Source organism: Ostrinia nubilalis, chromosome 30, assembly GCF_963855985.1.
Source record: "Ostrinia nubilalis chromosome 30, ilOstNubi1.1, whole genome shotgun sequence".
Classification (NCBI taxonomy): Eukaryota; Metazoa; Arthropoda; class Insecta; order Lepidoptera; family Crambidae; genus Ostrinia; species Ostrinia nubilalis.
Genome location: NC_087117.1, coordinates 1,166,670 through 1,310,000, shown reverse-complemented (window position 1 = coordinate 1,310,000; position 143,331 = coordinate 1,166,670). Strand labels below are relative to the sequence as shown.

Below are 143,331 nucleotides of genomic sequence, written 5' to 3'. Positions count from 1 at the left end.
TAATCCCATTCAAGTTGCCAGTGTTTTGCCGTAGGCTCGGCACATCAAGGCGAAGATTGCAGGCTTCTTATTTGGTTGGAATAGGGTTCTATTTCACAATGAAAGATGCGCTCATTCACATTCACTGATTCACATCACTTGCCTTACAGTCTCACGACTGTAAGGCAAGATTAAAATAAGCATCAGGAGACCTATTTTATGTGCGTGATTGTATTATTAATGGGCAATTGATGATGATTGTAAAGAAGTATTTTCCCGCGGTTTTGCACTATACAAACAGACAACTTACGGGGCTATTCCCACCTTTCGTTTCCTCCGCTGCAACTCCTGTGTAGCCAGGATCTACAGCTTGACCGCCAATAACCTAACCAGTGTAGGTTAAGTTTGACCCGGGGGAAAGTTAACTGTCATTGGACCCGCATCAGAGGAACTTATGAACTCGAAGTTAATCTCACCTCAGTCAGTCAATTCTTTCAAGTGAAAAATCAATAACAACTATACGCTAACCATACTATTTGTTTATAGGTATCTTTGTTGTTTTAGTGTTTTCACAATTAAGAAAGGTCACACATTATTATAGTATCACTATCATCTCGTGGCACCACTATAGCACAAACAGTGCTATATTTACCATAATAATACATATAATAATAATTAAACAAAACGGGGTTATCTTATAATAGAGGTTGAAGAAAGTTATCTGGCAGTAAAATGGGTATTTATTATGTATTTGGTATGTTACACATATACCTAGACTATACACCTATCGCCGTGTGATTCTGGTAAAGTAAAATAGTACACAAGGTGGACCGACGATCTGGGAAGTGCCTGGATGCGGGCAGGACCGGTCGTTGTGGAAATAATTGGGAGGCCTTTCTTTGTCCAGCAGTGGACGTCATTCGGCTGAAACGAATGAAAATAGTACTAACTCTTCCTGTGGAAGTCGTAAGAGGCGACTAAGGGACAAATAATGCGAACATCAGGCCTCCCCAACCCGTCTGGCCAGCGTGGGGAGTGTATGTCAAATGTATGTTTGTTTAAGGGTAGTCATCATCATCATCATCATTTCAGCCACAGTACGTCCACTGCTGAACATAGGCCTCCCCCAATGACTTCCACATCGCACGGTTGGTAGCGGCCTGCATCCAGCGCCTTCCTGCTACCTTTATTAGGTCGTCGATCCACCTTGTGGGTGGACGTCCCACGCTGCGTTTTCCGGTACGCGGCCTAAATTAAGGGTAGTACTACCCAACATTTATGGAATAAACGCGGCCGCAACAGCGTATTACACTGGTTCATCCAGTGTCTAAGTAGCTCAGATGGAAGAGCAGTCGCCCGAAGAGCGAAAGGTTGTGGGTTCGATTCCCGCCTTAGTCAGTTCGATTTTTTCATAATTTATTTCAAATCCTCCATTTGTCTCTGGTTTAGAGGTGTTTCTGCAGTGGAGAGTAGGTTCTGCTGGCAGAAAAGAACATAGGACTACTTCCCGTGGATGTCGTAAGAGGCGACTAAAGGACAAATTTTAATAAGCGAACATCAGGCCTCCCCAACCCGTCTGGCCAGCGTGGGGAGTGTAGGCCAAATGTATGTTTGATTAAGGGTAAAGCCCGGTCTGTGAGCACGTAGAATTTTGTCCAATGACCCCAAGCTACCCATCCTTATCGCTCGCGCGTAATTATATTGCTGTCGCGACTGTGCGACGGGCGCCCGCAGTGAGTTTGCGAGCGCGATAGCAACATAATTACGCGCGAGCGATAAGGATGGGTAGCTTGGGGTCATTGGACCAAAAATTCTACGCGCTCACAGACCAGACTAGTACCTACTACCCAACATTTATGGAAGAAACGCGGCCGCAACAGCGTATTACACGGGTTCATCCAGTGTCTAAGTAGCTCAGATGGAAGAGCAGTCGCCCGACGAGCGAAAGGGCGTGGGTTCAATTCTCGCCTTAGGCAGTTCGATTTTTCATAATTTATGTCAAATCCTCCATTTGTCTCTGGTTTAGAGGGTTTTCTGCAGTGGAGAGTAGGTTCTGGTAAAGAATAATACATAGGACTACTTCTTCCTTTACGTGGAAATCGTAAGAGGCGACTATGGGTCAAATAAGCGAACATCAGGCCTTCCCAACCCGTCTGACCAGCGTGGGGAGTGTCGGCCAAATCCTCCATTTGCCTCAGTTATGTTAGAGGTACTTCTTCAGTGGAAAGTATATGACATGTGGTTCTGACAGAGTAGAATACATAGGACTACTTCCCGTGGATGTCGTAATAGGCGACTATGGGACAAATATGCGAACATCAGGCCTCCCCAACCCGTCTGGCCAGCGTGGGGAGTGTAGGCCAAATTTTCAATTTGCCTCTGGTATTAGAGGTGCTTCTGCAGTGGAGAGTAGGTTCTGGTAAAGAATAATACATAGGACTACTTCTTCCTTTACGTGGAAATCGTAGGAGGCGACTAAGGGACAACTAATAAAATAAGGGACAAGTCAACGCCTTGCACTGATTTTTCTTTGCAAGGCTTACAGAAACGTGAGCACGGAAGATCTGCCAGTCCTGGCTGGCTGACTTAGAGGTACAAAAGTGTCTAAGTAGCCCAGATAGAAGAGCAGTCGCCCAGCAAGCGAAAGGTCGTAGGTTCAATTCCCGCCTTAGGCAGTTCGATTTTTAAAGTTATTTTTAATTTACAAATTAGTTGAGATGCAACTCTTAACGCTAAACATTAAATAACTACCTCTTCCTTAACGTGGATGTCTAAGAGGCGACTAAGGGACAAATATGCGACAGGCCTCCCCAACCCGTCTGGCCAGCGTGGGGAGTGTAGGCCAAATCCTCCATTTGCCTCAGGTATTAGAGGTACTTCTTCAATGGAAAGTATAATGACATGTGGTTCTGACAGAGTAGAATACATAGGACTACTTCCCGTGGATGTCGTAAGAGGCGACTAAAGGACAAATAAGTGAACATCAGGCCTCCCCAACCCGTTTGACCAGCGTGGGGAGTGTAGGCCAAATCCTCAATTTGCCTCTGGTATTAGAGGTACTTCTGCAGTAGAAAGTGTGGTTCTGACAGAGAATAATACATAGGACTACTTCTTCCTTTACGTGGATATCGTAGGAGGCGACTAAGGGACAACTAATAAAATAAGGGACAAGTCAACGCCTTGCACTGATTTTTCTTTGCTAGGCTTACAGAAATGTGAGCACGGAAGCTCTGCCAGTCCTGGCTGGCTGACTTAGAGGTACAAAAGTGTCTAAGTAGCTCAGATGGAAGAGCAGTCAAAATCAAAATCAAAAGTATTTATTCAGTTTAGACCACAAGTGGCACTTATGAACGTCAAAATATTATTATAGAAAATAATAAAAAAAGAAAAGGTTGCCCTTATGGGGCACTTTACATGTCTCCTTATCTTTACAGTCTCCCGGCAAGCGAAAGGTCGTAGGTTCAATTCCCGCCTTAGGCAGTTCGATTTTTCAAGTTATTTTTAATTTACAAATTAGTTGAGATGCAACTCTTAACGCTAAACATTAAATAACTAGGTACCTACTCTCTTCCTTAACGTGGATGTCGTAAGAGGCGACTATGGGTCAAATAAGCGAACATCAGGCCTCCCCAACCCGTCTGGCCAGCGTGGGGAGTGTAGGACAAATCCTCAACTTGCCTTAGGACTTCTTCAGTGGAAAGTATAATGACATGTGGTTCTGACAGAGTAGAATACATAGGGCTACTCAGGCCCCTCTTTCCCACTGGGCACTTTGGGCACGTGCCCAGGCCAGGGCCCCGCGCCCGAAGGGGCCCCCATCTGCTAATAAGACCTTTTTCCAGATGATAAGGATCCTTAAATGCCCAGGGCCCCTAGTAGGTTAAAGACGGCCCTGGGGCTACTTCCCGTGGATGTCGTAAGAGGCGACTAAGGGACAAATAAGCGAACATCAGGCCTCTTCAACCCGTCTGGCCAGCGTGGGGAGTGTAGGACAAATCCTCCATTTGCCTCTGGTAAATTAGAGGGCCGTGTTCCTGCAATGGAGACCCAATGACTGCATTTAATATTCGTAATGGAACATGGTTTTAATATGCACGTGCTAGATTTGACGTTGTATGGCTTCAGAGACGAGGAAATGTAATTTAATTTATCAAATGAGGGATTCAGCGAGTGCATATTCTTATTTATTACAGAAATAGTACAGTTAACATGATAGGTATCTTCCATTGTTTGCGACGATAAAATATATACTTCTATACTAATATTATAAATGCGAAACTAACTTTGTCTGTCTGTCTGTGTCGCTTTCACGCCTAAACCACAGAACCGATTTTGATGAAATTTGCCATAGAGATAGTCTGAGTCCCGGGACTTGACATAGGATAGGTTTTATCCCGGTTTTAGAAACAGGGACGCGCGCGATAAAGTTTTTCTGTGACAGACAAAATTCCACGCGGGCGAAGCCGCGGGCTGAAAGCTACTTATTTAATTAAATATTGAAATGAGCAATGAAGTCATAGTTAAACTACACATAAGTATACCTGCGATATCTACAAACTATTACGTAAACCTTAACATTCATGATAATTATTATGCTAATATTTATTACAGTTGCCCATCAGACTACACATCTATAGGTATAATATAAAACTCAAAGGTGACTGACTGACTGACTGACATAGTGATCTATCAACTCACAGACCAAACCACTGGACGGGCTAAAAGGCATGCAGGTAGATGTTATGACGTAGGCATCCGCTAAGAAAGGATTTTACGAAACTTCACCCCTAGAGGGTAAAACGGGATCAAAATCAAAAATATATTTATTCAGTTTAGACCACTTGTGAACGTCAAAATTTAAATATAAAAAAATAAAAGAAAAGAAAAGAAAGAAAAAAAAGAAAAGAAAATCTACGCGTACGAAGTCGCGGACGGCCGCTAGTTTTGATATAAAATAGCTTCAATTACAATGACATAAGAATATGTCATAGTGTTTAACTTGCCGTCGTCTGTAACTTGCCTGTTGATGTCTGATAAAGTGATAACATATCGGTCGATTGTTATCAGTAAGAGGCGCTAAAATTCGATTTGATAATAGATTAGACAATAATCATTGTAGATTGTTTGCCGACGATAATGGTGGTAATTTACACCATTTTTGATGTTACGATTAGTACTAACTACAATGTTAAAATCAAATTCAAAATTATCTTTATTTGTGTAGACTAAATTCGTACCTACTTACTAATAGTAAAATCAAATGCTCTTCGGGAGCCTATACTTTTTTTGCCCTACCAGCGCTTCGAGACGAACATTTGGCAAGTGCTGAGAAGAAGCGCCGAAAAAAATTCAGTAACCACTGTCTACCGGTTTAAAAATATAAAAAATACAATACATTCAGAAGAGTCGTCATTCTTATCATTATCATCAGGTCATCTAGTATCCACTGTAGGAGCACGACCCTCTCTAGACAGAGAATTTGGCCTAAACCCCAAACGTTGGCCAGTCCCTTCGTCGACTCTCACTCACGACATCCACGGGAAAAATGTGGTCCTATTCTAATCCTACCTAAGGTACGGGAATATTCCCACCTCTCGTTCCCTCCGCTGCAACTCCTGTGCAGCCAGGATCTACAGCTTGACCGCCAATAACCCAAACAGTGAAGGCCAAGCTTGTGCCGGGAAAGTTAAACTGTCATTGAACCCGCAACGAAATTATTCAGAAGAACATAGGAGGAGTTCGAAGTTCAGGGTCGCGGATGACGCAAAGCATAGCGACATGAAAAAAGAGTTACTGTTGTCATTATGTAGGTATGTCATATCATCAGCCATTTTGTTATTTATAGTCTAGGCGCCAGTTTGTGGTCTGCCGACCTTGGTGGAAGACAAGAAATCCAATAACCAGCTACCACCACGTGATGTGGTTAGCGACAAGTGTTCAGTTACTACCGTTTGTGGTGTTTTGTCCTTTTGAGATCTAAAGACATCGGAAGCTTTGAATGGAATGCAGTCAATGCAGTAAACGATTTACGCCCGTATTCACAAACATTACTTTGAGGTCTCACAGTGCGCGTAGGCGCACAGGGTGACACACGAACCAATCACAGAGCTCTATTCAACGTTGTGCGTTAACTACAGGCGTGGTGAGTATTGGAATTGGAACCCTCGAAAGAATAACATTTATTCTTCTTTGTTTCAGATGGATAGCTCAACAAATTATTAAAATACTCTAATAGGTAAGTTTTACTAGCAAATAACATCTCTTTAGAACGTGAAATCTCTGATATATTCGGTAAAGATCTGCGTGTCCCCGAGGCAAAGAGGCGAGTAATACCTACTAGCTGTATTTTCGGAAAAAAATACTTTATGATCCGATAAAGTGGTTTTGTAAAAAATATAACATATAAAAATAATGGGCTCAACTATTTAACTCAGCAGTTTCAATGTCATCAGGTTCTGTTTTTTGTCAAATTACTTTTGTCGTTCCCACTTAGGTTAACTCCTTTGAAATAGGAGATTTCCAACCTCACATCGTTTTTCTAAAAGCTTTCATATAGATAAAGGTGACCGAGTTTCTTCCGCCACTTCTTCTCAGCACCAGCCCATATGTTGTCCCGAAGTGGTGGTAGGGCGAGCTATATTTGGGACGTGTATAAGTGCCCTGGAAAGGGCCTATGTACTGATTAAATTATTTCATATCATTTCATTGTCACAATGGTGAAAATATCCTTAGATCCACCAGAAACTCGTTGGTGAATATAAGAGAATGAGGGTTTTAGGTACGAATTATGGACTTGTAGGCACAAATTGTTAGCAGAATATAAACAAAGTTATCTAAAAACCGGTCTTCACTTGTTCTATTTGTTGACAAACAAGTAATCAAAGCACTTATTAATAATTATATCCATACCAATTAAATTATTATGCGACGGTTACTCTGTTTGCGATGATCTCATTTCACTTCTCACGCATAAATAATTACTTACTGGCAGAATCAATTTTGATGAGTTTTATTACCTAAGTACTAGACGATCTGGTGAAGGTCGCGGGAAGTGCCTGGATGCGGGCAGCGCAGGACCGGTAATTGTGGAAATCCTTGGGGGAGGCCTTTGTCCAGCAGTGGACGTCATTTGGCTGAAACGAACGAACTAGATAATAGGACCTAAGAAAAGGAAGGAAGGTATTTTCCAGCAAAAATAACTAGAAGAAATAACATAGGGGTTAGCAGTTTGTATGGGAGATGTGGAAAAAAATGTAGTAGGTAATTCACTCATTTTTCATTGGACTTAGGTTTAAGATTTGTAGAATTGTAGAGAACTGGAGACTGAATTCACGCAAAAGTAGGTACGTGCTTTACGTCTTTGTCCAGTAGATGACATCATTTGACTGAAACGAACGATCGAATCATACGCTATGATGAGGGTATAAGAGCTTTGCTCTCCATAAAAGGTCTCCAGGACCTACAGCTTGACCGCCAATAAACACCCAAGTTCACCCAACCTATGAAAGGTCAATTTTGTTCCGGATATATCTACGGTTCTGTTCCCACCTCTCGTTCCCACCGCTGCAACTCCTGTGCAGCCAGGATCTACAGCTTGACCGCCAATAACCCAACCAGTGAAGGTTCATTTTGTCTCAGGGTACCTATAGCTGATCTATGGTGACCTAACTATAGGTCATCTGTCAGATTATCCTTGGCTTCGCCTCTTCTTCCACCCACAAAATTCGCGGCGCCCACACTCTAATAAAAATAGTCCCAAATGACACGTCATCGGTTTACATCCAATATTTTATCGCCATTGGCAGCGTATGGTGATTCTATTATGTTCAGCAACGAGTATATAAAATTTACAATTGGCTCGATTTCAAGTTAGTAGCATTATTTCTCTCTGCGATAAACATCTGACGTAGGGAGACGTATGCTTAAAACGTACGCAACTAAAATCGCATGCATCCAAATCAGATCAGAATCCGTGAAAATACGTTACAGTTTTCTAGATCCGTATTTTTTGGCTCTAAGACTGCGTTTCCACCAGAGATGTGCGAGGATGCGTAGCGAGGGATGTGTTTGTAAAGAACCAATAGAATCGCTTCATTTACCTCGCTTCAGCCTAACTCCTGAAAAGCTGTATTCAAAAGTCATTCCATGACCAACCAAGCGGTCGAAAGAACTAATCCCCCGCCAAGTCAAGCAAAGAAGCGGCACGGGTCGTAGTTCGTGCCATCCTTTTCTCGAAACAGGTCATTTTTGACCCCCTTAAAACTTCGTTGTGGATAGACAATGCCTGAGTTTTGGTAACAAAGCAGGCATTGTATAAAAAAGGTATACCTATTTCAAATTTCATTTAGTTTGAACTAATAGTTCGGCAACCGTCGTTTCATTATGCTTAATTTTGTCTTAAAATTAAAACTTTGGTTCGTCTGGATCTTTAAAGTCCGAGAAATCAAGTACAATCTCGACGGTTTCAAAAATACACCTCCCGATCGTACGTCGATGACCTTATATTTTTTTCTGCGGTCACACCACTCCGCGTCATGTGTAAATAGTCTCACTCTTTGCCAAAACCACACCCTCTTATACCTATGTATCTATGTAATGAAGAAGAAAAGGCTTGTCATACTGATTCATCAACCAACGCCCAGCTTTCTTCATCATCATCATTTCAGTCACAGAAAGTCCACCGCTGAACATAGGCCTCCCCCAATGACTTCCACATCGTCCGGTTGGTAGCAGCCTGCATCCAGCGTCTACCTGCTACCTTTAACCTTTATGAGGTCGTCGGTCCACGTCGACGTCTTTCTGGTACGTGGCCTCCACTCCAGAACCTTGCTGCCCCATCGGTCGTCAGTTCTGCGTACTATGTGCCCTGCCCATTGCCAGCGACTGTAGTTCGTTTGCGGATCTCCTCATTTCTGATTCGATCTCGCAAAGAAAAACCGAGCATAGGCCTTTCCATAGCACGCTGTGCAACTTTGAACTTCTTTATGAGCTTTGCGTTTAGCTTAAACGCGCTAAATTCTTTCACGGTTCAAATTAATTTGTTTTGCAAGTAGGCTTTTAAAAAGCTCTTTAATTACACGTCCCAGTGTCACTTTAACCCTACCATTGCTTCGGTAAAACAAATGGGCCGGAGTAGCTCAAAAAAATCAGTCACTTTTGTCAGCAGGTGTTATTTTCAGGATATGAATTTTCAGATTCATAAGTGTAGAAGGTGAAAGAGGGGCTGAAAGTTTGTACGGAAGTCCGTAATTATTAAAGCTACAAGAAATAGAGAGAACACAAGATAGAGAAATAAAGAAAGGGGTGAAACGGTGGTTCAATCAAAATTTCTATGAATTAGGATAGGATACTCCCACTAGGTGGAAAGACGATGAACTGGTGAAAGTCACGGGAAGTACCTGAATATGGGCAGCGCAGGACCGATCTTTGTGGAAATCCATCGGAAAGGCCTTTATCCAGCTGTGGACGTCATTTGGCTGAAATTAACGAACAAACTCTAAGCCTGGGTTGCATCAACTTATTATAACTTTGACAAACGTCAAAAATCTGTCAAACTCCATTCCACTCCACAAAACACCGGTTATCGTTATAGTTACGGTCAAAGTTAGGTGGTGCAACTCAGTCTTAAAGTTGTCAATTCCACGCGAGTGAAGGAGCGAACATAGCTTGATAAGAACTATAGTCTATATAAATAGAAGGTATATAAAATATTGATATATGAACGGAAAGGTTTGCCCTCCACATAATCTGTAACATTACATCATTCTACTCTATCCAAACAAAAGTCAAATTAGCACGTACGCCAGTCACGTTTGCTATCTTAAAATAGCTTTCTAACCTGTAACCTGTCACCAGGAGTGTCAAATATCCTGACCTGGCGACCTCTTATCAGTCATATGTTCTGTGCGTGAATCACATTCAGGAAAACAATATATATTACAATGTAACTGATAACAGACACGGTGTAGATGTGTGTGAGCAAAGTGCTTATTACAATCATGTTTGTACTCTTTTTACTAGAGTGGGAACCCGTGTGATCACGCGTCCTCTTTTGAAGCAAATCTGGCTAGATTTGGTCATATTTGGCACAGTTGTTATCAGACGTGGATATACCACGAGTCCACGAGGGACAGATGTGGATTCGTTGACCTGAGGGCAAGAATTGCAAGTAAGATCGTGATGCAATTGCATCGGTCCAGTACCTACCCATCAGTCATTTCTTTATCTTTTAGAGATAGGGTAAGGTGGAATTTTACAGCATTGTTGTATTCCGGCAGTTAGAAGTAAGATAGGTGTTTCTGTGGTTGAGGATTCCGAGTGAAGCTCGCTTCCACCTTCGGCCTGATCAACACGTTCCGGTGAGAATCAAGTCAAGAGCTTTATCGTTGAGGATGAAAAAAACTGATTCGCTGATCTTATATTATTAGGACTGCAGAATATTGATCATCATCATCATCATTTAGAACGTCCACTCCTGAACATAGGCCTCCCCCGATCAACCCGAGTCCGATCAACAGAATATTGGCTTAGGAAAATTAATAACCTTAATTGACCTACGATTACGGAACACTTCGTAATGTTGCGTATTACTTATAGTAAACAGGAAGCATATACACATGGACTGATTATTATCATCTTCCTCTTTTACATTCTGATATGTATTTCTTACGTGAGATGACATACGTACGCCCGTATTCACAAACATTACTATGAGGTCTCACAGACGCACAGAGTGACACACGAACCAATCACAGAGCTCCATTCAACGCTGTGCGTTTGATCTGCTGCTTCACTTAAGTGCTTAAGCAAGCATCGTTTGTGAATAAAGTGTTTATTTTCTTCCGTCACTTCTCAGCACCAGCCCATACCTATGTTGTCCCGAAATGGTGGTAGAGCTTGCTATATTTGGGACGTGTATGAGTACCCTGGAAAAGGCCTAAGTAGTGAGAAAAGCTTTTGACTTTGACTTTGCGTGCATGTTATTTTAGCGTGGGGAGTGTAAGTCAATTCCTACATTTGTCTCTGGTAAATTAGAGGGTCGTGCTCCTGCAGTGGAGACTAACTGACCTGATGTAAACTCCACGCACTCTGTCATTTAAAGGTTAATTAATTAATTCTGAAAATTCTGAAAGTCTATCTTCTATCTGAGACAAATATATTTACAAACACCCAAAAAAAAGTGTTTATAAATAGTTTAACATTGATATACTCCAGACAAGGTTATTCCAATTTAAAAATACTTTGTTTGTACACTCGCCCGATTGCAATCATTGTAGGTGTCAGCTGATGTTTCTAGTTGGAAATAATCAACGCAATACTATCAGTTATTACGAAATACACACAGAATTTACCTTCTTATGTACATATTTCGTCATCATCAGATCATTTTAATCTCCACTCCAAGAGCATGCCTCTCTCTACTATACCAAAGGCAACCTTTTTTTGTCACCTGTCATCCGCTTTGCAATTTTTATGGCGGTCAAGCTGTAGATCTTGGCTACACAGGAGTTGCAGTGGTGGGAACGAGAGGTGGGAATAGTCACGTTTTACCAGAGGCAAATGGAGGACTTGGCCTACACTCCTCACGCTGCCGCGCTGGTCAGATTGATCTATTTCATCATCATCATCATCATCAGTTCAATTAATCTTTACTGAAGGTACCTACTGAGGAAAATTGAGGATTTTACACTCCTCAGTCCTCACGCTGGTCAAACCGATTGACCTATTTCATTATCATCAGATGAATTAGTCTCCAGTTTCCACTGCTGGAGAACCACGCTTTCTATCTAATTTAGAGGCAAATGGAGGATTTGCCTACACTCCCCACGCTGGCCAGACGGGTTGGGGAGACCTGATGTTCGCATTTTTGTCCTTTAATCGCCTCTTATCTCATTTCATCCAGGGTAACAGTGGGGATAAGTCTATTTTATTATGCTGGAACCACGATCCTAATGTACTTTACTATTAATTATGGCTGTAGCTATTGATAAATAAAAAGACGCGACGATATTATAGTTGTAGGTAGATATGTCGCAGTCAGATTGTATAATCCGCCGTTTTACATTACAGCTAGGCATTTTGCATTACAGCTCTATTTTGTAATACGGCGGCTTAACGTTTAGCCGGATTGAATACGGCTGAATGAAAATCCGCCGGAATGTATTCGGTGCCAAACGTTCTTCAATACGGCTAGCCGTAATGTAAAACAGCGTATCATTACCCGCCGCTTTGACAGTTTTTAGTTCCTATTTTCAATACCGTGGCGCTGCCTGACATAACAACAACAATGGCATCGGATACAGAAATTGTATTGCTAAATTGCGTAGTTATTTGTGAATTTAACAGAGAAAACGTGATAAATAATATGTCTGTCGACAGTGACTTTAAGAATAATTATAATGTGCAATTATACTTCGTCGCTGCATCCTCGAGATTTTCATATTTACCAGGTAGTCCACTTCTCATTGTACTAGGCATCGAACATTTTAGAGCATACAATACAAAAAAGTACTTGTTATGACTCGATATCCGGCGGTAGTGGGGCACGCTTACGTCACACCCCTCCAACCGTCGAGTCGTCATTCGCTTCGATAGTGCGGGCATCGTAACATCGAAATTTCTCGTTCGTGCCGCAAAAATTAAATTAAATTAAATTGGAAAAAGTGTGTGCTTCGTGTGTGTTTAAATGTGAAATGACCATAAAAGTAAACATTTCGATAAAATACACAGTTATTACGTCGTCTAGAGCGACGCGACATTTGGAGGATAATAATGGCTACCTGTTGGGGAATCAGGAGACCGGATCAAGGCCGCAAGTAAGTGCTCCGCCAACGAAAGTGCCTGCCAAGCTGCAGTCTGCGAGGAATCGCGCCGTATTGCAAAAAACATCACTCATCGTGAATCACAATGATGACTACGACCACTCTGGCAAGAGTGTACCGACCGAGAGGCAGATGAGTTTGGGGAATATTTAAAACAATTATTTTGTTTTTACCCAACTGTAAAAGGAATGGCAAAATGTTTTCGACTATGTTCAATCTGTGCTCGTACATAGGTACGTAATATATTGGATCCTAATTTAACACTGAGTTGTGCTGTGATGTGAGTTGTGCTGTGATGAAGTTCATACCGTGTTCATGGAATCTTACCTTAATGCTATTAAGGTAATCTATGTATTTCCTAAGAGTAGTGATGCGATTACTACCGAAATACCAAAATCGTAATAAAGAACCTCGATGCGATTGAGGTCAAATACGAATCTCTTAGAGTAGTGATGCGATTACTACCGAAATACCAAAATCTTAATAAAGAACCTCGATGCGATTGAGGTCAAATACGAGTTTCTTAGAGTAGTGATGCGATTACTACCGACATACAGTTCACAAGAACAAAAACTCGCTGCGTGCCTCCGCACGGCGCGCCTGCCGTGACCACTGGCCCCGCCGCCCCGTCGTCTTCCCGTGCGCCCAGATGGGACCCCGCCGTGGTTCAGCTGCTCTGCAACTGCCCTTCGCGACCTATGTCGCCCCGTCCGAAAAACGGTGTCGTAAGGTGAGTGCGTCCATTGCTATCATAATTGCTATTGAACGTAACTAAATTTACTTGGCTGGTGTATTTACATACAGGACCTACCTATCAGATTTTTTGTTTAAACTATTTAAATAAAATAAGAAACTATATTCAATTGTACTAAAACAATGATTTCGAATAATCAACCTGTAAACCATCAGCGAGACCTTATATATATTATGTATTTCCTTGAGTAGTAATGCGATTACTACCGAAATACCATAATCGTTATGAAGAACCTCGATGCGATTGAGGTCATATAACTATTACCTAGAGTAGTGATTCGAAATATCAAAAGAATCGGATGATTCAACACAGGAGGAAATATCAGTCTGTTAAACCAGCAAAACCGGATATAGAGGTTACATAGGTAAATAGTTTTAACTTCAGACACGGAAAAGTTATCCCGTTAGCCAATAATATTTTGGAAGGCTTAGGTCAGCCTAAAAAGTAAAACTGAGGTGTACGCACTCCAATTTGGAGATGAGATAATATTCTGAACGCTTGGGCGAATCTTGGCTAATTGACTGAGGGACGAGTCAATCCAGAAGTTGACTAAAAATACTTGCACATGTTGTCACGTGTCTCTTACGCAAATAAATTAAAACGGGGCGCTTATCCCTCAAGGTAACTGCTCGAGGAAGCGCAGAAATAGTAATAAAAAAGAAAAATACACAAAATGATAAAATGTATTTATTTAAAACTTTTATACAAGTCCATAAATTAAATTAAAATTACAATAGGAATAAGGACTTTAATCTAAATCAAGAAGACGTTATTTAAATGTTCAATTATTATTTTCGAATATTTGCCTCTGTGTGGGGTAACCGATTCACGCATTTCTTTTCCTCAACACCATCCGGTTACTGTATGTGTGCGCGTGCGCAAACATCACCAACACCCTACAGTAGTAGTGCAACTGTCGCAATTTTTTGAGCAGCAGCTTTATTGAACGGTGGCATGATAAACACCAAAATTATTAAGATTATATATCAGATATATTTAATAGCAGTAATCCTACCTTTAGGTTTTGAGTGCCAAAACACATCAGCAGTTTCAGTTTCGGTCATCCTTATGAACAGCAGCGACGACCAGCGATTGCTACAGCAATTTCGTCCAAAACAAACAACAGCGAATTATTTCCGCTTTCTACGCTTTATTCTGGTCTCGTGATAAGGTTTAATTTAAACCAGTATACCAGCTTCATTCCATAGTTACAAAACAGAAGCTTAAGCCAACAACTTATAAACATTTTCACTTTGGTCTACCTAAGAACTGCAATGTTTTTTCAATACATAGTTATACATATTATACATAAATATTTGATATGTATATCAAATCCAGTTTAACTGAGAAGAGTAATTCTACGATAATCGTAAACCATTTACGTTCATATCTTTTACTCGAGTAAAGAATTTAGTTCAGTCGCCTAAATTAATGACTTTATGTAAAGAGTCTTATCCCACAAGCAAGATACCTACTTAAGATACCTATCATCATCATCTTTTTACTTTTAGCAAAGTTAACAAAAAACTGGTAAATTGCCATAAATACTATCGACATAACAACGAATCCAAACGTTAACAATACCTAATAAACTATCATTCTATAGGAATGACGAATCGAATATTTATTCCTAAATATGTAGTGTGGGAAATGGCCCCAACCTCACGTTAGTACATTATCTCGTGACTTGGTGTGTCGGCTCTCGGTTGTGGTTTCTTTCTATCGCAAAAAATGATAAGCAATAAATACAAATATTATTTATTTAATTTAAATATTTACCTATAACATCATAATTAAGAAACAGTTAATCGGCTACAGACAGCTGTGCGATGTATGAATATTTCTGCTACCGTAAGGTTACCTCTGTAACATCTTCAAGCTTACTGAAATAAAAGATTTGAGTGTTATTTTTTGTGGGTCTCACACAACACAATTGGTTTGACAAACAATAAGACAAAACAAGGAAATATATTATTTTTTGAAGTACTATTTACTTACTTAGTAAAAGTAAGGTAATAAATAAATTAATTTATTTATTCTATTGGTTTACCAAGAACATACGTTCTTGTGTAAGTGTAAGTAAGTAAGAGCATAAGCTCTATTAAAACACTAAGTATAACATCATAACGTACACAGTCAATTAGAGGTAAACTCTGCATGCAATGAAGTGTTAATTTCAGAAAAATGACATCAAAGTACAATTTTAGATAACGCTCTCTGCTCTAAGCGTATACTTATATACGATACATGAAATAGGTCTTGACATGATGTATTAATATTGCTTATTTTAACTATTTTTTTATTAAGACCGCGTTTAAAAGTAAATAAATAATTCAATTTGTGCTACTGACAGATAAACTCAGTAAATATACAAAGGAAAAGTGGTAATATATCAAAGTCTATATATTTTATTTTTCATGTTTATTGCACCGCCTTAGTCTCTCTACTAGACCTGTGGTTGACTGGCAGAGAATGCCACTTGGCATTAAGTCCGCCACTGTACAGTTTTATGTGCAAAAATATAAATAAATAAATGTTATCCTATCTTATATACACACACACTTATCTGCAAAAACGTTTTATAAAACGTTTCATTACCTGAACGTAGTTAGAATAAGCCACCTCTTTTGTGTGCCGACGTTCTGTCGGACTGAGCACGCTGACTGGCGATACTCACGGATTGCGCGCAAATTTTTGCGAAGTACCCACTTATTTAGTTAATCTTTAATTTTATATTCTGTTAATATAAAGTTATCGTTCTCAGTTTGGTTATTATGTTTCCAATCCAAAGCTAGTGTTACTAAACATTGTGCTTCTCTCACGTTAGTGAATTGTTTTAATTCTTGGGGAAATAAAAATCTTAAACTAGATATAAATTCAATTATCATAGCTCAATATACAAAATCTGACCCCAGAAAACAGTTATTGTGTAAACTTAAAAGCGAAGGCAAAATTTCAAACAACAGCTACATTTTATTTGAAGCAGAAAATTACCATCAGAATACTATTAAGTATTTATTACATAAAAAAGAAGTAGTAAAAATATTAATTCGCAGAAGAATGGGACACCTGGCCTATTATATTTACCGGTGATTTTACTAATACTTTAGCACCCGGGCGATCTCAGTTGCACTTTAAAGTATTGTTTTCAATATCAGATTTATTATTCCAGCAAATACAATTATTTCTTACAAGTTTACAGAAATAACAAGTTATATTCGTATCCTTACTAATACTAAAAAACTGAACGCAAACTACGAAGAAATTTTACCACAATGCAAGAACCTCTAGGATAGATTAAACATATTTGAATATTTTTTCATTACGTGAGAGTTATATTGATATAACCTAAAATTATATTCCGCATAAAGTGTCCGTCATGCAACAACTAATCGTTGAAAAGTTATCATAGAATCGATTAAAAGAAAAGCAGCAGGCTAATCTAGAAAATTACCTTGAATTATATTCTTAAATTTTGAAGCAAGACCTTCTGCTTCGCATTTTGATAATACTTTACTTAACGATAATACCTATTATGTATAAATATTCTTTATAAAGGTCTAATTAATTTAAATAACGTATTTATCATAGTTTTGATTTCACTAAAGCTCTCTAAACATCTACCTGGTAAATATGAAAATCTCGAGGATGCAGCGACGAAGTATAATTTATGGTTAAACAAACTTACCTTAAGTGAAGTTTGACCGTAATTATACGAGTCGCTGCATCCGAAGAGATTTTCATTCCCGCCCTACCCCTAAGTTTACACTTAACTTACCCTTACTTAACTTTAGCAAAATCATACTCTGAAATGAATGACGACTCGACGGTTGGAGGGGTGTGACGTAAGCGTGCCCCACTACCGCCGGATATCGAGTCATAACAAGTACTTTTTTGTATTGTATGCTCTAAAATGTTCGATGCCTAGTACAATGAGAAGTGGACTACCTGGTAAATATGAAAATCTCTTCGGATGCAGCGACTCGTATAATTACGGTCAAACTTCACTTAAGGTAAGTTTGTTTAACCATAAATTAAATAATTCAATGTGGAACAGTAAAAAAACCGTGGACAAGGGAACTAGTTTTAGAGGTTATAACCCACATCAAAACAGCTAAAGTGGCTATGGATTCTGGTGTTCGGCGGAATCCTACACAATATTATTAGTGTAAAAAATGACATTATGGCTGTGGCCGGTGAAGATAATTTTATCTTAGAGAAAAATAACCCAGAAAAAATGACTAAAACTTTATTTTTTTGAGTTACCTGTCCCCTGTGATCATTTTTAATTACTAAAAAAGACTAAAGCCAAATATCTAATTTATTTTTAAAATGTTTAGAAAAGTTTAATTGTTTTGAGTTCCTTTTTTTAGATGGCTTATCATCCTATCCCTTGTGATTTATAAATAAGTAAAAAAAAATTACTGAAGCCAAATATATTATTTAGTATACAGTAACGAAGATAATAATTCTTAAAATCTGTCTTATCATAATTTATTTTCATTAAACATTGGTTTATTTTGTAAGTATGGTCACCCTACAATCTAAATAGTAGTATGATGCGGCTAAACGTGGGCCGCGTATTGAAGAACGTATCGTAATGACAATCCGCCTAAACGTTGAGCCGCCGTATTACAAAACAGAGCTGTAATGTAAAATGCCTAGTGGTAATGTAAAACGGCGGATTATACAATCCGACTGTGACAGATACATTACGTATGTGACTTCCTTAACTTTGACTCCCTTTCCGTCTAGCCAGCATGGGGAGTGTATAAATCGCTTCATCCACGAAGACGCGCCCCACCAACTTTTAGTTGAGGGAAGCGCGGGGTTTGGTGAGTTTGATCCGAGCAAATGGCTCATGGATAATTCCCTTTAGCGTGTACCGATAATACTCAAACATTAGCGGAAGAATGGTGGGGCGCGTCTTCGTGGATGAAACGATCTAAAGCCAAATCCTCCATATGTCTCTGGTAAATATAGGAAGTCGTGCTACTGCAGTGGAGACTAAATGACCTGATGATGCTGATCTTTATAGAACATCGATTTTCGTATTAATACAACAGATAAGTATAGATAGGATGCAATTAGTATAGCTACATGCCAATACACTGCGCCGCGCGTGACTGCAAAGAGAGCTGCATTACGTGTGAGTTGCAGTCAAAACTCATAATCGGTCAAAACCACTTTTGACTGCAAAAATCAGTCAAAAGTGGTTTTGACTGATGCCCTTGGTCAATATCACTTTTGACTGATTTTTCCAGTCAAAAGTGGTTTTGACCAAGCGCGTTAGTCAAAACCACTTTTTAGTGCAAAGATTTTATTTATCCGACCGAACAAATTGATAATCTACTTATCTTTTACCTGATGAATACCCTGATTTCTTAAAAGTAGTACCTAACTAAGGTATGTGTGATCATTTTGTATGCACAAATCACAAAAATGTTACACTTTAAAGTGGTTTTTTCACACATTTTTATGATTTCCGAGTAATTTTCACTAATCACAAGCAAGACTTTGTATGAATTTTGACTGATTGTTAAAGTTAAACTTGTAAATCAGGTGAAACCGCTTTTCATTGGTTTTTTGCACTCAAAAATGATTTTGACTGACGCCCTTGGTAAAAACCACTTTTGACTGGAAAAATCAGTCAAAAGTGATGACCAAGGGCATCAGTCAAAACCACTTTTGACTGATTTTTGCAGACAAATGTGGTTTTGACCGATTATGAGTTTTGACTGCAACATTATGTATTATCACATTATGCGCAGTGGTCATCGCGTGCGGACAATCTAGGACGTAGCTGCTTGAAATAGTATTAAATCGTCATCAGGTCATTTAGTCGCTGCAGGAGCACGACCCTCTCCAATTTTAAGAGGCAAATGGATTTGGCCTAGAAGAGTAAGCCAGAGATGGCCTAAAAACTAGTTTAGTCTTCAATCAACTGTGGATTTGGATTTTTAGATGGTTTGTCATTAATAAATACTAAGGCTGGGTTGTACCATTTTACTAAACCGTAACTATAACCTTATCTGCCCCCCTAGACAAAACGCACTTTTTGATCGAATCGAAAATCGAATCCGTCAAAACTCCATACAAAAAAGGGGCTTTTCGACCAATTTTTGACTGGTTTGCGATTAATGTGTTTTTTGTATGGAGTTTGACAAACTTTTGACGTTTGCCTATTTGAATTGGAGAAATGAAAATTGGTCACCCAAAATCTCGGTCACTTTTCAACAGCTAATAAAAAGTAAGTACGTATTGACGTACAATCGACAGCACATCAAGCTATACATTTTCGTTGCAAACTCGCCCCTATCGCAACTACGTAAGATACCGCAGTGTTTACGTTGACGTGCTGTCGACCGTACATAAAGTCTTTGTTCCGGAATTCTAAATAACTAGGTACCTATACCTAATTCAACTAACTACATAAAATAAATCCACATGTTCACCTATGTTTTTACAAATTTAAAATGATTTGATTTTGATTGATTTGAAATCACAAAAATATGTTAATTAAGACAGCAAGAAGAACAAAAAGTATAGTTCTGTCGCCAACACAATCATCATATAAAAAGGTCACGTTAGCCCAAAGAGTTGCAGTCACGAATACCGCCCACTTTCTCTTACGACAGCGTTTCGTGCTACGTTTTTCAGCTCTTATTTTGTAACACTTTGTCGGCTAATTGATGTTATTAGCGAATTTAGTGATGGAACATCCAGCACAACGTCATCATCGTCATCATTTCAGCCACAGGACGTCCATTGTGGAACAATGCCTCCCCAATGACTTTCATATCGCCCGGTTGATACCGGCCTGCATTCAGCGGAAGGCGCTACGATTATGAGGTCGTCGGTCCACCAGCACATTGTAACAGAGAAGAAATGACCGTAAAAATACACAGGTCTTTGCCAAAAATAACGTTAAGTATGTTTCGGCAGTTGGAGATGAGTGAGCCAGATTTTCTAAGTTGAGGATTCCGGGTGAATCTCGCTTCCACATTCGGCCTGATCGTCACTTACCAACAGGTGAGATACAGGCCAAGAGCTTTTCCGTTGTGGTTAATATACTTGTATTTAACAACTTGTGGAAGGACTTGCGGATAAAAAGATTTCTGTATCCTCGTTCATCTCTACATTATTTTCTTCCACTCTTCTATAATTCTCCACATCGCTTAGAAAACAATGTCTTTACTTTCTGAAATAGTAAGACACGGGTTTTACTTTCTGAGTCCATAGGTCATTGATTATTATGTAAATGTTAACTTGACTTCACTTTCGATCGATCGATTGACTTTCGAATAATATATTCTACACGTCATACATCTGTATGTGCTGTGGTAGTCACATCACTATCGTTTTTTGTCCATTTTTTCAGTCTTATACACTTCACTAAACCAATACTGTTCGAGTCATGTGAAGCCTTTCATAATTACTACTTTGTATGATAAATATCGAGTGTAACGGCTACTTTTAATAATTTCAGTAGATTAATAATGGATGTTAAAAAAATTACTTGACGTAAAACCTAACGGCTTAGGCATTGGACTGGCTGATGCCTGATTCGAGATTACGTTAGTAGCGCGTACTTACGTCATCCGTGCCATGGTATGTCAATGTCAAGGGCCAAGCCACCCCTGGAAAAGAACCCTAGATACGCCAATGTTCATCCCGGTACACCCATTCCCAACACTAGCTTTTAATCTGATTAATTTCGAATGTGAAAGATTCTTCTGATTAATTTCGTTCCGGGTCCAATGACAGTTTAGCTTTCCCCGGGACAAACTTGACCTTCACTGGTTGCGTTATTGGCGGTCAAGCTGTAGATCCTGGCTGCACAGGAGTTGCAGCGGTGGGAACGAGAGGTGGGAATAGTCCCGTTAATGCCAAATGCCAAATGAAGGATTTGGCCTATACTCCCCACGCTGGCTGGACTGTTGGGGACATTATAGTGTTGAAATAAAATATTGAGTAGGTATAGATCGTTTCATCCACAAAGACGCGCCCCCCAATCTTTGGTCTCGGTCGCGTGGTGTGCGGGGAGTTTGATCCGTGCAATCCGAGCGTCATTATTGTGGTGTGGGTTTGCTCTCATGGATAATAGCGTGTACCGATAACACTCAAACATTAGCGGAAGAATGGTGGGGCGCGTCTTCGTGGATGAAACGATCTAGATCAGTCTTTCCCAAAGTGGGCGATAACGCCCCCTTGTGGGCGCTGCAGGCTTAAAGGGGGGCGGTAAGAGACCCAGAAAAAAAATCGGGACGTTGTGTAGAGGCTTGGGAGGCGTCATCTACTAGGAGGACTCTTAGACATCGACTGAGCTCGACTCTTGACTACAAAAATGGGGGGCGCTAAAAATAATTAACTCCCAAAGTGGGCAGTAGACTAAATAAGTTTGGGAACCACTGATCTAGATATTGAGTCGTTCTTGAGTTCCTTCGCACTCAATTTTAAATGTAACTCACTATCGCTTGAGCTCATTAATATTCTTTATGGGCACATTATACTTGTCCTATATTCAGTATCCGAGCACGTTGTATCGCACTGATAAGAACACGCCATTGTTGGTATTAAAATGATAACAGCGTGCATTTCTTCAAACAGAAAGCATGAGGTTAATTCTTATTGTTCGAGGATAGTTCTTAGAGCCTCTGCTGTAGAATTGCAATATGTCTGCGATGTAACTTTTTTAATCTATACTTCATGATCATCATCATCATCACTTCAGCCATACGACGTCCACTGCTGAACATAGGCCTCCCCCAACGATTTCCACAAAAGCCGGTTGGTAGCGGCCTGCATCCAGCGCCTTCCTGCTACCTTTATTACGGTCGTCGGTCCACCTAGTAGGAGGCCCACACGACGTCTTCCGGCCCGTGGTCGCCACTCGAGAACTGCCCCAACGGCCATCGTCTCTACGAGCTGCGCCGTAACTTTTATATTTTCTATACTCATCTTTTTAATCGACAACGAGGAAAGCCTGCATCTCAACTGATGTTCAGGCCGAAGGTGTAAGCGAGCTTCACCCGAAATCCTCAACCATGGAGGAACTGGCTATCTTACCTCTAACTGCCGGAACACAACAATGCTGTTAACATTGTTGTTATGGCGGCCGACTTATGTAAGATGGTGGTAGCTAGCCAGGCGGACTTAGAACAAGCCCTACCCTACTTTGACTTTGACTTTTACTTAACTCATTCTTGTAAAAGTGGTAAAAGTAAAGGTTATCACTTATCACCTCATTAGAGAAAATCACTTGTTTTTAATTTAAGAATATCAGACAGTCAATTGACTCAAATCGTTGAACTGTTAAATCGCTGCACAGCTCAAACAAAATTGAACTTTAGTGTCGAAAACGCACGTGTGGTTATTGCTTGTTTCAATCTATGGACATTATCGAACGAAGAAAAATGGCGCCTGAAAGTTAAATAAAGAACCTTGACATTCAATTTTTAAATGTGGAATTTTAGATAAAAGTTCGTTCAACTGGTTATCTTATCATCACGATATTATTCATGGTATTTTCTTGTTTTTTTATTATTATGTTTGTACGCTTTGGAGCTCACGGGTCAAGAGTGGCCCGGTCCTTTATAAGGCTTGCGTGGGGATACAGATCCAACACGTAGAGGCCGTTTTAAGCGCAAAATAATCAACAAAAGTGAAAGTGGTGCACATGCTGGATCTAGTCTCTGACTATATCATGGGATGTAGCCAGAGACCATCCCCAGCCTGTGCACAGGCAGGAGCTATTGCAGTTATTGGAGAATGGACTAGGGTTATGGGTGAAAGGTGGTGGACTGGTTACTGGGCTATGGATGGAGACTACGGGACACCTGCCTGGTTCATAGTTACTATTAATCACTCAATATTTACAGTAGCAAATAAAATATATAGATAAATAAATAAATAGTTTAAATATTACAATTCATAATAATATTTTGTCACATACATAACATCAGGCGGGAATAGGTCAAATACCTGCCATGTTCTGCATACATTTTTTTAAGTATCCGACTTTATATTGGCGGTAATATAATTTATAATAAAAACAAGTATTTTGTATTTTTATTATTGATAAACATTTTTTATTTTATGCAATATGTTTTTTGCAAGGAAAAACTTGTTGTACATTTTTATTATTTGTAAAGTACATGAAACTCTCGTTTTTTATGTTAATTACTGTTAATGAACACAAAAGTAACTTAATTTCGTTTTTTTTATGTATTGAGGACATAAAAAAACGATCACAAACAAATAACGCACTTAAAAATAATAAAAAAAGAAATAAAAATAATAAAGCAAGAAATAAAAATAAAGCAGGCTCGTCAAAACGTTTATTTATATTTTAAAACCTTATCTTTTATTATACCTACGTTAAACACTCGACATACACATCAATAAAGTTATTTATTATTAAGATAACTGGCCACTTGTTTTTAGTTGCTGGGCGCCATTTTTAATCTGAAGACACCGTAAGGTCATATTTTGCTGTATACTTTATTATTTTTTATTGAGGGGTAACGCGTGAGGTTTGATTAGTAGACTATCGTATTCCATCGTTGGATACACTATGCCACTCACTCGTTGGTACACTTTAGGGCATGTAAAAACCGAGCGGTTTGGAAAAACCGGTTTTTTCGGTTTTTATTTTTAAAAACCGAACTAAACCGGTTTTTTCGGGTTTTTCGGGTCGACTGTTTGTAAGTAAATAAAAATGCTGCAAATTATAATAAAAATCATTTTATTTCTTTTATATTCTAGTTTGACAAGATGAAGTTACATGTTCTGAACGTAATATTGTGAGATCAATTGAATAGTTTAATTAAAAATCAAATGTAAAGAGATCAACAATAGGATACTTCGCTCATTAGCAAAGCAAAACCTTTGGTCAGGACTTCTTGGCGGGAATCTGAAGCGTCATGTTAGCGGTTTTGTTTTATTTCCTCAAATTCGTGTGTGGGCGACTATTAATGTGTAATAATGGTGGATTATTAACCATTGAGTGTTCGTGAACGTCCATGGGTGTGGGCAAGTGAAGCAAAACAGTGCATCGTGATTCTTCTGGTTCTCTCAAGTTGTCCATAGGAGGTCTCAGTAAAGCACCACAACTTTACTGACACTCAAAGGGTGGGAAAGGGTATCATCTATCATCCTTCATTATATTTCACTAGCTGACCCGGCGAACTTTGTTCCGCCTTAATGGTCATAAATAAGCAGACTTTTTTTTTATTTCGAACGGGATAAAAAGTATCCTATGTCCTTCTCCTGGCTCTAAACTACCTCCCTGACAATTTTCAGCTAAATCGGTTCAGCCGTTCTTGAGTTATAAGTGGAGTAACTAACACGACTTTCTTTTATATATATAGATTACTTGATCTCATTTTGTAACTCGTATCACTTATATTATGTACCTATACTTGAAAATGGCACAAATGAAGTCGACCTCGACGTGTATTGCCAACATCATCAAAAAAGAAGAAGAACATTCATAGTTATGCTTAATTAAATAATATGTAAGTTGACACTGACAGAGACTAGCAAAGCAAAATGGCGGCAATGGTCAAATACAAAGCGCGTTCCACTTTGCGCCCGCACGCTTATAGCTTTAGCTAGAATTAGTTCAATACCATAGCCATAGACTATACTCTACTCATTCACATTGCATTACAATAATTGTTTTTATTGATATGACTAAAGAAGCATGTTCTTGTATGAGTTATTAAATTATCTAAAATCGTAGAAGAAAAACCGAAATAACCGAAAAACCCGGATTTATAACTGACAAAAACCGAGTTTCAAATTCTGTCTGTATGAGTCCTTGTTAACTCATACATTTATCTTGATAGTGAACAGGAAAACACTTGATGAAGCTTGATAGGTTTATTATTGATGTGTGCACACAGTGACAATTGAACGTGAACTAAACTAAAAATAATTAGCAATTAACATATAAGCAAGCGCCTACTTAATCTAAAGCGTTGACGCTGCAATGTTCGATGTAATCGTACACTGTCGGTTATCCGGTTTTTCGGTTATCCGGTTAACCGGTTTGCATGCCCTAGTACACTTGCATCAAAAGCCAAAAGTCAAAGACTCACTCATCACGAAATCTCAGAAACTACAAGTGCTAGGAGTCTCAAAATTTGCGTGGGGGTTTCTATTAAAACGTTGGTTGTGCTCACTAAGACGGGATTTTGCAAAATTCAACCCCTAAGGGAGTAAAACGAGATCCAAGTATACAAAGTCGCGGGCGGCCGCTAGTTCAACATACATAGATAAAAAAATAGTTAGCGATGTCGATGTAGAATTTGACTGTACAAAGATAAACGTAAATGAAACGCTACGCCTCCAACGCTCCTCATTTTAACGTATTTTAATTACATTTTATTCCCAAAATTATTACAGTTTTTAACTATGATTTTATGTAGCTTCTACCTATATTTAACCCTTCCAAGGTCTATCGTAGATTTAGACACAATCATATCGAAACACGCACTTGACCGATTTTGATTAGGTACTCAATATTTACACGGAATGCGTGCGTGATACCCGCGTGTTGTCTAGACGTGATAACGTATCGGCGTATTTTTCTGCGTGTTTTTTTTTTAATCTCACCTGTATTTTTCACTCTCTTTTTGAGTTGGATCATCATTATCATCATTTCAGCCACAGGACGTCCACTGCTGAACATAGGCCTCCCCCAATGACTTCCACATGGCCCGGTTGGTAGCCTGCATCCAGCGCCTTATTGCAGCTAAAGTGGCAATGGGCAGGCACATAGTACGCAGAACTGACGGCCGATGGGGCAGCTAGGTTCTGGAGTGGAGGCCACGTACCGGAAAGCGCAGCGTGGGACGTCTACGAGATGACCTGATAAAGGGTGCAGGAAGGCGCTGGATGCAGACCGCTACCAACCGTGCGATGTGGAAGTCATTGGGGAGGCCTATATTCAGCAGTGAACGTCCTATGACTGAAATGATGATGATGATAAAAGGTAAATCTTACCCACCAGTGAGATACTTTGTATGACAGTGACTAACCCAGTTATCAGTGTTAACAAAAACACAACTTGGGGGAATTTGTCCAATAAAATATTTAATCTTTTTCTCATAATAATAATGTAATTGATAAATGATAAATGATAAGAACTACATGTAGGTACAACTCGAAGTGCCTAAAATTGTTGTCATATTGATAAAAAATCAGCTAAGTGTGAGCCGGATATATTTACCAAGATCCCGTATCCGTACATACATGTCATGATAAGCGATCTAACTTTAATTCGGGCCTTTTTTAAGGCGAGAGTGAATAGGCACTTACAGGGCAGATAAATGTACAATCCTAGACTGCATCTCACTTAACACCAGGTGCGATTGCGGTCAAATACCTGCCTTTATGCAAGGTTCGACACACTAGAGCGTGTGTCATAATGACTTCTGACGTGTCACATAATGTATGAAACCTATTCCGTTCTGATGCGTCACGAGTCGTGACTCACGTGACGACACTACACGGTTCGATACACTAGACTGGAGTGTTGTGTAGTGTCAAGTTGACTTTTGACGTGTCGCATAATGTATGAAACTGATTCCGTTCTGATGTGTCACGTTGTGTGTTTAGTAGTATACGTGTTTTATTTATTTTTAACGTTGACGTTCACCGAACATTCCGCTTGCAGTGTCCCGCATGTTCACAGGACAGTCCAGTTTTGCGGGATATTGCATTACTGTATCCCAGCAAAATTTAAACTGGATTGCCATTGGAACGAGCCCTAACCTGTATGTACGGAATCCTAAAAAGCCTAAAATGTTCACATTGATAAATACGGCATATCGGCACGTATATGCAGATTATCACCTGTTTCGTTAAAAAACACTGTTATTTTATGCATGACAATAAAACGTGATAATCATGTTTGTATTAGAGGTGGGCGCCGATATACAATTGGCCGGCGGCGGCGCGCCGACTTTTTGACCTCGGCGGCGGCGGCGTCGGCGGCGTGACCTTGTTTGACCTTTGTTCATTAGGTTTTTTTTTAAATCTGCTTTTTTAGTATCTGTCATTAAGACTAATCAGGTGATTTGCAGTTGGTTGGGGTTTGAGCCACTAGAGCAGTGGTAAACCCTAGTAAATTAGCTCTCTTGATCATAGATACTTTGATATTTGGATAGCGGGTTTGGCTGACATCAGGTTCTCGTGTATTTCCCAAAGGCGAGCGTACCAGTGTGCCGATAAAAGTACCCTTAACATGTATTTTTGAGCTCTTTGGAGGCACATAGTTAATGTTGGATTAGCTGACTGTCGGTGGAATATTATATTCAGTTCTGTTTTATTTATATTTATGGTCTTTCCATGTCATCCTACGGTCCAGGATTTTAATGCAGGTTGACTGCAGCAATGTGTCGAGGTCTAGATTGGCCGGAGGATAAGTTTCACATCTTAAATGATAATATGGTGAGACTTCGGGGCTTGATTACATGCGCCACTTGGTCAGCCATCATTAGAATCCATCAGGAGGTAGTAGAAGTGTGCTAGAAGGTACTTTTTAATTTCATAGAATAGTCCTATATGATAAACCCAGCTGAAGCCGCAGCGAAAGCAGACGTACAGGATTCTTTCTTTTCCAAACATTGTACTGATTATGGTTGGTATGGTTTCTGCCAAAGTTTATGTTCGGGTTTACTATATTACATGGGTCATACTTAGGCAAGGGAATAAACGAGCAAGAATGATCCTTTTCCATAATTTTAACAATACAAATGTCAGATTAATTGAGCGATAAGAGAATTCGTTAGGCGACTTGCCAGCCTTATGGATCATTTCCAAAGTTAAGAGACTTGCGAGGTTCTCACTCAGTGTGGTCATTGTCAAGACCATGGACTTCATGGTGATCAGATCAAATGCAAGTGCTTTACGAGGGTCCATTTTGGCTATTTCTTTAGCTAAGCCATCTCTCTTAGCGTTAGTTCTTTCGTTTCAGCCGAAAGACGTCCTGCGCCACTCGCATCCAGGCACTTTCTGCGACCTTCCCCAAATCGTCGGTCCATCTAGTGGAGGCCTGCCCACGCTACGTCTTCCGACTCGTAGTCGCCACTCAAGAACTTTACTGCCCGAGCGGCCATCAGCTCTACGAGATATGTGCCCCGCCCACTGCCACTTGATTTTAGCTATTCTGTGGGCTATGTCAGTCACTTTGTCCTCCTGCGTCTTTCGCCCTCAATTAGCGTAGTAGGAATCAATCTTCTACTTTGAACTTGAGGAGGGTAAGTGGAAACATGGCGGTCAACTCCTCAGATTACAAAAGTACAAAAATGACCAGAAGCAGCATACGAAAAGATGCAAAATGGGCCCCCTCAAATCACAATGGGAAGGTTTGGCAGCACAGCACCTATAATGGCGGAAGATTGTGTTGTGTAGAGGCGAGTCCGCGAATTTAAAGAGCAGCGCACAAGTAACTGAACTCGACGCAAAACGCGATGATGTAAATCCCGTCCATCTGCCGCCATTCACTATAATTATGTTGGCGGCGGGTACTCTCAATGTGCGAGGAGTTTGCCGCGAAGATGGGCTATGTAAGCCATCTTCGGGCGCACCAGCGCCGCTAAGATAGCTAAGTCATCATGACCGAAATCGGTCGGATGAATCATCGTCATCAGTAGGAATCAAAGGCAGGCATAGCTGCAAGTCTCGGATCAAGTCCAATGCTTGATCTTATTTTTTTGATTGAATTATGGATTTTTTGGATTATCCGTGTCAATGGGTTTAAATAAACCGTTTTGTCATGTAGCAAAGGTCTGAGATTTTTCTTGTCAGTTCGCACTCATGTATTACCGGACCTTATAAGCGGAGAACACTTTGAGGGAGGTACTTTGTTGCCTTCCAGAGGTTGTGGTTCCCATTTGCATTCCGAGACATATTTGCCAATCTCTGTGTGAGTGATTCGCTTAAAGTATAGTCCAATAGTGTGGGTTGTCTGCCAGACGAAGGCGGGTATTTTTTTCTTGACAGCAAGAGGGACCGGCGCCTCTCGCGATCAAATTATTTACTAGACCAAGCAGCAACTGGAATAATGTACTTAATTAACTGTTACTACTGCGAAAAAATTATGCCAACCACATAATTTACATTAACTCAGACAGTCAGGCCGCTCTGATGGCCTTAAACTCCAACTTAATCACCTCAAAGTTGGTAGAAAACTGCATGAGTCGACTGAATACCCTAGGAGAACGTAACAGAGTAACGCTGAGATGGGTTCCAGGCCCAGGTCACGTGGGATTCGTGGGCAATGAAAATGCCGACGAACTGGCCAGAGCGGGAGCGGAGGGAACACAATATGGTCCAGAACCCTTTTGTGGCATTCCCAAAAGTCTCGCTCGAATGACCCTGAAGAACATCTATTTAAACAAATCCTTTAAGGCATGGTCAGACACGCCAGGATTAACTTATTTCAAAGCTCTCATAAAAGCCTATGACCCAAAATGCTCTAAGCAGATTATAGGACTGAGTAGGATCAAAATGCGCATCTTAGTTCGAGCCCTCACTGGACACTGCAGCTTAAACAAGCACTTGTCCATTATGGGACTGTCCGAATCAAGAACGTGCAGGATGTGCCAAGAGGCAGATGAAACGCCACTACAAATTCTCACGGACTGCGGACCTTTGATGCGCAAGCGGAGCTTACACCTGGGCAAACACATCCTAAGCCCACAAGATGTAAAACATATCGCCCCCCAAAACATACTGCAATTCCTAATGGATGCAGGACTCGGAGGCGAACTGTAAGGAAAATAACGCCGCTCACAATAGATCGGTACCGGTCGCAGTGATACTAGGACTTTATTGAACTAGAATAGACGCTCAACTCAATAAAGAAATAGTTCTTCTGCGTTCGAAACACAAATTAGTACAGTATAGAAGAGGAATAAATTGCAAATAGTTGGTACAGTATCAGTATCGGCGCGCCGACAGCCGGTCGTCGGCGGCGGCGGCGTGAAAAAATTCGCGGCGGCGGCGGCGCGCCGGCGTGGCGCCCACCTCTAGTTGTATACAGGCATATGAAGCTTTCCACTGTGGATCTTATTTAATTGTAATAGATGCTATTTTTCAATAAAAATGTAGGTAACTCTTGACGTGCTGTCACTCTAATTCGATGTTTTATATGCTATCATGGGCCATTGCACCGTCAATCGACTGATCTTGTAAACGATTGCAACTTTTGACACCACTATTGTTCATGTTGTAATTTATTTTAATCTAAATAAAGTATGAAACACTCATTCATGAAATGCAATAATCACATTTAGACTTTGATTGAGTTTTTTGATTCGTCCTAGTTAAAATAACCAATGATCAAATTTGACAGATGTCAAATGACAAGTGGTTAAATATCAGAAAAAAATGTTTTTCGAATAATGGTTAGTTTGACTTTTAGTACATTTTTTAACTATTTGTTTACATTTTATATTTAATATTTAACCATTAGTAAGTACTTATTATTATTCTGTGCCATTAGTAGCAAAATTTAACAATTAGTTATTTTAACTAAGAATCAAAAAACTGGGCTTTAAGGTTTGTTCGCACTGACTAACGAGTTATGCGTTAGATTTATTTTATTTTTTTTCTCGTAAATGCATCAATGTTGGCAGTTTGGCAGAACGTCAATTTTTCAGCGCCAAATGTACCTACCTAATTCATAAATCACGCTTTTCTATAAATCTATTCAATTACGCAATAGTACGTCTACCCCGTGTTTGTATACAATGTACAACATCACAATAAGCTAAATATTATAGCATCTTATGTACCTTGTAATAGGTATTATTTTATTTATAGGTATTTTATAGGTGCTATACAGGTAGTTTGGTAAATGGGTATATTATTATGAGCCGACACTAGCTTATATAAAAATATTTTGTATGAAAATTTAAAAAAATTAAATGATGATATCAAATTTCTGACTTCACCATATCATTTATATGACCATGTTAACATGGGCTAGTGTCGGCTCATATACCCATTCACCTAACACCCTGTATACTGTACGAACAAAGAAACTATTTTGGTGAGGCATGCGACGTGAGTCATCGTCATTGATGATGAACATCGGGTGATATTATACCCATCACTGTTGTGACGATCTTACCTAGGCATTATTAGGTAATATTGAATGTAATGTAGTGTAAGTGGTAAGTGTGTGATATTTTTTCTCGCTGCTTCACTTGCGTGAATTTCTACAACTAAATTTTGGATTTGATGCTCATCATCATCATCATCTCAGCCATAGGACGTCTATAGATACTGCTGAAAATAGGCCTCCCCCAATGCTTTCCATGTTGCCCGGTTGGTAGCGGCCTGCGTCCAGCGCCTTCCTGCTACCTTTACGATGTCGTTGGTCCATCTTGGGGGTGGACATCCCTTACGTCTCACACTGCGTTTTCTGATACGTGGCCTCCACTCCAGAACCTTGCTGCCCCATCGGCTGTCCGTTCTGCGTAGGGGAGGTGAGCCCAAAGCGGGTATACCGCCCAAAGCGGGTAGCCTTCGTTATTCACGTATACAAGCCGATTGTGCACATTTGTGCGTTTCGAGGCAACGCCCGAACTCGTTTCGACACGAATCAGTTTAACCGAAACATCGGCGACGCGCGGCGGAGCTTCGAGACGCGAATGTTTTTATTTGCCTGTTTCACAAAAAAATATCAAGGTATGTGATTATGAATTATTTCATTCTGTTTAAAGTTGTGTTCAATCTGTTACTTGTGTATTATTCTGCATTAAAACAGCGTAGATTTCTTATTGTTTGAGCAACATTTCTGATAAAGATTTTGAGATTATTTTACAAAACGTGAAAAAGTATCTTTTGGGCAAAGCGGGTATGGGTAAAACGGGTAACTGCTTTTTATTCTTATTCTAATTATATATGAATACAAAAATGGTAGTTTCTTATATTTTTGTTTTGACGTACTTTAAGTGTCAATGCGATATAATCCCACAATATATTGGCTTTCATTTCATATTTAATCATGGTATTTGTTAAGTAAATCCATCATTTATTGATAACATTTTTTGCAGATGGTTCAAAAATATAAAAGAAAGAGCAAACAAGCTGCTGCTGGAGCAGATTGGTGTAAAGCCTTTGCAAAGAGACATCCCCACCTTAACATTAAGAAAGCCAGAGCCAACGTCAGTAACTCGCCTTACCCAGTCTCGACCCGTTTTGCCCCAGGGGCCATACCCGTTTTGGGCACCCCCTGCGGGCAAACCGGGTAAAATGACCGACTGATTAGTTCTTAAATTCTTGAAGTGATTTGTTACAAGAGAAGTGATTTTTAGTTTTTATTACAAAGTTTAAAACATACTTGTACGAATTATTAAAAATAAATAACTTGGCAACTGCAGTAACGTCTTTTTTATTGACACAAACCTTAAGTTACCCGCTTTGGGCCCATCTCCCCTACTATGTGCCCCGCCCATTGCCACTTCAGCTTGCTAATCCGTCGGGCTATGTCAGCGACTTTAGTTCGTTTACGGATCTCCTCATTTCTGATATAAAATCAGTTAGTCAACGATTATTATTATCTACAAACTTCAGAATGTTAGGTTTACATACTCGTATAATTTTCAGAAACACTAATCCATAAATGAATCATACAGATACAATACTTACCTAAGTAGGGAAATCAATAAATATTAACTATTTTCCTTTCCGTTCGGGTATTTTATGTTTTTATGTGTATTTGTTGACGCAAATAAATTGTTGACATATTTGTTAAAATCATTGATGAGTGTGTTCTGATGAAAGAATGTAAGCGAGAGTGTAATAAATATCTTTTTGCTCGCGACTTCGCCTGCGAATTTCGATGTCACTGAGAGCTTTACGCTGAACTGTTTTCGATAAAATCTACACTAATATTATAAAGGGGAAAGATGTGATCGTTTGTTTCTATTGAATAGGCTCCAAAACTACTGGATTTATTATAAAAAAATATTTTACCAGTAGAATCCTACGACATTATTTCCAACTAGCGGTCGCCCGAGACTTCGTACGCGTGGATCCCGTTTTACCCCCTTGGGGTGGAGTCTCGTAAAATCCTTTCTTAGCGGATGCCTGCGTCAAAACATCTACCTGCATGCCAAATTTCAGCCCGATCCGTCCAGTGGTTTGGGATGTGCGTTAGATCACTATGTCAGTCAGTCAGTCACCTTTGAGATTTTAGATGGACATAATAACTTAGGTACGAATTCCGCCGACTCCTCAAATAATGGCCTCATATTTATTCCTTTAGTAACAAGTAAAGATTGTTTCAATACAATTTACATCACGGCCTTGTTTTATCGCGCGATACAGACTTTCTGTGGCACAGAAAGAAGTGAGTAACTCCATAATTTATTCGATGAATTTTATTGAATCAAGTGACAATAGTCCAACGGTGTCGTCAATCGGCATCAGACTGCCGATTCGAGATTCGAGGGTAGCAAGTTCGATTCACGTGGATTTAATGTGATTAATTTTAAAGTTTGATACCTTTTCAGTCATTTAGCTCCTTCATTGAAACGAAGAGAAGTCGATTTTTTTAAAACTACTATCTATAGATATTCGTCTGATTAAATTCTTTGCGGATTCCAGGACTGGTTGGGTTTCTTTGGAAGCCAAGCTGTAGATCCTTTCTTTAAAGGAGTTCCAGGGATGGGTGAGATGTAGGATTAGTCCCGTACGCGTAAATACATATTTAGCTTGTACAAAGGGCCCTTTTCAGGGCACCAAATAGGTACCTGGGTGAATATCCCAAACACGTTTTTTACGCGGCGGAGCTGAGAATCGATGGGAGAAATGTAACTAGAGCGATGATTTTTTTTCTGTATATAGTTTAAACAGCGTTTTGCACGATAGCAAAGTCTTCAGGACAATAGCTAGTTATTTTATGTGCTAAAAAAAATTTCAAAGACCCAAAATCTAATAGCGGTGGCGCGTCCTAACTCTATTTCTACTCATAAATGGTGTTATTCCTTCTTTCTCGGGGATTCTAGTAATTTAAGAATAGTATAGCCATAAAATACATTAAATAAGACTTCCAAATGATATGAAAGAAATGTGATATTTCATATTTTAAGAGTTTTAAATGGCCTTTCAAAACTGTCCCACGAAAAAACGCAATTACAGTGGCTCAATTTCGACACTCTCTTACTTCTCCAAAGAAGCTTTGAGAGACGTAGAGTTCTTCTTCCCTGCATCACTCAGCTGTGTCCTCCTGATCGGGCTATAAAGACTTGCGACTTGTGGTATTGTTTTTCCAGCAGACCCGTAAATGTTTGTATCAGCGGCACAGGAATACAAAATTTTTCAATTTCGGTGACAAGTGTATGATTGAAAGCTACTTACTTAGATGCTAAACGATTCTTTAACATGATTAAAGTTTGGTATTTTGTTGTATCTGCATACAGAAATTATTGATCAGAATTATAGTTTTCTTTATAATTTGAATTTTGTAACAAATTTTTAATTTCGGTGGCGCAATTTCGGTGGCTCCGGTGGCGAATCTATTGCAAGAATTGGTCTTATTGGCTCTGGAGCATTGTACCTAGGTCTACTAAGGTCTCGGTCATAACTACAATATCGTCAGTTAATCGAAGTTGTGTGATGTACTCGCCGTATCTTGATACTGAGCTCGGTCTAGCTCTGAAGCTTGAAAACCTCTAAGTGGGAGGTAGTAAAGACTAAGAGATTATGGTGTCTCCAACTCTGAACCCTCGCAGCAATCAGATAAGTTTCGAGTTCTGATCTTGGGGGAGGGCTGATATGATGAAGTTTTCATACAAATACTTCAGAAGTTGCATGTATCGACAGTCAATTTGACGCCATTAAAGAGACTGTAGCACAGCCCAGGTCTTGACCGAATCGAAGAAGATACAAAAAGGCCAATAATAATGACTGATTATAGTCCTCAGTCTTCTGCATAATTTGACGCAGCATTAAATATGTACGTAGTATTACGAACGTCTTTTCGAAAATGAGGTTGTCTGGGAGACTGGATGTTGGATAGCGAGAGTGTCATATTTCAGGAAAAAGCGGTAAAGCCCGAAGCAGGAGGCCTCACCTGACTCTGGACCATCGCCAACGTCCATTCCATTCCAGTCTCTACCACCACCACCATGTCTTATTTTTTGGTTTATCGGCCAATAAACATGGTGGTATTTAAGGGAACTTTAGTACTAGCATTCCATCTGATTTCATAAGCTCAGTTGTGATTTCATTATCTCCTGGTACATACCTTGTTGTTTTTAATAGGGCATTCTAGGATATCTTCGCTAAAGTGTCGGAATAATCTCGATCTTCAGCCTAATTACTAGTAGTGCTTCTTAATCTCCCCTAGCAGCTTAAGCATTTACCAAAATGGTTCTGCTATCCTCGTTATTCATGTTGGTATATTCAATTTGGTCCTCGCAAATACATACTTTCGATTTATTACAAAAAATCGTCTCTATAATACACTTTGTATCAGCATGAGGACTTGGATTGTAACACTGCCCAAGTCTCAATCGAATCGAAGGCCTTCTCATAGTCCACGAACGCCAAGCATAGTGGCAAGTTATACTCCTCAGTCTTCTGTATAACCTGCCGCAGCGTATGGATGTGGTCTATGGTACTATAACCTTTTCGGAATCCGGCTTGTTCGGGAGGCTGGAAGTCATCGAACCTACGCGCGAGACGGTTCGTGATGACTCTCGAAAACAGTTTGTAGACATGACTCAGAAGCGAGATGGGTCTGTAATTCTTCAGCAAGGTCTTATCACCTTTCTTGAAGAAGAGCACCACCACGCTTCTGTTCCATGCTTCTGGCGTAGTTCCCTGGAGTAGGACGGAGTTAAAGAGTCTCTGAAGGACTTTCAGTTTTACGTATTAGCAAGCTGAAGTGGCAATGGGCAGGGCACATAGTACGCAGAACTGACGGCCGATGGGGCAGAAAGGTTCTGGAATGGAGGCCGCGTACCGGAAAACGCAGCGTGGGACGTCCACCTACAAGGTGGACCGACGACATCGTAAAGGTAGCAGGGAAGCGCTGGACGCAGGCCGCTACCAATCGATCAACATGGAAAGCATTGGGGGAGGCCTATGTTCAGCAGTGGACGTCCTGTGGCTGAAATGATGATGATGATGATGATGAGGACTTGGATAGCTATTTATACATCGATACTAAGCAGAATCTTAAAAACAGATGAGAATAGTTCTGAAACAGCTAAAATTTCCCTAGTCTCGTAGGTTGCAATCTATTCTGCCACTCGAGCTGAAAATTCGTGGGGTTTTGGAGCTGGATTGGCACTGGTCGTGGCTTAGGCTTCATCAGTCGACATCTTTTGAGCATCTTTTATTCGGCATTCTTCTATTTCGGTGATCACTTCTTCTTCTTCCTCGGTCCTTCACTGATGAGGATCGCGACCGCAGATAGTGTTCCTCCATAGACTGCGGTCATAAGCTGTGTGGTGATCGGAGAATGCACATGTGATTAAATTGCCTGTTCGTCTAAAAATGATTACTACATTTTGATTTTTGCAGTACTATTAGGGTGCAGCTCAGTACGCTTTTACAGTTCTGGCTTTTACATTGCTAGGCCTTCTCTCTCTATGAGGCTGGCTGGATTTAGTCCTCCGTTTCTTAATTGTACTACTTTCATTTAGCTCATTGTCGCTAGGTTAGGTTAGGTTAGGTTACAAATATGTAATGTGTTAGTTCAGTAGCTGGTATAGATCTAGAAATATCTTCATACTTAATCTCCAGTTCGCATGGTCTTTAGCGAATAATTAGTTACGTAATTCTGAGTGTAGGATTGATACCAATCCTACGATACCATCAAGAAAACTTGGCTAGCCTGGACCAATATTTTTACTTATGGAAGATAAACCTAACACCAACCTGGGGCAGTTGGTCGCCCTCCCGGGACTAGAGTTGGTTTCTGGGTTTGAGGGTCATGTATGATGTCTTTGTGATGAGTCTAGAATAACGGGGCTGTTGGCGGCTAGAGCCAAAAAGTTTTGGATTTGTTCTCTATGGAGGGATTTTGCCGTTATCACCATGCTTAGCAGGCTGGTTGGTAGTTCCAGTATGGTAGTATAATACCTGGAAAGATGCTGCAGCCCACCCTCCAGTATTTTGATTGCTTAGTCGGCTCTTACGACTCACATGGGAAGATCTGATGCTTTTTTAGGGTCACAACATAGGCCTGAATATTGTTTTTAATTTTAAACATCTTTACTGGATAATAATACTTAATTGATTACAAATAAATAAGTAATTTGAGACAATCATCCATAACATTCCGAATTCCGCTGTATAAATAAATTTCGGTGCATTGATTCTTAATTCCGGTGGCTCAAATACAATTTCGGTGGCTCTTGATAATTTCAAATTAACATATCTCGAGAAGTATTAATAATATTTTGATCTCTACCATATCATTGAATAATACAAGTTATTTACTATTATTTCTGCCACAAAAAAGTTTTGGAAAGTGGAAATTAAAATTCGCCACCGGAATTAGGCAAAAAACGAGTTTGTTGATATTCACCCACCTACGTCCCAAATATAGCTTGCCCTACCACCACTTCGGGACAACATATTAGCTGGTGCTGAGAAATGTCCGCCATTTCTCTTCCATTCATTCTTTCAGAAACTCTAGTCATCTTTATTTATTAATTTCCTTTACTTGCTGTATAACGGGACTATTCCTACCTCTCGTTCCCACCGCTGCAACTCCTGTGTAGCCAGTATCTACAGCTTGACGCCAATAACCCAACCAGTGAAGGTCAGGTTTTTCCCGGGGGAAAGTTAAACTGTCATTGGACCCGCAACGAAATTGATCAGAAAAATACGAGGAGTTTACTGCATAGTAACCTCTTCTTTCCGTGCCTCTTCCCATTATTTGGGGTTGGCCCTCCTCGTTCTCATGCGCCAGATCGCTCGATCCTGGGTTGTCTCTTCGTTCAGCTGGGCCTGTTTCAAATTCTTTGATATAGTGGAGTGGTGGAGTTTGCTGCATAGTAACAATTTAAAATATTATCGAGTTATCAACATTAAAAATCTGCGGCCTATCAGCCTACGAAAACGTCCAAAACATGTGGACAGACGGCGTCTGTCAAACTTGTTATCGGCTTCCGAAATCCGACTTCCTAGCGATCATGCGCGTGCGCCGCTCTCTCAGCTGATGGCCGCGTGTTCGGTAGGGCGACCATGGGGTAGGCGAGAGTCGGGACTGGTCCTGCTTCTAGTAGTATTGTAATTGAATATTATTTTCGTTAATAAAAAAATTTTGACGTTTACAGCTGAGGGCCGCTTGATCGGTAGAGCGACCAAGCAGGCGAGAGTCGGGACTGGTCCCGTTCTTAGAATTATTTTTACGATAGTTTTTTATTATTAATGAATGAAATTCTTTTTTACTGTTCAAAGTTACCCATGACTGTATTCGTAAATATAGATTTAAAAAGCCAGCTCTGCTTAGTTTGGGGCTTGGTGCCACCGTGTTAAAACGTCCAAAGATGAACCTATAAAAAAAACAACTAAATCACGCAAAATTTCTCCCTGGGACAGTTTCGTCTAAATTGATAAATCTTTTAGAAATAAAAATCTTTTCTTGCGCAAAGATAAAATAGTTACTCGTGAGGAAATGCAGCTAGCATCCTCGCCTCAATGCCTCGTGGACACGAATTTTGTTTTTGAATCAGTAGGATAGATTTCATTTATTTTATTTTTGTGTTGTAGTTGTTTGTACATAATGTTTAAAACTTTTGGCATATCCAATTCTATTCAATCAAATTTAACAATATTTATTCACCGTGATGTCTCCTCATTATTAAACATGTCACAGATCGTAAAATCCCAAAATACCTCTCCCAAAACTGAACAAGGGCAACGCAATAATGTCCACGCTAACAAAGGACACGCCCCTGACCCGTTTCCACCCAGTCAATAAACTCCCTCTTTATCCCACACATTCCTCAAGCATGGTCGCCCCAAGTTTATTCATATCAGCGTATAACATGCGCGCGCGTCTATATAAGCCGTGCGCGCGCTGCTCGAGGTTTAGTTCGCGCGATCGCCGCAGTAACACACGCGTTCTTACAGATATGGCCGCAATCGACATGCTGGCCTCGGAACAAATGTTTTACGGCCACAGCCCGCCAGCTGGCTTCCTCGCCGACTACACACCACCAGTCAGAAGACCAACGAAACTGACGTCTCGAGGATATTCGGCGCCATGTTTGACAGCTGCCGCTCTCAAACCAGTCCAGTTGAGCCTTAAAACAGCTACGCGGTCTTGCATCAGAATGCCGACGGAAAAGAAGAAGAAGAAGGTGGTTTTTGCCGATGATCGAGGGTTAGCGTTGGAACAAGTGAAGTTTATGACGGAGCCGTCGCATGTGCCGCCGTATTGGGCTCTAAAAGTGGTGGCGAGTCCTCCACAGGAACGAAAACCGCCTCCTCAACCGGCGGTGGATCTATGGGAAGCCAGGTTCGTTCAGCCAGCGTCAGATTATGTGGAATTCCGGAGGAGGATCACGGAAGACTGTGTTGCATTGGAGAATGTGATAGTGAAACAGAATGAATGTGCCGTAGACGGGACAGTGAAAGTTAAGAACTTGGATTTTCTCAAAGAAGTGTTTGTCAGAACCACCTCTGATGGATGGACGACGAGTGAGGACACTTTCTGTGCGTTCGTGGAATCAGGGCCTCTGAACAAGAACGGCGCGTCTCTGTATGATACTTTTGGGTTCAGATTACAGCTGCCAATCCATTCTAGACGGCTGGATTTCTGCGTGTGCTTCAAATGCAAAGGGGAGGAGTACTGGGACAACAATAAGGGACAGAACTACACGATAGAGAAGTCTTCAGTCAGGAACTTGCCAGCCGTTTCTACTGCTAGAATAAAGTTTGGAAACTCTTGGATCGCGCGGTCAGATGGAAATGGAAGTGTGCCGTACTGGTGAAATTAATTTGTCCAATGTTGGTCCAGAATTCCAAATATGTTGGTTTATTTGTGATTGTTAGTGCCATACCGTTGTGTGTGCCAAAGGATACACTTCAGTAAGTCGGGACTTGGAATTTATTTCTTACATTCGAGCCGAGTGCTCAAACGGTGCTGATTCGATCAGGTTCTGATACAACCTGATAAAAACGGTAGCTAGATTAATTTGCATGGTAACTAATGTAGGTATGTATAAAAACAGCATGCGAATACTAGCATTGAGAATACGAAAGTCTATCTTATGTTATATTCATTTAAGGGTCATACTCGAGTACGAAAACAACGCTGTTTGCCAAAATCGAGAAATTATTTTGAAGTACGAGTATTCTCGAATATAATTTTAATGATATTTATTTCTGAGATAACTACAAATGTCTGTTAACTGAGACAGTGATAGATAAATTATACGTTCACTGACTCAACTCATTGTCATGTTTATTTATTTGTTAACTATACACATCAGCTACGTGATAATGTACTTATATTATAAGTTGCTAATTCACTTACAGGGACTATTTATACTTAATTAACAATCGGAACAAACATTTCAATGTCGTTAACAAATTATTACTTATTACCCGACTACGCCAGAAGGAGGGTCATGTTTTTATTATTCTCAATTTTGGCAAACATACCGTTTGTTAGTGAGAAAAAATGTAAATAATATTTAAGACTGAGATTAATTTCTGTTAATTTGGTTAAATGTTAAGGTGATCGCAATCTATAGGTCTGCTATTATTAATTATATTTGATTATACATGCCGTCGATAAATTAAGTCGAATATATAATTATAATTATTATTTATAAATCAATTATAATTGTAATATATTTCACTTAATATTCATAAATGAATTTATCTGATAATGAAGAAAGTAAAAGTATACAAGCAGTATTGTCCTAATTTAGGCAATATTGCCACTATATTGTCCTTCTAATTTAGGCAATATTGCCACTATATTGTCCTTCTAATTTAGGCGATATTGGCACTATATTGTGGTCTTGTATATTTATACTTATTGTCCAATATGTCTTTGATATTTGTACGTGAGTGATGGACAGGTGTGTGTAGGTATATGACGTTTATATACGTCATGTTGCGTCACGTCATATTATTGTCTATACGTCAATATGTGTCATCGTCAATACACATTATTTCACGTATGTGACTGTTGTCTGACGTTTAGTACTCTAATTGTACCTTACTACGGTTAACTATGATTATTTTTGACGGTTTGAAACGTCAAATTCCTAATGTGCCAAACGATGGAGATTATTTTGAGAAAATATTAATTTGATCTAGTCATTTACTGTTATTATGGTCATATTTCCATTTCGAATAATAATAATAGTGATTTAACTAAATACGGCGTAAGGGGATGGCTAATATTGTGTCTTTTATGAAATAAAAATCACTATGTTATATAAAGTTCCTAAGAAAATGACAGGTTTTAAAAACATTGTCATAAAAACTATATTTGAGACACTATTCAGACATGTTCCTAATGAACTTAATAACTTTTTTTTTCTTAATCTAAACTAGCATTTTTGTGTCTATTTCACGCCTATTTCGATATAATGTTACATTGGACCAAGCGTGGAAACCCCTAGTTTCGATTGAAAATTAGTTCTTTTGGTAGCAAATAAAATTCGCGATAAAAACTATCTGTGATAACCCAAAATTAGCAAAGGCCAAGCCACGTGCTTAAAGTATGTAGTAACGAGAGATAAGACAAATTGCCTATTTGTTTGGTAATTATGAAGGTATTCATCTCCTTATCTCCGGAAAGATAACAGAGTTGCAAATACTGACTTTGTAATTGTGTTACCATGAATATTAATTTTAATAAGATCATGTTTAGACTATAAACTATTGCAAATATTTATAAACAATCAGGGAAGGGGCAGGGGCATGTATTACATAGTTGCTGGCTGTTTATCAGGTTATTGGGGTCAAGTAGATCCTGGCTATCAACAGAGCAGTAGGAACAGTTTTTCATCTAAAAGTTACTTAATTTTATAAAAATAAATAAAATAATAATAATAATAATGTTTTCTCCAAATGATCTCCTATTAATTTGAGATTAGAATATTGCTCAAGAATGTAAAAAAAATCAGTAAGAGTTAATTAAATTGAAGAGATAGCTAGCTAATGTGAAAGATGAACGAACATTCTTATGTAGTACGTTGTACATAATATTAATATTGTTTCTGTATTAAAATTCTTATTTTACTAAACTTTCTGCTCTATACGCAGCAAATTACAGTTTCGAATATTGTTTTTTAAATAAATATTTATTCATTATCTTTTGATTCTTTTTGAGGCTTATAGCGATGCTTTAATTAACTCTTACTGGAACACTATACTCTGTATCTGTGCTATTTCAATGTAAACATTTCTGTGCCAATATAGTGTAAGGCTACTACTTTAAACCGAGTCTGAATATAGTGTACACCGCATTTTTGTCATAATATACAAAATTGTGCTAGTGTATTATTTATAATTATTCTGTAACAATAATCACGCTACAGTGAAATGTCATTATAGCGATGGATTTATTTGATAAATATACAAATAAACAGCGAAATTATCTTAAATAACTTATTATTATAATTAGTGTATAAGTAATAATGATTGTAAATTTCCAATAATTGCGTTCCGTTGTTTTTTATACGAATTATTTGAAAAAGATGATGAATGGAAGTAAATTATTTTTGTCGCGAAAGTTTATATTTAAACGAATTATCATTATTTGTAAAGAGGGTTGTATAATGATTTTAATGAAAGAACTGATTAAATGTAAAACATTTATTTTGTAGATAATGATTATGTTTAAGTAAGTATGTTGAGTTGTAATTATTTTCTACGTGAATCAGTTATGACAGATCCCATATTTTTAAATACATTTTTATTAATTAATGCTTTTGTTTCATTATAAAAAGTTTACCCATACCACAGAATAAATATTGGCAAGCTACTGCCCTATACATACACACATGTTAACAGCTGATCAGTCAGTAAAAAAAGTAAAAAAAAAAATCCCCATACAAAGTACTTTTTTTAGTTTTCCCATATAAAAAGCACTAAAATCACACACAACTTTTTATACTATCGCTGCCTCATCGCCTCTGTAGTCTAGTGGTAAGACCACCTGCTTTAGATGTCCCGCCCAAGGGTTCGATTCCCAGTGGGGGCAGATATTTATTTTCAGTTTGGTTGATGGTAGGGCTTCTAGGCTCTAAGTTCGCCTGGCTAGCTATTCTCAGGTTTGGTGTAAAAAATCATTTTTTTTGTATTAGATAGTCCATTTATCGAAGAAAACTATACCTAGGCTATAACATCACGCTGCGACCTATAGAAACAGAGCATCAATGAAAAACTTTGCAAAATACGAGAATAAGAGTATTCAAACAGAATTCAGACAGTGGTTGCGGTGCTTCTTCTCAGCACTTGCCAAATGTTTGTCTCGAAGCGCTGGTAAGGCAAAAAAGAATGAGACATTATTTGACGATATTATGTAAGTATGTAGTTACTAATTTAATTAGTCTACATAAATAAAGATAATTTTGATCTTAAACCTATTTTCACGCGTATGGCACAGCAGTTGATTAATAAGTATGTTAACTGCCTTTGTATAAAATTTACGATGCGAGCTTACTCGAGGAAGCTCAAAATAAGCCCGTTATTTATTACCTATGCAGTAAGGTTCACAATCTGGCCTTAATACTGACCCTACGGCCACGGAAGGGCCTTGCGCTATTTCGGTGCGGATCGACTCACGCGCATGTAACGTGTCTCGTGTGCTAGTGTTGCCGAGATATCGATGGTTTATATCGACAGCTCATCGATAGTTCTTCTGACATGACAGCGTAGTTCACGGTCGCGGTAGTGTGAAAAGCTAAATATTGATAAAATTGGACAATTCTTATCTAAAGTAGTGATTTAACTCTTCATCCAGTGAATCAAGACACAATAGAAATCAATTACTGTGGTCTCATGCGGATGCGACGATGCAACCACTTAGGGTGAGTTGCACCACCTAACTTTGACCGTAACTATGACGATAACCGGTGTTACTGTATGGAGTTCGACAGATTTTTGACGTTTGTCAAAGTTAAAGTAAGATGGTGCAATCCAGCCGGGTTTCATGTGTTAAAAAGCATAAGAGTCCTAACTAAACAATAGGCTTTTTATACTTACCGAGTCAATGTTGCAGTTTTCTTTTGTCTTCAATATCGTGCACTTTCACGAACCCTTCTTAATTACACATTAATATTCACTTCACTGCACTTTAGAACACAAAATAACTCCAGATTCGTACGTAACTGATGTTTACCAAATAACAAAACAGTTCGACCATGCTTTCTGTTCAACTACCCCCCATGGCGACTTAGATACCTACTATAGTTGTCCGTCACTGAACTATGACTGAACCGTCCCAGCTATGACATTGACAGGAGGGCGCTACTATCAATCAATATAGGACAGTACAGGATTATTAGTTCCGATTTTTGCCACTTGAAGTTTCAGAATCGTTTTGCTATAATAAGTAGGTATAATACGACATGGATTCATAATTAAAATTTGTTTTTTTTATAAATGGCCATATTGGTGCACACTATATTCGCCAATGATGGTGTTGAAAAATATTGTGATGTTCTGAGATATCGATACTATTCAACAGGCAACACTAGCGAGTGTGAACTGCGACAGGTTTGTTACGTCGTTACGTCTCGTCAGCTTAGTAAAATTAAAATTGAATACCTACCTACTTACAGATGTTATGAAATGGTTTGCAGAGGTGGAATTGTGTAAAGCAATCGTAATCAATTGACAGTTCATAACGTACGATAAAGTCAGTTAAACAAAGCATTTGACAGAATAATCGTACGTTATGAACTGTCAAATGATAACAATTGCTTTACACAATTCCACCTCTGATTACCTAAAGGTAGTGCTTTTGAATATTTGTATTTTATTAAACTTTCGCAGTTTTATGAAACGAAAGATGCTCGCAAAATGAATGAGCACTCGACTGAAATATTAATATTAATTTGTATTAATTTAAATATGTCGGCCTCAAGCTATCTAATATTGTGCAGCAAGGACATTTATTTCTGAGTTTGTGGTCACGAAAGTAATTTAATACTTAAAGTTGCAAATGACAGATGAATTATTAGAAGACAAATAAATATGACAAGTTCGATGCTTCCGGACACGAAAGTTACAGGTTTGGTTCCCAGATGTGACATATAGTTTGAAATAAAACACTGCATAAAAAAATAACGTGATTTCAAATTTTAAAAGGCTGCCCTGAGATTCGAACCCACTATCGTTTGCTGGCGACTGCTATAATAACCACTGGGCCACAGACATTGGTCACCCGAAAAATCGGTTTGTGCAAGCCAGTCGTGTAGTAATCCTAGGTAACCTACAACACTGAATCTCACCCGAAATTATACCTAGTTGTTTTACGCTAAAGTCAGTTTAGTCAGTTTACGCTGAAGTCCGTACAGGGTGGCCAGGGAGTTGACGTTCAAAGCTAAAATTTAGATTGTACCTATCTAGATATACCCTCTTGTAATGTTCTACGATTTTGCTTAGTTTAGGAGCCACCCTGTATAACTCACCATTAAATCTGCAGCTTCCATCTGACTCGTGTTTAGCGCTAAAAGATTCCTCGCAGGATTTTCGAAGTAAGTAGGTATTGAATTCAGAGTAAGTATCATAGTGGACCGACGACCTCATAAAGGTAGCAGGAAGGCGCTGGATGCAGGCCGCTACCAACCGGGCGATGTGAAAATCATTGGAAGCCTATGTTCAGCAGTGGACGCCCCACTGCTGAACTGATGGCTGAAATGATGATGATTGAAACTCACAGGTCGGTCTGTGATCTGTGAGCCAGTATCAGTAATCGGTCAATATAGAAATCATTGGGGATGTCTATGTTCAGCGGTGGACCGTGGACGTCCTGTCACCTGTGCCTGAAATGATGATGATTGAATCTCACTCGACATTCACAGCCTAGGTCGGTCTGTGATCTGTGCGCTAGTATCAGTAATTCATACAATATAGTCTGCCATTGAATCCGCGGTCCTCGGCCTCACGTGTTCCCACAACGCTTCTATTGATGTGCGATAACAAGCCACGTGGCATGCGTTTGCGCATGGAACGCACGCACGGGCGAAAGTCAGAATGGGTCTTATTAGGTCTGTATTACAAAATAACGGTCAAAACTCGCTAGAATTAAAAATATCAATTCAGAAACGGGGGAAAGTTTGATTAACTTCGTTGCAGGTCCGATGACAGTTTAACTTTCCCTCGGGACAAATTTGACCTTCATTGGTTGGGTTATTGGCGGTCAAGCTGTAGATCCTGGCTACTCAGGAGTTGCAGCGGTGGGAACGGGTGAGTCCTGAATCTTTTGAACCTTGCCAGACAATCATTTTACTGCTGCTAAAGCCATATGACCCAAACTTCATGATACACCAACGTTCTTACCTATGTTGGGAGCATGCGCTGACAGACTTTCAGCTTCTAAAAATAACATAGGTCTGGCGTTCACTAGATCTTAGTCTATAAGTAAAGTGCACACAAAAATTAATTTTAAATTTTATTTTATTTATAAAAGTATCAAATCATTTTTATCATTACACAATAAAACAGTTCTTTTCATTCTATAGGATTTACATCGCGCTTTTAGTCAACTTTTGGGAATTTTAGTCCAAGACAAGGGATGGGGGCATTCTAGCTTAGGAGAGGGGGGCATACTAGCTTAGGAGAGGGGGCATTCTAACCTAGGAGAGAGGGGAAGTCTAGCTTAGAAGAGGGGGCATTCTAGCTTAGGAGAGGGGGTCATTCTAGCTTAGGAGAGGGGGGCATTCAAGCTTAGGAGAGGGGGTCATTCTAGCTTAGGAGAGGGGGTCATTCTAGCTTAGGAGAGGGGGGCATTCTAGCTTAGGAGAGGGGGGCATTCAAGCTTAGGAGAGGGGGGCATTGTAGCTTAGGAGAGAGGGGAAGTCTAGCTTAGGAGAGGGGGGCATTCTAGCTTAGGAGAGGGGGGCATTCTAGCTTAAGAGAAAGGGGCGTTCCAACCTAGGGGAGAGGGGAATATAGCTTGGAGGGGGACATTCTAGTTTAGGAAAGGGAGGCATTCTAATCTAGAAGAGAGAAGTCTAGCTTAGGAGAGGGGGGAATTCTAACTTAGGAGAGGGACGCATTCTGTTGCAGGCGTGCAAATCAGTTTAAATCTCCAGGAGTAAGGAATGGTGGGAAGAGGATCAGTTTTTAGACACTTAAAGACAAAACAAGGAAGATTATCAGCAATTTTATTGTCCAAGGGAAGCTACCCTCCCTCTCCCTAGTTACGTTCCTCCCCTGATCCCCTTAGTTAGGCCACACGATCCCCTCAATCCAGTCCACATAATGCGCCACGCGCGTATAGATCCCCGGCTCGCCCTTGTTCCCGCACTGCTTCCCGAATGACGTCACTCCCGTCACCACGTACATGCAGTGGAGTTTCTTGCTCTTGAGCTGGATGGGGCATCTTAGTCTAGGAGAGGGGGGCATTCTAGCTTAGGAGAGGGGGGCATTCTAGTCTAGGAGAGGGGTGATTATATTGCAGGGGTACCTAAGCCACACTCTGACACTAATGACAATGCATAAGGTCTACCTACTATTTTCTGAGGGGGAGCTACCCTCTCTTGCCCTCTCTTTACGTTTATGATCGCCTTAGTAGGGCCACACTATAGGGGTTCTAGTCTAGGATAGGGACAAGGGGGGCTATTGTTTTAGTCAAGATACTTATGCCCGTTTTCACCATCAGTCCCTAATTTGTAAGTGACCCCTATGCTAACACATACCTAACATGAATTTTGTTTTCATAGGGGTCACTTAAAAATTAGGAATTGATGGTGAAAACGGGCATTAGACACTTAGACTGAGTAGCATCATAATACTTTAACTGGTCTGCTAGTCTAATAAGTATTTCTTTCTTTTTTGTCTATTATATGGTATTCTTTCTTTGCTTACAATGAAACTGAATTCACTTTTATTGTTTATTTTACTTATTATATTAAGATTGTTAAAGCCTGGTCCGTGAGCACGTAGAATTTTGTCCAATGACCCCAAGCTACCCATCCTTATCGCTCGCGCGTAATTATATTGCTGTCGCGACTTTGCGACGGGCGCCTGCAGTGAGTGTGCGAGCGCGACAGCAACATAATTACGCGCGAGCGATAAGGATGGGTAGCTTGCGGTCATTGGACCAAATTCTACGTGCTCACGGACCTGGCTTTAGTAATTAATCAGTTTTGAGCTCCATTCTGTTCTGGGTCTTTAGTTGGGCCACACGATCCCCTCGATCCAGTCCACATAATGCGCCACGCGCGTGTAGATCCCCGGCTCGCCCTTGTTCCCGCACTGCTTCCCGAATGACGTCACTCCCGTCACCACATACATGCAGTGGAGTTTCTTGCTCTTGAGCTGGATGGGGCCGCCGCTGTCGCCCTGGGTGAACAAATAAATCATCATCAGGTCATTTAGTTCCCTATTTCATATACCGGGAAGAGCCTGGATGCGGAGCGCAGAACCGATGGAAATCCTTGGGAGGCCTTTGTCCAGCAGTGGACGTCATTTGGCTGAAACGAACGAACGATACCAGAGGCAATGAGTGACGTTAGCCAAACTGTGAGGTGTTGAACTGGCCGACTCATGATCCGAGGAACGCGGGTTCGATCCCCGCCACCACCCGTCTATTGTGGTGAATTCACTTAACACGTAGGCCCAGAACAGACGGTGAAACGCAACTGCAACTGCTAGTTACTTTTGAGTTGCATCTAAGTTTCTGCCATAGCGTCCCTTGAGAGACCACACATGACGCGACCAGTTGCAGTTTCGTTGCAGTTGCGTTTCACCGTCTGTTCTGGGCCTTAGCAAGCATAATAATTATTTAACTTAGTACGAGGGGTACGATTATTACAAAATGGAGAATTTGGCCTAAACTCCCCATGCTGGCCAGACGGGATGAAGAGGCCTGGCACTTAGGTGCCTCTTAGAAAATCCAGGAAAAAAGAAGATCTGGATTTATTGTAACTCTGTCAGTGACATTAATTAAAATAAAATAAAAAATAATAGGTACGAATTCTTGAGGCCTATTATCTCTCCAAATTATCATCTTATTTTGGACTAGCGGCCGTCCGCGACTTCGTACACGTGGATCCCGTTTTACCCCCTTCATCTATCTTACGCGGTTTAGATTTTTTCATACAAAAGGATTTTCCCGCTAATTCCCGTTCCCGTGGGAATTTATAAGTATACTATAACCTGCCCAGGAGTATGAAGAATAATTGTACCAAGTTTCGTTAAAATTTGTCGAGTAGTTTTTGTTTCTATAAGGAACATACAGACAGACATATTTATTTATTTATTTAGACAGACAGACAGACAAAAATTTTACTGATTGCATTTTTGGCATCAGTATCGATCACTAATCACCCCCTGATAGTTATTTTGAAAATATATTTCATGTACAGAATTGACCTCTCTACAGATTTATTATAAGTACTTATAGATAAGGTCACTGCTAAACATAGGCCTCCTCAATGATTTCCAGTAGGCCCTGGCCGGTTGGCAGCGGCCTACATCCATCATTGGGGCAGCAAGGTTCTGGAATGGAAGCTACCAATGGAATCGTTTTAGCACTCATCAAGATGGCGCCACTGTAGAGTAAGGTCCTGTCACTTGCTAGTAACGAAGACAGTGGCACCAACTGGTGAGCGCTAAAGTGGTAGGAGGACTATTGCATTTGCACTCATCAAGATGGCGCCACTGTAGAGTAAGGTCCTGTCAATCGCCAGGGGTGCCAACTGTTAAGTATAAAAACGATAGCCCTCATTGGACAGATGACCTCATTAAGGTTGGACAAGGTATACCTAGTTGATTAGGTAATTTGAATTTGCTTGTTTGATGTGACCAACTAACCTGGCAGGTATCCTTGCGCTCCATCTTGTCTCCGTAGCAGGTCTGCGTGTTGGGGTCGAAGCCCTGCTTCATGTGGCGGTGGACGGGGAACTTGACTGAGCACTCCTCAGTCGTGAACTGGTTCAGAATCACCTGGAAGAAATAATATGGGTTTTACAACAGAGTTAAAAGAAATAAATTGTAATGTGCAGCCTAGATGGCACACCAACAGGCTAGGTAGGCACTACAAGAAGGTATCTAGCACATATTCACAAAATAGTAAAAAGGAAATAACTGTTAGACAGTTCGGCTGGGTTGCACCGTCTTACTTTAACTTTGACAAAATTAAATGTCAAAAATCTGTCAAACTCCGTACAAAAAACGCCGGAGTTAATGTTACGGTCAAAGTTGCAACTCAGCCTTAGTAAACTAATGAGCAGTCTCACTCTGTAATTTTGCAGTGCTCATTTTCCCAGGGCCCATTTTATCGAAAAGGTGCAACGGATTTCAGAATAATATTTCTTAATTTACTATGGGCTAACAGTTAACATGATGGTGGTAGCTAGCCAGGCAGACTAAGAAAAAGCCCTACTCTAGCTGGGTCTGAGGCAAGTAAGTGGTTATAAGATCTTACCACCCGTCTTACTTACAACTTTTCTGTACTATTTAGCAACTATTTACTGTAGCATTTAAAGACTTTTATATCTGTAGCATTTAAAGACTTTTATGTCACCAATGCATGTCATTTTTGTCCTGATTGTCAGCAAAACCAAGTAAAAACCTACCTTCTGTAAGACATCAGACGTGGACCCCCTATGCTCGGTGAGGCCCCATCCCGTGGCCAGCACTCGGTCCTCAGGCGAGTCCCCGGCGTGAACACACGCAGGCACCAGGAACTGGGAGAGCTTGACCCTGGAAAGATACATCATCAGGTCATTTAGTCTCCACTGCTGGATCACGAGTTAGTTACATCACGCATGTAAAATGCAGTTTAATACTTTTACCGCTAGATGGCGTTGTACGTTTGTTAACTCGTGTTGGTAAAAGTTTTGATTCTCATTTTTTTTCTCAGTATACCAGTAGCCGTTAACGTGCTCATACTCGTAGGTGTTACGTTTTCGTTGGTACATTTTTTTAACGGAGTCCACATCCTCTTCCGCCCCTGTTTTCGAGAGCGGTCTATTTTGATTATTGTACGCAAAACATTTTGCCGCCGCCGCGCCGGTGCACGCAAAATTCGAATTCAAAAGTGTTTTCTAAGTTGTAATTATTGCCCTGCGTGCGCAAACAACTGCACGCAGGAAGATTTAATGAATGCTGTTGACAACGACACTCCTGTAGCCGAGTTTTGGGCTGACATTGTAGGTTTGTTGTCGACACGACAAGAAGAAGACTCGACTAAGTAGTCGGTATAGAAAGTATTTAGTCGCTCGGCTAGTGGTAGGTATAGAACTACACTCTTATTTAGGGTTTAAATCTGCCTTAAGGGTTCTCTTAACTCCGTCTTGTTCATTTCCTAAGAATTGTGCCCTTTATTACTTACCATTGTCTTGGAGGATATCTACAAGATATTTTATGTGCGATTATTATTCTTAGCCAAGACAACGATTGGAATTATTCTACTAAGAAAGAAAGAAAGTTCAAGATATTATCTTCAATGCCTTTTTAAGAGAATGTGTTGCTACTTGAGTCGACTAGTAGATATAAAGATGCAGATTATCATTAGAAATATTACAATAAAGAATACTTACGGGGATTCCAGCTCGACCAGAGCTATGTCGTTGTACCTATGAGGCGGCTTGTAGTCATCATGGGGGATGTATCGCTTGACGCGCCGTAGCAGGTCGTTGTTGATGGGGTCCGACCGCTTGAGGGCACCCATGAGCGCGTATGTTACTGGACCGCTGGAAAAATAATTAAAAATGGTGATTTTAGGGTTAAAATAAATAAATAAATAGAGTTGGACACTCTTGTAAGTGCTGTGGTCATTTCAACCTATCACATTTTCATGTACAGACGTATAACGTTACGGTAAAGTCAAAAAGTGCCACAAAATAAGGTCTCCCTTTCATTGGCGATCACTGCCAGCAATTTCCTTAATGACAGTGAGTGAACAGGTAGAAATGATGGCGTTCAGTATCATGCGTGATTTTCTCTCTAATCTATAACAGCCTTTGGGGTACGTCTTTGAGCATAGACCTCCTCTTCAACCTTCCACAGACTTCTGTCCCTGGCCACTTGCATTACGTTTATTTCAGCTTGTTTCCCGATATCATCTGTCCCTCTTTTAGAAACGTAGAGAAAAGACTGGGGTCAGCGACGTGGTGGAAGAGATTGAGAGCCGTAAATTGAGATGGGCAGGGCACATTGCACGGATGAACCACGATCGCAGGGCCAGAAGGACCTTGGAGTAGAGACCCCGCAATAGCACCCGTGGCAGAGGTAAACATGAGTGAGTACTATAAATAAACTATCACCTTCAAATCAGCAGCCCAAAATCCTGGAGTGGGCACCAGCCAGAATCCTTTGGAGGGCACCAGACCAGACCATTCTGGGGTAGGCACGGCCCAAACCCATATACAGGGTGAAAACGATTAAAAATTTTTTATGGTTGGCATACATTTAGTATGGAAGCTGAAAACATTGAATTTTCGGATAGATTCAGCTTATTCTGTACCCTATTACATATAGATACCCTTTGATAGATCTCATAAAGCACTTTCAGGATCGGTAACCAGTTTTTCGTTATCTTGTATAGTTTAGAAATAATCGAGTGAGATCATTTTACGTTTCCACTCTGTATACGCACATGAGCCTCATGTCATGAGGACGTCCTTTGGCTGAAACAAAGTATTATTCAGCATGCGCTCACCCTTCCCTGCTGACGGTGCAATGTCCCGCGGTGAGCACAAACTGCTCGCTGATGAGGGAGCCGCCACACTGGAACTGGACGGTGGCTATGTCGTTGCCGAAGCCGAGGAGGACCTGGAAAACAAAATTATAGTTTTAAATTAAAAAATATATATTTGTGACCACTTTTTTTGGTCTAGTTTTAATAGGATTTCGGTCCGTCACTGAAACAGGGTGTCCCAAAATTTGCACGTCACACTGACACCAGAGGTAAATGAGCTTAAGATGCATCTAACAAGCATATTAAGTCCATTTTTAAAAATAACTAATATGAGTCATTTTTCAAATTTCTCATCAAACTTTTCTATGGACACGATTAAATAAAATTGGTCATTATCTTAAATCTTATTAAACTTTTCTATGGACATATTAAGCCTCCAGGTGTCAGTGTGACGTGCTAATTTTGGGACACCCTGTATATCTCTTTAACTTTTTACCCGACTGCGCCAGAAGGAGGGTTAATATCTACCTAAATTGGTTAAATGGTTTAAACGTGAAAAGGTAACTGACAAACAGAGTAACTTGAACTTGAAATAGGTAACTTGAACGCGCAAGATCTACCTGATAGACGATAGATTGTCTATAATATCTTCCAGTAAATTTTGATTCACCAATCAAATGATTGTTTAGGCGTTAGTTTTTATTAGGTATGTAATTGGTTAAATCATCAAAAACCAATCAAATGTAATAAAAGATTATTCATTGACCTAAAAAAACAGATCGATAATACCTTAACGCAATGACATAAGGGCTTAATCATACGAGTAGGTCCTAGTTCAACCGTATCCGGTAAGTTAATACCAGGGGCCAATGGAGAAATAGATTCCCACTCGGTGGGCCGCCATTTAATTTTGTGCAGTCGCTTTTAAAAAACTCATAAAAACTTATAAAACTCATTTATTTAAGCAAGTAGGCTTTTAAAAAGCACTTTTACACGTCCCAGTATTAACCCTACCACTGCTTCGGGACAATAAATGGGTCAGTGCTGAGAAGAAGCAGCGCAAGAAACTCAGTCCCATTATCAGCCGTCAGCAGTTTGACAGACTACAGCTGCTAATTTAATAGACTGGCCGCATCTAGCGTTGCTGACTGACCAGCAGATCAAGCACCGCAAGTGGAACTGGATTGGCCACACTCTCCGAAGGGACCCCGATCACATCCCTAAGCAGACTCTGGATTGGAATCCCCAAGGAAAACGCAAACGTGGTCGCCCCATGCAAAGCAAACTTGGCGGCGCACTGTAGCAGACGAGGCGAAGAAAATCGGCAAGACTTGGAGCGAGATCAAGCGTGAAGCTCAAGACCGAACGCGACGGAGGACTGTTGTGGACGCCCTCAACCCCATCTATGGGACATAGGACGGAATAGGACCTTAAGTCAAAGTCAAGCAAGTCATCTCGCGTTGCAGACAAACCTCAGTGGTTTATGCCAATGCATTAAATTGTATTTTTGAAAAATTATAATAAATGAAAAAAAATTGCCAGACTAAACTAAGTAAGTATTGCCGATAAAAAGTCTTTAGTCTGCGGGGGACGCTTCTAAAAAACATTCTTTCCAAAAGTTTGTCTGTTCTTACCATGTGCGGGAACTCGTCCTTCTTCGCCGGGTCTCCGCCGATGATCAGGTCTTCGGCGTTGTGGTGGCACTGGTGAGCCCTGGTGAAGTCGCCGATCAGCGCCACTCCCTTCTTGCACGGGTAGATGAGAGACTGCTGGTACTCCACGCATTCTGGGGAAGGTTTGGTTAATAAACATTAAATTCTAGTAAATTTTCAAATAAACTGCGTGGATGGCTTAAAAGTAAAAACTATTAGCCTATGCGCAGACTATTGATTTTTCGTCGGTCGATAGTTTAGTCGGGCAGTTGATCAGTATGGGCATGTATGGAAGTGCGCACATTACACCGATTCGATTTGGCCGATTCTTCATACAATGTATGGATGTAGGTAATCTAATTATTATTATTTGAATTATGGTAAAAGATTGGCACTACTATTATATTGGGTTAGCCTGTAACAATAGTAAATGTGTGTGTATGTAAATAAATAAAAATAAATAAATAAATAAAATAAAAATTTAAAATCGGGCACAACTATCGGCCAACTAAAGATCGGTGGTCTGTGCCTAGTCTTACTCATGAGCTATGAGCCTATGATACTACCTAATCGCAAGACTAATGACTAATTATTTTTTCTTTAAAAATGGTTAAATACTTAATTTGTAACATACGAAATGTGGAGAAAAACATCGTGTTGTTTTTCGCTCAATGGGCTGGGCTTTGCGTCCAGCTGTGGACTCTAAAGGGTTGTCACACTGCAAGCTGTCTGCAGTCAGGTCAAATTGAACGCAGCCCGCATCATAATGTATCCAGTGTGACACGTCTCTGATTAATTTCGTTGCGGGTCCAATGAAAGTTTAACTTTCCCCCGGGACAAACTTGACCTCCACTGGTTGGGTTATTGGCGGTCAAGCTGTAGATCCTGGCTACACAGGAGTTGCAGCGGTGGGAGCGAGAGGTAGGAATAGTCTTTAACTAATGGAGAATGAGTACTTACTGTCAAAGGCCTTCTGTCCAATCTTGGGGGAGGTCAGCTTGGGTGACAGCGGCTCACAACCGGACGGGGAGCCGTCGTTGTTGACGTAGTCATACACGGGGATGTAGGGGGTCGAGGGGCCGTTGTTTGGGGGTCTGTAAGCAAAATAGTTATTTAATTCAATTTATTTATTCCAAGACAACAATGATCCACTAAAATAGAAAGAGACACGGGTCTTAACGCGACATTAAGAATGAGTTTTAAATTCGCTGTCAAGTTCAAATTGTAGCAAACTCAATAGGATCTCGTTGGTAACTTTGGGTACGGAACCCTATAAAAATTAGAAAATTCACAAACATTACTATTAGGTCTTACAGTGCGCGTAGACGCAGAGGGTGACACACGAACCAATCACAGAGCTCTATTCAACGCTGTGCGTTCGATTTGTGATTATGGGCGTATACCCATTTTTTCCAGGCGGTAAAAAAGTTAACCAGATTAATTAAATTAATAAATTAATCTAACTTGCTCTTGTCTTGCGTGTTAAGGAAAACAATGATATCAGGAAAACGAGACAAACCGGTAGAAATCTATTAACTATCATATACATAGTATGCATGTAGGCAGTAATAAATGGTATGCTATGTATTTTGCTTATGTCATATTTAGGATATAAACATAAGTAATATGTTTTCCTTAATTTATCTTATTAATTAATAATGGTTCTAATTAAATTAAATTAATTTAAAGTTATGTTTTCCTCTATAAATTAATTACTTATCACAGTTCTCTTCAGTATGCCTTGGTTGAGTTGCACCGTCTTATTTTAACTTTAACAAACGTCAAAAGTCTGTCAAACTCCATACAAAAACTACCGGTTAAGGTTAAGTCATGGTTAAAATAAAGTGGTGCAACTCAGTGTTAGTAATGCCAGTTATCATATTTTAGTAATGCACACATTAAAATTTGTGGGTTGGGATTTCCTAAAATGCTTGTCTTACATCGCCAAGTGAGTCACACCTCTAAGATAATTGCTTGAGTCAATTAATTGCTGTGGAAAATATACTAATAGGTACCAAGTAAGTAATATTAAATAACCTTGTTATGAGACCAATGGAAAACCATAAGGGCTAGGAAAACTTATAAAATAACTAGCTGTCCCCGCGACTTCGTACGCGTGAAAATATGTAGTTTGAATAGTATTTCCCGTTTTTGCTTTTGTTTTGTTTTCTTTACTGCTCCGCCCCTATTGGGTGTAGCTATTGGTGATGTCATATAGCCTAAAGCCTCGGTAAATGGGCTATCCAATGCAAAACTGGGTGTCCACGGAAGACCGGCGTCGTGGCATTTTCTACTGCAGTGGTTCCCAAAGTTGTCTGGGCTACGACGCCTACGACTCATCTAATACAAGTTCCCAAACTCGGGACCCATCTAAGTATAGGAAATTTCGCCCGCTGCCCAGCGGTTGGATCGATAGGATGGTGTGTCGTTCTACAGGCAGGGCCCACTCAATGTTCGCTCGCGACCCACCACTGGGTCGCGACCCATAGTTTGAGAAACCCTGGTCTACTGTAATGCTACGACACCATGCTGAGTGGATACTTTTTCAGTATCATTGTGATTACCTACTCGTTAAATAAATAAGTATTGTAGTAAGTTAAGTGTATTTTCGATGATACTGAATAAATATATTTTCTTCTTTCTTTCTTCCTTTCAGTTAGTAAAAGTGCTTTTTTTAAGCCTATTTACAGAAATAAATGACTTTTCTGAGTGTTTATGAGTTTTCTATCAAAAATAATTTTTCAAATCGGACCAGGCATTCCTGAGATTAACGTGTTCAAGCAAACAACAAAACTCTTCAGCTTATAATACCTGTTAGTGGTGATGACTGGTGGTCGACTAGTGGTGGTTGTGGTGGTGGTGGTGGTGGTGGTTGGTGGTGGAGGGGGAGCATTGTCGACGCAGCACACCACTGGGTCAGACCCGATGTAAGAACAGATCTGGGAAAAGAATAGGCAACAGTTAGTAGGAAATCAGTATGAAATGTAGGCTTTAATTCATTATCATCATCATTTCAGCCACAGGACGTCCACTGCTGAACATAGGCCTCCCCCAATGATTCATAATGACCGGTTGGTAGCGGCCTGCATCCAGCGCCTTCTTGCTACCTTTATGAGGTTGTCGGTCCACCTTGTGGGTGGACGTTCTTACTGTAGATTATATTTTAAGCCATGTGGTGGTTTTAGCAGAAGAATAGAACAGAATCGCGAGAGGCAGGTAAGGGATAAACGTGCGAACTTCAGCAATGGAAACTGAATCACCTGACGATCATCATTTCAGCCACAGGATGTCCCCCAAGCATCCCCCAAGGATTTCTACAATGTTTGGTCCTGCGCTGCCTGCACTTCCCGCGACCTTCACCAGATCATCGGTCCATCTAGTGATTCTAGTGGGAGGCCCACCCTCACTACGTTTCCCAGTCCGTGGTTGCCACTCGAGAACTTTGTCCCAGTGGCCATCAGCTCTACGAGCTATGTGCCTCGCCCACTGCCACTTAATTTGGCAAATGAGTAGTTAATAAGCCAGGTATATTTAGGCGGGTTTTAGAATCGCGCTGACCGCTCGCTGATCGTCGGCGCTGACAGATCAATATGTATGTAATTGAAGGGAACGTTCCTGAGTGACGCTGATCGCTCGGCGCCGACGCTTCATACATTTCGGCTGTCAGCGCTGACGGTCAGTGTGCGTCAGCGTGACTCTAAAACCAGCCTTACTGTCATGTTCCACCTTCGTAGGTCATTACTCCGTAGAACCAGCTCACCGACAGGCCCTCGGTCAGGTATTTTTAAAACCTGTTACATCTTCTTTTTATTTTGATGAATAAAATCAAATTGCATAGTCTTCTGCTCACGTGCAAAACCGGATCGGAACATCTTATTTATTTTGCCAATTTGCTTAAAAATCAACCAGTTTTTTAAGACTTATTATTTCGTAATGATTCCTACACGAATTTAAAATCTATACTAATAATAAATGCGAAAGTAACTCTGTCTGTCTGTCTTGCTTTCACACCTAAACCACTGAAGCGATTTTGATGGCATATAGATAGTTTGAGTCCCGGGAAAGGACATAGGATAGTTTTTATCACGGTTTTTGAAACAGGGACGCGCGCGATAAAGTTTTTCTGTGACAGATACAATTCGCCGCGGGCGGAAAGCTAGTTTATGATAATCTTAAGGTTTAGGGAGGTTTGATGTTCGCATTTAGTCCCTTAGTCACCTTTTACGACATCGTCAGGAAGAGTGGGGGGATCCTATTCTACTCTGATGAAATCACACGGCTAGTGCTAGAAATCTAGAATCAAATTATAAACAAATACGAGGCGAACTTAATGCCATGTGGAATTCTCTTCTAGTTAACCATTGGGCCGAATAGAGAGTAGCTGGGGTAGGAATACTGTGAATTATATAATTATTTACTAACCTGAGGGAATTTCTTGTTCCTCAAGTCTTCCCTGGCAGATTTGCAGTCCCTGATGTTAATGCACACTCCTGGAGTCCCATTCTTGTTGCAGGCCTCGCCTGGACAATAATAGATGGGTATTAGACCAAAATTATAATCCCTCCAGACTACAAACTTTCTACTTACTTAATTTGAAAAACTCATGCCCGTTTTCACCATCATTCCCTAATTTTTAAGTGACCCCTATGGTAACACATAACAGGAACTTTGTTTTCATGACTTACTTGACTTAAGCACAGAATAAGTAATAGTACCAAGGTACTTAAGGTCCTATGTCCCCTAGATGGGGCAGAGGCGTCCACAACAGTCCTCCATCGCGTTCGGTCTTGAGCTTCGCGCTTGATCTCGCTCTAAGTCTTGCCGATTTTATATGCCTCGTCTGCTTTTTTCTTTGTTTACTGCTTTGTTTTCATAGGGGTCACTTAAAATTTCAGGATGAGGGGATCAAGGATGTAAAAGTCTAACGGGTTAAATTCGATGCGATCTATCTTAGTAAACAACTGATTGATTTCTTACTCTTTAAAATGTTGCGCGCATGCATCATGTTAACGGATGTCTCATGAAAAAACCTATAAGTACCTACTTAACTTGTAAATGGTAGAAAATACCATGACTACTAAATAAATTAAGCTCGTATATGGAACTTATAACTATCATAATAAGGAATAATTAAATAAACTTACCCTCGTCTGCTCCGTTCGATTGAAAAACACACAACAACAAACAAAATGCAATTTTATAAATCATTTTTACTTTAAAACTAAACTTATGTCATTTCACAGTTTAAAATATATTTTTAGGCGGTAGTAAATAATCTTTCTTGGTGGGTAATTTAAAAACTAAACCAGTTAGCGACCGGTCTTCGCGCCTTTACGAGCGTGACTGAGAAAATGTAAGAAACACAGCTGATTGTATAGAACAATGATGATACATAAACATGGTACGAATGTTGTAGATTTTTAGCTCTGCTAAAGTTAAAATTCTTCTCACCGTTATTGTTTTAAATCGTATCCTGAAATTAAACTCTCAATTCGTTTGCATTCGCATTAAAAAATGTATCAAGTTTGTTACAGATTTTATACATAAAATGGTTTTCTTTCTTTGTTTATAGTTAAATTTGCGTTAAGTTGTAAGAAAAATAGTAACTTTAAAACATGAAAAAGAGCTTAAAAATTTGGTACTCACAAAAAAAAAGTTTTTTATTATTATTAAATATTAATAAAGCAGATCATCATCATCATCATTTCTTACAGCCATAGGACGTCCACCACTGCTGAATAGGCCTCCCCCAATGCTTTCCATGTTGATCGATTGGTAGCGGTCTGCGTCCCGCGCTTCCCTACCTTTACGACCAGCTACCTTTACGATGTCGTCGGTCCACCTTGTGGATGGACGCTTAGTAGATAGGTAGTCGGTATCTACAAATAGTGTACCGCGCTATAGTCCGCAGTGTTTACGCGCGCTCTTTTCCTCAAGCAATGACCTCAACCGGTCAAGATATTATGTTGAGCAAAAATACGTCTGTATACATTATAATATAATAGTCTGGGCGCCTTCTGGCTTAATTTAATTACTTACAAAACGAGTTTTTAATTGGAGATTTAGCTTTACTAAGATTTAACTGTAGGGTAAGCGTAGGCTTGAGCTCGGCATCCATCCCATACTTTGTCGACAACAGTTATGCATTATCTTGGCTCCCATTTTTAGTGGACTTCAAAAAGCTTTGGTACAATTAATTAAGGTTTAAAGAATTTGTTCTCATAAAATATTACAAAAATCCACTTACGTGGGAAATCTTATTCTTTTCTTTTTATGTTGATTTGTATCGCTCTATTTTTGGTATAAGAAAAAAGCATTTTTTCTTTCTTTCAAAAGGGATATAAAACATTTTATACACAAAGCTATCTAGTCTCAAACTAACCAAAACTCGACCTGTAGGGCTAAGATGCGCGCCGTGATAAACTGCTATCGCGGCGTTATATCGATTTTGACGTCACTATATCGTTTTATCTACCGGCGCTAACATGACACCCCGAAAATTATCATGTCATCAGTCAAAATGTGATAGTGATAGATTTGTTTTTTTTTTTGTGATAAACCTGGCAAACCCTAACATGAAGCGCTAACTATATCATATTTTGACATCACGATAGGATAGGATGTGGTGTTTTTATCGTCCTCGATCCTTGCCCACGATAGCAAGACGATAGGAGATTAACTTTTTTGCAAGCTACTTTAACTCTATTTATTTATCATTTATTTATAATGGTAAATGACATTTTACGACTAATTTGAGGCTAGTAAAATTCAAAGAAAGGAATCTAGCACCTTTGTGATACTTTTACTTCTAGGTGGAGATTGAGTTCTAGTTCAAGAGTTTATCAGTGTGAGGCTTAGAAATCTAAGGTGTGAGGCGAATCTTGCGACAGTTTATTATCGCTAGCTGCAAAATCTTAGTGCTCCCACAGTCCCACCCACATATTAATTATTACATTACCTACCTTGTAAAATAACCATTACTTACCTACTTAGGTAGGCAGTCAACAGTACATCAGACAATACATATTAAGTTGCAAATGTCGTGAGATACCCCACAGTGTTTAGCTTGATTTAAGTAGGTACCTACTGTCATCTGTACATAATCTTGTAAAATTATTGAAAATGGGGCGGAATGTGGTGATCGAGCTTCTTGTGTCTACATCAAACAGTGGCAAGGTCATTGTCAGAAATTAGCATTGGGTGGGATGTGTAATCAAACTTGCTATAATAACAATGAGAATAAATGAATTTTACTAATTTTATAACTTGATGGTGATACCATACATACATTCCACATTACTATCAATCTAATTCCTCCATGTGGTCTTTTTTAAGGGCTTTAATGTGACAGGATGATAATCTTGTACAATTTATTCCATTATAATAAATTCATCATCATCTCAGCCATAGGACGTCCACTGCTGAACTTAGGCCTCCCCCAATGCTTTCCATGTTGCCCGATGGGGCAGCAAGGTTCTGGGGTGGAGGCCGGGTACCGGAATACGCAGCGTGGGACGTCCACCCACAAGGTGGACCGACGACATCATAATGGTAGCAGAAAGGCGCTGGACGCAGGCAATAAATTCATTATTGCAGTGTAATTTCAAAATAATTCAACCATTATTTACAAAATCTTTATTTGGAAAACTTTTGTTTTACAATAGCTATTTATAATTTCAAATGCAAACAGAATTCCATGAATTGGTTAGCCTAGCCAGTACCCTTGAAGTTTTTCTTGCTGATTGTTATTGTAAATTTTCATGATAGTGAGCAAGACTTGATTATGTCTGCTTTAGAATGAAATAATCACTCATAATCCCACACTTCTTCATCCACTGTCTGAAAAAAGAAAGAATATTATTTAAACACAATTATAAATATTACAATTACATAAACAGTTCATAAATAGAAACATTTACTTAATCCTATTTGTATTTTAAGTTTACATACAAAATATTGATCACAGTATTATTACACGGTGAAAGAACTATGTGAAATAAATATAGGAAAGCAGGTGAAAGCTTATTTGTAGGAATAAAGATATTTTTCCTTTTCTCCGGTGCTGTTACTTATGAAAATCAAGATCTGCGGAGTATAGCTAATATTTTAGACTTTAGGTACTTACTTTGCTACTTATGAGTGTAACTTTATTTCTCAAATCTCAATAAACTTTCTGACTGCTTCATGTAAGTTGAATAATTGCTGTAAACCTCGCATTATGGGGTAGGTAGTGGAGTTCGGTTATTCTGTTAATTTTGAAGACTTCATTCTTTAATACTATCGGTATGATTAGGAATTCTTCATTGTTTTTCTTTAACTTGGTTATCTCTTCGTTTGATATTTTCCGTACTTTAGAAATATTAAAAATAAGACTGGAAACATAAAAATACAATTTTAAAAACACAAATACAATCAAGCAGTCATGTAATGTCAACAAATTTGACATAACTTTTTTTTAATGACGTTCTCACTGCTTTAAGATATGTGTTTTAGCCGAATTAATAGCAGAAATGAACGAGATTGAACGAATGAGCTAAAATATTTCAAGGTTGGCCAACATAATAACGCAATTTTTTCTTAATATGGCAACAATTCGGTTATCACGCGATAGCGGTCGATAGACTTTTCTATCGATGGTCCCATGTTAGGGAAAATGATAAAATTATCTACGTGATCGAAAATTGTCTTATCATATCATGTCATTGTCGATGCGCGCATCTTAGGCCTACTGGTAAGTTTGTTCTCATAAAAGATTACAAAAATCCACTTACGTGGGAAATCTTATTCTTTTCTTTTTATGTTGATTTGTATCGCTCTATTTTTGGTATAAAAAATAAGCATTTTTTCTTTCTTTCAAAAGGGATAAATCATTTTATACACAAAGCTATCTAGTCTCAAACTAACCAAAACTCGACCTGGTAAGTACACCAGACAATACCGGACCAATCAAATACATTTTTTAAATGCAGAGCTATTTACATCATAGAAAAAAACATGTGTTAAAAGTTCACGTCAATTATTGCGCGAAAATCGAACCTGCGATCTCTGCCATAGTCCAAACGCGAACTACTAGGCTAAGAAGTAACTAAATTTTTCATGGGATTGGATGTTACCATCTTCCTTTAACTCGTATTCGGGTTTCACCTTCATTTAACCAATTTTGCCTGTATAAAAACAAAATATGGTAATACATAAAAATAATTACGATAATAACTTATGGTAATATTTGAGAACACATGTTTTCCTTATGGCCCAAATTAGAGATTTTTTGTAGCTCCATTTTGCAATTCGATTGGCTGAACTTTATTTTCGTGACCAATTTTTCCTCTAATATTTTTGGTATGGTGTGTTATTAAAAATATTTGGAGTTTTAAGAGCTAACGCCCGTATCCACAAACGATGCTTGCTCAAGTGAAACAGCAAATCGAACGCACAGCGTTGAATAGAGCTCTGTGATTGATTCGTGTGTCACCCTGTGCGTCCACGCGCACTTTGAAACCTCATAGTGAATGTTTGTGAATACGGGAGTAAGATATGTAACTTACGGAATACCTACCTGTATTTTTCTTAATAATTTAATCATTCTGGGGTAGCCCGTCTTAGTCATTAAAGACAGGAAAGAGAACCGCAAAGAAATCATTACAATTTTCTTGCTAAATAATAATAGAAGGTAAAAACTTGGGGTAAAATTCAAAGGAAATATAATTTCTCGAAACATTTATTTATCCTTAATAATAAAACAATGTACGGAATAAAAATAAACAACACAAAATGCAAAAACATACATTTATGTATACAAAATGTACATAGGGCTCTATTGCGATCTTCTATGTATAGAATAAAGTAAATACTAGTTGAAAAAAGCTGTCAATTTGATTGTCCCGACAATATGAGCAATATTGCACATCACCACTGGCAATATTGCCAAATAGAACTGGCAAGCAATATCGTCCAACAGCACTGGCCATATTGCCTCATTAACATAGGCAATATTGCCAAGTAGAGTGAGCAATATTGCCCAGAAAATATGGCAATATATGTCCCAGAAATATTGCGACGAAATGTCAGGAATAACAGACTCCAGTGGCAGCTCAAAAAGTCTGACATTCGTGGTTTTAAATGTATGTGTGTTAAAATCAAATGATTTAAATATAAAACTATATTCGATAACATAGAAGAATGCTATAGAAACGAAATAATCGTCAAACAATTTGAAAAAAAAAAAAAAAATCATTTCATTCAAATAAATATTTATATGTACAGTCATAGTATAGGTATATACCGATGTATTATAAAATGTCTGATTACATCAATTGATTTAGAACCTTGAAGCAAAGGAATAAATTCCAAAATTAAATGGCATGACTGTACTTGTAACAAATTAGTAACTCAAAATATACAGCTAATACAATTTATTAATATTACGATCTTCTAAATGCCTCATACTAAAATAGAGGACATTCATAGATTCATACGAAATTTTTAAACCAAGCTGTATATCGCCGGTTTTCTACTATTCAATCCAAATTCATATCCTTCCGTTCAACTGTAAAATTTCTAGATTTTTGGACAAAATATCTACGGTTTTCGATGTTTTTACATTTCCATATTGTTTATAAGACTATTTAAACAATATTTAAGTGTAAACGCATCGAAAAATATGGATATTTAATCAAAAACAGATTGAAAGACAGTTGAAGGACGGATTTGGATTAGGTTAGGTGATTGCTATAGTAATTAGCCTATACATAGTTATTGGCATATTGGATTGTTAATAAGTAAAAGACAAAAATATTTACTACATTGGACGCAGTCAAGCATTGGTCAGAAAAAATATTTGTCTCTTTCCTCTCTTAATAACTTCCATTAGGCTTGTTTCTTTTCATTTTAGGCAAGTTGGCCAATAACTATGTCTTGGCTAATTACTATAGCGATCACCATACATTTTATAGCAACCCGGCCTATGTAAGTATGTTCTATCTATCTATGAATTAGTTTTAATTGAAATGCATTTACTAAATTATCATATTATTTTGGCGTATACTGTAGTAGGTATTTGTAGCTGATATAATTTAAATTAATGATATCCATCAGTGTCTAAAGACCAATAAATTAACTATAGTCACAAACATAAATTTGAGCGATTCTTTGTTGTATTTATTAATATGTTGGTCCAAACATACGTATTTAAGTTAATAGGCCATTATAGTAAACAAATCCATGTACTAATAGAGTACTAATTTATACAGACTGTGCACTAAATCCAAACCAACAATAACAATCAACACGTGTAATTGAAAACCGGTACCACTGAGAACCGGTACCACTAAGAACCGGTTAAAGTACCGGTATCACTGAGAACCGGTGTAAGTACCGGTATCACTGAGAACCGGTGTAAGTACCGGTATCACTGAGAACCGGTTTAAGTAACCGTAGCATGAGAACCGGTTTAAGTACCGGTATTACTGAGAACCGGTTAAAGTACCGGTATCACTGACAACCGGTTTATGTACCGGTATCACTGAGAACCAGTACTTAAAATAAATGGATCTATGAGAACCGGTATTAACAGTACAGGTATTTTGAGGATCGATTCCAAAAGAATAGGCACCATGTTACTTTGCTAGTATTATCCGTTTTAGTAACTTACGCCCGGTTCACACATCTCCGTTTTACTGTTCCGTTTTATCGTGTACGTTTTTTGTATGTATTACTGTATACAGAATACATACATGTGTGAAGTCGCTCATACAACTACATACGCCATCGACCTAAAAAAAAACGTACACGATAAAACGGAACAGTAAAACGGAGACATGTGTGAACCGGGCGTTATTAGGAACACATTACCCAGTTGTACCCAGCGTTGTATATTTGTATTGGCCTGGCACATATAACAATCGGTATACAATGTTGTATATTAGGCAAGGTGAGCACAAACTAAAGCCTGGTCCGTGAGCACGTAGAATTTTGTCCAATGACCCCGAGCTACCCATCCTTATCGCTCGCGAGTAATTATGTTGCTGTCACGCTCGCACACTCACTGCGGACGCTCGTCGCACAGTCGCGACAGCAATATAATTACGCGCGAGCGATAAGGATGGGTAACTTGGGGTCATTGAACAAAATTCTACGTGCTCACGGACCAGGCTTTATATGTATTCTAAGTACAATAGTACCGGTTTTTTTCATCAAAAATAGCAAGCATCAATGAAGTACACATGTGCAAATCAAATCAAATGGCAAAGTTTATAGATCGTTTCATCCACTCGGACGCGCCCCATCATTCTTCCGCGAATGTTTGAGTGTTATCGGTACACGCTAAGTGATCCATGAGTGCACACGCACACTACAGTAATGCCTTACGGATTGCTCGGACCACACTCCCCGCACCCCGCGCGACCGGGACCAGACGTTGCTGGGGCGCGGCCGAGTGGATGAAACGAACTATAGCAAACCAAGGTAAACACTAGCTTAATATTATGTAGTATCTTCTGTAATAGATGCCAATTGCACCAATAATGCATAGTATGATTTGCTATCGATAGTACAGTCAGTATCAAATAGTAGTCAAAAAGCCAAAAAGTTCGCAACAGGTCTTTGTTACAATTGCAATAAGGTTGTATTTTGTGTGTATGCATAACTCGTTTGTTTTTATGACTCGAGATCCGAGGAACGCGGGTTCGAATCTCACCGCCGCTCGACTATTGTGGTGAGTCCACTCGTAAGGCGATAATCACACTGCACCGCGGTCCGCCGCGGTACGCGGGACGACAGATTTAATCATTGTATGCAAGTACCTCAGTTTATATAGAAAACACGCGCGGCACTTCACACTGACAACGCGTCCGCGCGCGGGATTCTTTATATGTCGCCACGCGGACCGCGGCGGAGCGCGGTGCAGTGTGATAATCGCCTAAAACAAGCTTATTTAGCTTAACAGGAGGGGCTAATGGGACTGTTAGTAATTTGGGCAATACAAATTGCTAATAATCTTAAAAAAAAAAACAAGGCAGGTATTTAACCGCAATCGCACCTGGTGTTAAGTGAGATGCAGTCTAGGATGGTACATATCTGCCCTGTAAGTGCCTATTCACTCTCGCCTTAAAAAGGCCCGCGTTGTCAACTTTTTGCCTACTTTGCGTGTCACGAACTATTTGACGCTGACTGTACCATGTACTTCTATCTAAAGCCCGGTCTGCGAGCACGTAGAATTTTGTCCAATGACCCCAAGCTACCTATCCTTATCGCTCGCGCGTAATTATGTTGCTATCGCGCTCGCACACTCACTGCGCGCGCCCGTCGCACAGTCGCGACAGCAATATAATAATTACGCGCGAGCGATAAGGATGGGTAGCTTGGGGTCATTGGACAAAGTTCTACGTGCTCGCAGACCAGACTATAGGGCTTGGTCATTGCCCTATCTACAACATCAATTGTCATATAAATTCGTTACGAATACATAATACCTTTCTTCCAATCAAGATGACGTAGGTGTAGTTATTACACTACTTTTCACGCGTTTATGTACTATCTTTTCATATATTGATTGGGCAATAAAACGCTTAACTACGCAAAGGGAACTAGCACAAATAGTGAATAACGCCCGTATTCACAAATGATTCTTGCTTAAGTGAGCTGCAAATCGAACGCACACAGTTGAATAGAGCTTTGTGATTGGTTCGTGTGTCACCTTGTGCGTCGACGCGCACTGTGAGACCTCATAGTAATGTTTGTGAATGCGGGTATAAAGCACGATGTGTCATGTTGTATTTATCAAATCAAAATAATATTAAGTAGTCATTAAGGTACATATTTTCCATTTAAATTATTAGTGCTATTAAAAAGAAACCATTTTCCGCTAAAATTATTTGTGCGATTTTCTGTATAATTCAGAAAACACGTTTCCGCTCCGTTAAGCCTTAAATAAATCGGGCTTTAGCGTAAACGCGATTTCGTATTAGAATTACGCCATCTAGCGATGAGAAACTAAACTATCACTCTTTGTGTTAGTGCCGCACTCTGCTGTAACGCGTCTTACGTCTATACGAATAAGGTCGACAATCGCCACTAGCGGCACCTACAGCTTGCAATGCGCCCCCTTGCGAGGCAGGTTTGTGAACGGTATAGGGTGGGGGTAGAGAGGCCTTCGGGACTTGAACTCCACCAGATCTGTGATTATCACCGGCTGGAACAAAAAAGGTATGTTACAACGTTGTTTTCAAGATGTTAGGGTTGCTACACACATAAGAGAGCCTAAATATCGGCTCAGCCGGGCGTTAAAATCGAATTTTAGTACAAAAATGGCGCTCGACTTTAAAGAAACATTCATACATACATTTGGATAACGAAAAAGTATACTTATTTCTTCTGGTCGGCTTTATTGTTCAACAAATACTGCCGAAACAACAATGCCCGCGTATGTGTATAGCAACTCTTACTGAAAACTCTCACTGGGAGAAAATACACAAAATGTTTTCTAGCGTAAGAATTAGAGCGGTTTCGCACTACGTTCGATCCAAATCCGCGAAAATAAGGTTATTTTTTTATATTAAATTACGCCCTAGATTCTTTTGAAAGCAATATTAGTTTCTTTCTTTCTTTCTAATTCATATCGCACATTATTACTAATAACCCCTCTAAAGCTAAATATTATGCTTGTGTTACTAATGGGTTCACCACAACAGTCGAGCGGCGGCGGGGATCGAACCCGCGTTCCTCGGATCTCGAGTTGGTCAGTCCGACACCATCACCGTTTTGGACTATTGTCGATTCTATATCCGATAACCGAAATCATTTTCTAGATCCGTATTCAGATCGGACGTAAAGCAAAACCGCTCAAACCGCTCTTATTCTAAATAGGGATAGCTAATTTTAATCTTTTTGGTAAAAAGGGGCTTAATATTTTTTTGGGTCAAAATCAAATCTTTTAAGAAAGTGTCTATTAACCGATTCATTGTAGAACAAGACGCTGGCCAGTATTTGTGTGGCGAGCGGCCGCAGTCTCGGCGAGTAAAGTCGCAGCAGCGGCGACACGAAAATGGCAGCCAGACCGAAGCCCTACACACCGAGCACGAATGTTCACAACAATAAAGAGGATTATAGGTCGCAGGTTATAGCGCGAGAGAGCTGATCTCCCCTGCCCTTTTGTCCCTGTGTCTGAGAGTCCTCCACCTGGACATGAGCTCCCCTGGCTTACCTGGAAGTCTCTAAATAGACTTCGGACGCAGGTTGGCCGCAGTAAGGTCAATCTGGTCAGGTGGGGATTCTTGGATGGCTTGAACATGGAGTGCGGGTGCGATTTTGTACCCCAGTCGATGAAGCACCTGATGTCGTGCCCTGAGTGCCCAAGCAACTGCACTCAGGAGGATTTGATGAGTGCTGCTGACAACGCCACTCTTGTGGCGGAGTTTTGGGCTGACACTGTGTAGGTTTGTTGTCGACACGAAAAGAAGAAGACAGGTCGCTCAGCGAAAAAACGTACGCGAAAGTAAGTTTTCAGCTGCCCCACTGGAAATTGTAACCCTCTACATATTGCCAGACTAAAAGAGACCTTAAACGTTATAAATTGGGAAACTACATCACTATGGTAACTTAACTGGTTGAACTTAGCCTTCAAACGGACAAGCTGTAGATCCTGGCTACACAGGAGTTGCAGCGGTGGGCACGAGAGGTAGGAATAGTCCCGTATATTGCCAGACTACCCTGTGACCATAATGACCATAGATTCATCATCTCAGCCATAGGACGTCCACAGCTGAACATAGGCCTGCCCCAATGCTTTCCATGTTGCCCGGTTGGTAGCGGCCTGCGTCCAGCGCCTTCCTGCTACCTTTATGTTGTCGTCGGTCCACCTTGTGGGTGGACGTCCCACGCTGCGTTTTTCGGTGCGCGGCCTCCACTCCAGAACCTTGCTGCCCCATCGGCCGTCAGTAATGACCATAGACCACTGACCTCCTTCCCAGCCTTCTTCTCTTCCTTGTCGTAAGTGCTAGACCTGTACGCCTTCACTGGTTTTATTGGCGGTCAAGCTGTAGATCCTGGCTACACAGGAGTTGCAGCAGTGGGAACGAGAGGTGGGAATAGTCCCGTATATTACCAGAATACCCCCCCCTGTGACTATATTAAAGCTGGACACGCCCACAACCATAGACTACTGACCTCTTTCCCAGTCTTCTTCTTTGTCGTTGGCTCCTACCTAACAGGCCTTCTCTGGTTGGGTTTTTATTGACGGTCAAGCTGTAGATCCTGGCTACACAGGAGTTGCAGCGGTGGGAATAGGCCCATATATTGCCAGACTACCACCTTTGACCTAAAAGCTAGGTTAAACCATGACACGCCCTAGATACGCCTGTGGGATTCGAAGGATCGACCACAATAAGGAAGTGTTAGTGCTTCCTTCCGAGCGGACCTTCCGGTTGTGCTCGATGACCAAGGTCCAGTTTACTTATCTTGGTTTTCCTTATACAGGGTGTCCCGTAATGTAACGTCAAGCCGGAACTGGGTGTTGAGGCAAGTTGTGCTGGTTATCAGAAAAATATAAAAAAAAATCTATGTGGCATATTTTAAAAATAATAGGCATTTATAAAAAATCAAAAAATTCTACTCCAGGTGACGGTCCTTTTGCTCGTGTTGCCACAAATCTTCACTTTTTCCAAATTTTTTTTTTGTTATGTAACCCTGAATGATGCTTCTCTAAAGTGTTATCAAAATTACAAAACCAGCTACTCCAGCTTGGATGAAAAAAATACATTATTCCCAAAAAAAATTTCAAAATAAAAATTTTGCCTAGTTTAAACTGACTGTACTGAAAAAAAATGTACCACGCGAGTGTGGCAAGTGACGTCATAATTTGGCGCATTTAGTAAGGATTCCAAAATGGTATAACACTTGGTAAATTTTTGCTGTAATTGTCGACAATTTTTGGTTTTTTGGAAATAGTCCCGATTTTAACTTTATCTACCTTGGTTAAAAATTATTATTCTAATGTGCCCAAAATTCAAGTTTCTGTGACTGACTGTACGGTAGTCAGTCACAGAAACTTGTCAGAACTTTGTCACCATGACAGTAATTAGTAGTTGACATACTGTGACAAAAGTCACCCGTGCGCGCGCGCCTTTACTACCTGCTCTGCCTGCACTTGTACTTGGTAACAGGGATAATAAGGATATGAAGTTTCGGTTATGGATACGGTTACGGATATTAGAATAATATTATACCGGTTTCGGTTACGGTCACGGATATGAAATCATTTCAGATTATCCGAAAGTCTCGGATAATTTCGGTTACGGAATTATTAGAATTTCAAAAATGTAGGTATAATACAAATAGCAAGATGCTGCGTGAGCGTGACCCACATAGCTACTTTATGTACCAACTAAGACGACACCTATGTATGATAAAGGTAAAACAGGCTGGCATATTAGATGGTGCCAGCGAATGCCAGACAAGTTGGTAACAAATATTAAGATTTAAGGTACAATTCCAAGACGGGCCGCAGACCGCAAACTGCAACCGCAAACTGCAAAACTATGAAATCGGCAGCGCGGCATTGCAGCTGCGGCGTGTATACTGCAGATTTCATAGAGTTTTGCAGTTTGGCCTTTATCCGAAACTATCCGTAACTTTTGAATCAGTTTCGGTTACGGTTATGGACATTTTTTTATTTCGGATATCCGATAGTTTCGGTTACGGTTACGGTTACGGATATCCATAACATCCCTGCTTGGTAAGATGGCCCTCTCCGTCCCGCTCATACCTCTTAAAATGGCTTCTCCACCTCACTTAAGCCAGAAACTTGAATTTTGGGCACATTAGAATAATATTTTTAACCAAGGTAGATAAAGTTAAAAACGGGATTATTTCCAATAAACAAAAATTATCGACAATTACAGCAAGATTTTACAAAGTGTTATACCATTTTGGAATCCTTACTAAATGCGCCAAATTATGACGACACTTGCCACACTCGCGTAGTACAATTTTTTTTCAGTACAGTTAGTTTAAACTAAGCAAAATTTTTATTTTGATATTTTTTTTGGGAATTATGTATTTTTTTCATCCAAGTTGGAGCAGCTGGTTTTGTAATTTTGATAACAATTTAGAGAAGCATTATTCAGGGTTACATAACAAAAAAAAAATTTGGAAAAAGTGAAGATTTATGGCAACACGAGTAAAAGGACCGTCACCTGGAGTAGAATTTTTTGATTTTTTTTAAATGCCTATTATTTTTAAAATATGCCACATAGATTTTTTTTTATATTTTTCTGATAACCAGCACAACTTGCCTCAACACCCAGTTCCGGCTTGACGTTACATTACGGGACACCCTGTATATGCTGGGCAGGGTAAAAAACTCCGACACCGCGATGCAGGATTGTACGCGCGGTGGTGTATGCCATAGTGAACTCGTAACAGCGCCATCTGTTGGTGCACTAGTTTGTAGTGGCGTATCGTAGACGTCGCTACACGCCACAACCATAGACCACTGACCTCCTTCCCACTTTTCTTCTCTTCCTTGTCGTTGGTTCCGTCGCGGCCGGCGCCGCCTTCTGCTGTTGATACCACGTGCACCGACAACTTCTGGCGGTCGGCCGAGTTTTCGCTGATGTGTTTCTGGAATTATATTAGATAGGTACTAAAGCATTTCTTCCAGGCTGGAAGACGTAGCGTGGGCAGGCCTCCTACTAGGTGGACCGACGATCTGGTAAAGGTCGCGGGAAGAGCCTGGATGCGGGCAGCGCAGGACCGTGCATTGTGGAAAACCTTGGGGGAGGCCTTTGTCCAGCAGTGGACGTCATTTGGCTGAAACGAACGAAAGCATTTCTATATTCCCTAAAGCTAAATTGCCACATTGGATGCGTTCTACGGTCAGGTCAAAGTGAACGCAGCCCGCATTATGTTTGAATAGCATTGTCGGTGTCAATACAGCTGGAAACATTGAATTTTCGTATAGATCCAGTTTATTATGTAACTTATTATTAGTACCGTTTGATAGAGCTCGTGAAGCACTTTCAAGCCGAACGTCCACCGCCGGCTAAACTAAATGAAAACTAAACTCAGTGAACTAAGCTAAGCTAAACTAGAACTAAGTTGTCCGTCCACCAATAAATAAGCTAAAACTACGTTAGTGATGGTCAGTTTGTGCTAGAACGTCGAGTTAACCGAGCTAAGTTAGTTCCACTTAGCTGGGGCATTTCTCGTAGCTTAGCTGGCGGTGGACGCACATGTATGAACTATGCGAGCTAAGCTAAACTAACTTAGTTAGGACGTTTGGCTTCAGGATCAGTAACTAGTTTTTTGATATCTTGTATTCGAGTGAGATCACTTATCGTTTCCACCCTGTATGGTCCGGACCGCTGACCGCGTCTAGTGTGGCAAATTCTTTAAAGTATATATTCTTCTGATTAAGTTTATAGTCAGTGGTCGTGTTTCATTCAAGTTTGGTTAAAAAGTTGCATAGGTGGGAAAGGGAGGTGGGGGATTAGTCCCGTTAAAAATATTTATGAGGCTGCGAACCAAATCTGGTGACAATGATAATGAAATGTCTTTCTTACCTTATAGAACTGTATCAGCTCTTCCTTTGTGATCGTATTTAGCTGTTCTACTTCCACTCGCGGCCTGTCAAAGTTGTACACCTGAGGAATAAAATACATTATTATTATCTATTATTATAATTTATTGTTTTAATGTAGACTTTTTGTAATCTGCTTTTTGCAGAAACTGATAAACAATATAAACTGACCTGTGTACAACTGATATAGATCATTCGTTTCATCCACTCGGCCGCGCCCCAGCAATGTGTGGTCCCGGTCGCGCGGGGTGCGGGGAGTGTGGTCCGAGCAAGCCGTAAGGCATTACTGTAGTGTGCGTGTGCACTCATGGAGCATCAGCGTGTACCGATAACACTCAAACATTCGCGGAAGAATGGTGGGACGCGTCCGAGTGGATGAAACGATCTATATTAACTGACCTGTGCAGTAATCTCGCTCCATAGCTGTGAAGCGCGGGTGGACATTCGCTTAGGCTTCTCTAACTTGTGCGCTGCGAGCGCGGCTCTGTGCTTTAGGAATTCCTCGTCCGTCATCTTTTCTAAGTATTCCTGTGAAACAGACAGTAAGTATGACAGTAACTTAGATATGACAACTTTAATGGGAAAAACAATACAAACTTCTACTTAGAAAAAATATCTTCCTGGTACAAATTTTATTAATTTTGTTGTACTAAATAAAGGTCGCAATTACTTATATTACAGTATTCTGTAATTTTTCTCTTATTGTGTGTAGCCTATCTACTGTAGCTGTAACCTACGTCATTATTATGACACCACAGCTCACTATATTACATCTTTATTATGACACCACAGCTCACTATATTATGTCACTGCAGCTTACTATACGTCAGCCTACCCACCTGATCGCCCTTTACGCAGGCGGGCTGACGAAAGCTCTGTAGTTCACTATACGTCATTGCATCTCACTATACGCCATCGTAGCTCACTATACGTACAGCTCACTGTACGTCATCTCAGCTTACCATACGTCACCATAGCTCACTATACGTCACCGTAGCTCACTATACGTCACCGTAGCTCACTATACGTCACTGTAGCTCACGATACATCACATGTAACTAACTATACGTCACCGCGGCTTACCAGTGAGCCCTGCAGGAAGGCTTCGATCCTCTCCTCCACGAAGGCGGGGTGACGGTCACTCTACAGCTCTATACGTCACCACAGTTCACTTACCAGTGAGCCTAGCAATGGAGGGAAGTCAAACTTTAACTTCGAACTCCTCCTATGTTCTTCAGATTAATTTCGTTGCGGGTCCAATGACAGTTTAACTTTCCCCCGGGACAAACTTGACCTTCATTGGTTGGGTTATTGGCGGTCAAGCTGTAGATCCTGGCTACACAGGAGTTGCAGCGGTGGGAACGAGAGGTGGGAATAGTCCCGTTACCAGTGAGCCCTGCAGGAAGGCTTCGATCCTCTCCTCCACGAAGGCGGGGTGGCGGTCGCTCTGCACGATCACCCTTAGCCCCTGCACGCCGTTGGAGCGACGTACGCCGCTGAACACGATGTAGCCGAGTTGCTCCTGGAGAAAAATGAGGGTATTTTAGAGTTAGTAAATAAATAAGTTATTAATGTCCTTGGACATTATACATTGCGCCATTTAGTTCCAAATTAAGCAAAGTTTATACTAAGGGAGGTTCTAAACAAGGATTCATCCTTAAGTGTCTAAAAGCTGCTATACTTCTTCTTCTTCCTGACAAGGAAGCTGCCCGGGTCCTAAAAGACCAAGTCGGAGTGTCTACGCAAGCAGCGATGGTGATGATTAATATACTTAGTCCTGGACAGTCTTGTGATAGCATAGGAGAACGCAGCTCCCCCCAGGAAACCTAAGTGTCTAAATGCGAGGGCACCCTGACTTAAGTCTTGATCATCCCCCTCCCCTTTCTAGACAGCCCCCCCTGTACCATCTGTCTTGCTCCTCCCGTCTAAAGGCCGGCCTCCGAGCACTTAGAATTTTGTCCAATGACCCCAAGCTATCTTTATCGCTCGCGCGTAATCATGTTGCTGTCGCGCTCGGACACTCACTGCGGCCGCCCGTCGCACAGTCGCGACTGAAATATAATTACGCGCGAGCGATAAGGATGGGTAGCTTGGGGTCATTGAACGAAATTCTACGTGCTCAGCGACCAGAATAGTTACCCACTGGACCATCTGATTTGCTCCCTATCCTGGGCCAGATTATCCCCCTAGTAGATCGACCCCATCCCCATCTAATTAGCCACTTCCCTGGGCTAGATTGCCTCCCCTCTGGTTGCCTCAGAAGCTGGGTACACATGGGTTGGCCATGAGTGATGAAGACGGTGCTTTTTTCTCTCTCTGTCTCTGTCAGTTCCAGGTCATGAGAAATCGCTTGAGGTCCCTCCTGGATATGTATTGCCAAATGGCCAAGAGTGATGAAGACGGAGCTTTTTTCTCTCTCTGTCTCTGTCACTTCAACCGCAAGAGTCATCTCTTCAAACCCTGATGATGCTGCTGCGCTCACCTTGTTCCGAGCAAGCTGAAGCAAGGCTTCGATAGCGTCTCCGTCTGTTTTGGCTCCTGAATCCAGCTTAAAGCCGACACTAGGTAAATCAGAGCTCCTGCATTGCACTCTAAATGACCTGCTGCTGCCCTACCTTGGTCCTCAGCACGCTGAAGGCTGGTTCCGATAAGGTCTGCGCGAGCAACTCCAGCGCGGCGTTGGGGCGCGTCGCGCGCACGCCGCACGAGTAGGACAGCGACGCGCACGACGACTTGTGCACGCTGTTTGAGGGCCATGTACCACGGGCATGTCTTCTGGGCATGAGGGAGGAAGAGCAAGGCAGCCGTCCGGTCCCTAGAAACTTGCCTTATGTGTCGCTTTTAAGTTTCTAAGCGCAGAAGACCTAAAAAACTGAAAGAACGCAGCTCCCCAGGAAACTTGTCCTGAAGTGTCTAAATGGGGTCACCCTGCCTGAAAAGTGTGATTATCCCCCCCTTTTTTAGACACCCTATGGGTCATCTCATTTGATGCCCTCCCTGGGCTAAATTGCCCCCCCTGGTTGCCTCAGAAGCTGGGTTCACCCTTTCTCCTGGATATCTATTGCCACATAGACATGAGTGATAAAGACGATGCTTTTCTCTCAGTCTCTGTCACTCCAACTGCAAGAGACATCGCTTCAGACACAGATGATGATGCTATTCTCACTTTGGTGGCTCAAGGAAGACTCTAAAAGCCCCCTATCCCAATCAAAAAATCACCAATACCTTGGTCTGCGTCTATTTTGGTTCCTGAGTCTATGTTAAAGCCATCAGTGAGTCACCAAGCCAGATTGGGCTGCCTTTTTGGGACTTTCAGTCGTTCTTTGTAGGTATCAATCCCTGATGATGCTGCTGCCCTACCTTGGTCCTCAGCACGCTGAAGGCTGGTTCCGATAAGGTCTGCGCGAGCAACTCCAGCGCGGCGTTGGGGCGCGTCGCGCGCACGCCGCACGAGTAGTACAGCGACGCGCACGACTTGTGCACGCTGTTTGAGGACCATGTACTATACGTCTAGCCTTCCAGATATGAAATGGGAGGATGATTAAGGCAGCTCCATCTGAAAACCCTTCCATAAGTGTCTAAAAGCGGGAGACCCTGCCTAAAAACGGATTATCCCCCCTTCTCTGGCTGCCCCCCCCTAAACCAACTGATTTGCCTCCTATCCTGGGTCAGACTACCCCCCTGTACCGTCTGACTTTCTCCCCCCCTCTGGACTATCTGATTTGCCCCTCTCCCTGGTCCAGACTACCCCCTTGGACCATGTGATTTGCCACCTCCCTGGGCTCGATTGCCCCCCCTCTAGTTGCCTCAGAAGGTAGGAAGCTAGGTAAACCCTTCTTCCTGGATTTGTATTGCCAAATGGTCAAGAGTGATGAAGACGGAGCTTTTTTCTCTCTCTGTCTCTGTCACTCCTAGCGCAAGTCACCTCTTCAGAGTCTGATGATGATGATATTCTCACTTTAGTAGGCAGCACGCTGAAGGAAGGCTCTAAAAGCCCCCTATCCCGTCTGGCCAGCATGGGAAGTGTAGACCAAATCCTGCGTTTGCTTTTGGTAACTTAGAGAGGGTCGTACTCCTGCATTGCACTCTAAATGACCCCTTGATGATGCTCTTACCTTGGTCTGCGTCTATTTTAGTTCCTGAGTCTATCTTAAAGCCATCAGTGAGTCACCAAGCCAGATTGGGCTGCCTTTTTGGGACTTTCAGTCGTTCTTTGTAGGTATCAATCCCTGATGATGATCTGATGGTCTCACCTTGGTCCTGAGCACGCTGAAGGCTGGTTCCGATAAGGTCTGCGCGAGCAACTCCAGCGCGGCGTTGGGGCGCGTCGCGCGCACGCCGCACGAGTAGTACAGCGACGCGCACGACGACTTGTGCACGCTGTTGGAGGGTCATGTACCGCGGGCATGCCTTCTGGACATGAGGAAGGGAGATCAGCTGATCACCTGGAAACCCTTCCTTAAGTGTCTAAAAGCAGGGGACCCTGCTTAAAAAGTGTGATTATCCCCCCTCTTTCCAAACTGCTATGTACTACACTACACGCCTAGCCTTCTAGACATGGGGGGGAAGGGGAGCATAGGAAAGCTCACGCATCTAGAAACTCTTTCTTAAGTGTCAAATAGCGGGTCATACCTGGGGAGGGCTGCTGCACCCTGGAAATCCTTCGCCAAGTGTCTAAACGCCATCGCGGGTTCTACCTAGTACGAATCTGATTCACCTCCCCTAGGCCAGCTGCTATCTCCTTCTTGTCAGATTGAGCCCCTGAGGGGGGGGGGCAGAAGAGGGCAGCTACCCTTCCTGGAAACTTTTAACCTTCTAACCAAGGTTCAGACTGTCCCCCCTTGGTCAGACAGGCGTCCTTTGCTCCATAAGTAGGTTATGCCCATGCTTCTAGATATTGTTGCTCGTGGTTACGTGACCAGATTTTTCTCTTTCTCTCTCTCACTCCAACCGCAAGAGATGTCACTGCAGGCCCTGATGATGATGCTGGTCTCACCTTGGTTCGTAGCAAGCTGAAGCAAGGCTTCGATAGGGTGGGTCTGCGTCTATTTTGGCTCTTGAGTCCATCTTGGAACTATCAGTAAGCCAGAGATCCTGCAGTGGAGACTAAGTGACCTGATGCTGCAGTCTCACCTTGGTCCTCAGGTATCAATCCCTGATGATGATCTGATGGCCTCACCTTGGTCCTCAGCACGCTGAAGGCTGGTTCCGATAAGGTCTGCGCGAGCAACTCCAGCGCGGCGTTGGGGCGCGTCGCGCGCACGCCGCACGAGTAGTACAGCGACGCGCACGAAGACTTGTGCACGCTGTTTGAGGACCATGTTCCACGGGCATGCCTTCTAGACATGAGGAAGGGAGATCAGCTGATCACCTGGAAACCCTTCCTTAAGTGTCTAAAAGCGGGGGACCCTGCTTAAAAAGTGTGATTATCCCCCCCTTTCCAAACTGCTATGTACTACACGCCTAGCCTTCTAGACATGGGGGGGGAAGGGGAGCATAGGAAAGCTCACGCATCTAGAAACTCTTTCTTAAGTGTCAAATAGCGGGTCGTACCTGGGGAGAGCTGCTGCACCCTGGAAATGGTACTTAGAAACCTGCCTAATATTACACATTTTTACGTGTCTAAGAGCGGGGACCTAAAAAGACACATTTTCACTGACCTCTGCTCATCAGAAGAACGCAGCTGCTCTCTCTTGAAGCTCTAAGTGTCTAAAAGCGGCCTATACCTAGTACAAATCTGATATTAGCCAAACTACCAGTCTGCTTGCTGGGTCAAGGGAGCGGAGCTCCCCTTGAAAACTATTCTATGCACATCTGATTTGCCCCCCTCTCTGGGTCAGATCGTCCCCCTCTAGATTGATGATGATGATGGATGGTGTTCTGGGTGGCTTCCTTGGTAGCTTCTCATAGCATCTGCCTCTATTAAAGTTCCTTAGTCTCTCTAGGAACCATCAGCAGCTCTCACAGTAGACTAAATGGCCTCTGTCTTCTGTCTTCGGACCTGATGATGATCTGATGGTCTCACCTTGGTCCTCAGCACGCTGAAGGCCGGTTCGGATAAGGTCTGCGCGAGCAACTCCAGCGCGGCGTTGGGGCGCGTCGCGCGCACGCCGCACGAGTAGTACAGCGACGCGCACGACGACTTGTGCCCGCTGTTTGAGGGCCATGTACCACGGGCATGCCTTCTGGACATGAGTGGGGAGGGAGATCAGCTGACCCCCTGGAAATGGTACTTAGAAAACTGCCCAATATTACCTACTCTTAAGTGAGGGGGAAGGGTAAGGCGCTGCCTTACCTGGAGACCATTCTTTAAGTGTCTAAAGCGGCTATACTTCTTCTTCTTCCTGACAAGGAAGCTGCGATGGTGATGATTAATATACTTAGTCCTGGACAGTCTTGTGATAGCATAGGAGAACGCAGCTCCCCCCAGGAAACCTAAGTGTCTAAATGCGAGGGCACTCTTACTGAAGTCTTGATTATCCTCCCTCCCTTTTCTAGACAGCCCCCTTTTACCATCTGTCTTGCTCCTCCCGTCTAGTCAGACATTCCCGCTGGAACGTCTGATTTGCCCCCTAGATCGACCCCATCCCCATCTAATTAGCCACTTCCCTGGGCTAGATTGCCTCCCCTCTGGTTGCCTCAGAAGCTTTTTTCTGTCTTTGTCTCAGTCAGTTCCAGGTCATGAGGAATCGCTTGAGGTTCTGATGCTGCTGCTGCTCTCACCTTGGTCCGAAGCACGCGGAAAGGAAGGCTCTAAAAGCTCCCTATACCCTTCTGGCCAGCGTGGGAAGTGTAGACCACATTCTGCGTTTGCCTCTAGTAACTTAAAGGGGATCGTGCTCCTGCATTGCACTCTAAATGACCTGATGATGGTCTCACCTTGGTCCGCAGCACGCTGAAGGCTGGTTCCGATAAGGTCTGCGCGAGCAACTCCAGCGCGGCGTTGGGGCGCGTCGCGCGCACGCCGCACGAGTAGTACAGCGACGCGCACGACGACTTGTGCACGCTGTTTGAGGACCATGTACCACGGGCCTACCTTTAGGATATGAGGAGAGGCAGTTGCCTCTCCCTAGAAACTCTTCCATAAGTGTCTAAATACGGGGGATCCTGTCTAAAAATCTAACTATCTCCCCCATTTCTAGACAGCCCCCAGGGGTAGTCCATACCCCATTTGGGGAGGGAAGGTGCCCCCCTGGAATTGTTCTTAAGTGTCTAACTGCGTCTTCCTCTCACTGGCCAGACTGATCCCTTCTCCTGGTGTCATCTCCCCTCCAATGGCCAGACTCCCCCCCTCCTCCGCTAGACTGCTCCCTGCTAAGCAAGACTGACCAACAAATGAGCCATACTCTTTCTCCCCGCCACTGTTCACCGTTGCTCCATCACGTATTGGCGGGTATTGACACATGGTCATGAGGACAGAGGTTTTCTCTCTCTCTGTCACTTCAACCGCCAGAGTCATCTCTTCAAACCCTGATGATGCTGCTGCTCTCACCTTATTCCGGAGCACGCTGAAGCGAGGCTCCAATAGCGTCTGCGTCTATTTTGGCTCCTGAATCCAGCTTAAAGCCGACACTAGGTAAATCAGAGCTCCTGCATTGCACTCTAAATGACCTGATGATGCTGCCCTACCTTGGTCCGCAGCACGCTGAAGGCTGGTTCGGATAAGGTCTGCGCGAGCAACTCCAGCGCGGCGTTGGGGCGCGTCGCGCGCACGCCGCACGAGTAGTACAGCGACGCGCACGACGACTTGTGCACGCTGTTTGGAGGTCTATGTACCACGGGCATGCCTTCTGGACATGAGGAAGGGAGATCAGCTGATCACCTGGAAACCCTTCTTTAAGTGTCTAAAAGCGGGGGACCCTGCTTAAAAAGTGTGATTATCCCCCCCTTTCCAAACTGCTATGTACTACACGCTTAGCCTTCTAGACATGGAGGGGTAGGGGAGCATAGGAAAGCTCACGCATCTAGAAACTCTTTCTTAAGTGTCAAATAGCGGGTCGTACCTGGGGACAGCTGCTGCACCCTGGAAATGGTACTTAGAAACCTGCCTAATATTACACATTTTTACGTGTCTAAGAGCGGGGACCTAAAAAGACACATTTTCACTGACCTCTGCTCATCAGAAGAACGCAGCTGCTCTCTCTTGAAGCTCTAAGTGTCTAAAAGCGGCCTCTACCTAGTACAAATCTGATACTAGCCAAACTACCAGTCTGCTTGCTGGGTCAAGGGAGCGGAGCTCCCCCTTGAAAACTATTCTCTACACACATCTGATTTCCCCCCTTTGGATCAGACCGTCCACCCCTCTGGGTTGATGATGATGATGGATGGTGTTCTGGGTGGCTTCCTTGGTAGCTTCTCATAGCATCTGCCTCTATTTAAGTTCCTTAGTCTTTCTAGGAACCATCAGCAGCTCTCACAGTAGACTAAATGGCCTCTGTCTTCTGTCTTCGGACCTGATGATGATCTGATGGTCTCACCTTGGTCCTCAGCACGCTGAAGGCCGGTTCCGATAAGGTCTGCGCGAGCAACTCCAGCGCGGCGTTGGGGCGCGTCGCGCGCACGCCGCACGAGTAGTACAGCGACGCGCACGACGACTTGTGCACGCTGTTGAAGGACATGTACCACGGGCATGCCTTCTAGACATGAGGCTGATCACCTGAAAACCCTTCCTTAAGTGTCTAAAAGCGGGGGACCCTGCTTAAAAAGTGTGATTATCCCCCCCTTTCCAAACTGCTATGTACTACACGCCTAGCCTTCTAGACATGGGGGGGAAGTGGAGCATAGGAAAGCTCACGCATCTAGAAACTCTTTCTTAAGTGTCAAATAGCGGGTCGTACCTGGGGAGAGCTGCTGCACCCTGGAAATGGTACTTAGAAACCTGCCTAATATTACACATTTTTACGTGTCTAAGAGCGGGGACCTAAAAAAGACACATTTTCACTGACCTCTGCTCATCAGAAGAACGCAGCTGCTCTCTCTTGAAGCTCTAAGTGTCTAAAAGCAGCCTCTACCTAGTACAAATCTGATACTAGCCAAACTACCAGCCTGCTTGCTGGGTCAAGGGAGCGGAGCTCCCCCTTGAAAACTATTCTCTACACACATCTGATTTCCCCCCTCTCTGGGTCAGATCGTCCCCCTCTAGGTTGATGATGATGATGGATGGTGTTCTGGGTGGCTTCCTTGGTAGCTTCTCATAGCATCTGCCTCTATTAAAGTTCCTTAGTCTCTCTAGGAACCATCAGCAGCTCTCACAGTAGACTAAATGGCCTCTGTCTTCTGTCTTCGGACCTGATGATGATCTGATGGCCTCACCTTGGTCCGCAGCACGCTGAAGGCTGGTTCAGATAAGGTCTGCGCGAGCAACTCCAGCGCGGCGTTGGGGCGCGTCGCGCGCACGCCGCACGAGTAGTACAGCGACGCGCACGACGACTTGTGCACGCTGTTAAAGGTCCATCTACTACAAGCCTACATCCTGATCGTACGTAGGAAAGGCAGGGGAGGGCATGCCCCCTCTAGAAATGGTATGTCACTAGAAGCGCAGGTGACCTAAAAATTAAAGGAAAGCAGTTCCCGCTCGCACGCTGTTTGAGGTCTATGTACTATACGCCTAGCCTTCCAGATATGAGATGGGAGGATGAGTAATAGGGTGTCCCGTCGTTGTATGGGAAAAATTTTTTTTTGAGCTACGGTTACGCAAGAGGTATCAAAAGTTGCGTTTTGACATATAGATTACGATTAGCATTAAATTTAATGAGATATCTGTCATCTTGAGGCCTCTACCAGTCCTTAAAAAAATTTTAAATTGCTATTTTAGGGGTTCCTAACATAAACTATTAATAATACAAAAATAGCGTTTTTATGAAATTTGAGGGTACACAATGAGTCACAGCAAAGTTTAAAATAGTTTAAAAACCAATAAATCCATAAATACTTTCAAAGCAGAATTAGCTTTTTGACCAGAATTAGGCATTTACGCGCGCGATTTTAATGTACTCCTAATTAATCCATGGGTCAGCCAAGATATCGATTTAATTTGAGGATACACAATTCCCTTCTCACAGCAGGTTAATAATTTTATTACGCTATTATAAAACAATGATTGGCATCTCTAAGTGGAAGCTAACAAAAATGGCAGTCAATTTTAGAAAATCAACCATAACTTGAAAACCATTTGTCCGATAGCATTACTTTTTTATTTAAATGATAGCTCTACGTGTGCGCTTGATATTTTGTGGTATAAGTTGTATCGATAAAATCAACCTTTAGTTAGTAATTAAAGGAAAATTGATTTTTTTTACATTGTTGTCATACTACTTTTTAAATCATTTTTTTACAAAATGTCTTATACTCTACTTAAAGTTTTACACAAGCCAAAAAAGTGTATTAAATTGTCTTTAATTTGATATATAACATGTATGCGTTTCATAACTAAAAATATATTTTTACTTTCCTTGAAGTTCACCATTGGTAAAAAACTGCGTAGACAACAAAAACTTCAGCTAGAAAGTGTATGTAACGTACATAAATGTTATTTATATTTAATAGTATGCTAAAACTATTTAACATGTCAATTAGTATTCTGTTTAAATATAATATTATTAAGATTTTTGGCTATGTAGTTTTTACCTGAAAAAAATCAAAAAGTATATTACTACCATATATTGCTAAATTTTTGTTAAATTTATGCTAAAAGTATGTAATATTATAACAAAAAAGTGAGGTGCGATACCTTACAGCAATAAAACCTCATCAGAAATAATACCAACAGCCTCGCCGAAGGAGTAGAAAATTTGAGAAAAACAAGTCAAAATATGAATTCTGCTAGTTCGAACCAAACCTATTCCTCACTGGAAACAGTCTGTCATTGCCTGCAAATCATATCTTAGGGTTCAACTGCCACTGTTATTACAAAATAAAATGAAATAATTGTGAAAAAAATATAATAGATGACAAAAAGTGAAGGGCTGATTAAGTGATTTTTTGAGACATAAAAATGCCGGTAGAGCCCTTGAGACATTATTTTATATTTTTTTAATTATTTTTACGGTAATCTACATCTTACGACGCAACTTTTGTGGGGTCTTGTGTAGCGAAAATATAAAAAAAGATATTTCGGGACACCCTAATGAGTAAGGCAGCTGCCCCATCTGGAAACCCTTCCATAAGTGTCTAAAAGTGGGAGACCCTGCCAAAAAACGGATTATCCCCCATCTCTGGCTACCCCCCTAAACCAACTGATGTGCCCCCTATCCTGGGTCAGACTGCCCCCCTGTACCGTCTGACTTTCTCTCCCCCCTCTGGACTATCTGATTTGCCCCTCTCCCTGGTCCAGACTACCCCCTTGGACCATGTGATTTGCCACCTCCCTGGGCTCGATTGCTCCTCCTCTGGTCGCCTCAGAAGGTAGGAAGCTAGGTAAACCCTTCTTCCTGGATATGTATTGCCAAATGGCCAAGAGTGATGAAGACGGAGCTTTTTTCTCTCTCTGTCTCTGTCACTAGAACTACAAAAGACATCGCTTCAGACACAGATGATGATGCTATTCTCACTTTGGTGGCTCAAGGAAGACTCTAAAAGCCCCCTATCCCAATCAAAAAATCACCAATACCTAAGTCTGCGTCTATTTTGGTTCCTGAGTCTATCTTAAAGCCATCAGTGAGTCACCAAGCCAGATTGGGCTGCCTTTTTGGGACTTTCAGTCGTTCTTTGTAGGTATCAATCCCTGATGATGATCTGATGGTCTCACCTTGGTCCTCAGCACGCTGAAGGCTGGTTCAGACAAGGTCTGCGCGAGCAACTCCAGCGCGGCGTTGGGGCGCGTCGCGCGCACGCCGCACGAGTAGTACAGCGACGCGCACGACGACTTGTGCACGCTGTTTGAGGGCCATGTACCACTGGCATGCCTTCTAGACATGAGGGGGAAGAGGAAGGCAACTGCCCGGTCCCTAGACACTTGCCTTGTATCGCTTTTAAGTTTCTAAGCGCAGAGGACCTAAAAAACTGAAAGAATGCAGCTCCCCAAGAAACTCGTCCTGAAGTGTCTAAATGGGGTCACCCTGCCTGAAAAGTATGATTCTCCCCCCCTTTTTAGACACCCTCTGGGTCATCTCATTTGATCCCTCCCTGGGCTAGATTGCTTGCCCCTAAGTGTCTAAGCGTGGGTCCTACCTAGTACAAATCCGATTTGCTCCCTCTCTGGTCAAACTGCGCCCCCTAGGGCAAACTACTCCCCTCCTTGGCCAGCTTACCCTCTAGTTAGACCGCGTCCCTCTCCTGGGCCATACTGTGTCCCCTTCCTTGGGCCTCATATGTGCACAGCTGACATATGAACTGTGCACATAGATGTAAACTGATCTGCGCGCAAAGATGTAAACTGATGTGTGCACATAGATGTAAACTGATCTGCGCGCAAAGATGTAAACTGATCTGTGCACATAGATGTAAACTGATCTGCGCGCAACTGATCTCAACCATCCTGTGCTGTAGTCTCGCCCCAGGTTGATTAGAGAGTGTCGTGCTCCTGCATTGCACTCTCAGTGACCTGATGATGCTGCTGCCCTACCTTGGTCCTCAGCACGCTGAAGGCCGGTTCCGATAAGGTCTGCGCGAGCAACTCCAGCGCGGCGTTGGGGCGCGTCGCGCGCACGCCGCACGAGTAGTACAGCGACGCGCACGACGACTTGTGCACGCTGTTCGAAGTCTCCCGCATGTACCATACACCTGTGATTTTTTAACTAGATTTAGCAATAGGCTAGTTTTGTAAAAACAATTATTAGTCCGTCATGTTTAATATCAAAAAATATTGGACACGTCTATTTTTAACTAGCGGCCGGCCGCAACTTCATACGCGTGGATCCCGTTTTACCTCCTTAGGGGTTGAATTTCGTAAAATCAATTCTTAGCGGATGTCTACACACTATAAGGAACCTACCTGCCAAATTTCAAGTTTGTAGAAAGAAAGAAAGAAAATACATTTATTTGGCACACTAGAACGACAAATTACAGAAATTAATACGTTAAAAAAATGTTATAGTTTCTGAGATTTCGTAATGAGCGAGTTAGTCAATCAGTGACTTTTCGCCTTAATAGATAAAGAAGATAGATAGATTTTCAATCAAACAAATAATTACAAAGATAATATGATGCATTAAAGTTCCGCGCCACGTCACAGTTTTGAAACCTTTAAATTTTATCCCTTTAAATTTTCATTATTTGGAATGTGTCAAGTATTTTTGATAAATTAACTGACGGACTAATGACCGTTTTCACCATTAATCCCTAATTTTATACAATGTGACCCTTATGGTAACACATAACAGGCATTTTGTTTTCATAGGGGTCACTTAAAAATTAGGGATTGATGGTGAAAACGGGCATAATTCTCTTGCTTTTTTACCCAAGAAACATCTTAAGCTCCAATTCGTGTCAAATTTAAGTGGAAACAGGACACAGTATGTAAATAATCAAATATCTCACCTTTTTCTAGTTCAATTTCTCTATGCAGCAACAGTTGTTGTGCTAGCAAGGGTGTAGCATCCTTCGGTAACCTGAAAGTTAAATAATTACAAGGATTAGAACTATCCCTGAGGATAAAAGTGTAGTTAATTTATAGTACACAAAATCCTGAAAATATTTGACTGGCATAACAAAAAAGAAGGTTCTTATACCAGGATAAAAAATATCCCCAAGGATGAGTGTAGTTAATCTACAGTAACCAAAATCCTGAAAATACAGACAAAAACAGAAGGGTACCAGGATAAAAAATATCGCCAAGCATAGAAAGAAATGTGAAGTTCATCTACAGTACTACACAAAATCCTGAAAATATCATACGCCTTGTTGACAGGCAGACCAAACAGAAGGTACTTATACCAGGATAAAATTTATCCCCAAGGATAAAATGTATCCCTAAGGATAAAAAGTTTAATTATTTAATCTACAGTTATACTTCTTCTCAGCACTTGCCAAATGTTTGTCTCGAAGCGCTGGTAGGGCAAAAAAAGAATGAGACATGTATAGGCTCCTTAAGAGCATTTGACGATTTTCAAGTACTAATTTAATTAAACTAAACAAATAAAGATAATATTGATTGATTACTCACTTGCCCTCCAACATGTCAGCTACCTTCAGTGCCCTCTCGCGGTTGATGTTTCCGTACATCATACCTTCAATGTGGACTTTCTTCATCATACGAGCCGCGAAGTCGTCTAGCATTTCTGGAGTCATGCCTATGGAGGATAAAGATAGAATAAATAAATATCTTTGGACAATTTCACACAGCACCATCTAGCCCCAAAGTAAGCAACTAATATGCTTGTGTTATGGGTGCTAGCTTAACGGATATACTACATACAGGGTGAACACGGTAAGTGATCTCACTCGATTATTTCTAAACTATACAAGATATCTGAAAGCTGGTTATCCTGAAAGTATTTCACGAGCTCTGTCTAACGGTACCTATAATACTTTACTTAATAAAATGGATCTATTAAAAAATTCAACGTTTCCAGCTTCCATACTAAATGTATGGAATGTTCCATACTAAGAGTAATTGATACCGTTTGAAAAAGCTCGTGATGCACTTTCAGGACCAGTAAACAGTTTTTCGATATCTTGTATAGTTTAGAAATAATCGAGTGAGATCACTTATCGTTTCCATTCTGTATAACTTACGCTCAGCCGCCTCCATGAGTTGACAGCGGGTCCATACCACGTCTGATAAGCAGAGAGCCTGTTGGTACACCGCGTGCTGTAACAAAATGGAAATATTATTAGTATGTTGGCACTTTCCAGGGCGCTTATACACGTCCCAAATAGCTTGCCCTACCACCGCTTGTGTTGTTGTGTGTGTGTGTTACTATAGGGGTCACTTAAAGATTAAGGATTAATAGTGAAAACGGGCATCAGTCACCTTTTTCAGTCCAATAGATCGGTACATCGGTATTAAAATAAATACATATTTAAAATTCATTTATATTGTTTATGTAGGCTTCTAAAGAGTACTTTTACACGTCCCAATTATATTTTGATTTACCAGAGACAAATCAAATCAAATCAAAATCAAATCAAATATAACTTATTTTCATTAAATAGGGTTTCACAAAGTGGGTGTTAATAATATTACATTTTTAAGTTATTGTACTTATGCCTATTTAGCCATACTTAATTACAGCATGCAAATGGATTATTTGGCCGTCACTCTCCACGCTGGCCGAGGTTGAAGAATAGACTCTGTAGGAATCACACGACCAATATACTTCTTTTTCTTTACTACTTCTTTTTCTTGCTTTTTTAAAGCAAACTTGCAAAACAAGGTGGACAAGACTTAAAGGGAAAGCCGCTACCAACCGGTCAATCTGGAAATCATTGGGAAAGGCCTATGTTCAGCAGTGGACGTCCTGTGGCTGCAATGATGATGATTGACGATGATGAAACTGTTATACTACACTCGACATCAAATAAATCGCACCTCCCAGAACAATCACTTTCAAACGTATGCATCCCCACTTCCCACCAATATTGGCACCATTTAAAAGCCTAGTTCTAAAAACTTTATTTCATTTTTACCCCAAAAATGTGTCTTTAGAAGGATCCAGTCACTTCTTCAAAAAATAGGTAGTTACGCTTGAGCCAACTTTTATGGCTATAAAACTGTTAAGTTGGGATTAATCGCTATCCATCTGTTAAAGAGGACACGTGAGATCATTATTTGGTTTTATAACCATAAAATTTGGTCTAATTAACAGAGCTCACTTTGGGCTCACCTCTGGGATCACCAGAGGTGAGCCCAAAGTGAGGTCTGTTTTCAAGTCACATTTATGGTATATGTTAATCATGTATTAAGAAATCAAATGTGTTTTTCTTTAAGGATATTTATTGGGTTTTCAAATAACACCAATATTGTTGGGGCACCATGGTTGTGTCAGAAGAAAATCTTTAAAGTTCGCGTGGCGGAAGGTGCGGTTTATTTGATGTTGAGGGTATGTTAAACTCCCCCAATGATTCCCATACTACATCGGCAGCGGCGTGTATCCAGCGTCTGCTACCTTTATGAGGTCGTCGGTCCACCTTGTGAGTACACTGACCTGGTAAGGCTGCTCCGCCTCGAAATTCTTGATGGCGCGGACGTGGTTCTCCTTCATGATGTCGAAGCGCTGCGGATCAGCCTTGAAGTGCACCATCTGGTCGATGATCTTTTCGAGAAGCACGTGCTGCTTGTCGTCGTAGCCGTCTATGGTTACCTGCCGAAAAAACGATGAAATTGTAACTTTATTAATAAAAAGTTATACCCTAGTTGAACCCTGAAAGTGACGTTTAACTAAAATAGAGAAACACAGGTCTCTACTCTACGCGACATTTTTTATTTTTAGAATAGCGGCCGAAACGTCAAACCGTGAGTACATTATGTCGTCGTTTGCCTCTCTAACTGACGTATCTGAATTTTTTTTCGAAACTGAGTTACCTACACCATCTTAATCAATTTTGCAAGACGAATTTTGCTAAATATCAGTTACGTCAGTTAGAGAGGCAAGCGACGATGTAACTCATATAAAAAATGTCGCGTTGAGAGACCCGTGTTTCATTATTTTATTTGAAATGAAACGCGAAAGTTTAAAATCTTTCCAGTAAAGTTTATTAAGGAAATGTCACTTTAAAACAGTGTTCAACTAGGATGTAACTGTTTATTAATAAAGGGGTACAGGTCTAGCGCAGAGGTATGGGAGAGGTGACATAATGATGACGTGATGGAGCATACAAGTCTGAAGCACATCTGAAGTTTCGCTGACGCTTGACGTCACAAAAACACCCTCTCATGCCGCGCCCATACCTCAGGCACTATTTCCGTAATTTGATATCACAAATATTTACACATATTGAAAATAATTCCGGGCAATATTCTTAAAATTTTCAAGCCATATTGCAAAAATTCTAAAAGTCCGGGCATAATTGCCAAAGTTTCCAGTAGGCCTAAGATGCGCCCCGCGATAAGCGATTATCACGGATTACTAATGTTTGGCCAAAAAACGTTTCCCAAATTGTCACATCGCAAACAACGTTTCGCAAATTTTCATTTGGCAAATTCTCATTTGGCTAAACAACTTATTGCAAACTTTTAATTCGCAAATGTCGTTTTTGGCATATTATTGTTTAGCAAATTATTGTTTGGCAAAGTAAGTTTTGCCAAATGTTTCATTTGGCAAAAATATTTCACGATAAACTATTTACAAAATAATTTGATTGTCGCATAGAATGGACTACAAATTAGCTTGTGGTTATTATTTTGTTTAGTGGGTAGATAATATAAAATTTGTTCTAAATTAATTTTCATATTTTATTCTTTTTATCGAAATTTCCAAATGATTCATTAAACAATAGAGGTGATTCTAGCGCTCGGCGGCCGCTGCCGCGGCACGCTTCGCTCGCCTTCGCGCGTTAAGGGTCACTGTTCTAACCTAACCTAACCTACTATTTTCTGCGATACCTACTTTCTGCAACCATACTATTTTCTGCAATCTCTTTGTTTTACATAAAATTCTTGTGAAAACCATGATCATCTGCCTTATGCTTTGATTTGTGGGTAACGATGGGTAAGTATGTGAAGTGTCAATTTGACCAAACAAATTATTTGGGATATAATATTTGGCAAAATAAAACATTTGCTATATAAACATTTGCCAAGTAAAATTTTGCCAAATGATAATTTGACCAAATGAATTAGTTGCGAAAATTACAGTTGCTAAAAGTTCATTTGGGAAATGAAACTTTGGCGATAAGTTGTTTGCGAAGTGAAATTTGGCGAAAAGTAATTTGGCCAAACGGAAGGATACCGATTATCACGCTATTTTATCGATTTTGCCCATACATTTTGACGTCGATAAAAGTTATCACGCTGCGCATCTTAGGCCTACAGGCATGCCAAATTTTCCAGACAATATTGCCAAATTTCCCGGGCAATATTGCCAAATTTTCCCGAGCAACATCCCTTATTTTCCCAGGCAATATTGCCAAATTTCCCAAACAATATTGCCAAAATTTCCGGGGAAAATTGGCCAAAGATCCCGGGAAATATTCTTAAGATACCCCAAGTTCCCAGGCAATAATACCTCCACTACTTACGCTAAGACCACACTTGGCGTTTCCCACGCTCCACCGTAGGTCCGCCAACTCTGCGGCATAATTATGCGAATTGCTGCAAGGCGTCACGGAGGAGCAACACCCATACAGATGTCAGATTGCAGTTGAGAGGATCCGCGTAGGCTAGCTGATATCAGACACCAGCAACTAAGGCAGTGTCTACTCAGTCAGAAGTAACTAGCTCATTTGTCACTTACGGTGTCAGACACCAGTGCAGTGGTTAGACTGGAAGGCTGTGTCTATGTCAGACGTCAATATATACAGTACATGTCAGTATCTGATGATGTCAGATACACGCCTCAGTCTCTACAGTGGTGTCAGACATTAATATAGAGAGCATCCGCTTCGTTGTCTTGACAATGTCAGATACCAGTAGACCAATAGGTACACGATGAGCCTGTATCTACGGTGGTGTCACACACCAATAAAGACAGCATGTGTATCAGTGTCTCGTTATGTCAGACACCAGTAATAACTCGATGAGCCTATCTCAGTGACCAGTGATGTCAGACGTCCAGTCATTAGTCTCACACGGTGTCAAACACTAGCAGTAACATGATGATCCGGTATCAGTGTCAGACACCACCCGCTGCAGTGAGCCCAGCTCAGTATACGGTGTCTAGTGATGTCAGACGTACGCTCACTACTTACTCTGGGTGTCAGCCGTGTGCTCACTTGTTACCAAGGCTCAGTGTCTAGTGATGTCAGACGTTGCGTCGTTTATCTTACACGATGTAAGACACTAATATATTCAGCACCGATCTCAGTATCCTGTGACGTCAGACACTGCTACTTACGCTGAGCCCACACTTGGCGTTTCCCACGCTCCACCGTAGGCCCGCCAACTCTGCGGCATATGCAAATTGCTGTAAGGCATCCCGAAGGAGCAACACCCATACTGATGTCAGGTTGCAGTTGAGAGGATCCGCGTAGGCTAGGGGGCTGGAAACAAATAAATATTGTTGAGGCCAAATACAAAAAGGCCAGCGCGGCGAAACTTGCGACAAAAAAGCATGAAAAAGAAAAAACTACACGTTACCTATGCGTCTTTAACTTGAATCAAAAAGGACTAAAAGCGCTTTCACATTTAGGCGATTTAGCAGGGCGACAAATGCGCGATAGAGGCGCTGCCGAAAATTTCATACTATGTGACAGAGGATACATGCCTTCACATTATAAAAACGCCGCTGCTGCGCTGCTGTCGCGCTTCTTACGCCCTAATGTGAAAGCGCGCTAAGCTTCAGCCAAATTAACGCGTTCAGAAAGCGTCCACGATAGCGTGCACGGTGGCGATCATTGCGCGTGCAAAGTTGCACTGTTGCGTTCGCGTTCATCTAAATAGCAAACGCGATCCGACCGCAGCTGAATCGGACGCCGCGGCCAATGACAGCTAACGAATTCATCATTATCATCATTTCAGCCATAGGACGTTTTGTTGGTGGTGAGGCTTGTTCTAAGTCCGCCTGGCTAGCTACCACCATCTTACCTAAGTCTGTCGCCATAACAACAATGTTAACAGCATTGTTGTGTTCCGGCAGTTAGAGGTAAGATAGCCAGTTCCTCCGTGGTTGAGGATTCCGGGTGAGACTCGCTTCCACCTTCGGCTTGATCGTCACTTACCATCAGGTGAGATACAGGTCAAGAGCTTCCTCGTTGTGGATAAAAAAAACGTCCATTGCTGAACATAGGCCTCCCCCAATGATTTCCACAATGGCCGGTTGGTGGGAAGGCGCTGGATGTAGGCCGCCACCAACCGGCCATTGTGGAACGAATTCATTTAAAAGATTTCTGGAACTACTGAATAAATTTTTATTTAGTCCTAAATAAATATTTATGTTGTAACTCATAATATTATGTACTCACCTAACCAGATCGAACGTGAGGATGGCTTTGGGCAGGTGGAATTCGTTGTCCCTCTTGAACCATATCCTCATCATAGGCGTATCCTGGACAAAGAAGACAATAAAGCATTAATTTATTTGGTCAAAGTTATGAAATAATTGAAAAAATATGATATTTTCTATTTTACTTAAAACTATGACTCGTGATCGTGATTATTATTAATCGATAGTTTAAATGGGGCCCTAAATAACAATTTGATCGATTAATATTAGTCGACTATTCGTTATTATCCACAGCATTGGTTACCTAGCTAGAAAATATTCATAAATATTGTCAAACTAAAATCGATAGTAACTATAATTTTATCCAAAACTGATTGTTAGAGGGGTGAGGGTTGCGAATCGATTAATTGCGCGCCCCACCATTCTTCCGCGAATGTTCGAGTGTTATCGGTACACGCTAAATGCTCCATGAGTGCACACGCACACTACAGTAATGCCTTACGGATTGCTCGGACCACACTCCCCGCACCCCGCGCGACCGGGACCAGACATTGCTGGGGCGCGGCCGAGTGGATGAAACGATCTATATTCAATTATCCAGCAACACTATTTAGCTATTAGTTCAGCAGCTATTTTTGTGACTCACCTTGATGATGGCGGGCGCTATGACGTCCAGTGTCGGATCGTCACCGGTCTCCAGCTGTAGACGTGACGGTATGAACTCGTTGGGAGGCGGCATTCGGAGGTCCGGGTTCAATTTTACGGACCTCCACTCCTGTGGAATTTGATGATTTTTTTATTGATTACTAGCTGATACGGCGAACTTCGTACCGCCTATGTTCATCAGAAATAATGTAGAATTCTAATGGTGAAAGAATTTTTCAAATCGCTCCGGAAGTTTCGGAGCCTATTCAATACAAACAAACAATAAAATCTTTCCTCTTTATAAAATGTAGATGATTACCAACAAGACAAGACAAACACGGATACAAGATACTGAATTATTTATCAGGGAACATCATAAATAAGATTCGTTCGTTTTCACCAAGAACGTCCACTCCTGGACAAAGGCCTCCCCTAAGGTTTCCTTAAGTTTTGTTTCTGTCAACTGTTTATTGACTACATTTCCCTATTAGACTAAGAGCTAGTGAACGCCAGACCTACGTTATTTTATAAAGGCTGAAAGTTTGTCAGCGCATGCTCCCAACATAGCTAAGAACCATGGCCAAACATGAAGTTTGGGTCATGGTGGCTTTGGCAGACAGACGGTACTAAAGGTGTGTAAAATACCAACTTAATTACGTCAAAGTATAAAGGCTGATTTTTTGATATTTCCTTCAAAATGTTATTAGAAATGACGTCATTAATTGACAGACACCTACCATGGTGGCAGCCCTTAGCCAGACACCTTAAAGTTCACGAAAATGTAGTCCTACTTACGTCATACTATAAAAGCTGATATTTACATAAAATATTTGAACTATCATTTGATGAAGTTTCCTCATCAGCCAGACACTTCTGATGGTTCCTTCGCCTTGCCAGACAGCTTTTACGGTGGCTGAAAGTGCGAACGCGAGGCACTATAATTATTGTTTTTTGTACTTTTTCTTAAGTTGCTCAAGTATTTGAGTCTGTAAATCATCATTTCATGTTGATGAGCTGATGATGGAAGGTAAGTACAACTCCTTAAGGCTAAGGTAATCCCTAATTTTAAAGTGATTACCTCTGAAAGTTGCCTAGAGTAAAGTTCTTAGCAACATTATCACTACATGTGTTAATGCTAATGTTGCTAAGAACTTTACTCTAGGCGTTTAGCAACTATTTTGAAGATAAAATTTGTGGCACCACATTTTCCGCGCATGTAAATTCTAGTGAGGATTTGGGGGTCCTAATTCAATATAGAATTGTTATAGTATTATTTGATATCATAAATTTGATTATACTATGCATAGTAATAGATATATCGTGATGGTTTAGCTGGAAGGATACTATGCAGCGCAACCACTTTCAATAACAATCACAACGAAATCTGTGACATATTTTTTTTAATAGGACTAGAATTTTATAGACATATCGATTTATTTTAGAAACTTACACTAGACTAGTTAAATCAAAAGTAGTTCCGCCAGGGAGCATGACGTGAATTATCCTACAACTCCTAAGCGTTAAGGAGTTGCACCTTCCATCAACATGGGATGATGACTAGCTGATGCAAACACCCAAATAACTTTAGAAACCATACTTGTATAATAATATACTGGTTAAAGAATTGTCCTCCAACTCCTAAGCCTTAAGGAGTTATACTTACCTTCCATCATCAGCTCATCAACATGAGATGATGATTTACAGACTCAAATACTTGAGTAACTTAAGAAAAAGTACAAAAAACAATATTTATAGTGCCTCGCGTTCGCACTTTCAGCCACCCTAAAAGCTGTCTGGCAAGGCGAAGGAACCATCAGAAGTGTCTGGCTGATGAGGAAACTTCATCAAATGATAGTTCAAATATTTTATGTAAATATCAGCTTTTATAGTATGACGTAAGTAGGACTACATTTTCGTGAACTTTAAGGTGTCTGGCTAAGGGCTGCCACCATGGTAGGTGTCTGTCAATTAATGACGTCATTTCTAATAACATTTTGAAGGAAATATCAAAAAATCAGCCTTTATACTTTGACGTAATTAAGTTGGTATTTTACACACCTTTAGTACCGTCTGTCTGCCAAAGCCACCATGACCCAAACTTCATGTTTGGCCATGGTTCTTAGCTATGTTGGGAGCATGCGCTGACAAACTTTCAGCCTTTATAAAATAACGTAGGTCTGGCGTTCACTAGCTCTTAGTCTATATAGAAAATAAGCTATTCCAGATTTAAATGATAAAATCGGTACTCACATTAATTTTGGATTCTTCGATATCCTCCTGCAGATATTTGGTCCCGTACCACGGTTCTGTTTGTGTGCATTTATCGCCGAAGCATCTGGAAAAAAAGGCTGTTTTAGAGAAAGAAAGAAATAAGGAAAAAGTGTTTATTTGGCATTAAAGGCTAAGGAAAAAGTTCTAACAATTTTCTGGACAATTATAAGATGAATGCAGAACAAAAATTTGCCCAAATTCAGCTTGATGATGTCAGACAACAGCAGTGCCAGGTACTCCTCCTACGTTCTTCTGATTAATTTCGTTGCGGGTTCAATGACAGTTTAACTTTCCCCCGGGACAATCTTGACCTTCACTGGTTGGATTATTGGCGGTCAAGCTGTAGATCCTGGCTACACAGGAGTTGCAACGGTGGGAACGAGAGGTGGGAATAGTCCCGTACTACTATGTTTGACCCCAGCTCAGTGTGTGTACAGTGCCGTCAAATGTGATATCGATGTCAGACGCCAGCAGTTATTCCGTGGGCCAATGGAGTTTGACGTGTGCCTACATGACGCGCAAGGTGTCAGACAATAACATCACCTGGCTTAGTGTTCGGCGATTAATAAATGAGAATTATATGGTGTCAGACACCAATCTAGTGGTGTCAATATTGATTGATTGACCATATAATTCTAGCTAAGTACCTAGTCGTCGTCGGTACTTAGCTATTGTGACAGACATCAGCAGCAGTCCCGTAATCCCGGCTCAGTGAACTGTGTCATTCGGTGTCAGACACGTAGCAGTATCAGCAGTTGATTGTTGATGTCAAACATCACTTACTTGGCCACGACGCCCACTCTAACGTTTTCAGGCACTAACAAGGCGAGTAATTCTTCAATCAGCTCTGGCCGCCATTCCGTCATCAAGTAGTACGCGCTTAGAACGTCTTCCATTGGGAACTCCTGGAGAAGAGAAACATCTATGGTTTAGGTATTATTACATCATCATCAGTAGGCCTAAGATGCGCGCCTCGATAAACTTTTATCGACTTTACACGATAAAGCTCGATTCACACATACCAGTGAAGCCACAGTTCCGTCAGTGTTCGCTCAGAGGTGGAATTGTGTAAAGCATTCGTTATCATTGGACAGTTCATAAAGTACGATTATTCTGTTAAACGCTTTGTTTAACTGACTTTATCGTACGTTATGAACTGTCCAATGATTACGATTGCTTTACACAATAGGGATGATGACTGGGTAATGAAATCGAAATTCTATTTAGTCCGTCAGACAGATAATAAAAAAAATTTGGACACATTTTTAATTTTTTTTCATAATCGAATAATTACAGTATTATATTGAGTTGAAATGTCGCGTGGACATCACCTGTATAAGCCTTCCATGAAACTTGTTTATATTTGTGGCCAATAGATGTCACTGTATTTTGAGGGAAAAAAATCAGGACACCGCGGTTTCGGACTGAGTAAAAATTCTACTCAAGTGTGACGTAACGCGCCATTTCAACTCGATGTAGCACTGTTATTATTTAATTATGAAAGAAAATAAAAATATGAGTAATATTTTCTAATTATGTGTCTGATGGACAAATAATTGAAATTTTGTTATCTAGCCTCCATTTTGCAACAAACAAAATCTTTTCAAAGTAAACATAGACAATACAAGCTAAGCTATACCATAAACTAACAATGTTGCCAATGTAAATGTACAATATACTATAATATACTAACATTATCCGACGTTGAAAAATCAGCCCTCAATAAATTAGAGAGTCATGTTCCTCAGTAGAAACTAAATGAGCTGATGATGACGTCTACATCACCATCATCATCATCCCAGCCACAGGACGTCCACTGCTGAACATAGGCCTCCCCCAATGCTTTCCATGTTGCCCGGTTGGTAGCGGCCTGCGTCCAGCGCCTTCCTGCTACCTTTATGAAGCCCAAAGTTGCACAGCGTGCTATGGAGAGGGCTATGCTCGGTGTTTTTCTACGAGATCGAATCAGAAATGAGGAGATCCGTAAACGAACTAAAGTCGCTGACTTAGCCCGACGGATTAGCAAGCTGAAGTGGCAATGGGCAGGGCACATAGTACGCAGAACTGACGGCCGATGGGGCAGCAAGGTTCTGGAGTGGAGGCCGCGTACCGGAAGACGTCTACATACCTGCAGTAAATGCACGTGTCCCGTGACCAGGCTCCGTGGTTCGAGCGCGTCTTTGAACCGGAACTCCATGGCCATCAGGTCACGCTGCTCTTCCCATACCCACCGCTGCGGGCCAGCCGCTCGCACCATTGAGATGTACTGGAAAATAAAAGGGGATCACTAAAGCCCGGTCTGCGAGCACGTAGAATTTTGTCCAATGACCCCAAGCTACCCAACCTTATCGCTCGCGCGTAATTATGTTGCTGTCGCGCTCGCACACTCACTGCGGGCGCCCGTCGCACAGTCGCGACAGCAATATAATTACGCGCGAGCATCAAAAGGCATCTGGGATCACTGGGGGAATAAGGGATCGCCAGGGGAACATGACATTTTTAATTGAGTGGGAATGGGGGACTAATTTCCCAGATTCAGCGCTGCGGGCCTGCCGCGCGAACCATTGAGATGTACTGCAAACAAGAACAGAGGATCATTAGGGGTACAGTGGATCATTAGGGGTACGGTAGATCATTAGGTGTGCGGTGGATCATTAGAGGTACGGTGGATCTATATTGGTGAGAGGATCAGGTATCACAGGGGATTTAGATACTAGGGGGACAAGGTATCAGTAGGGGAACAAGATATCAGTAGGGCAACAGGGGATCACTAGGGGTACAGGGGATCAGGGACCAATCAGCGTCAAATAGTTCGTGACACCCAAAATGGTCAAAAGGTTGACGATACACCTTATTTCAATTATAAAGCATAATTGAACTTTATGGTGTCACTAACTATTTTACGATGTTCGTATTATCTAATAATGATGATGATAAGGATTAATCTCTCTCACCTGGAACACCATAGTGATGATGTCATCGATATGCTCCACGCCATCCTCGGTTAAGTCCACTTGCACCCCGAAGAAACCGAACCCGCGCGCGCCGATACGCGTACCACCCACTAAGCTGTTGGAGAAAACATTTAGGTATCAGTAAAATAGACGTGATGACATACCAATCAAATGACGTACTTTAAAACTGTCAAAACGAGACTCTCCCATAGATTTTGTATGGCAATACAAGCTAGTGACGTCACTATTTTATTAACTCAATGAGGGCTATCGTTTTTATACTTAACAGTTGGCACCCCTGGCGATTGACAGGACCTTACTCTACAGTGGCGCCATCTTGATGAGTGCAAATACGATAGTCCTCCTACCACTTTAGCGCTCACCAGTTGGTGCCACTGTCTTCGCTACTAGCAAGTGACAGGACCTTACTCTACAGTGGCGCTAACTGGTGAGCGCTAAAACGATAGCCCTCATTAAACTACTTTTTTCAATTACAATGCAACCAAAAATCTTACAAGTAATTTAAAATTAATTAAGTTTTTAAGACCAGATAGAAGTGTCTTTTTAAAAAAGTTATGATTTCGAATTGTTGGTGAATGGTGTAAAATAGTCTATTGATTAAACGATGGCACGTCAAGCTAAACATGGCGTCATCAGATCCTAAGCAATGTTAGAGGCGATTTTGCAACTAAAATCAAATAAAAAAAAAAAATCTTAGAAAGTGGTAAATGTGACTTTCCAATACGTTATTTTATTGTTTATGGAATAAATAACTATGACTATGAGTGGGTTTTGGTATACTCGCGCGAAAGACTGCAGTAGAGGCTAACCCCCTTCCCCTTACTAATTAAAAGTTACACGCTTGTTAAACACTGTTTTAAATCGACATTTCCATACTAAACGTCACTTTGGCTGCGTTTGGCGGATAATAGCATTGTTAGAATTTGCTAGCAAAATGGCGATTGCCATGGCATCGGCTAGGACACGTTTGCTAAACTTCAAAAGTGACGTTTCCCATACATTTTTTTGCCAGTGACAGCACATATCGCTAAAAGGACGCCATTTTACTTACTAGCGCTAGCCCCCTTTAAAACACTGTTCAACAAGGGTGTATTTTTTATTAGTAAGAGGGAGGGACCGACGATCTGGTAATGGTCGCGGGAAGAGCCTGGATGCGGGCAGCGCAGGACCGTTCATTGTGGAAAACCTTGGGGGAGGCCTTTGTCCAGCAGTGGACGTCATTTGGCTGAAACGAACGAACGAACGAAGAGGGAGGGAGAGTTCTGATGATGACTTACCTATTACACCAGCCTTTAGCCTTGAGCGCTGCTAGTAGACTGCCGGGGCCCTCATGTCCCAGCAGGTGAGACAGGTAGTGGCCTGGCTATGGAGAAAACGAACTCATAAATTAAATTCTATGGCTACATTTCACCAACAAACGAAAGAAGTACGGTCATGCCACATACAAAAAAAAAACCCAGACCCGACAGAAACGAGACATACCTCAGTTTTTTTGTCAAGTCTTAATTAGTTAAATTATATATTTTTTACATTCGAAATCTATGTTTAAGACCAAAATATTGCCCTGTTTTTGTTCCGGCGTTACACAAAACCTAATACAAAATGCCTATTTATCTACAATGTATCCTAAATGTCTACTACAGACATGCTATATTTACCTATGTATCCTAAATGTATGCTATGGATTGTATCTAGGTGACCTGTAGGCCTAAGATGCGCGCCGCGATAAGCGGTTATCACGCCATTTTATCGATTTTGCCCATACATTTTGACGTCGATAAAAGTTATCACGGCGCGCATCTTAGGCCTACAGGTCGAGTTAACTGCGCACTTGGTCGCCGTGACGTCACATCGCCGCTCTGGTACGGACGGGGCGAACGCGGGGAGGCAAGGTAAGCAGTTAGCTCGATCGATCGTATATTTTAATAAATTTATTTCGGCACAAACACTAACACCTAATCAGTTGGAATTTACAATTTATGAATACGTTAAAAAGACAATGCCGGAAATTGGCGTCTTTTTTTTTCGCGCGGCCATCGACCAAATCATGTTTTTTAGATACAAAATAGTGTAATAAACCAAACTTACTATGACATGTATACCTCTAAACTCAGTCTGAACTGAGTTACGAGCATTAGAAGTTTGATGATTTACATACTAGATTTGCTTTTTGCGCGCAAGTTTTGTAAGAAATTGCAACAAAATAGTGACATTGTATGTGTAAACAAGCAATACCATCCATTAAAGGCTCCAGACATCAGTGTGGAGCAGAATCAGCGCAATAAAAAATTAGCGCAATATTTTGTTGCAATTTCTTACAAAACTTGCGCGCAAAAAGCAAATCTAGTATGTAAATCATCAAAATCAAAATCAAAATCAAAATCAAAAAAATATTTATTCAGTTTAGACCACAAGTGGCACTTATGATCAAACTTCTAACGCTCGTAACTCAGTTCAGACTGAGTTTAGAGGTATACATGTCATAGTAAGTTTGGTTTATTACACTATTTTGTAATCAAAAAACAAAGTTTGGTCGATGGCCGCGCGAAAAAAAAAAGACGCCACCTTCCATACAAAATCTGGCATTGCCATTTGGATCTAGAACAAGTTTATAGACACCCCGTAGACTGCAGACTTTTTGTCGGCCGATAGTTCAATCGGTCTGTTAATCAATCAGTAAAAAAGTACACACATTACACCGATCCTGAATATAAGCCGACCCAACTACCGACGAACTAAGTCTTTATTCTGCAGGGTCTTAGGCCCAGAACACACGGGGAAACGCAATTACAACGAAACTGCAACTTCTAGTTACTTTTGAGTTGCATCTAAATTTCAAACCGGTTTCAAACTGGTCGCGTCATGTGTGGTCTCTCAACGGAATCTATGGCAGAAACTTAGATGCAACTCAAAAGTAACTAGAAGTTGCAGTTTCGTTGCAGTTGCGTTTCACCGTGTGTTCTGGGCCTTAAAGTTAGTAACCTACCAACAAATTGATGTTAAGTACTGTCACAAAAACCTCACTCACCCCGCTCTTATAATGCTTCCTCGTATCCGGGATCGGGAAGTCAATGGACAAAGACCTCAGGTCCTTAACCGGAAGGCAGTAGGCGCGCTTCCGGCGCAGTTCCGGCGGAAACGGATGCTCGGGCCAGGTGGGCGCGTCGACGGAAGTGTTTTCGACCGCCGAGAAGAGAGGCACCACCATGGATTCTAGGTCGTCCAGGGATTCTGGGGAGGGTATACAAAAGTTTTATAATCAAAACTCAGATTTATAATACCTAGAGACCTAGATGGATGTAGCTTCGTCTAAAGTGAGGCAAAAATCATGTCACCCAAATGTCATTTTAGGCTGGGTTACAACATTTGACTTAATTTATTTATAGAAAAAAACAGCGATACATAGAAAATGTTAGTTATAAGATTTAGACTGATAGTATAGCCAATGACAGGTTTCCCTCTTTATAAAAGTACATTGTTGTTGGAAAAAATATGAATAAAGGATGTTAAATAAATTAAAGATAACAAAAACTCACAAAGAAGCTCTATAACTATGACTTTGATTATATCAAACGTCAAAAGTCTGTCAATCTCCAAAAAACACACCGGTGTTTTATAGATATGGTGTACAAGTACTAAGAGTTTGTTTTATGTATTATAGCCTGACCAGGAACATAAAAACCCTGGCATAGAGGCGCGTCAATTGCATTTGATAGTGCAACACTGAGTACAGTCGTACCTGTGTTAAATTAATAGGCTAACTTTATGTATCAGGATTTAGGATTACAGGCTAATTTGATATTTTCATAAATTAACGAAAAAATATTATTATAGGTAACCTGGTTTAAATAAATTAAATGAAACCATCAATCGAGCTAGTAGGATTTATTTTATTATTCATCAATAATCAAATTCAGAACTTGAATATTCAACTGCAATGTCTGCTCATGAACGCTTCAAACTCGGTACTTCTTTCCGAATTCCTTAAAATTCAACACTTAGAAAGTGACAAAAAAAAATTAAAATAGGTAGTTGAAACAAACCACAGCTAATTTTCATAGTGGACTGTATATACGATAAACATGTCAGTCAATTTGACAACCTTTGTCGGAAACATTATTCAATGAAAATATTGTCCGAACCCTTAGTATTTCTCTTCGACAAATACTTTAACACATTGTGAACCACTTTTCTTTCACGACTATAAAAAGATTTTAGCAATTTAATTCACAAAATCAATTGCGCACATTTAAAATAAAGTTTGTTTACACTTTGACAGCAATAGACTGACATGCAAGGTGACATGTCAATGAAGTTTTCAGTTATTGTTGCCATTAAAAGAAATTAGTACCATTAGTTTTCCGCAACATGGCGAGGGTTTTTATGTTCCTGGTCAGGCTATATTTGGATTTAATTATTCTTATACCGTCAGATGCATTTGTCAAGACAGTACCTTTAGTACAATAAAAAAAAAAAACGTTTATTTGAACCAAAAGTTACATTATGCATGTATTACTATGCAAAGTTACAAAAAGTGGCATGATAATCGGGGGTCCCATGACTACTAAACTAGGTTACAACCTGTATCTTAGTAGCTAGTGATTCCTCAACTAAGATTTAAATACAATGACTTGGTCCGATTGGTTAGTCTTTTAAAACAAAATCAAAACTTTTAAAACAAGAAAAAGAAGACTTAAATTTAGTTTAAAACAGTGTTACATAACAATTAGAGTACAAACGAATGAACGTGTTATTGTGTGAGAGTGAGTGAATGAGAGTGAGTGAGAGAAATTATCAGTGTGTAAGTGAGTGAGGTGTGCAAGTCTGTGCTGAGTGGTAAGGTGGCAACTGCATAACCTGATCCTATGTAAGAAGCGATTCGGTTTCATTATAATATGGGTCTAGTTCGTACCTGAGCTATAGGAACGGCACGGGAGGGTGTTTTTGTGACATCAAACATCAGCGAAACCTCAGATCTTCATATCTATATTGTCTGTCACATTATATGTCAAAGTCACCCCTCACCCTCCCGTGCCGCTCCCATACCTCAGACACTGACTGAATGAAGCTTTAGAACAATATTTTGTTAATTATTTCAATATGTAAGTAGTTCCTACCTTTCCCCATAACAACTAGTGTCATGATGTTGGCGGAGTACCACTGGTCGTGGAACTTCAGCAGTTCTGTTCGCACGTCGATGCCTTTCGTCTTCGGAACGGTCTCCAGGGTCTCCCGGTTGCCTGGGCAAAATAAATAAATATATAGGTTTAGTTCCATTTAGTTGCGAGTTGCACAGCGTGCTATGGAGAGGGCTATGCTCGGTGTTTCTTTACGAGATTGAATCAGAAATGAGGAGATCCGTAAACGAACTAAAGTCGCTGACATAGCCTGGTGTATTAGGAAACTCAGTGGCAATAGGAAGAGATAGCAATGTTTTGGAGTGGAAGCCATGTACCGGAAATCACATACACATGGTGGGCAGACGATCTCATAAAGGTAGCAGGAAGGCGTTGGATGAAGGCTGTTACAAACTGGCCAATCAGGAAATCATTGGGGGAGGCCTATGTTCAGCAGTGGACGTCCTGTGGCTGAAATGGGTTTCAATGGTGATCCTGGTTATACAGTCAAAAGTGTTCGGCTTCTGGCCCAAGAGAGGGGCAGTCTAATGGGGGGGGGGGGGGGGCTGGTGAGGGGAAACAGTCACGCGGGGGAGGTCAGATTTTGAGAGGGAGGGGGCAGTCATACTGGGGTACAATATGATCTAGGGGGGGCGTAGGTCTGATCAAGGGGTCTGATTCAGAGGGTTTTTTGGGGTAGTGGAGCAGTCATATGCGGTGGGAGGAAGCCTAAAGCCAGAAGGGGCAATCAGTATTATCTTACCTGTGCTGAACTTGTGAGAAAGGGATGTGTAGCAGCGCAGTGCTCTTAGGGGGCAGACTGATCCCTGAGGGGGAATTCAAAGGGGGTGGCCAGTCGCCAGTCTAGTCCGAGGGGTTATCTTACCGGTGCCAAACTTGTGGAACGGATGTGTAGGCAGCGCTGTACTTTTGTTCAACTGGTCCAGTCGCCACGTGTCTGAAGAAGTGTTCTTCTCATGTTCAGAGTTGACAGCTGACAGCTCCCGACCGGTGGCCGACTCCGTGAACAGAGGCGCGATGAAGAACTGGGCGAAACTGCGGGTGTAAAGAATAGTCGTCATCAGGTCATATGGCAGATTAACTGGCTTTTCTACAGTGGGTTTCCTGCAATAACTGAACCATAGACCATTTAGCCTAGGCTTTTAGTTGGCTGATAGTTATTTTTATTATTATTATTGGTTTTTGGGCCTTTATTTGCGCCAACTCGACCAGGTTTGATCTATTGTGGCAGCCCTTGTCTTTAGAGTTCACTGCTTAGTCCCGTTGAGTCTATAAATTTCCAGATTCTTTGGATGGCTGATAGTTGGGCCCGATTTTAATTTGTATGAAGAATCGGTCGATTCCAAATCGGTGTAAAGTGCGCACTTTCATACATCTCCGTACTGATTAACACCCGAAAACTATCGGCCAACTAAAACTCGGTGGTCTGTGCTTAGGCTTAGTCTCATACCACTGTTGTACACTAATAGCTTGTAATAATTGTTACCTGTTTTGGGAATAATAAATTCTAGCATCCTAGACTGTCTAATCTTTTCTTAAAGGTTTTAAACCTTTTTGTTAAACCTTTTTGAAATTTATCGCCTTTTACATGCGGCTCACGCTTGACCGTATTTTTATTTTTTATTTTGTCTATGACAGCTCTGTCACCTTTCTACTCTCTGATCTACGATCCGTACATGTAATTGTTTGGTGTTAATAAATTCACATTTATTTCCTCGATAAAGACTTTAATTTATCAGGTTATGGGCCCAGTAAGCCCTAAAAGTGAAGCAGTGTAAAAACTTTTGTGGAAATACATACAGCGAACATTACAAAGTGAATGTGACAATCTACAACACGGCGGGTATCTTTTGTTTTTTCAAATTTTCGTCTTCAAACTGAGCAAAATCTCGAAAATGGCAGTAGTCCAGTCAATGAATGCCTTAACGACGGTGTAGAGAGAAATCCGTGGAACACAATTTCTGACCTCGGGACTTTATTTAGCCTAGTTAGGTGGTGAACATAGCAAAAGTCCCCGCCCTTAGCCCTTGAGCCGGCGGGGAGAGGGGGGTTTAAAGGTACCACTTTTCGGTTTTTCGCTTAATCCTCGGAAACTATGCGTCCTAGTGACATGACTACTATGAACCAAAAAAAGCTTATTCAATTTGCTACAAGTGAGACAATCAAGTTTTTCTATATCTTGTATAGTTTTTGCGGCATCTGCTCTAGAAGGTCTGTAAAATTGGAAATTTTATTTTTGTCTTACATGTTCTTTTCAGGAGAAAATCGACTAAATCAACATTGAGCAAACACTATAGACATGCGGGAGCATGTTAAGCCTAGTTCCAGGGAGGGGACTGCACCGTGCGTATATTTAGACGAACCAATTAGAGCCACTTTTGACTCCTTATCATTCAAAAACTACTGTGCATTAACACTTCAAATTTGGCTCATGTGTTGAGACTTTTAAGATAAACATCAGCTTCAAATTTCATAAATATACCTCAAACGGTTATTTAGGTATTGACGTTCAAAAATCGACATTTAGAGCACTAAAATCTATCTATCACCTGTGAAATGTTAAAATTTACTGGTTTTTTATTTGTTCCTTTGTATTTACATAACTACCTTTCTGGATGCCAAATTTGAACCTTCGATGTCATCTGGAAGTGGTTAGAATTTGGTCTATAGGTCAAACATGTAGATTTTTGGACGTCAATACCTAAAGAACCGTTTGAGGGATATTTGTGAAATTTGAAACTGATGTATATCTTGCAAGTCTCAACACATGAACCAAATTTGAAGTGTTAATGCACAGTACTTTTTGAGTGATGAGGAGTCAAAAGTGGCTCAAAGTGGTTCGTCTAAATATACGCATGGTGCAGTCCCCTCCCTGGAACTAGGCTTAACATGCTCCCGCATGTCTAGAATGATTGCTCAATGTTTATTTAGTCGATTTTCTCCTGATGGGAACATGTAAGACATAAATAAAATTTCCAATATTACAGACCTTCTAGAGCAAATGCCGCGAAAACTATACAATTTATTGAAAAACTTGACTATCTCACCTGTAGCAAATTGAATATGCTTTTTTTGGTTCAAAGTAGTCATGTCACTAGGACGCATAGTTTCCGAGGATTAAGCGAAAAACCGATAAGTGGCACCTTTAAACCCCCCTCTCCCCGCCGGCTCAAGGGCTAAGGGCGGGGACTTTTGCTATGTTCACCTCCTAACTAGTCTAAATAAAGTCCTGAAGTCAGAAATTGTGTTCTACAGTTTTCCATCTATAATGCTTTATTGACTGGACTACAGGAAATAATTCACTGGCATTAATTGAAAAGTTAACTGGCCGTGAAAACTATGCAACCTGGCGGTTTTCAGTCCAAACTTACCTGCAACATGAAGAGCTATGGGACTGCGTCGAAAATTTTGACTCAGCGGCAGTTGTGGACAGAAAACGTGATACAAAAGCTAAAACAAAGATCATTCTTCTGGTTGACCCCATTAACTACGTGCACATTCAAGAAGCGAGTACTGCAAAAGAAGTGTGGGACAAACTGTCTTCTGTCTTCGATGACTCTGGGCTAACACGTCGAGTCGGCTTACTGCGTGATCTGTGTAACACCTCACTCAGTGCATGTCAAAGCGTAGAAGAGTACGTGAGCAAAATAATATCAACAGCTCATAAGCTCCGGAACATAGGCTTCAAGGTGGATGATGAGTGGCTCGGAACACTGCTGCTCTCCGGTCTTCCTCAGTCTTATCAGCCTATGATCATAGCTATCGAAAGCTCCGGCATGAAGATAACTTCCGATGCTATAAAAGCAAAGTTATTACAAGATGTAAGGCAATCCGAAAGTAATACTGAAGCATTTGCTGTGAACAAAAATTTTAAGAAGTTTCACAAGAAAGAGTCTAAGGGACCTAGATGTTACACATGTAACAAGTATGGACACAAGAGTCCCGAGTGCAAATCCAAACCAAATGCACAGAAGTCTACGAACTCTACGAAGTCTTCATATGCTGCTGTGTTTATGGCATCATCCAGAGACTATGGTGATGCATGGTATGTGGATTCCGGTGCGTCCGCTCACATGACAAAACACAAGAACTTGTTTCTGACTCAAACAGTTCCCGGTGTTCAGAATATAAGAGCTGCAGATAATAAGATGTTAACTGTAACATGTGCAGGACAAGTGAGCTTAGATGTCTACAATCATAAAGGACAAGAAAACAAAGTACTGTTTACCAATGTATTGTATGTCCCAGATCTGGCAACCAATTTGTTGTCCGTAAGCCAGATATTCAAAAGTGGTGGCCAAGTGAAATTCAACAGTACTGGCTGCACTATTTTAAACAGCAAGAACCAAATTGTTGCCACAGCAAGTCTCATCAACAACATGTACCGGCTGAATATGCCAAAAGGCTATGCATGCATGTCAGATGTTGAAGAACATGATAGTTACTTATGGCATCAACGGATGGGGCATCTAAACTTCTACAGTTTAAAGAAGATGACATCCAACACTGAAGATGTAGTTCTCTCAGCAAAACCAGAGAATGTGACATGTTTAACTTGCAAAGAAGGTAAACAGACACGACTACCTTTTAAACATGAGGGCTCCAAAGCTACAAAGGTTCTTGAGCTGGTCCACTCTGATATTTGCGGGCCTATGGAAACACAATCACTTGGTGGTGCCAAATACTTCATCACATTCCTTGATGACTATTCGAAGAAAATCTACGTTTACTTTCTCCGAAACAAGTCTGATGCCATTGAAAAGTTCAAAGAGTTCAAGAATGAAGTTGAGAACCAGTTAGATGCTCGTATAAAAACTCTTCGCACAGACAACGGCCTGGAATATGTAAATGGAAATTTCTCAGAGTTTCTGAAAAGTGCTGGCATCATTCACCAGACAACCACACCCTACACACCGGAACAAAACGGAACTGCAGAACGAATGAACCGGTCATTAGTCGAAAGGGCAAGATGTATGCTGCTGAACGCTAATTTGCCAAAAATGTACTGGGCTGATGCCATACATACTGCAGCTTACGTCATAAATCGTTCTCCAACTAAGTCCCTATCGTTCAAAACTCCAGAAGAGATGTGGTCCGGTCTGAAGCCAACAGTCAATCACATGAGGATTTTCGGCTGTGAAGCTATGGTGCACTTACCCAAAGAAAAACGAAAGAAATTTGATCCAAAGGCACACAAGATGATTTTCATCGGATATTGTGAACACACAAAAGGTTACAGATTCATAATACCTAATACTAGAAGAGTAATTAAAAGCAGGGATGCTGTATTTATAGAATCCAGTGTAAAAAGAGACTTTGTTCCTGTAGAGCTGTCAAAAGTGACACCTGAAACAGAAAAATATGATACAGATGATACAGATTCAGAAAACTCGTATGATACAGTAACAGAGAACAGGTCTACTTCAGAAAGTGAGTATTTACCAGACACAAGTATCAGTTCCCCGGAGACCAGAAATATAACATTGAGACCTAGAAACAGAAACATCCGAAAGGTACAAAATCTCGAAGATGAAGAGGAAAATACTTATCTGTCTAGACACGAAGAGACTCCAGTCGATTCTACAGCATACATTCCTGAAACATACAAAGAAGCTATTAGTTCAACAGATAAAGAAAATTGGATAAAAGCTATAAATGAAGAGTTAGATGCACACCAGAAAAATGAAACATGGACATTGGTAGAGAAGGAACCAAATGCACAAGTTGTTGGATGCAAATGGGTGTTTAGACTAAAAGATGAACCAACTGGTCCACGTTTCAAGGCAAGGCTTTGTGCAAAAGGATTTTCACAAACCCCTGGGATTGATTACAAAGAAACTTTTGCTCCTACCGTGAGGTACGACTCAATCCGTTTATTGTTGTCAGTGGCTGCTCAAGACAATCTTGAAATCATCCAGCTTGATGTGAAGACTGCCTTCCTGTATGGTGAGCTAGAAGAAACCATATTCATGAGTCCACCCGAAGGTCTGTCTTGTGATAAAAAGATGGTATGTAAACTTAACAAGTCATTGTACGGTCTTAAACAGTCTCCACGTTGCTGGAATAAGAAATTTGACTCTGTTTTAAAGAAGTTTGGCTTTACTCAATGCACAGCTGATCAATGTGTATATGTTGCTCAAGTCAATAATAATAAATGTTATCTTTGTCTGTATGTAGACGATGGATTATTGTTCTGTAAAGATAAAAATACACTGAAAACAATAACAAATGATTTGCAGACCATATTTGAAATGAAAATATTAGATAAACCAAGTAACTATGTAGGAATGCAAATTGAGAAATCAGACAAAGGCATATTTATACATCAGACTAAATATGTAGACCAACTGCTGCACAGATTTAATATGTATAATGCCAACCCCAACAGCGTACCAGTCGATCCGCACGTGAAGTTGCAGAAGGAAGACGGTGAGCCTGAAAAGAACATACCCTTCAGAGAAGCGGTGGGCTCCCTCATGCACCTGGCTATAGTGAGTCGACCAGACATAATGTATGCTGTCAGTCTGGTAAGTCGATTTCTTAATTGCTACAATGAGAGTCACTGGAATGCTGTCAAGAAAATCTTAAAGTATCTGAAGGATACGAAACAGCATGGCTTGTTCTACAGCCGATCACCAGAGTGTTCAGAAGTCACCGGTTATAGTGATGCCGATTATGCTAATGACGTCGACACAAGACGCTCAGTGACCGGTTATGTCTTTTTGAAAAACGGAGCGGCTGTGACATGGTCCAGTCAAAAGCAACAAACGGTAGCTCTTTCAACGACCGAAGCCGAGTTCATGGCGGCTTGTGCTGCCACTAAAGAAGCTCTGTGGTTGAGACAATTAATGTGTGATCTAGATGTTTATACGCAGGACTCTATATGTATTCACTTAGACAACCAAAGTGCTATTAGCGTAATTAAAAATATTAACTTTCATAAACGCTGTAAGCACATTGACATTAGATACCACTTTATCAAAGAGAAATATCATTTAGGAATTATAACTTTGAAGTATGTAAATATTGATAATCAGTTTGCAGATATATTTACAAAAGCATTGTCAAAGGATAAGTTTCAATTCTTAAGGCTTAAACTTGGTATGTTCTCCTTTGAATCTCTTTTCCAAAAGTAAAATAATATAATTTGGTTATGTACTTGTTTGTAAAATGTTTTAATTTGTAATTATGGAGGTACATAACACTAATGCATAAGTAACTAACATAGATTTTTGTTATCTTTGTTTTGTGAAAGGCTTAAATGTAGAGGGAGTGTTAAACCTTTTTGAAATTTATCGCCTTTTACATGCGGCTCACGCTTGACCGTATTTTTATTTTTTATTTTGTCTATGACAGCTCTGTCACCTTTCTACTCTCTGATCTACGATCCGTACATGTAATTGTTTGGTGTTAATAAATTCACATTTATTTCCTCGATAAAGACTTTAATTTATCACTTTTTTTGTCACCTGTCATCCGCTTTGCAATGGAGGGAAGTCGAACCTTAATTTCGAACTCCTCCTATGTTCTTCTGATTAATTTCGTTGCGGGTCCAATGACCGTTCAACTTTCCCCCGGGACAAACTTGACCTTCATTGGTTGGGTTTTTGTGGCGGTCAAGCTGTAGATCCTGGCTACACAGGAGTTGCAGTGGTGGGAACGAGAGGTGGGAATAGTCCCGTAGCATCCTAGACTGCATCCCACTTAACATCAGGTGCGATTGTGGTCAAATACCTGCCTTGTTATGAATTAAAAAAAATGAGCAAGGTAGCTTACACCTAGGCACATCATACACATCCTAAGCCCACAGGATGTAAAACATACTCCAAAAGATACTGCACTACATAATGGACTGCATCCATTACTCATAAACAAACTGTAAGGAGAACAGTGGCGATCACAATAGATCCCAGTGATACTAGGACTTTATTGCACTAGAATAGACGTTATCAATCAAAAAGTTGTGAGGTAGATAGAGCCTTGTAGACTAGGGAACTTGGGGAAAATACTTCAATGTCCAAGGACAATAATTAGAAGTATTTTCCCCAACAGCCAGACAGTTTTGACAGTTCCAACTCCTTGCCAGTTTTTTTAGGGTAGCTCCCAAAGCCAAACTTCATAATTCACCAACATTATATCCTATATTGGGAGCATACGCTGACAAACTTTCAGCTTTTATAAAATGACGTAGGTCTGGCGTTCACTAGCTCTTACTCTATTGGACGAGCCTGCTCTGCCTTATTCTTTTTTGGAACTTATTCTATTCTGTTTTATTCATTTATATTAACCGGCAGACAGTGGTGACTGAGTTTGTTGCGGCGCTTCTTCTCAGCACTTGCCAAATGTTGGTCTCGAAGCGCTGGTAGGGTAAAAAGATTATGAGACATGTAGAGGCTCCTTAAGAGCAAAATGACGATTTGTAAGAACTATTTATTAGTCTAAACAAATAAAGAAATTTTGACTTTGACTTTGACTTTATTCTACACTACTCACATGTCCAAAGCGCCGGCCAGATGTGCGGGTAGTACGTCGAAGTAGTAAGTGGTATGGTCGGACGAGGTAGAAGCGTTGGAAGAGCCCCCATGCTCTGATAGGAACTTGTTGTACTCATTTTCCTGTAAATAATAACAACATTGTTAGGTTTTAACTGACACACAGTCAGCCTGTGACCAACCGATCGAAACGTCAGGCAAATACAGGTAATATTTCAGTATTACCTGTATTTACCTGACATTTCGTGTTAAAATTAAATTATGCAACGCGAAAGTTTAAAATTAAATGCTCCGTAACCAAACCTTTTAAGGGGGGTTAAGTGGTCAGCGAAAATTCAGATTTCGTGACGATTCTGCGCCTTGGGGGGCTACTCGGAAACGCTAGTACGTATTTCGGGTCTATATGTCACCGTCACTCATGCTGGCATCTCGTTTTGTGCGAAAGAGATGGCAACTTACGAAACTTTAGATGACGTTTTTCGAAGTAATCCCCCTTGAGGCGTTTCATACAAAGTGCGGAAATCGATATGTTTGTACTGTATGCAAATCGAATCCGCGACTTTTTTTTTGTCCCCAACGAGGAAGCTCTTGGCCTGTAATCTCACCTGATGGTAAGTGACGATCAGGCCGAAGGTGGAAGCAAGCTTCACCCGGAATCCTCAACCACAGAGGAACTGGCTATCTTACCTCTAAATGCCGGAACACAATACTGTTACATTGTTGTTATGGCGACAGACAGACTTAGGTAAGATGGTGGCAGCTAGCCAGGCGGACTTGGAACAAGCCCTACCACCAACCACTTGGACTTCTGGCTTAGTAGTCCTTTACGAACCACTACACCAAATGGCCGACAATAGCTCAGTCGTAAGGCTAAGTGCGCCCGCGCATTAGGCGGTAAGGTTGCTCCGCTGCTCATAAAGGCAGCAGGAAGGCGCTGGATGCAGGCCGCTACCAACCGGGCAATATGGAAATCATTGGAAGCCTATGTTCAGCAGTGGACGTCCTGTGAAATGATGATGATGACTAACCTCTGGATACTTCTCAGTGCCCAAAAAGAGCATGTGCTCGCAGAAATGCGCCAGCCCTGGTAGCTCGTCGGGGTCGCTCAGATAGCCTGCAACAATGTGGATTATTATCAATACAGTAGGGTTCATTGCAGATTGTTTAAGAACTTTACTTATAAACACTCGTACAGTAGTTCGTGACACCGAAAGTGGCCAAAAGTTGATATAACACAACCTTATTGCAATAGTAACAAAGACGTGTTGAGGACTTTTTGGCTACTTTGGGTGTCTAACTACTACTACTACTATTTGGCGCTGACTGTAAATTAATGATGATGATGACTCACCAACGTTGACGTCCAGCGCCGCAGCCGACTTGTCTGTGGTCGGGTCGCTGACCAGCAGGACTTTGAGGTGGTTTGACAGCACCAGGCCTCTGGAGAAAGAACATTCATATTACAAGTCAACTATAGATCTTCTTATTCTTTTCGCTATTGGCAGAGCGGTCGTGGTCACGTTGAGGCGTTGTTCACATCGGTTGTAGAGGCGGATACAACTCTCCGCACGATCTCCCGCCATCTCTCTCTATTGGCAGACTGTCTGGTGCAGTCACACACGCCGTCTCCCACTGCCGATTTCACTTGGTCGGTCCAGCGCATAGGTGACCTGCCACGTGATCGGGTTTCACTATAGATAGTGTAGACAGCAATAACTTTATAGATAGTGCGTTGAGTAATGTATTTATAGTATTCTTCATGAGTGGAAACCTGTTGAAACCCATCAGGTTTCGTTCTCTGAAAATTATATGCTCCTAAATACCTACCTTTTGTTTCTTCTTCAGGATATATGCATGGAGGATATCTAAAATACTGATTTGATCTGATAATGATGAACAATCTTTGTAGAAACTGACCTACAACCAATCGGCTAGTTTTTAAAATCAGATTATAGTAACAAGAACATCAAGTGTCATGTTCGAAGTGTGGTCTGGTTTTACAAATTTTCCTATGCCTAGTTCATCAACCTAGTGACTGAGTTTCTTGCGCTGCTTCTTCTCAGCACTGGCCCATTTATTGTCCTGAAGCAGTGGTAGGGCTAATACTGGGACGTGTAGGTGCTTTTTAAAAGCCTACTTGCAAAAATAAATGAGCCTGCTGCCTAGGAGCCTCCCCCAATGATTTCCACATCGCCTGGTTGGCCTATTTCGGCCTATGTCAGCCGTTTGGTGTAGTGGTTCGAAACGGACTACTAATCCGGAGGTAGCGGGTTCGATTCCCGCACAGTACAAACATTTGTGTGCATGAACATATTTGTTTGTATTGGACTGGGTGTTTTCAATGTATAATAAGTATGTATTTACAAAAAAAAAAGTATTTAAGTATGTTTATATCCGTTGTCTAGTACCCATAGTACAAGCTTTGCTTAGTTTGGGACTAGAAGCGCAGTGTAAAATGTCTAAGGATATTTATTATTATTATTTATTATTATTCTCTTTATTAACTTTGGTTCTTAATTTTAAATATTTTTTTACAATGTAAATTATCAAAAAAATAAATAAAAATACATTATAAAAAAATACTTAAAAATAGTTATTCCGCTGGTAGCAGAGCAGGGCCCAAGCTACCGGTGGTCAGGGTCACAGGCTGAGGAACCTCCGGACAATGCGTGCCGTGCTGAGGATTATTATTATTATTATTATTTCAAGAAACTTTCAATATACCAATGACGTACCTGTATTCCCGCTTATCCTCCTGCGACTTGACGATGTCGTCGTATCTCTTCAGGACCGCGGGCGCGGCGGGCGGCGGGCGAGGCGCGCTCCGCCCCGGCGGGTGCCGCGGCGAGCATTGCGGTGACGTCATGTTGGAGTGCCAGCGACGGTTCAGGCTGGGGACAACGGGTTTGTAGTACAGTAGAATCGGAATAAAATCGAATATTTGTCGGCCGTTTGGTGTAGTGGTTCAGAACGGACTACTATGCCGAGAGGTCCCGGGTTCGATTCCCGGCCGGGCAGAAATTGAAATGATGAATTTTAATTTCTGTGACGGGTCTGGGTGTTTTCTATGTATAATATGTATGTATTTACAAAAAAAAAAAGTATTTAAGTATGTTTATCCCGTCGTCTAGTACCCATAGTACAAGCTTTGCTTAGTTTGGGACTAGAGGCGCAGTGTAAAATGTGCAAGGATATAAAAAAAAAAAAAAAAAAAAAAAAAAGAACCTCGATTAACCGAACTCATTCTTCACGGTTGTACTGACTTAGGGCCTGGACCCCAGTGGCAGTGTTGCATGGGTTGGCACTCGGGGCGATCGACAAGCATGATTTTGGGTTACCGATTCGAAGATGAAAGATGTTAGTACGAATGAGCTATATAATCATGACCAGCCTTGCCATGCAGATGCACCAGTGAGTACTATTCTGCACGACTGTTGTCACCCCCTGACCCGAGGCAGACCGCCTCATGATTTCATGAACGAACACATGATTTTAGTACAGGCACTATGGTGATGTCATGTTGAAGTGCCAACACTGAACATTGGTGTAAGGAGGGGACAGTGAGGTAAGGACTCAATGAGCAAGGAACTCAATTTTGATTTTGAAATGTTTGTTGTAGTGAGGGAAGGTTTGCTAAGGATCTATATTATCATCGCTGTCAGTTCAAAAGGATGTATGTTATACCAGTAGGTTTTCAGGAGACACAAAAAACTGTATGTATAATATTTACATTTATATTTGACATACATCCTTTAGAACTGACAGCAATGTTATGCTCCATATTTTTGAAAGTATTAATTTAAGACCTAAATAAAACAGTGGCTTTATGTAATTTTACACATTATAGCCAGATTCAAGTAAAATTATATAATTATCTGGAGTTTCTAATTTTTCAACCTTTGAAGCACAAGTCTTAAAAAGGACTTTCACTGACTTCATAAAGAGATGAAGATTCTTAATTCGAGTGTAGGTTTATCTTTCGACACAAATTAATAATGAATAATTCCTGATTATAATGTAACTTACTAAAATCCTATTTCTTTAGTTAACTGAAATCTATATGGACTTTTAGGAATAATATTAAGTGTATTCAAAAGCGTTTAACCTTGGAACTAGAAGCAACGCAGTTAATATTAGAACCATATTTGATATTTCATTACTTTGATGGAAAAATCAATACTTGATAGAAAATTAATGGTTTACTCACTGAAAACTACTATAGCTTTCATTCAGAAGGACAAACAAGCTTTAACACTTAATTTAAAAGGACAAAAAAGCTTTTTAATTTGGTACGGAGACAAAAACAATGAAATAAAAATGTTTACCTTTTAATTGATAATGGCTCTCAACAGGTGAACACTGATAGTGTATTGATTAATGGAATAGAAGATGGTGACTGAATCAAAATCAAGTGCATGCAACTGTCAAAGTGAATCTTGAATATGATGTATCACCACATAACTGAAGTGAGCCACAAACATGTTTGGTTAAAGTTAACTGAACTATTTTACAGTGTTAACACAAATGTTTTTTCGTTAATATTTGCCTTAGAGACCTATAATAACTTGCGTGAGTTTAACAAAGGAAATTAAGTGAGTTTATTCTCAAAATTTAAGAGAACATAGAATATTGTAAATGTTAGATGTTATTACTGCAGTTGTAGGAATAGACATAGGAAAGGGTTGGCCTTACCTCAAATTTTAAACACTAGGGTGAATAGTCTACGAGCACAGAACGCACTAAAGTACTAAAAGCACACAAAAGATTTAAAAAGTTATACTTTTTCAAACTTGAAACATAAATCCTAACCTATTAAATGGAGCGCGATACGACAACGTCGGAGAAAAGCTGTGGATGCCCACGAAAAGTATCCTTCTTGATGCCAGCTTGGATAATTTATTATCTAGTCACAATTTTAAATAACCTAATTTCGATTAAATTTTGTAAATGAATGACGAATTATTTCTGACGAATTGACCAGTGTTGCCAGTAGGGTCTTGTCAGAAATTACCAGAAAATATTAAAAAATGTAACCTTTTTGAATAAAAAGTAACCTTCATACGATGCGGAACGAAAATGAATACAATTGATCATCAATCTATCTATCTATTTTTAACCTAAATTCGAAATTTTGACCATTCCATGAAGACCGAAAAATGACCGGTCATATAAAAACCTTTCCTGGATTTGCGTTTTATTATCGAAAAACATTCGCTAAAACTCATTTTTTTTAACAAATAATAAATCAAATTCATGTTTAAATGCAGTTTATGACATAATTTTTAAATTGTCACTATTAATATTTTTTACTGAATAACTTGTAAAAGTTAATTCTGGGTCATTCCATAAAAATCTGTATATTTTCGACGTCATTTTGTCCGTAACTTTTTTAACTTGACTTATGGTCCTATGTCCCCTAGATGGGGCAGAGGGCGTCCACAACAGTCCTCCATCGCGTTCGGTCTTGAGCTAAGTGTTTGATCTCGCTCCAAGTCTTGCCGATCTTCTTCGCCTCGTCTGCCACAGTGCGCCGCCAAGTTTGCTTGGGGCGACCACGTTTGCGCTTTCCTTGGGGGTTCCAATCCAGAGCCTGCTTGGGGATGTGATCGGGATCCCTTCGGAGAGTGTGGCCAATCCAGTTCCACTTGCGGCGCTTGATCTGCTGGTCGATCGGAATTTCGTGGCAGCGTTCCAATAGCTCGACGTTGGAGATTTTCTCAGGCCAGTATATGCCGAGAATTCGGCGAAGGCAGCGGTTGACGAAGACCTGCAGCTGGTGCGAGATGACCTTGGTGACCTTCCACGTTTCACACCCATAGAGCAGCACGGATTTAACGTTGGACCCGAAAATTTTGATCTTGACCCTTCGGGTCAGTTTCCGTGACTGCCATACGGGGCGAAGTTGTGCGAAGGTGGCTCTAGCCTTGGCAATGCGCGAAGTGATGTCCTCTTCGGTACCTCCAGTCTCTGACACGACGCTCCCGAGGTAGGTAAAATTGTGGACACGTTCCACATCCTCTGCACCAATCCGTAATGGTGTGCAATTCCTCACTCCAGATCGCATCTCTTGGGTCTTCCGGCAGTTAATTTTGAGCCCCGTGATGCCCGCCTCTCGATGTAGGTCATCAATTTTGGATTGCATATCGTGATGCGTGTGGCTCAGCAAACAGAGGTCATCGGCATAATCTAAGTCTTCTAAGACTCCGATTATACCAAACTCTATTCCACGCCGTTGGTTTTGATATGCACGACACATGACTCCATCCAAGACTACCAGAAAGAGAAGCGGCGAAAGCAGGCAGCCTTGCCGGACGCCCGCATGCACCTCAATGTCTTCGGAGATGAGGCCGTCGTGAGTGACTTTACAAGAATATTTCTTGTAGATGGTATTCAATAGATCGATAATTTTCGGCGGGACACCAATGTCAGCGAGTCGCGACCATAATATGCTTGCCCACTTTAGCGTATCAAAGGCTTTTTCAAAGTCTACAAAGGTAAGATAGACTTCCCTTTGCCATTCTGATGCCTGCTCCAAGATGATACGCAAAGTATTGATCTGGTCGGTGCACGAGCGGTTCGGGCGGAAGCCAGCCTGTTCCCTACGCAAAAGAGGTTCAACGGCCCCCGATAACCTATCCAAGATAATCTTGCAGAAAACCTTTGACGGTATCGAGAGCAAAGTGATACCTCTCCAATTGCTACACTGGCTTAGGTCCCCTTTCTTTGGCACAGTAATTAAAAGCCCCTTATTCCAGTCGTCTGGGAGTTCCTCTTCCATCCAGATGTTTTCGATTAGAGGTGTCAGGACGTCGGCGGCGGAGTTTACGTCGACTCTCAGCATTTCTGCGGTGACAAGGTCGAGTCCTGGGGCCTTGCCAATTTTGAGGGACAGGATAGCCTTGGCCACTTCGTCGCGTGATGGTGGTTCCACATTGATGTCGAGCAGCCTAGGTGGAGTAGAGGTGTGCTGCGGTGGCTCAGGCGTGTTGGTGGCTGCAGTCAAGGTAGGGCGGAAGACCTCCTGAAAGTGTTCACGCCATCGTTTCAGTTGCCCCTCAGACGTCACAATAAGCTGCCCGTCACTTGACTTAAGAGGCTTCTTCTTTGGTCTACTACTTCCTGCCAAGATTTTTGTCGCTTTGTTCAGCTCTCTCAGATTGCCAGTGTTAGCAGCGAGTTGGGCATTATCAGCAACCCCGTCAGCCCACAGTCTTTTGTCTTTCCGCGTGCTGCGGTAGATTTTCCTGCGCATCTGGCGTTGCTGCTGTCTGAGGGTGGCTATAAGTTGCACGTCGGTGGTTTGTAGCAACTTTAGGTGCAGCTCTCTACGGTCGTTGATCAGCTGCCATGTGGATTGTGACATCCAGTCCTCGCGCGTGTGCGTGGTGCTCGCGCGTGTGCGTGCGTTCGTATCGTACTTTAAACTCAACTAAATGTCATTCACTCTAAATACATATTAAAGCGCAAAAAATTATAAAATCAGTCCGTGGCGAGGGAATGACGCTAAAAGCTGTAGACTCTTTTTCAACTAAAGAAAATCAAATTATTGTTTATTGAAACCGCAAAATATTAATAGAATTTGGTGTAATATACATTTAAATAGATTATTCGTTAATTAAAACAAAGGATAAAGTTGATGTTTTTATAATTGTGGGTCCCAAAACACAAACTTTTGGAGTACGGACATGCCTAGGGAATGACGTTTTGGGTCATTCAAAAGGAATTTAAGATGTTTTAAAAATAGTTTCAAAAAATATTAATGGGTGATGAATAAAGCACATTGCGAGCTGTTATTTAACAATTTTGGAACAAAATATTAACAAATATTTCATGTGAAATGTGGCGCGGACTAAGAGTTGACATATTTTTGTGGAATGACCCTTCTACAATTTCTGAAAAATCACCTAAAAATAACCTTTTCACTAGTGTAACCTAAAAGTAACCAATGCAGTTCAAAAGTAACCTAAAAGGTTACAAAAGTAACCTTCTGGCAACACTGGAATTGACATTTCATTGACAGCGTTGACTGACAGCGACAATAAGTTAACAAAATGTATTGATCATTGCGTTGCTATAGAATTGAATGAATAGTGCTACTTTTAAATTCGGTAGCATTATACGTGTCCGTCGTGTCGTTCAACGCATGTTACGTTTTGAAATCTTTATGGCCTTGGAGATGTTACTTATCGTAATCTTCATTTCCCACCGTGTTTTTTCTTTGTTTCTTGTTGTATGTACGCACAAGCTAAAAATCACAATTATTATAATTTTTAATAAGCAAATAATAATGAAAATCATTTTCAATTTATAAACTAGGGGCTGTACATATGGACGACTTGTCCAAATCTGTAACTTTCATTTAAAAAAATGCAACTGTCAAATTTGTGATTGCAAATGACCGGTGTTTTGTTTGTTTGTGCAAAATAATTTGAATTTACAATAATTTTTGCGCTAAGTTTTCACTTGTATTTGTGCTCCATAAAAAGCGTTGATTTTAAATCATTATTACCCATGTGAGTAGTTAAGGAAACATGTTTCAACTAACATGAAAATATTTTAAACTTCTAACACAAGTTTCAACTTGTTCTTAGCATTAAAATTACTTGTATTAGGTACCGAGTAATTAAGTTATCCAGCACTTAATGATATTATTATGCGGGTAGGTAAAATTAAAAGATAACTTTTTTAATTCGCACCATTGAAGCCATTAGACAGAATAATAATAATACATTAGACATTTAAAAAAGTATGTAAGGTACCTATTTGTTTTTAAATCTGTAATACTGGTCTCAATGTTATTTTAAATTTTTATCCTTTAGAAATAGGCGCTCCGTAGTTCCAAAATATGGAGGAGTGGGAACGACTAGTAGACGGGTATCCGAAGAATCCGGACGTCAAGCTCTTCATCAAAGTGCTGAAGACTGCAGAGGTCGCGTTGAAAGAAGACCTGGCTCCGTTTGAATTGGGTTGGTACCAATATATTTTTAAATAGTTTATTTGACCCTTAACCACTCGGGAGTCTCTCAGACTCCGGTGAATTTGTTTCTTGTTCTAATTCGTTGAATGTGCTGCAAGAGATTTAGACTTTTTTTGACAAAACTCAATGTCGTAAATTGTTTATGCCTATTTTTTTTATAAAACACTAAAAATTACATTTTTAACTTAATTTGCCTTTTGACAACTTAGTTATTTATCTAGAGTCCTGAGAAGAGAGGAGTCTGAGAGACTCCAGGTAAGAGTTAGGTGGGTAAAGGTTAAGGATGGATGAACACTGTCAACCAAACATCCAACAAGACATTTTTGCTGTAAAATCCTATCTTTTAATTACTAGGCCATACAGTACAATTTGTATAAATATATGTAAAATAAATATTTTGTTTTCAGATTGGGTAACCAGCACACTATTCTTCAAGCCAGTGTCTCTGTTCGATACCATATCTGCTAAACGTAACGATGCAGCTTGGAGCAAGCCTATAAGTGATGCCTTCAAGCTAATTGGTGAAATTGTTGACAAATGTCAGCCAGAGCATCTGTTTGAAAACATTGTCACGGTAAGTGTACAGGTTCAAATAATGTATTTGATATAAAACACTCAAATGCATAATTATAAATCACATAATTCACACTGGCGCCATTCCGTGCAGTGCATGTTGTGTCCTTGTGTTACAGCCGTGTCTCCTTATGTTACAGCTGTGTTAACTTGTGTTACAGCTGTGTCTCTCTTGTGTTACAGCTCTGTCTTCTCTCCTACACGCCAAACATCCGCAAGGACGCGCTGTCGTGCTTGGCGCGCGTTGCACGTCAATCGGCGGAGGGAGCGCGTGACGCGCAACGACTTATCACAGAACTGCAAGACTCGAGCACTAGCAAGACACAGCTGGCTGTGCTTGTAGGTATGTATGACTAGCTATTGCCCGTGGCTTCACTCGCTTCCAAGTCTGTTTGTCGCAGAAAGACTGAAGATTTTAGTTCTTGAAAGTAGCCGCTAAGGGCGCTGCACAATCTGTGATACATTCAATGTAATTTTTACGTATTCGCTAGCGAGCACACCTAAAGTAAACTCATGGTAAGCACAATAATTGTGCGCGCCCCTAGGGATGACTTTCAAGGACTAAAAATCGTACATTTTTTACGCAATCGCTAGCGATTAGCTACTGATACATAACAATAACACTAAAGTTTTATTAAAATCCGTTCAGCATCTTAATTACTCGGTAAGTTTTCTGTGAACGAGTAACAAACCTCCATCCTTCCTCATAAAACATACATATCTCGGAGGACACACACTGCAGGCAGTTTAACATTTAATGATTACAGGTGTGATAGCAGAATTCCACCCCGAGTTGGTGACAGAATCAGCAACGAGAATATGGAGGATATACTTAAACTTACTGGAGTCTAACAAGAACACGGTACGTTGAAATTGTTTGTTAAAATTAAAGAAAGAAGAAAGAAAGAAAAACTTTATTTGACACAAAAAGAAAAAAATAAAAAACAGAACAAAGGGACTTAAAACTATACACGTAAAGTAATATAAGATGGTGCAAACCAGTCTTAAGTCTATACAAATAAAGGTATTTTTGACTTTGACGACATACGTAATTTTATTACAGGACACAGTGATAAACTCAGTGCTGCAAGGCCTGTTAGGCCTCTTCAAACACTTCGGGGTGGACCTGCCCATCATAGAGTTTAGAGATCTCTATGAAAGGATCTCTAAAGAATACATTTTCAAGAGCAAATGTGAAGAGGGTGGGTTCAAATGTTTTTGATTTATTTTTGTTATGTGAAAAAGTTTCAAGTCTAAACTTCTCTTACCTGTTTTTAAAAAAGCTTAATATTTTTTCAGTCATTTCTTTCCAATCATGTGCCCTTGATAAATTATTACACTTGCTACATTTTAGCAAAGGACAATGACCAAAAGTGGTCCAAATGTCCACCACTAATGAGACCTATATTGGCTTATAGTTAGGGTATGCAAAACCGAAAGTTTATCAAAAACCGATTTTTTTTTCGGTTTCCAAGAAAAAAAACCGGTTTTCGGTTTTTAATCGGTTATTATCGTTCTATTTTTTTTTTCAATCAACTAGTAGTTACATACAGCGATTTGTTACGTCCTGTCCGTTTTGTGTAAGATTACATTATTTAAGAGAGGGTTATTATAACAGTTTTGATAAATTGAGCTTATTCATTAGGCATTATAGGCACATAATGCATAATGAATAAGCTAAATTTAACTCAAAGGATGGTAGTTTATCTCAATTGTACGTAATAATAATGGTCAACGAATACGTTTTTAAAATTCATTACTCTGTCGGTTTAGTATTTTGATAATTACCACCATGTACTACGTAATGTACATCAAAAACGCATTTGTTTACAATTACGATTGATATAAGCAATATCTTAAATTAAAAAGTAGAATATAATGTAAAAAGCTTTATTTGTGAACGTTAGGTGGTATTTCTGTCAAATTTCAATACACTAAGTATTACAGTAATAAGATTCTGCAGATATCGCAAATAAATGAGATTCAATGTTCAAAACAATCTATCTATACTTATAATAAATCTGTAGAGAAGTCAATTCTGTACATGAAATATATTTTCAAAATAACTATCAGGGGGTGATTAGTGATCGATACTGATACCAAAAATGCAATCAGTAAAATTTTTGTCTGTCTGTCTGTCCGTCTGTCTGTCTGTCTGTCTGTCTGTCTGTCTGTCCGTCTGTATGTTCCTTATAGAAACAAAAACTACTCGACGGATTTTAACGAAACTTGGTACAATTATCCTTCATACTCCTGGGCAGGTTATAGTATACTTAAGAATTCCCACGGGAACCGGAATTAGTGGGAAAATCCTTTTATATGAAAAACCTAAACCGCTTAAGTTAGACGCTTGAAATTTGGCATGCAGGTACCTTAGTAAACTTAAAGCTTAGCTAGAACAGGATTTTCCAAAATTCCCACGGGAACGGGAGTTAGCGGGAAAAAACATTTGTATGAAAAAATCTAAACCGCGTAAGATAGATGAAGGTGGTAAAACGGGATCCACGCGTACGAAGTCGCGGGCGGCCGCTAGTTCAGAAATAAAAACTGTTCAATTCACTCACACATTAGGTTAATTATTCACTGCAATAATCACCAACTATCTGAATCGCGGGGTGGGTCATGTCAGGTGGCGGGCGCGGGCGGTACGAGTCTTAAATAATTATCGGGGATTCCCCGTTCAAAGGTAAACGACGGAGTAACCAAGTGACAATGTTGCCAAGTTATAAATTGTAAAATAACCAAATATTCGTCAAATATCAAAATACCCAGGTTATATTATAATAAAATGATATTGCTTATTTATGGAATTTGTTACGTGTATACAGACAGATAGAAAAACCGATTTAAATCCGGGTTTCGATTTTTAAAACCGGTTTTAGAATTGGTCGAAAAAGGGCGGTTTTTCCGATTTTTCGGTTTCCGATTAACCGGTTTTGCATTCCCTACTTATAGTCCATTAAATAGAGACAGGCCTGGCTCACTCCGCGCGGTACATCCGATAATTACCTACAGCGAAGCGCCCCGCCGGCGGGTATTATATCAGTCGAGTGTCACGCGCGCGCCCGTCAGGACGCTGGCGTGCGTTGTAGTACCTAATTCTATGATCGAAGTATTATTTAAAAATGGACATAAAGAGAAAGAAATAATATTGTGCGGCGTTCGGGTGTTTAAATTCGAAAAGAAATCTACCGGATTTATCTTTTTTTTTCGCTTCCCAAAGATACTGAAAGGTATGTTGGCCATGTAGGTAATCAATAATTCTTAGGATAGTATAGGAACCTAACCTACCATGACCACTGCTCAGAATGCGTTCGTTCGTTTCAGCCAAATGACGTCCACTGCTGGACAAAGGCCTCTCCCAAGGTTTTCCATAATGAATGCGTACTTACATACATACGTATCATGAGGTACGTACCTCATGACATATAAGTAGATTAATTATTTTTTTCACTAGACAGCAACCCTAACAGCGTAAGAAGAGTTCAGAGGCACGCGATAGAAAGAGACAAAACTTGTAGGTGAATAAAATTGTAGGTACGTAGTGCTGTGCGAGCTGAATTCCACTGTATCGCGTCGTAGCAAAACTCGCATTTATTTAAATCGTCTTGCGGAGTAATCCTTCTGTACCTGTACTATTACTTATTCTGTGATAGAGATTAACTTTCAGTATGGGACGAAAAAAAAATAAGCTGTCAGTAAAAAAAGTTATGACCGTATGAAAAATTGTAGTAGTTTACGCGCTAATCTCAGGAACTACTGGTCCGATTTGAAAAATTATTTCTGTTATGGATAGCCCATTTATCAAGGATGGTTTTAGGTTATATAACATCACCCTACAACCAATAGGGGCGGAGCAGCGACTACCCGACCATAATTCCAATATTTATGTCTTTCTTCTGAGCTTATTTTTTTTTCTTTTAGCGAGAATCTAACACGGCACACTAAGCGACATGACATAACATGCATAGATTAATCCAAAATGTGCGATGGATAGAATGATATCAAGAACATTTTTCGGATGAAAAGGTAAAAAACATGATTTTTCATTCAGTCATAACTTTTTACTGACAGCATATTTTTGATTGCGGTTTGGTTATAATGAATCAGTGTTTAGTAGACTATTTTACTAGATAGGTCTCGTTAGTGGTGGACATTTGGACCACACTCCATACATTTTTGGTCATTGTTCTTTATGAGGAATTAGTTATTTTCATATAATATTTTCTCTTGAAATATTTTACAATTTTAGTATGTAATTTAACTCTAACACTGAAAATTAGTACATCCATCTTCACTTAATATTTATTTTCACTTTGTAAAGCTAGATTTATAACGTCGTCTTCGTCTCTCTCCTCAGTGTGCCATTCAATATTGGAGCATCACGCCGACCTATTCAAGGAGCTACTGGCCAAAGACCCTCGGCTAAGACTACAGCTGTGGGCCTCACAGGCCTCGGCGGCTTTGCGGTCCGTATATGCTACTATTGCCACCGCAGTCACTAGGGAACAGATGATGGTGAGTTTATCATAACTATTTAAAAAGTTATAAGCCAAAGAGACCCGGCTAAGACTACAGCTGTGGGCCTCACAGGCCTCAGCCGCTTTGCGGTCCGTATACGCTGATATAGCCACCGCAGTCACTAGAGAACAGATGATGGTGAGTCTATCATCATTATTCAAGTAGTTATAAGCCAAAGAGACCCGGCTAAGACTACAGCTGTGGGCCTCACAGGCCTCAGCGGCTTTGCGGTCCGTATACGCTGCTACTGCCACCGCAGTCACTAAGGAACATATAATGGTTAGTTTTATTATCATTACTTAAGAGTTACTGGCCTCTTTCTGACACTTCGACTTTAAGGACTGATTTTTCAATCGTCGGATAACTTTTAACTGAAGAATAAACTTGTCATTTTGACATACTTTCCATACTGAAACTGTCAATATGCCAAATTTATTGTTAAGTTAAAAGTTATTCGACGATTGAAAAATCAGCCCTAAGTCTCTTGTCTGAGGCTGCAGCTGTGGGCCTCACTGGCCTGGTGTCCTTACGGACTAAAACTATTACTACTAACTAAATTAACCTATAAATATTTCTTTCCAGAAAATTCTATCATCCGAAGTCTACCCACGCGTGCAATCAGTGCAAATCCGCACTAAATATATCGCTCTTCGTATACTAAAGTACTGTTCTGTAACTAGTGGGACTAGTAGTGACGTCGTAGCTGGGACTAGTAGTGATGTTATAGCTGGGACTAGTGACAGTGCGGCTTCTGAATGCGACTGCTGCGCGTTGGCGTATGAAGTGAAGCGAGGCGGCGTGTCCATAGACAAGGCTGATGCGGTGAGTGTTTTACCCGACTATTTAAAAGAAGACAGCACCTTCTTTAGTACCTTATTGTATGTACAGAAGACAACAATCTACATAAAATCTAGTATAATCAATAGTCTGGTCTGTGAGCACGTAGAATTTATCGCGACTGTGCGACGGGCGCCCACAGTGAGTGTGCGAGCGCGATAGCAATATAATTACGCGCGAGCGATAAGGATGGGTAGCTTGGGGTCATTGGACAAAATTCTACGTGCTCACAGACCGGGCTTTAGACAAGGTTGATGTGAGTTAGTGCTGTGACTAGTACATTTTTGGCGCTAGTAAGATGGAATGCGACTGATGCGCGTCATATTTTTTTAAGACTCACCAATACAATGACACGCGAATTGACTTATATTGTGATAGTGAGTTTCTAATAGAAATTTTGCGTGCTGATAATGTTAAACAGAAATAGTTTGTTGTGACGCCCAAAGTAGCCAAAAAGTTAACAATTTTAACAAAGACGTGTTGCGAACTTTTGGCTACTTTGGGTGTCACGAACTATTTGGCCCTGACTGTACCTATAACTGAAAACCTACATTATAAACATTATTAAAAAAACTGAATTATTGTGCCTAAGTTTCTAATCCGGGCCTTTTCAAGGCGAGAGTGAATAGGCACTTACAGGGCAGATATGTACCATCCTAGACTGCATCTCACTTAACATCAGGTGCCTTGTGGTCAAATACCTGTCTTGTTATGCATAAAAAAAAATCTTTGCTAATAAATAATTTGACTGTGTCATGTAATAAATGTTTGTTTCTATAATATTTATCCTTACAACGTAGAGTGAGCCAAGTCCAATTGCCTTCGGTGTATCTTATGTAGCTGCAAGACTCAACGTACCTATATGATATGTACGCGCCAGCATTGAAACCTCATACAATTCAAACTCATGTCACACTATTCTTTATCACTCACTCTGACAGTCCTTTCCCTATCCTCTCCCTTCCACCTTCAGTCTCGCTCTCGCATTGCAACGCGCCGCTTCGCCTACCTATCTGGGCGTTAATACGAAATAAGTATCAAAAATAAACCAATTCCAATAAATCCTCTCGCGCGCTAAACCCAATCCAATAAAAATTCAAGTGTTTGTGAAAGTGAAAGAAGAACCAAGCTTGGACCGTCCTGCGGAGTCAGCTATATCGAAGGTATCCCATCCCATTCCTATCCCAAATCTCCTACACTATGTATAATTATGGTTCGAAGGCAATAAATAATTTTTTTATTTATTTATTTCAGATACACTGGTGCCTAGAGTCATCAGCTCCCGGCAGCGACAAGCTCCTCCAGACTTGTCTGCTATTCCACCACAACATACCCTCGTCCAAGAGAAGAGACATCTCCGTGCATGGACTGATGAACGCTCACGAGGATGTTAGGACTGTACGTATCACTACATATTATAAAACAAAATCGTTTTCCTTTCTGTCTGTCCCTATGTATGCTTAGATCTTTAAAACTACGCAACTGATTTTGATGCGGTTTTCAGTCAGTGCCTGATTTATGGGTACGACACGGGAGGGTGTTATAGAGACAGTCAAATATCAGCGAGAATTCAGATTTGCTTAGATCGTTTCATCCACTCGGACGCGCCCCACCATTTTTCCGCTAATGTTTGAGTGTCATCGGTACACGCTAATGCTCCATGAGTGCACACGCACACTACAATAATGCCTTACGGATTGCTCGGACCACACTCCGCGCACCTCGCGCGACCGGGACTAAATAGTGATGGGAGTTTGTCCCGGGGGAAAGTTAAACTAGCTTTTATTCTACTAGCTTTTGCCAGCGACTTCTCAGCCACAGGATGTCCACTGCTGGACAAAGGCCTCCCCCAATGCTTTCCAAAATGACCGTTCCTTCTTTATTCCAATTTTTTATAACTCCTCACTTATTTATGTCCTTTTTTCAGACGGCAGTATCACTTCTAATAAACGAATCGACGTCATCACCCATAGAGGAATCCATAGACAAGTTCTTGCCTCTATGGAAGGAGATTTTTGACTCTAAGAATGGCACAGACTCCATCGTCTTGATGAAATCTAAGCTGGTATTTGAAGATATAATGGAATATTTGTTCGTGGTTATGGAAGCCGTGATAGAGGAAGATTTGGAGGTATGTGTAATGTTCTTTTTTATTGGATTGTCGCCATTTTATATTGCAGTGAATTTTCGTTAGTTTATGCAGTAATAACGCCATCTACCCCCAAACTTCACAAGCCTATAAATACCAGACAACGGATTTAACTACTTAGGCTGAGTTACACCACCTAGCTTTTACCGTAACTATAACGATAACCGTTGCTTTTTGTTTGAAGTTTGACAGATTTTTGACGTTTGTTATAGTTAAAATAAGATGAAAGATACTCAGCCTTATATTAGGTTCTTACCTATGAAATTAGAGTTTTGTATGGAGGATTTCACGAAAATTAATTTTCCAATACAATTTTTTTTGCGAATTTTTAAGGAACCACTAATTCTGGTTACGCGTGGGCGTGTTTATGTGCCCTGTATAAAGCCCGATTTCCACCAAAGCCGAGAAGTATCGGGTTGTCAAATTTTTTAATGGAATTTGTCAGCGGCCGTGTAGCGGAGCTGTGCGGAGCGGAGAAGAGAAGTGAAATCTGATTGTTTATTCAAAATACTTTTTCGCACCACTCCGCCTTGTTGGAAAACGGGTCTAAGCTAGCGTAAATTAAGCTAGCTGCGAGCCTAGTGCAGAAGCTGTGGTTTATTACATCACAGGAAATGATATTTGTGAATAAAGATTATTTATTTATTTATTTAAATGGCATTCATACTATGTATCCATACTATCTATACTTCTATAAAAGATAGTTTGAGTCCCGGGAAAATACATAGGATAGTTTTAATCCCGGTTTTTGAAACAGGGACGCGCGCGATAAAGTTTTTCTGTGACAGACAAAATTCCACGTGAGCGAGGTCGCGGGCGGAAAGCTAGTACATAATAAAGAATTTGCATAAAACCTACCATCATTGAACCATCATTATGTTTGTTCCAGCAACTCCCAGACAAATTAAGCTCCCTCCTAGTCCTAACGTACCACGTCCTAACCATCCACCCTTGTGAGGACTACACCGAGTTGTCTTGCGGTCGCTTACTGGCGCTGTTACCGCGGCTGCCGGTCCACAGTTCGGTGCTCAGTGTAGCCACGGCTGCTGGCAACCATTTGGGAGGCGGTCTGGAAGAAATTTGTAAGGTGAGAGGTTTGATATTGTAATTTATGGGTACGGGACTATTCCCACCTCTCGTTCCCACCGCTGCAACTCCTGTGTAGCCAGGATCTACAGCTTGACCGTCATAAGAACCCAACCAATGAAGGTCAAGTTTGTCCCGGGGGACTGGGCCGGAAATTTTTTTTTGTCATGATCGGATGTTGTGGTGTAATAAATTGCAGAAACGTATGATATATTGAATTAGCATTATGTCACATTCATGTTTCCAAAGATGAGATCCAAATTACTAGTATTATTTTCTAAAAAATGTAATTACTATTAAATTCCAATCGTTCGCAGTCGATCCGAGTGGACAAGTGCCAAGATGAAGCGACGCTGTGCGAGGCTTGCTTCATGCTGGTGCACGCGCCAATAGATGACGTCGAAATTGACAGCGTACTGGCTGCTATTGAGGTATAATAAAATTAATTATAGCCTGACCAGGAACATAAAAACCCTGGCATAGAGGCGCGTCAATCGCATTTGATAGTGCAACACTGAGTACAGTCGTACCTGTGTTAAATTAATAGGCTAACTTTATGTATCAGGATTCAGGATTACGGGCTAATTTGATATTTTCATAAATTAACGAAAAAATATTATTATAGGTAACCTGATTTAAATAAATTAAATGAAACCATCAATCGAGCTAGAACAATTTATTTTATTATTCATCAATAATCAAATTCAGAACTTAAATATTCAACTGCAATGTCTGCTCATGAACGCTTCAAACTCGGTACTTCTTTCCCAATCCCATAAAATTCAACACTTAGAAAGTGACAATTTTTTTAAAAATAGGTAGTTGGAACAAACCACAGCTAATTTTCATAGTGGACTGTACTATACGATAAACATGTCAGTCAATTTGACAACCTTTGTCGGAAACATTATTCAATGAAAATATTGTCCGAACCCTTAGTATTTCTCTTCGACAAATACTTTAACACATTGTGAACCACTTTTCTTTCACGACTATAAAAATATTTTAGCAATTTAATTCATAAAACCAATTGCGCACATTTAAAATAAAGTTTGTTTACACTTTGACAGCAATAGACTGACATGCAAGGTGACATGTCAATGAAGTTTTCAGTTACTGTTGCCATTAAAAGAAATTAGTACCATTAGTTTTCCGCAACATGGCGAGGGTTTTTATGTTCCTGTTCAGGCTATACCGTTTAGAAAGTATTTATTTTTCTCTTATTTAATACTAGCTTTCCGCCCGTTGGCTTCGCCCGTGTGGAATTTTGTCTGTCACAGAAAAACTTTATCGCGCGTGTCCCTGTTTCAAAAACCGGTATAAAAATTATCCTATGTCCTTTCCCGGGACTCAAACTATCTCTATGCCAAATTTCATCAAAATCGGTTCAGTGGTTTGAGCGTGAAAGAGAGACAGACAGATAGAGTTACTTTCGCATTTATAATATTAGTATAGAGTATAGATTTTTTTTTTCTTTCTTATTTATTTACATCTTTAGCCCGAGTTATTCCCCGTTTGGTATTTCAGAAATTCGCAGTTTTGTAATTTTCTTTTTTATTTTCTTTACAATATAACAACTAGGTACATCTTCTAAATTAAGGCTGTATGTTTCTTCAATAAAGATTTTGAATAAATTAATGAACAAAAGCTTTAAATATCGCCAACATTAGAAATTATTGATTGAACGCGCATAAAAAAGTTTTCATCTATTCTTAATTTAGTTTTGTCATTGTAACATTATTTAATTTCCCAAAGCCTTGTATCTTTTGACAGTCAAAGTTACTTTCGTATTCATAAGTATTTTTAAATTAAATTTGTTTCCAAAAAAAAAATACTATGAACTTAAGCTTATAAAAAGACTGTCAGCAGAAAATTGAACATTTTCTTATTATTTATTTTATTTACAGATTTTACTCACGCGAAGCGACGTAGAACCCAAGGTGCTGATTCAAGCGCTCCAAAGACTAGAGACCATCATCAATGACAACCCAGATTTAGACGTCACGAAACTTGACCACGTGAGTACGAACGTTAGTATTTCAAACGAAATAAAATTATTAGGGACTAGCGGGGCCTATGCAAAATTTGAGACTCCTAGCACTTGTAGTTTCTGAGATTTCGTGATTTCGTATAGATATGCTATACGAAGCCCGCATCATATATGAACAACAACGTTTTCTGTCTCTATTCGTTTTGTATTAGTAATAGTGACTGAGTTTCTTGCGCTGCTTCTTTATTTATCTTTATTAATGCTTGCTGCTTTTCTTCTTTATTTTTTATTTTATTTATCTTTATTATTCTTCTCAGCGCTGGCCCATTTATTGTCCCGAAGCAGTTAATAATAACTAATAATTAATTAATACTGGGACATGTAAAAGTGCCTTTGACGCAATCTGACGGTGCGGGCACGAGCAAAGAACGCAAATCTTGTCTGATCGCTGACCGTTGCTTTGACCGACAATGTTGTTCATAAATGACACGGGTTGCGTTCACTGATTGACCGTAGACCGCAGAACGCACTCAGTGTGGCTAATCCTTTACTATTACTGTTGTTTTAGATAGTGTAAATAATTATTTTTCCACAGCTGTTATACTTGGTAGAAAAACTACGAACTCGCAAACACGCGACAGATAAAGAATCGAAGATACTACACAGAGACGTTATTATATTCATTGGTAAGTAGACATTTTGCTTTCATCATAAACATTGACTAAATACTTAGTCAAAAAGTTAAGTTAAGAATGTTTATTTCTATAATTTACTAGTAGCACAGAATAAGTAATAGTACAGGTACAGAAGGATTACTCCGCAAGACGATTTAAATAAATGCTAGTCTTGCTGCGACGCGATACAGTGGAATTCAGCTCGCACAGCACTACGTACCTACAATTTTATTCACCTACAAGTTTTGTCTCTTTCTATCGCGTGCCTCTGAACTCTTCTTACGCTGTTAGGATTGCTGTCTAGTGAAACAAATAATTAATCTACTTATATGTCATGAGGTACGTACCTCATGACACGTATGTATGTAAGTACGCATTCATTACGGAAAACCTTGGGAGAGGCCTTTGTCCAGCAGTGGACGTCATTTGGCTGAAACGAACGAACGCATTCTGAGCAGTAGTCATGGTAGGTTAGGTTCCTATACTATCCTAAGAATTATTGATTACCTACATGGCCAACATACCTTTCAGCATCTTTGGGAAGCGAAAAAAAAGATAAATCCGGTAGATTTCTTTTCGAATTTAAACACCCGAACGCCGCATGATATTTCTTTCTCTTTATGTCCATTTTTAAATAATACTTCGATCATAGAATTAGGTACTACAACGCACGCCAGCGTCCTGACGGGCGCGCGCGTGACACTCGACTGATATAATACCCGCCGGCGGGGCGCTTCGCTGTAGGTAATTATCGGATGTACCGCGCGGAGTGAGCCAGGCCTGCTAGTAGACCCAACAGACGTTGTCCTGTCTTATGAAAAGTTAATATTTTTCGCGCATTTTGACAATAACACAAAAATCTAATCTATCTGGGAAATGTATGTCAAATTGATACATTACTTACTTACTGTTTTTATGTGATCATCTGCGATTGCACCCCCAAACTATAAATGGATTTGTTCCATATAGTTTTAACATGTCCAAGGAGCTCTCTAGCACTCCACATTCACCATCTGTCACATTTTTTAAGAAAAGTTATGAGGACTTTTTGGGAATTGGACATTTTGAAACCGTCGGACATTTTGGGAATTGGGCATTCTGAACCTGAACGAATATATCGTTGCGATTCAGTCGTTTATTGTAGCTGGTGGTTGCTAACTTATTGATTGATGCATTTGATTTTTAAATGCTTGAATTTCAAAATAACTTAATAATAAACGGTTTTTATTTCTAGGTAAATATGGCAACAACAACTACATAACAAACAATGAAAATGAAAATACAATAGCTCAACTAAAGGACAAGCTGTCTTTGAATATACCGAACCCTGATGAAGGTACTTCTTATAAGGTAAATAAATCCTTGGACTTTTTACACTGCGCCCCAGTTCAAAATTAAGCAAAGCTCGTCAAATAGTTCGTGACACCCAAAGTAGCCAAAAAGTTCGCAACACGTCTTTGTTACAATTGAAATAAGGAAACTTTAGGCCACTTTGGGCGTCATGAACTACACACACCGGCAGATTTATCCTCCTAACGACAGAAATGATTAATCTGTACCGTTGGTTACTGCCATGAGTCGTCGATACTAATCGACGAAGTCTTACGGCAGTCGATCTGTATGCATGACCGTTTCTTCTCATTTCATCTGCCTTAATGATTTCTGACGGTGCTAAGCTGGACATAATAAACTCTTGTAAGTAACTGAATGCTTCCACAACGAAATTCTCAGAAAAAAACAACTTTCACGTAAAATAAATCCATATTAGCAACAGCTTCATTCAATTCAAAACACTCAACGAAACTATTGATGGGGTAATTAAACAAACTAATTAAAAAAATATCCTGTTGGCAATTATTTTCTTCATATTTAGAATATAATTAAAAAAAGGTCATAATTAGGCATTTTTTATCTAAAAAAATGTTAATATTTATGCTTTTTTTCCGTTCCGCTAAATCTGCCGATGTGTGTATTTGACGCTGACTGTGCGTATCTGATCTCCATTGGCCTTTAGTAAATCAGAGGGTCATGCTCCTGCAATGGAGTCTAACGCCCGTATTCACAAACATTACTATGAGGTCTCACAGTGCGCGCGGACACACAGGGTGACACACGAACCAATCACAGAGCTCTATTCAACGCTGTGCGTTCGATTTGCTGCTTCACTTAAGCAAGCATCGTTTGTGAATACGGGCGTAAATGACCTAAAGTTGATGGTCACAAGAATGATGAATTATTCTTTTTTACAGATGAATCTGCAAAAGATATTGCAGTTGGCTATAATCCATGAGAACCCTGAAGCCTTGCAGAGGCTGTTAAGCATCATGTGCGCTAACTGTGAGTATTATTAAATCTACATTTATACTAGCAAATTATTCTAGCAAAAAATTTATTCTAGCAAATAAATTATTGAATTTGAATTTGAAATTTGAATTAGCTACAGTCTTTGCGAGTCCAATGACAGTTTAACTTTCCCCCGGGACAAACTTGACCTTCACTGGTTGGGTTATTGGCGGTCAAGCTGTAGATCCTGGCTACACAGGAGTTGCAGCGGTGGGAACGAGAGGTGGGAATAGTCCCATATGTACTCACGGCTTGACGTTTCGGCTTGTGACACGGCTGCAGCATAGTAGTCGAAACGTCAAGCCGTGAGAACATAATGTAACTCATTAATAAACGTCGCGTTAAGACCCGTGTCTTACTATTTTAACTCAAATGAGATGTAATTTTTACTACACTCGGCATCAAATAAATCGCACCTCCCGCGACAAGCACTTAGCAAACGTATGCATCCCCACTTCCCACCAACATTGGTACCAAAGCCTAGTTCTAAACTTCATTTCATTAAAGAAAAGTTTTTACCTCAAAAATGTGTCTTTAGAAGAATCCAGAGTCACTTCTTCAAAAAATAGGTAGTTACGCTTGAGCCAACTTTTATGGCTATAAAACTGTTAAATTGGGATTAATCGCTATCCATCTGTTAAAAAGGACACGTAAGATCATTATTTGGTTTTATAACCATAAAAATTGGTCTAATTGATCCCAGAGGTGAGCCCAAAGTGAGGTCTTTTTTCAAGTCACATTTATGGTATATGTTAATCATTTATTATGAAATTAAATGTGTTTTTCTTTAAGGATATTTATTGGGCTTTCAAATAACACCAATATTGTTGGGGCACCATGATTGTGTCAGAAGAAAATACTTAAAGTTCGCGTCGCGGAAGGTGCGATTTATTTTTCAAAATCAAAATTTGATGTTGAGTGTATTTTGATTCCAGTATCAGCCAGCAAAGACCCGACTCTCCAGCTGTCTCTAACGCTAGTGATCCGAGCATTATGCAGGGCCCATTCTCACACTTCTAACGTGGACGCGGCCAGTGTGCAACAGGCTGTCTTACTGTGTGATTCGGTGCCTTGCCTCACTGCCTTGTTGAGGGTAAGTCTCCTGCCTAATAAGCCCCCACATACTTAGCCCAGAATGCCCCCAAGTAGCCCAGAATGCCCTTCAAGTAGCCCAAAATGCCCTCGCATCACCTAACTCAGAAGGCCCCTCAATTAGCCCAGATTGTCCCCTTGTTGCCCAGAATACCCCTATGTAGCCCAGAATACCTCCTATCTAGCCAGAATCCCCCCATCTAGCCTAGAATGCTCCCATCTATCCCAGAATGCCCCCATTTAGCCCAGAATGCTTTCTACAAACTTCAGGGATTACCCCCCTCTTTTATCTCTAACGCTAATGATCCGAGCGTTATGCAGGGCCCATTCTCACACTTCTAATGTAGACGCGGCCAGCGTGCAACAGGCTGTCTTATTGTGTGATTCGGTGCCTTGCCTCACAGCTCTGTTAAAGGTGAGATACCCCCCCTAAAGTGTCCTTTTAAAAATAAACCTCATTCAGAATTGTCTCCCCCGTATGTACACTCCTGGGCCAGACTAGTCCTAAATACTCCCTCCTACTCGCCAGCCCAGAATGCCTTCCCTAAAAAGCCGCCACCTGCCCAGAACATAAAAACCCCCATCACGCCGCCTATAACCTCCTCATAATACCCCCTTCCAATTCAGAATGCTTCCTACAATCTTAAGACATTACCCCCCTATCTCTAACGCTAGTGATCCGAGCATTATGCAGGGCCCATTCTCACACTTCTAACGTGGACGCGGCCAGCGTGCAACAGGCTGTCTTACTATGTGACTCGGTGCCTTGCCTCACTGCCTTGTTGAGGGTAAGTCTCCTACCTAATAAGCCCCCACATACTTAGCCCAGAATGCCCCCAAGTAGCCCAGAATGCCCTTCAACTAGCCCAGATTGTCCCTTTGTAGCTTAGAATGCTTCTGTGTAGCCCACAATACCACCATGTAGCCCATAATGCCCCCATCTAGCCTATAATGCCCCCATCTAGCCTATAATGCCCTCCATCTAGCCTATAATGTTCCCCATCTAGCCCAGAATGCCCCCTACCTAGCTCAAATAACTTTACTTAGCCCAGAATGCCTCCATGTAGCCCAGAATACCACAATCTGGTCCAGAATACCCCCATCTAGCCTAGAATGCCTCTGTCTAGCTTAGAATGCCCCCATCAAGCCTAGTGTGCCCCCTTAACTAGCCCAGCCCACCTGTGTGGCCGCTGTTCCTACTTCTACAGATTCTAGAATGATCCCTAAAGAGCTGGGTACGCTCATAAGTGGGTTACAGTTCAGAATATCCTCTTCCCCATCAACATATTATCTCCCCATGCATCTTTCTTCATCTCAAAATAACTAATAATAATAATAATAATAAGCCCCGCAGGGCAGCTTTGTGGCGAGCTGTTGGTGAGTAGCGACACCACGGGGCCAGTTGTTAATCCGAGTGCTCCCGAGAGTCGGTCAAGACCCTCGTCTTCGGCTTGCCGAAGTGGAATCCGAGAGGGTCTGCAGGACTTTCACCTCTGGCTTGCCTTAACCGGCCGGCCAGAGTGGAGTCGCTAGAGCTATATGCTCCAGGGGTGGAAGTGTTAAAGGGCATAACGCCGCGAGTAACTCCGGAGAAAGCGCAGCACACCTCTCTACACCCCTGAGCTGGTAGACACCAATGTTGCCCCTCAGTCCGGTCTATACGACTCATGACGCCAGGGGGGGCCCATTTAGTCGCTGGCTAGTCACCGCCTGCCATTTTTTCAGTCCGAGACTATGAACCAGGCAGGTGACCCGTAGTCTCCATCCATAGCCCAGTAACCAGTCCATCCATCCTTCATCCATAACCCTAGTCCATTCTCCAATAACTGCAATAGCTCCTGTGCACAGGCCGGGGATGGTCTCTGGCTACATCCCATGATATAGTCAGAGACTAGATCCAGCATGTGCACCACTTTCACTTTTGTCGATTATTTTGCGCTTAAAACGGCCTCTACGTGTTGGATCTGTATCCCCACGCAAGCCTTATAAAGGACCGGGCCACTTTTGACCCGTGAGCTCCAAAGCGTACAAACATAATAATAATAATAAAATGTTTATTGCCATTAAATCAATGTACAGAGTATTCTTATGACTAGCGGCTTCTGCACTAAGCATAGCTTGTGTCGCAGGAGCCTTTTAGTTTTTACAAGAAGATCTTTACTTTGGGGTCTGAGAACACACAAGTCAGGCAATTTATTGCTATAAGAAATTAAGATTAAAACATAATAATAATAGTAACAAAGCTTACATTAATGATAATGGTATTAGTCTCTATTAAAGGATGACAAGTAAAATTACATCTTAAATAATTATGTAGGTAGGTATAGGTATATAATTAAAATCTATTTATTATTCTTATTAATAGCTAACAAAATATGTAAATTTAGTTGTGTGTTGGGTGATATGTGTTGAGTGTTGTGTGTAAAGTGTTGTGAGTGTGTGTGTGTGTGTGTGTGTGTGTGTGTGTGTGTGATAGAGGTTTCTTAGTCTTTAAGTAAGAAGGCATTCTGTGTCCGGGTAATCAAGGTTTTTAAGCCAAGATTCTATTTCAAGTTTGGCCTGGCGAGTTGTCAATGTTTTAATTTTTAATTTGCGGCAGATTTTATTGTATAAAAACGGTAACAGAGAAGTAGGGTGACGTTTGGCAAATTTTGTGCGTACTGTTGGGACCGGGATCTTGAAGACTCGTTGCTTACACAGCTTTTCGTATTCAGGAGACTTAAGGGTGATAGTGTGCATGCCAGTGGCAGCCCGTAGTATGAACAGCTGACGGACTCTCAAGACTCCTGCATCTGAATATAGCCGATCTGTATTGTACTTGAAAGGTTTCTTTAGCATTACTTTGAGAACTGCCCTTTGGGCTCTTTCGAGCTCGATCATTAAGTACTTAGCAGCTCCTCCCCAAACTCTTATTTTTTTTTTTTTTTTTTTATTTATTTAATTTAATTACAAGGTTAGGCTTATAATCTAACATTTCTTATATCACTAAACATAAAATTATACAGTACATCAGTAAGGATTGGCAAAGGGTCTTATAAACTAACAGCAGAATTTCCTTTGGGGCCGAGTTTCTTAAGTTTTTCATGACGAATATCATTTTTCGGGTACGAACAGAAAGTTGGGAAATGTGTTCTTTGTAGGACAAATTCTCGTCTATGGTTATTCCTAAATATTTTATGCTACCTACCCTCTCTATCTCGTCACAAGAACAACTTATTGATGTATTTTGTGTGTGCGCGTGTAGTTTGAGTATGTTTGAAGAAGGTGGTTGTGTACGAGCTGTCATATGAAACGCTATGTATTTTGTTTTCTTGGCATTAAGTGTTAGCAGGTTGTTTTTTAGCCAATCAGTAACTACTGTCAAGCCACGTTCAGCATTGTCATATGCGATTTTCCAGGAGGCACCCTGAAAGAGCAAGACCGTATCATCGGCGTAAAGAAGCGTTTCTGCACCTTCAAGCTGTAGTGCTGGGATTTCACTCATGTACAGTGTAAATAAAGTGGGTCCAAGTATACTGCCTTGAGGTACGCCGTATTCAACTTTAACCTGATCACTAACTACCGATCCCACTCGAACACACTGTCTTCGATTAGAAAGATAGCTGGAGAACCAGTCGAATGCCAAACCTCGTATGCCCACTTGGTATATCTTGCGAAGGAGTATAGGGGTCGAAACTGTATCAAAGGCTTTGGCTAGATCGAGGAACACGCCCAGACAAGCCTTGTTGTTATCTAGTGCAATGGAAACTGTATTAGATAATAGCATTACAGCGTCTTCGGTGGACTTTCCGCGTCTAAAACCAAATTGGTTATCAGGTATTTGATTATTGCTCTCAAGGAACGCGACAATTCTTTTGTTTACCAACTTTTCTAGCATTTTCGAGAAAATTGTGAGTAAGGAAATAGGGCGATAATTAGTCGGACTGGTTTTATCTCCGTTTTTGTGTATAGGAGTGATAATGGCTAGTTTCCAATTTTCAGGAAAAATACCAGAAGCAAAACTGAGGTTGAAAATATGTGTTAGTGGTGGTACAAGGGCTTTTCTTGCAAGTTTAATTATTAATGTGGAACACTTGTCAATGCCTGGGGAGCTATCCAGTTTCAGATCCCCGATAAGGTGTCTTAATGTCCCCCATCTAGCCCAGAAGCAGTCAACTGTGTGGTCCCCCTTCTCACCCTTAAAGCTAGTGATCCGAGCGTTATTGCATCCGACCCTCACCTTACTTAGAATTAACCCTCCCCCCCTCACCTACTACCCCCCAGCTCAGAATGCCCTCCCATAAAATTTGCGCCCCTAAAACTAATTTTTATCTAATCTATCAAATTTTTTCCCACATTTTCCAGTACATAAGCGAGGAGAAGTCCCCCGGCGTTCGACGGATGCTCTCGGACTCATTAGAAGGACTGTTATTATCTAACTCGGGCTCCGAGGCCGCGGAGCAGCTGGGACGAGTGGCGGCCGAGCGCGCCCGCGTCATGGTGGCTAGCGAGCAAGGTTGGTGAAAGGTCATCATCATCATTTCAGCCATATGACGTCCACTGCTGAACAAAGGCTTCCCCCAAGGATGCCATGTTGACCGATTCGCCCAGGCGCCTTCCTGCTACCTTCATGAGGTCATCGGTCCATCTTGTAGGTTGACGTCCTACGCTGCGTTTTCCGGTGCGTGGCCTCCACTCCCCTCTCCCTCCCTTTACAGGGCACTTGTACACGTCATAATCATTATATCTTTATTGCATAATGTGCTACAAACAAGCCAAACAAGGTCATTTGTGTCGTATTTCGTTGTGTGGAAGACATTATACGTTTCTGTGCCTTTGAATCGTGCTTTGGACTAGTATTTCACGACCCCGAGTATGAAACAAATAAGTTTACAGTACTACCACTTCGTAAAGACATATGAGCTGGTGGCGGAAGAATCTTTGTCACTTTTTTGTCACTCAGCCTCACTCAGTGATCATTTATGTAGGTTTTTTTCCTTAT

At 40.8% G+C, this 143,331-nt stretch overlaps 4 protein-coding genes and 1 long non-coding RNA gene across 5 annotated transcripts; 3 read left to right on the top strand and 2 right to left on the bottom strand.

Moving 5' to 3' along the window:
- The first annotated feature begins 39,614 nt into the window (after positions 1-39,614).
- Positions 39,615-43,476, top strand: LOC135086091 (protein phosphatase 1 regulatory subunit 3C). Its single transcript, XM_063980852.1, has 2 exons — positions 39,615-41,514; positions 41,549-43,476. Exon 1 carries the CDS (start codon positions 39,675-39,677, stop codon positions 40,533-40,535), a length of 861 nt encoding a protein of 286 aa, XP_063836922.1. The 5' UTR covers positions 39,615-39,674; the 3' UTR covers positions 40,536-41,514; positions 41,549-43,476.
- A 3,696-nt stretch (positions 43,477-47,172) lies between these two features.
- Positions 47,173-60,388, bottom strand: LOC135086196 (clotting factor B-like). Its single transcript, XM_063980996.1, has 10 exons — positions 60,180-60,388; positions 59,458-59,555; positions 57,847-57,974; positions 55,996-56,129; positions 55,018-55,169; positions 53,405-53,517; positions 52,284-52,436; positions 51,318-51,444; positions 50,554-50,685; positions 47,173-49,080 (listed from the first exon to the last, which is right to left on the bottom strand). The coding sequence occupies exons 1-10, from the start codon at positions 60,241-60,243 to the stop codon at positions 48,910-48,912; spliced, it is 1,272 nt and encodes a 423-aa protein (XP_063837066.1). The 5' UTR covers positions 60,244-60,388; the 3' UTR covers positions 47,173-48,909.
- A 7,962-nt stretch (positions 60,389-68,350) lies between these two features.
- Positions 68,351-119,072, bottom strand: LOC135086145 (insulin-degrading enzyme). The gene is made up of 26 exons (XM_063980947.1): positions 118,801-119,072; positions 116,844-116,999; positions 115,460-115,548; positions 115,137-115,222; positions 114,110-114,231; positions 106,482-106,651; positions 105,596-105,718; positions 103,507-103,709; positions 101,756-101,841; positions 100,458-100,572; positions 99,632-99,769; positions 98,287-98,408; positions 97,483-97,567; positions 95,234-95,362; positions 94,607-94,689; positions 93,541-93,685; positions 90,694-90,849; positions 89,282-89,357; positions 88,710-88,836; positions 88,085-88,155; positions 87,171-87,328; positions 75,996-76,130; positions 75,008-75,136; positions 74,592-74,672; positions 73,528-73,650; positions 68,351-69,223 (listed from the first exon to the last, which is right to left on the bottom strand). The coding sequence occupies exons 2-26, from the start codon at positions 116,972-116,974 to the stop codon at positions 69,116-69,118; spliced, it is 2,991 nt and encodes a 996-aa protein (XP_063837017.1). The 5' UTR covers positions 116,975-116,999; positions 118,801-119,072; the 3' UTR covers positions 68,351-69,115.
- Positions 119,073-122,506: 3,434 nt separating this feature from the next.
- Positions 122,507-134,818, top strand: LOC135085889 (uncharacterized). Its single transcript, XM_063980674.1, has 14 exons — positions 122,507-122,621; positions 122,928-123,074; positions 123,493-123,659; positions 123,842-124,001; positions 124,426-124,520; positions 124,722-124,860; positions 128,019-128,176; positions 128,762-129,001; positions 130,271-130,414; positions 130,944-131,147; positions 132,055-132,252; positions 132,569-132,682; positions 134,159-134,269; positions 134,810-134,818. The coding sequence occupies exons 2-14, from the start codon at positions 122,954-122,956 to the stop codon at positions 134,816-134,818; spliced, it is 1,860 nt and encodes a 619-aa protein (XP_063836744.1). The 5' UTR covers positions 122,507-122,621; positions 122,928-122,953.
- Positions 134,819-134,853: 35 nt separating this feature from the next.
- LOC135086067 (uncharacterized) lies at positions 134,854-137,246 on the top strand. Its single transcript, XR_010260283.1, has 3 exons — positions 134,854-134,927; positions 136,150-136,265; positions 137,165-137,246. It is a non-coding gene; the product is annotated as an uncharacterized LOC135086067 (long non-coding RNA).
- Positions 137,247-143,331: the final 6,085 nt, after the last annotated feature.

What these genes read in the sequence shown, in the direction of transcription:
- LOC135086091 (XM_063980852.1), top strand. Translation starts at nt 39,675, where the DNA reads ATGGCCGCAATCGACATGCTGGCCTCGGAACAAATGTTTTACGGCCAC.
- LOC135086196 (XM_063980996.1), bottom strand. Translation starts at nt 60,243, where the DNA reads ATGATTTATAAAATTGCATTTTGTTTGTTGTTGTGTGTTTTTCAATCG. An exon ending in GGAACAAGAAATTCCCTCAG is followed by an intron (nt 57,975 to 59,457) that starts GTTAGTAAATAA and finishes TTCTTTTCCCAG; the next exon opens with ATCTGTTCTTACATCGGGTC. An exon ending in CCAGTCATCACCACTAACAG is followed by an intron (nt 56,130 to 57,846) that starts GTATTATAAGCT and finishes TTTTGCTTACAG; the next exon opens with ACCCCCAAACAACGGCCCCT.
- LOC135086145 (XM_063980947.1), bottom strand. Translation starts at nt 116,974, where the DNA reads ATGACGTCACCGCAATGCTCGCCGCGGCACCCGCCGGGGCGGAGCGCG. An exon ending in GACACGTGCATTTACTGCAG is followed by an intron (nt 98,409 to 99,631) that starts GTATGTAGACGT and finishes TCTCTTCTCCAG; the next exon opens with GAGTTCCCAATGGAAGACGT. An exon ending in CCTTCCTGCAGGGCTCACTG is followed by an intron (nt 75,137 to 75,995) that starts GTAACGGGACTA and finishes TCTGTTTCACAG; the next exon opens with GAATACTTAGAAAAGATGAC.
- LOC135085889 (XM_063980674.1), top strand. Translation starts at nt 122,954, where the DNA reads ATGGAGGAGTGGGAACGACTAGTAGACGGGTATCCGAAGAATCCGGAC. An exon ending in ACAGCTGGCTGTGCTTGTAG is followed by an intron (nt 124,002 to 124,425) that starts GTATGTATGACT and finishes TAATGATTACAG; the next exon opens with GTGTGATAGCAGAATTCCAC. An exon ending in TGATAGAGGAAGATTTGGAG is followed by an intron (nt 131,148 to 132,054) that starts GTATGTGTAATG and finishes TGTTTGTTCCAG; the next exon opens with CAACTCCCAGACAAATTAAG.